A 144,179-nucleotide genomic window follows, 5' to 3' on the forward strand; every position below is an offset into this window, starting at 1 on the left:
CCTTGCCCAACACAACAGCTAATTCATGGCAGGGTTAGGACTCAAGTTCAAGTCAGTTTGGCCCGAAATACATGTTCTCGACCCCTCCTTCCCTTTACTGGAGGCTCTGGGGGGATGCCTTTGGCCATGCCCCACTTGGAAGTCCCCCTGATGATCAGCTCTTCTGTTTGTCTGTACAGAGCTGAGCTTCACCCAGACCTGCCTGCATTCCGCTTCACGTGCCAGAGGTTCCCACCCGCGTGGCACACCAGGCATGCGCTGTGCTCTCCTAGCCAGAAGCCTTTGCTATGCATACATCCACCATCCCTGGACTGCCCTGCCCCCACCCACCTGAGGAAATTGTATGCTTCATTTAAAACCCATGTCCGATGATAGAGGCACATGAAACTCTCCTCGGTTCAACCCCATTTCAAAGCTTAGCTGTCCTCTAAACCTTCATATTTTCTTGATGTATAAGGAGCCTTGGGGTAGGGGGTGAAAGTATGGGGAGACCAGAGCATTGGAAACACATTCTGTAGAATCCCCTATTCAGTGCATTACTAGCTTTATGAATTTTGGCAAGCTACTTAGCCATTGGGAGTTTCTTAGTATCGGTAAAAAGGAGATAATAGTATATACTATGGGAATATGAGACAATTATCATAAAATGATGTATGCCCCTGCCCCCACCCTCACCATCACTTTTGTTATGTCTGCAACCCACACTCTGGGGCAGAGATGCCAGGCAGTCGGCAGGCCTGACTCTATTATTTATCTTCCAGGGAATAGATCGTATTTAGTGGTAATGGCATTAAGAAATGACTCCACTGGCTGTTATCACTTGTCTTATCTACTAGGGTACTCATTGCCCTCCTGGTAATTTCCTGACCTCCTAATGTCTCAGTCCCCCAGTGCCTGGTGAGCTGCACCCTAGGCATAAATATCTGCCCCTTAAAGAATGGAAATTCTATCTCAGAGTCATTGTTCTTGGTTTATATTGGTAAGTCAGGTAAAGGGCATTACAGACCATGGGGGTGGGGGGAGGATGTACCCGCATGTGAAAGGAAAGCAACCTGGTTCAAGTTACAGAACTGCTTCTTACTCATTGTGTGATTCCATCTAGTTTCTGACCCTCTCTGGCCTCAGTTGCCTGTCTGTCCAATGGGATGGTGGGACTCAATCCCCATGCTCTTAGGGTCTGCAAGCCATGTTTCAGGACAGTCAGCTGGGCTTCATATGCCCTTTGGTGATGATGGAGGAGGGACGGTTATTGGTGGTGGGTCATCCTGAACTGGAGTGGTGTGAGATGTGTGTGTGTGTGGATAGAGGTGGGGACCAAGAACTCTACAGGGGACTGCTAAGGGCCATGTGACATCTATGTAGGGACAGTCACTGGGAATTCGGTACCACTAGGAATTCTTGACAATACTGCAGACAGCTCTTGTAGGTAACCTTAAAGGCAAGCAAGTGACATTCACTGAGTGCCTACTGTATACCTATGTGATACTGATAGGAGCTTTACATTTATATTCATATTTTATATGGATATTTGACTTACTCAAATACTTCATCTCAGGGCACAGAATCATTATTGGTCTCAACAGCCTCTTGTCTTATTTCAGTTTATGAATATTATTTTTCTTCCCTGCACACTCGGTCCCTTCTCCCACTCTCCCCATCATAAGAATACGTGTATATTTTTAAAAATGTGTAGCATTTGTGCTGAATGTGTATGATATTCATTTACATGTATGATGCTGTGATATATCTCTTACTAAGTTTCTTTTTCCTCCACTCAGCATTTTACTTTAAGACTTTATCCATGTGAGTGGATGTACTTCTGGTTAACATTTGTAACTGCTACACAACATCTCAATGGGGAACCAGCATGCTGTCATCCTCCATCCCCCTAGGAATGACAAGCGTATCGCTTCCAATACCCAGAAGCAACGATGCAGCTTTTGTCTGCTGGGGACTCACTGCCTTTCCTCAGTGCTTTTTAAAGGCAGACACTGGCTGCTAATGGAGATAGTTGTAGGTGTGCATAGTGTGGCTGTTACTAAAATGGGTGATGTGCTGCTGTATAGTGCGTCAGGGAGGTCCTATCAGTCTGGTGCTAGTGAGTCGTTTCTAACTCTCTTCGAGTTTCCCTTCTTTAACAGAGTTGGGGCGGGCTTCAGGGCAACATATTCCCAGGCAGCACACTAGCTGAAATCTAATTGTGCTGGCAATGTAATTAAAATGTAATTTAATCAAATATGTGTATTTAAATGGTTCCTTCTATTTTTAATAAGCAACTCTGGTTTTCTACTTAATGAAGTGACATGCATACTTAATAGGACCTAAAATATTACTGATTATAAAACATTATTATATATTCTAGTAGGACTGAAAAATAATTTACTAATCAGACCATCATACAGCATTGATTGTAAGAAGCTTATTGCTTTCAAAGATGTTAAAATGTGAACAACTGTTTATCTGCTTTTGTGTCCTTTAACACTAAGGTTATTTGAGTAAAGAAGACAGTTGTTTAATGAAAAAATAGTAAGTAAGTGACAATTTTGGTGTTTGAGTGAACTTGGCAGAAGTGAGGACACTGGAGCAGGAGGGGCTGGAGTTTGGGAAATACTGACTTGCCTCGTGTTACCAGCTTTGCAAGGGGGTGTGCTTATTCCAGTACAGCGGGCAGAGACGAGTGACCATCCCTAGACTACAAGGTTAAGAGTAAAGTTATACTCAGCAAGTAGGTCAAAAGTCCCCACTTCCAGATGCCAAAAGTCCTTAAAACTTGGGGTTTGAGTCCAGCCTGGCCTATCTCCAGCTTCTCCTGTCTGAGAGGCTTTGAGGAGTGCCCAGTTCCTGTCCTGTTTCCTTTCAATCTTGAACCTTTTAAAGCATTAGTGTCAGCAGTCACCTGCTAACTTGCCTGAGTAGGAATTAATGTTTTCTGCTACTTTTTTTCACAATGGCTACATTAGCAGTGGAAAAATCAAATAATGATGAGTGACATTACAGCACCCACTAAGGGATATAAATTGAGGGCAGAGAATACTCTATTAATAGTTGTAGTACTGACAGTAATTGCCTTGTTAGTTACAGGCTCTTTCACTTGTATTTTCATTTGACCTTTATCACAATCACATGAGTAGATATTATCCCATTTTACAGGTAGAAAACTGACAATGTTATTTTGTCCCAAATCACACAATTAGTAATTGGTAAGGCTGTAAATGGATCTCTGAGGCTGCTTTTTTAAATTAAACTTTCTTTGAGATAATTATAGATTCACTATTATAACAAATACTGCAGGGAGATGCGGGAGATCTGGCGTGGTCTCCCATCTTGCCAGACACGGAAGCACCAAATCACGACAAGGATGCTGACATCAATACAATGAAGATGCAGAGCATTTCTGTAGGTCTACCCCTGGTGTTGCCTATTTGCAGTCACCCCCTCCATCTCCTGCACCCCACTCCATTCCTAACCCCCGGCTACCTCTAATCTGTTCTCCATTTCTCTAATTTTGTCATTTAAAAAGGTTGCATAAGTGGACTTGTATAGTGTTTAACTTTGTGATACTTTTCTTTTCTTTCTTTCTTTTTCTTTTTCTTTTTCTTAGCTGAGTTCTCTGGAGACTCAGGCAAGTTGTTCAGAATATCAGTGGATAGTTCCATTTTATTGCTGAGTAGTGCTCCATGGAACTGAAGGGCATCTGCATTATTCCACGTTGGGGCTCTTACAAGTAAAGCTTCTGTGAACAATCAAGTACAAGGTTTTGTGTGAACATAAGTCTTCACTGCTCAGGGTATATGCCCAAAAGTGTAATTGCTGGGTTGTGTGGTAGCTTTGTGATTAATTTTTTATAAGAGACTGCCAGACTTTTCCAGAGTGACTGTACTATTTTACAGCCCCCACCAGGAGTATACAGGTCACCCAGTTTCTTTGCATCCTCACCAATATTAGGTTTTACCACAAAAATTATTTTTTACTTCAGCCATTCTGAAGTAAAAAATTATTTTTACTTCAGCCAATTTTAAAAATAATTAAAATTATTTTTAATTATTTTTACTTCAGCCATTTTGATAGATGTGTGGTTATATGTTACTATGGTTTTAATTTGCTTTCCCCTAATGGCTAATGTTACTGAACATCTTTTCATGTCTTTGGTTGCCCTCTGTATATTGTCTTCAGTAAAATACTGCTTCATTTTTTTCCTGAATTTCCTTTTGGTTTTCTCCAACGTCCTTTCTTTAAATTGAAATTTGTATTGAGATCATTGTATTGGACTCATATGAAATTGTAAGCCACAATACAGAGATCAATAATAAAAAGATGAATAACCCAATTAAAAAGTGTGCAAGCACTTGAATTGGCATTTACTTCTCCAAAGAAAACACACAAATGGCCAATGAGCATATGGAAAGATGTTAGGCCTCAATAGCCATCAGGGAAATGCCAATGAAAACCACAGTGAGATACCACCACACTCCCACCAGAATGGTTATAATTTAAAAAAGATAAGTGTTGGAGGGGATGTGGAGGAATTGGAACCCTCGTATACCACTGGTAGGAATGTGAAATGATGCACCTGCTTTAAAAAGTAGCCTGGCATTTCTGCTCTGTTGGTGAGAATGCAGATTGGTGCAGCCACCATGGAAGGCAGTATGGGGTTTCTTCAAACAATTAATGATGGAACTGCCTTATGACCTAGCAATTCCACTTTTGGGAAGTTATCCAAGAAACCCAAAACACCAATTTGAAAGAACATATGCACCCTGTGATCACTGCAGCATTATTTGCAGTAGCCAAGATTTGGAAGCAGCCCAAGGGTCCATCAGTAGATTAGTGGATAAGGCTGCTATGGTACATTTACGCAATGGAATAGTACTCGGATGTAAAAAAGAAAAAATTACTCTTTGTGACAGCAAGGATGGACCTGGAGAACAATGCGCTAAGTGAAATAAACCAGTCAGAGAAAGACAAATACCATATAATTTTACTCATAATGTAGATTTTAATGAACAAACTAAATTAACAAGCAAAAAAAAGACAGACTCATAGATAGCAGGCTGACAGCTCTGGTTGGAGGGATGTTGGCAGATGGAGGGATTACGCGAAACAAAAGAACTCATGGGCATGGACAACAGTGTGGTGACTGCGACAGGGAGGGGTGTGGGTGGAGGTGAGAGAGGTGTGTGTATAAAGGGGATAAATGGTAATGGAAAAATACAATAAGAATACACTTAAAAAGAAGCCGGCAGTTTGTTCAAAACTTAAACATAGCATTACCATATAATTCAGCAAGTTCATTGGTATACATAAACTCAAGAGAATTGAAACCATTTTGCATAAGAGCCAAAAAGTGGAGACAACGCAAATGTCCATCAACTGATGAATAGATAAATAAAACATGGTGTTTCCATAAAATAGAATATTGTTTATCAATGAAAAGAAATGAATTATTGATACATGCTGGAATAAATGTTAAGTGAAAGAAGTCAGTCATGAAAGACCATCTGTTGTATGACTTCACTTATATAAACTACCCAAAACAGGCAACTTTATAGAGACAGAAAGGGGACTGGTGGTTACCTGGGCCTTGGGGTCCTGAGGGAATCTGGGAGCGGTGGGTAAAAGATATGGGGTTTCTTTTATGGCGTAACTGATATGTTCTAAAGTTCTGTGATGGATGAGCAACTCTGTGACTATACCGAAGGCCAACAAACTGTGCACTTTACCTGAGTGAATTGTATGGTACGTGAAGCATAGCTCAATAAACCTGTTTATAAAAAACAACAGAGAGATTCTGTACACCCAGTTTCCCCCAGTGGTAATAATTTGCAAAACTACACTAGGATAGAATATCAAGACCAGGATTTTAAGACTTATAGAATGCACTCAAGTTTAGATTTTCCCAAACTTACTCATTCTCATTTGCTGTGTATATTTATACATTTAGCTCTCTATGTTTTATCACATGTGCAGGTTTGTTTATGCACCACCCTGGTCAAGATACTGAATGGAACATCACTTCTTAAAGCTCTGTTCACCCTAGATTCTATCTAAGGCAGTGCTCCAGAGACCTTCAGTTTATACTCATTGTCAATAACCAAAAGCAAGGCAGCCGCGCACCTTGCCTCCCAAGTTGCCCAGCAGGTAGAACATCTTGTTCCTTGCTGTCAAGGGCAGGAGTCATACAGGAACATGAATTCCCACCCACACAGGAGGTGCGGAAGGTCAGGATAGTGGGCACCACTCATCTAGATTCTAGAATCACCCACACTTCAGAAAGAGTAGGAAATTATCTTACCAAAAGGAGGAACATGAGTTCTGGAAGAGGGGTACGCCTCCGTGTCTCTACTGCCTGCTCTCCCCTCCCACCAGGTTCTGAAGCCTTCTCTCTAACTCCCGGGCCTGGTGGGTGACTTGTCAGCGCTTTCAGAGAACTAGTATTCATTGGGTTGCCACCAGCAAATGCTCTCAGGAACGGACTGGCAATGATTCATCTGTACTAATCCCTGTGTCTTCAGCAACCTTGCCCCTGTGCAAGGGGACAGCCCCACTGGCTCTTTTACAGCATCATCACTTTGGTTTCTCTCTAAATGTTTGCTCAGAAAAAGCCCAGAGTTTGGCCTCAGTTAATTCTGGGCTTCCAGGGGAATTTCCCGTCCTCGGATTCTATGGGTGAAGTTGCGAGAACATTTGTTCCTTACCTGGTGGGGGCAGAAGGTAAATCTGGTTTCATCACAGATTTTTTTTTTTAAATCAAAGCCAAAGTTACTAGGATCACATCCTTTGGGACAAGAGATATGGGAAGAAGTAGCTGTCATTACTCTGTTTTTCAACTGTCATCCCCCTGCCCCCCAATCACTGTTCTTGTCATAACTGACCACAGGCTAGTCCCAGCTTTCCCCTCTACCTGAATCTTACAGCCCAGCCGTGGTCAGGCCAGCTGAAACCTACCTGCGCACACCCGCCCCATACAACCCCAACTGTGGCCCCTGAACTCTGATTTATTCAAAACGCACCTCTGCAAAACCTCAAACTCCACTACTTACAATCCCAGTTGAACTTTGCATGGTGACTAGTGTGTGGTAGCATCTCTAAAAGTGAATATTACTATTAACGGTGATAATGATACCTTGATTAGTAGAGCAACTTTGTGGGACAAATTGAAGCTCAGAGAAATGAAAAGACTTGCCCAAGATCACATAGTACAATCGTGATAAACAATTTTTTAATAACAAATTCAAATTTGTCCCCTTTAGCCATGCTTTCCCTGCAGGCTCCTGCCTCCTTCAAGTTTATTATCCCAGAGGACAGGTACTTGACTTTCTAAGTAAGACCATAGCCTTGCAAACTGGGACTCATAGAGAAGAAAAGGATGACCAGTGGGTTTAGACCCAAAGAAAGATTCATGGTGTCACTCAAGTCTGAAAGGAGTTTGCTGGCAGTTTTCTCTTCTCTGAAGGGAGGTCAGTCTTTTCTGTCGGGCCTTCAACTGATTGGATGAGGCCCACCCACATTATGGAGAACAATCTGCTTTTACTCAATGTTCATCTCATCTAAAATCTTTTACAGCAAAATGCAGACGTGTATGATCAAATATCTGGGTACCATGCTTAGCCAAATTGAAACACAAATTTAACCATTTCACCAGCCTAGGATTTTATGAAAAGGAGAAGACTAGGAGGGAAGAAGAAGGGATTGAGTCATCCTGTGAAGGCAGTTGACCAAGAAAAGGGAAGTGCTTTAGATAAAAGAAAGAAACATCCAGAACAGAAGGTGGTTACTGCTTTTACTCTTTCTGCTTGGGGAGCTGCCTGGTAGGGTTACGTCACAGGATGTCACATTAATGTCAGGGCAGCTATCTCAAAGTAAATGTGGCAGTGTAGCCTCTATGAGGCTGAGGGAGGCTTGGAGGTTTCGCTCTCTCAGGTTTCCCTTGATTCCTGTGTGCTGTGGATAGCTGAATGCTGAGGTGAGATATTGATGAGAAGGTCCATCATAGCAAGACCAAGGTGGTTCAGTTGAGAAGGCTGCAGAGATTACAAGCCATTTGGTCTGAGGCTGAATGGCTTCACAACAGCCCTCAGAAAGGTTTAGAGATGGTAGGACTGAGTTAGCCAGAGACCACTTGGACTTTACCCAAGCAGAGAGAGAAAGGGAGAAACTCAGTAGACCTCCAGTTTCACTTGTTGCAGACTTCACTTGGAGGACAGGCAGGTCATCTGCAACGAGGTAGATTTGGGTGTTACTTCTGGCATCAACATCTACCTGGCTCTGTCCCTCAGACCCTCCAGTGTTTTGCTTCCATTATAAGGTTGCACGAACCACACCCAGGCACCATCTTGGATTGGAGTTGAGGATGGCAAGCCGGAAATCCTTCATTTGGAGGTTGGACCTTTTCTTCTAGAGTGACTAAGACATTCCTAAAGGGTCTATTTAAATTATTGGCTCAAATTAAAGATAAATGTATTACAGAGAATTTCAGGTCCACATTTTATCTACTAATTAGCATGGAGAACTAGATTCGTTAGAGAAAGCAATACGTTTCAGAGCTAATGTGTGATGACATTTGTTCTGTTAGTAAGTGGTGAATCCAGGAGGAAAAATGAGGCCTTCCTTTATTCAAAGTTTCATACTGACTCCCAAGTAGCGTGGATGTGATTAACTGGCATGTTTTTGGATTCTCCATCACCACTGGCTAACTCCTACCAGCTTCGACCCCACCCTCTGACCACGACCTTCAAACATTTACTCTAAGGTCAACTTAGCCAGTTAAGAGAAGGGCGTTTTCATCACTCTTTGTGTAACACATTGCTCTACTTTTATTATGATAAACTCAAAAACTGAAGAAAGATATTAAGAAGAATATCACATATAATACTACTGTCCAAATTCATTTTTCATATTTGTTTCTATTCTTTTTAAATGTAAGTGAAATGTTACAGATGAAATTATTGTCCCTTTGCTCATTACCCCTAGGCTCATTTTCTTCCTATCTTCCTCAGAAGCATCCAGGTTCATGAATTTGATGTGGATTCTTCTAGACCACCTAAAAAATACTTTTACACACAGAGATGCACTTCCATGGCAAATAGAAATTATCTTGTGTGTTTTAAAGTCTAATTCAGTATAACCAACTGTATACATGATTTGATAACTACATTTTCACTAAATCTTAATGAAGTGACATGCTTTAATTTGTTTGCTCTTCTTTTGATGGACATTTAATTATTCCTCCTAATTTTTATAGTTATAGCCATCATTTCATTGGTCATCTCTGTGCATGTTTCCATGAGCTTCTAAATGTGGGAGTGCTGGCTTTCAGGTACTTGGGTGAGGTGGTTACCAATGTACTGAATCTTTCCACCCAGACACTGAATTCCTTGAGGTCAGGGGCTATGTTTTATTCATCTCCATATTGCCAGTACCTGACACATATCATTGAGATAAATGAATAGATACATCAATGAATGAAATGCCTTCGTTCCTCCCCCTGCTTTCCCAAGCTGGCTTCCTCCCTCGGCCTAGTGTGACGAGAGTCAAGGGAATTTCCTACCACAACTTACAATGCATGTTACCCTCATTATCTTGTTTAATTACCTTGTGGTAAGATTAATTACCACAACTTTCTGAGATATAACATTTTATAAGTGGTAGAACGAGGCTTAGAAAGGTGAAGGTGAGTTCCCGTCATCATACAGTCAGTTAGGAGTAAAAAGGGGATTTGAGTGCAGGTCTGTGCAAATCCAGAGCCTGTGGCCACTCCGCTCTCTCCTACATCTGAAACAGTAGGATTTGCTAATATAAAACAGCCTGGTGTGTTGCCTTCATAAACGTGACCTCAGCTTTGATGATCCTCTCCTATTCAATGCAATCTTTTTTCTCTCAGAGTCTGGGGAAATCACCTTCATTAATTACCCCACAGCTTTGACTGATTAACTGACATCTTTCTCTCTCTCAGGCCTCGAGTCTGTATGTTAGGACTGTGAAGTGTTAGCAGGATGCTTTGTATCTAGTGAGTTTAGCCCCATGATTCCAGAGATGGGAAAGTTATAGACCGGGGGCTGAAGAAATGTGCTCAAGGTGTCGTAGTGAAGCAGAAGCCAAGCTAATGTCAGTGCCAGGTCAAGGTCACTACCAGGTCTTCTGTGAGCAGGTGTGGTGCCCTCTGATCTGGTTTTGGATTAGCTGATGAGGCCGGTTCTCCTCCAACAGGGAGGAAAAGTGAGTGGTATATGGCTCTGCCATCTCATTGGTGTCAGGGCTAACGAGGAAGGTCAGTGTCAAGGCTCAAACCAAGAAGGGGCATCCCAGAAACCAAGGCCCGAACGTTCATTGAAGTTCAGCTTGCACAGCAGCAGAAGGAAGCTCCAAGGGATGCTGATTCTGTTGGACTGATGTCAGAGGAGAAGGTTGCCTTGACTGCAGAGGGACTGTCCTGACCAGGGTTGGCTGACTTCTGGAACAGACAAGTCCATGTACTCAGTGGAAAAACGTTAAAAATGAACTGCTTGCTCACATTACTGTTCAGTGCTACGACCGGTGAGTCTGATCTCTGCTCTCTGGGGTTGTTCAGGGAGTCAGTTTCCTTCTATCTCTGATCTCTTCCTTTCCCAACATGCCTGCAAAGTCAGTATCCAGGCTGGATAGTTGAGTCTGTGCTGAGTCAAGGTCAGTCAGGGGCAGAGCTTGGGCTAGAGTAGGCATTCCTGGCTCCACAGCCAGAGGCTGGGATTTCTACGGCACTGTCCTTCCTGCCTCTCAGCGTCTCCGACCCTGTTTGCTCCTCTCTGAAATGGGAGTCACATGGCCTGCTCTGCTCATCCTCAGCATCATGACTTCAAGCCCTGGAATATGTTTTATAAGTGGGAACGTGCCTTGCTGACTGTCCACCTTAACCTGGAGTCCTCCCCCTTCAGATCCTGAAGGTAGATGACAAATCTGAGGCATGTTCTTCAGGAATGGGAAGGACAGCTGCAATGTGACTGCACAGGACGTGGTCACTGCTGCTCTGAGGCCCAGGCATAGGAACCCTCTCTCTCCAGATGATGCTGGTGAACTCAGGCTATCGGTGCACTTTGACACCAAGAATCATTTCCTATCCCAGATGCTCCTGACAGCAGCCAGCAAACTCCATCTGCAGGGTCAATTGTTGACCTTGACCTTGAACTTGGGCTGCAGCACCATTGGACCCTGGTAGGGTAGTAGGTTGGCCAGAGCGTGGAGTTTGGAATCCATTGCTTCTGGATTTGAGTCTTGGTTCTAGTGCTTAGTGGGTTCACTTTCCTCCTCTATAAAATGGGGAGAATGACTTATGTGGTTGTTTTGACAATTAAATGAGCTCATTATGAAAACTGCTTAGCAGATTAAAAATAAGCAGCACTCAGGAAAGCTGCGGTTCTTTTCATGCCATATCCAATATGCTAGAGACGACTTCTGGGCACTTGCATAAGGGTTGAGTCAGAACTTCCCCTGTGGCTTCCCTGGTGGCCCCATTTCGATGAGCAGCCTTTTGCCTCAGTGTCCCTTTCCTGGCCATCCCAATTCCTTTCCTGAATCTTGGCCTGCTTAGCAGAGGCTCAGGGACCCCACACAGCCTCTACATAGTGAGGCCACACGTCCAGCCACCACTGCCTCCCGAATGTGGGGGCTGGGTTACCGGCCTGGGCTCTCCCATCTTGAGCACCTGGGCAGTGAACTCTGAATCTAAAGTTTTCCATGACCTTTCACTCTCCAGCTGGTATTGGTACCATGGACTTGAACTTATACAGCACTCCTGATTCTCACTATAGCCACAGTAAGCTTCCTCTGCAGCTCATCGGGAAGCAGAGTCTGAGACAAGGGCTTGGGAGGTGATCCCAGGATGCAGGAGTGAGGGCGTGGGCAGTGGCAGACAGGGAAGAGGAAAGGCCAGTATGTGGTAAGTGCCAGGTTCCCACCGGGCTCCTGTGGAAAGGCATGTCCAGCACGCTGTGGGGTTGTCCTGGGGAAGGGGAAGAGCCTGGGACACTTACCAAGGGCTCTTGTCCCTCACTGGTCAAGGGTGCCCAGAGACCTCCCCCTCCCCCTTTGAAAATGTCCCTGGGTTAGATCTGAGTGGGCTTCCCAGGCTCAGAAGAAAGCCTTGAGGCAGAGAGGTAGAGAGGGAGAATGTGTCTCCTGCAGTGGCACCATCTTCAGGGATGAAGTCTGCAGGAGGCATTTTACCAAGAAAGTTGCTTCCCACTTTGGGTTGAGCTGGATCACACAGAAGCTCTAGATCCAAATGCCACCTTCTTGGAAGAGGCTTTCCTGATGTGTTATTTGAAGGATCCCGCCTGTGGTTACTCCATCCCGGGATGTTTTCTGTCCATGGCCTTCCTCTGCAGCTTTGGCAGTGGAGCCTAAGACCTACCAGTCCCTGACTGTGTCTGGCTGTTGGGATCCGCTCAGATAAGATCCGTACCAGACTTGGAGTGGGGTCATTGCAGAACAAGGGGTTCCAATTCCAGTACCAGTCCAGGGAATGGGTGCCGAAGAAGTGCCAAAGCTTTGGGTGGCTATCAGGTGTTGGGGTGGAAGGCGTCAGAGTCAGGCACAGCAGGCAAGGTAAGCCACTAGCAGAAGTTAATCAAGCAGCGGAAAGTGGGGACTTAGGAGGGGACCAGGATGTCCAGTGTGATTGCTGCTGACAAAGTCGGGCTGGCGGGAGGCTCTCTTGGGAATGGACAGGATGCACCTCTGGGTCCTGCTTTGGCCTTTTCTGGTACCTCTCTGTATCTGGTTTCCATTTCCTCACTGCGGCCACACCGATGATGTCATTGAAGGTTGGGAGAAGTGACGATTTTAGTGCGTACCTCAATAATGATGCATTTTTACCTGGCTGCCACTCATTCCAAAACTGACGGTGAAGGGATTTTAGGTCCTTAAAGAACCTCTTTTGTTGAGTCTTGGCCCGAAGGATAAACAGCCTGCTGTGGATGCTGGAGTTCCAGAGACTCTGAAATGAAGAACCGCTAGTCAGTACCTTCCAATTCAAGCCACAGTTTTTCAAGCCACAGGTGAGAACAGCCATTTCTCCATGAGACCAGCTCAGCAGGACCAGCTTGTGTGAATACAGTGTGAATCACCTTCCAGACTGTGGACAGAGCGGGGGCTGCAGGCTTTCCTCTTCACAAGGACCTCACGGTCCCTGTCTCAGTTCCCCATGCATTAGGTGAGAAAGAGCCGGCCCAGGAATGTGTCTGCCTTGCCGTCAGAGAAAAAACAGCGTGTGTGCCCCTTTGCCTTACAGATCTGTTCTCCATGAACCCGGTTACAGCAATAAATAACCTCTTGGCTTCTGTTGTTTCTATGGTCAGGTTCTGTAGTTCCTGATAGTGAAATTTAATGATGGAAGGAAAATTGGAGTTACTCCTTATCATTAAAATCAGTGTCTGTGCGGGGTGGCTGGCTCCACTGCCAGCGTTTGCAGTGTATTAATTACATGCACGGCCATCTTCCTGGTTCCCATATGATAGGGCACTAAATAAAGCATTTCATTTGAGTCCTAATTGCAGTAAATAAAGTGCCTCCTCAATAGTGGGCTTTGAGGTTTCCTAGCCTTCCTGTGCCTCAGTGCCTCCTCTGTATAGTGGGTATATGGTGATACTTCTGCCATAACGTTTCTGTGAGGGTTAAGTGAGTTTCCACACAGGAGGCCATGATAACAGTGCCTGGGATGAATCTGGAGCTGTTACAAGTGCTTCATGTTGTTAATTTTTAGCACCGTCACCATTTAAAGATGGTGACTCTGAGGGAGGGAAGTCAGTCATTTTTCAAAGTAGGGGAGTCCAAATTGGGAATCGGCATGCAATTTCCTATTTTTAATGTTCTGTTATCTCACCTTTCTGTAGAAAGGTTTGCTTTGGTTTAAGGATTAAACACAAAGTAAAACTGAGCCAGTGGGATGAAAAAGAGCAGACAATGGTGGGAGGAACTAGAAGGAACGGATTGTGCCACAGACCTGAGCCCTGATGGCTGGAGAAAGTGGACCACGAATTTGTCCTTACCCTCCTTGTGCGGAAGGCAGGGAGAAAACATATCGATGACATGTATTTTGCTCCCTGATCACAGCATCAAGCACACATTCACTTGGAGCTATAAGCCCTTCAGGCACAGGAAGTGGGGACTGGATGTCATGGGGATGTGGTATGGGGTTGCTTGAATCCTCCTTTGAATACAGTGCAACTGTGTCTACCTGTCCAGCTCTACACTGAAAAGCTATTAAAAGGAGTGACTTCTGTGACTCTGCTGGAAGATCTGGAGACTTCGCTTTCTGGAGCTGAGATATCAACAAAGAAATCATGGTGTGAACCACACAAGACAAATACGAGTGTTGGCTGCCTCTCACAGTTGCCAGAGATAGAGTCCAATTTTAGATTCCTTTCCTCCCTCCGTCCCCAGCTCTTTTGCGGAGCGGTTGCCTGAACACAGATGTCATGAATTCACCTGACTGTGCTTCTCCAAATTAACTGAGAGCATTCATCTTAGTTCTACCTGTTGATCATCCAGGCAAACATTTGCTGGTCATTTACTTTGTGGGAAGCACGGCTTTAGAGAATAGGGAGGGCACATGACTCGGCACCTGTTCTGTGCCAAACACCCTCTGGGACACTTTGTGTACATTACTGCATTTACTGCAATCATACTCGGTAGCTGTTATTACTTCCGATTTAAAGTGGAAACAGTCTGACGCTCAGAGAAGTCCTGTGACTTATTCAAGGCAGCTCCGCGGGTTCTGGAGCAGGGCCAGACCTCGGAACCACCGAGTGGTGGGTTCCATATTTCATGTAGCTTGTTGCTCCCTTCCTTGCCAGATGCTGCCGATACAGAGTTTGCTAAGAAACCATGCCCCCAACGCCCCTAGCGTCTGGTTGGAGAGTCAATTTCCTGATCCCCTGACTAGTGGTCTTGTTATAATCAACCTCAGACCTTAGTATTAAAACATGTATTACATGCTGTACATAAAACCGTTGGAATGCCATGTGAATGCTGTTGGTATTTAGATGAAGTGGGAAAAAGAATTAAGGGGTGGCTGAGACTGGAGTTGAATGATAACAGCATCTCTTTCTTACACGTGAGATCTCCTTTGTAGAGACACTGCAACTTCCTGAGGGACGGTTAGAGAGTGAAATTTGGTTCCTGTAGCCCAGGAGGCAGTGAGATTCTCTGGCTGTAAGTCACGGCTGGGGCTGCAGATTTATTTTTCTGTAAGGAGCTCGCTTCAGAGAAACTAATTAAACATACAATTTTCAGGAGGTTTAGGGTTTTGCTAGCTTGTCATGGCTCCTCCCCAGCACGCTCCCGGAGGAAGGGCTCTGTCTGGGCAGAGGAACACTCAACCCGTTTATTTCACGGCCGGTCTCCTCAGGGGCTCCCTTTCTTCTTAGGAATAACGTCTGTGTTTCGTGGTCTCTGAACTCTTTCATGGTTTGCTTTCGTTGCCTTTGAGTCTCAGGCTGGAGACTGAAGACCTGGAGCAGAAACATTTTGGACACCTTGTATAAGACAACTAACCGGACCAGAGGGGCCGAGTGAGTCCATCTCAGGGCTGGACGGGGCATGACAAAGCCCCACCTACATCGCCGAGACCAAGGGTCCCTCCGTTATCAGGTGCTCACGGCCTCTGTGAGAGCCTGCTCCTGCTTCAAATGATACATGTTCTTTTTACTTGAGTGCAGTCTGTCCCCGGGTAGATTTCACCATTGAGTCCAAGTTCTTCTTTCTGCCACCCGACAGGATATGCCTTCTCTTTTCCTCCTGTGATGGGCCTTCAGAGATTTTGTCCCTGCTATCATCCCATTTTGTTCTCCCAGAGAGGTGGTATTTCTGGTCTCACTATTCCGATTGTCTAAGTGTTCACCCTCTAAGGATAACAGATATCTTACAAATATATTAATAAGACATCTATTAATTGATGTCTTATTTTTTACTGTTCTTGGTTGTGATCTTGGCCTCTTTCCCAGTGACTTGCAGGCAGTTGTTATAAATTGACTTCTTAACAAAGGAATCCCGACTGTGTTTGAGCTCTACGAACTGGGGGGAGACCTGGGGAGGCAGTGTGAACACAGCAGGCTCATCTGTACCCTCGTGGTATTTGCGCCCTGCTCTGGAGCTAACTCTGTGTTGCGCTGAACTGCCCTTTGCCACCTAGGAGTTGGGCTTGTGGCTGGAGATCGATGCTTTTCCCAACCCGACTCTGGGGCTCACTTGTAAGAGGTCCAGGCAGAGTGTGGTCCTCAGCCTCCCTTCAGCTGGGTCCACTGTGTGCGTCTCTCTCAATCTCCTTTCACACACCTGGGGCCTATTGCACCCTCTCCCCTGATAACCGCTTAGAAGGCTTTGGGTGCGTGGACATACAGGGTCTGGCAGGAGTAACTCCTGCCTGGGTGTGGTGGGCAGGGTAATAATATGGGTGTAATAATTTATAGTTTTAATTGAACATTTCACCTAAAATGTCACATGGTGTGCTTGAGTGTGACATTGTTATGTTACAGAATTACATGCTTATGCTTTTGTAATAAAAGATTTTGTAATACAAAAGGGGCGTTACTTGTGCCAGACCCTGATCTCCAGAGAGAAGCTGAACCTTCCCCGCTGGGGATGACCCAGCCTCCTCTCTCACTGGGAGGCAGTGGTGCTTTGCAGAGAAGCTCTTGAGCCTTCAGCTAGGTGAACCCAGTTTAGTGACATTCCTGCCTTACCTGGAAATGCTCTCTCAGTGTCTCTGTCCCTATCATTTTTAGGAACCTTTTTACAATTAGTGCATGTAAATAAAAGGTTTGGCAGGTCGGCTAATACTGCTCACTTCCCACCAGTCCTTGAGAAATGACGATTCTGGGCAGGGTGGGGTGGCCGGGCCTCTGCCCAGAATTGGAAGAGCCCATGTGTGTGGAAAGTCCCGGGAGAAGTGATTCTGGCTGGACATATACCATGTTCTGTCTTTCAAATGATTGATTTTTATGGTGCTTTCCCCTCTGAATGTCCTGCTGGATCTTTTATTTAATTTTAGAGAGAGGGAAGGAGAAAGAGAGGGAGAGAAACATCAATGTGGGTTGCCTCTCACATGCCCTGCACGGGGGACCTGGCCTGCAACCCAGGCATGTGCCCTGACTGGAAATCGAACCAGCGATCCTTTGGTTTGCAGCCCATGCTCAATCCACTGAGCCACACCAGCTGGGGCCCTTTGCTATTTCTTTAAATCACACCGTTAGTTTTTGACCTGTTGAAATAATGATGTGGCTGAGCGGGAACTGATTTTGAATTCTCCTTGAGTGCTTGGAGGCTTTGGGAAAATTGTGTCCTCTCCGAGTTTGTTTGTTTCTGCTTTCAATGATTATCTGGGAACAGAGCTGACACCGAACACATTATACAGAAAATAAAGTGAGGCTAATCAGGACTGCTGGCTTCTCCTCCCAGGTCTGGCCATGTGGTCAGTTAACATACCATGATTGGGAAACCATAGAGTAGGCTCTGTTCTAGGGCCTGGAGACACAGCAGAGAGGAAACATATATAAAGTTCCTGTTGTCATGGAGCGATATTTCTAGAGAGCATGCCCATAAGTAAGTAAACCAGTAGTATATCTGGTGCAAACACATGTGATGGAGAAAAACAGACGAGTACTGGGTGCAGGGCGTGTGTGCGTGCGTTTGTGCATGTGTGTGCTTCTGCAGGGTGCTGAGAAGGTGACATTGGGAGGATGCCCGAAGGAAATGAACATGAGCCACGCACGTGTTGGGGGAACAGTGTTCCAGCAGGAGGTCTGCGGTGGGGGAGGGTTTGCCGGGTTTGAAGGACAGGAGGCAGGCCAGTGTGCCTAGAGCGTCATGAGAGAGGAGTTGAGGTCCCAGAAGTATGAGGTGACAGATCGCTGGGGGCTTCAAGCCACTGTAACACCTCGGGCTTTGCTCTAAGCCAGATGGCAAGCTCTGGAGGGTTTCAAGCAGCGGAATGAGATGACTCGACTCAGCATTGCAAGAGGATCACTCTACACCTCTTTGTGGGCATAGACTGACTCTGGGGGACAAGGGTTGGGACACAGGGCCTTTGACTTTCTTTTCAATGCTTCCTAAGCCCTCGGGTGGATCACCATCTAACCAGGTTTTAGAGGTGAAGAGAAAGTAAAAAAACATCAAGGGCAGTAGGAACTGGTCCCTATCTCCAGGTGCTCCTCACTCTGGGATAGAAAGTTGAGCTGTAGGAAAGGAGATAGAAGTTTTTTCTTGGAGGGCCCAGGGGGAAGCCAAAGAAATGAGTGTAGAGAGTAGGAAAGTGTGATCTTGGCCTCACAGCCAACAGCAAGCAAGTCAAAAGCAAAAGTAAATTAGTGGGGGGACGTTGATATAATGGGGCCATTGAACGTGGCAGGAAAGGGGGGGGTCGGTGCTCCTTGCCAGGAATCTGAGTGGGGATTGGACACATGGGCCAGAAACCCTGTCCCTATCTCCCCTGCCCCCACATTCCTATCCCCCACCCCAATGTACATTTGCAAGATGTGATAAACCAGAGGGTTTTGCACAGGGGAGACGAGAACAGCAGAAACGGCCTGTCATGCCTTGGACAGAGTTTGAGCCCCTTATGGAGAGAGGGATTTGAGTGGAAGTGAAGGTGTTCCTTGAAAGTGTGAGTCTAGGAGCCCCGTTGACATCGCGTCCACATCAACGCTTTCCCCTGAGCTCTGCATTTAGAGCCTCCCTAAAGCCGGGGGTGACCGCCATCTGCTGGAAGACTTAGGTATTGCACCCAGATGCTCAGCTTTCCAACTTGAGGGAGACAAACCTGTGTTAGCATTTTTCTCCCGGCCAGGCTCCGTCCATTTTCTCTTTTAAATCATCACACATTCTCTTCACGGTAGGCCCTCTTCATTCTCATTTTTAGGGATACTAAGAAAAATTACGCGAGTAGAGCAAGATCGTTCGGTAATTGTGAAACTTAGGACCCAAGCTCAGCTCTGGCTACAAAGAGGATTACTTTGAGAAGTTGTTACGATCACACCTGCTTTGCAAACTATAAAGTGCCATGTGGGAGCTGGCACACAGCAGGTGCTCCGTGTGCACCGAGTGAGAGAATGGGTAGAGGGTACGTGTGCAGATGGTGCTCTTCTGGGCTGTGTGGCCGATGGGCGCAGAAGACCTATGTTTTAGTTCTTGGTCTAGCACTTCAAGGCCAAGTGAACTTGGAAGTCATTTTATTGCTCTGAAACACATTTCTTAACCTGTAACTACAATACACCGGGACAATGTGGCGGCTACTTATTTTCACTATGTGTGTGTGTGTGTGTGTGTGTGTGTGTTTCCTATAATATGCTGAAATCTATTTTCCAGTTTTGGGATTGGAGCAGTTATCAAGGACAGATCCTTCTCCTGCTTCCTTTCTGAGCTTTCAGTTCATTTTCGGGGCTCACCGGATAGGAAAAAGGATGAGGAGAGTGAGCCCTCTGCCGGCCAGTGATATATCACACCCTCTCTCATCCTGTAAGGGTGTGCCTTGGAGGATCCCAGCACCCACTGAGGCCAGGGAACACAGGTGGGGGGAGGTTGTCTTTCTAGTGCGAGAGTGAGCTTCCTAAAGAGCAATGCTGATTATGTCGCTCCTGCCTTAAATGTCTTCAGAAATTCTCAGCTGGGCTCCGAGAACACAAAGCCTTCAAGGCAAGGCCCTGCACTGCTGTCAGCCTTTGTGTCCAGCCACGGCCTCGTCCTCATTCTAACCATAGTAGCCTCAGGGGAGGCTCCCCTAGTCCCCCTCCCACCTCACCCAAATCTGAGCAGCGAAGCCCCAGTGCTCCAGGACCCTGCGGCCCTCCCCACTCCTGGAGTTAGTGAGGCCTCGACTCTAGCTCCCCAAATCCCTAATTAGTCTGGTCTAATTGGAATGACATCCGTGTCCGGGAAAGATGCGCTCTAGGCATGGAGGGCAGCTCAGGGGCAGGAGTGTGGATATGGAGAAGCTCTCTGGATCCCCCAAGTCCTGTGGTTTTTACCTTCTGTCTTTCTCAGAATCATACTCTGCACCTCAGGACACCACGTTCACCCAAACCTTTTTCCCTGGGCTCCCGCGGGGGCCTCCATGTAGGCCTCTCCCATCTTGTACCTCCTTGCCCAAATCCAGACTGCCACAAAAACATGGTTAAAAAGGAATTAAAAACAAGATCATAATACTTCGCTGCTTAAAATTCCCAAGTAGCTTCCTATTACACTTGGGAAAAGGACCAAAATCCTTTTTCCGGACCAAAGGCCCCCCTGCAGGACTGGGTGGCCCTGCTCCCTCTGGACCCCGGGCTTTCCTTCCCTGCAGCTTGGCAGCCTCAGGGCCTGGAGAGACAAATGCTCTGCCCTCTGCCTCCTCCTGCTTCACTCCTCCTTATCGTGTGCATCATGGTTCCAATGACCTTCCTTGGGGAAGCCTTCCTGGTGCAGTGCCCAATGGACGTTCTCGTCATGTCCTGTACTCGCTCCCATAGCACAGTGTCAGTTTCCAGTTTGCCATCGGCTGGTCTGATGTGGTGGCTGTTGCCATCCTGTCCCCAGTGTGGAGGCTGAGCAAGGGTGGGGGGTGTGGTTATTTTGTTCACTTAGTGCTGGGTATGTGGGGTGCTCGTTGCTGACTTGACATGGAAAGGAAGTCAGAAACCCTGGGAGGAGAGATCCAATCAGCTCAGCCCCCAAGGAGCTGTGGACACTCTGGGGTTGGCAAGGCATGGTGGGAAGGAGAGTGGCTACGGGAGAGGGCAAGCCGAGAAGGGGAGAAGGCAGGATAGATCATCGTCCCAGACAGTGGAGCTGTGTGGTCGATACTGTGAAGGTGGGCAAGCCAGCCTTATAGACTCCTTGGTTTGCATTCCTTGCTCAAGGCTAAGTAAAAGTCCCTCTGTAATTATCCAATAGGCAAAGCCTGAGTTATGTGCCTGCACTCTGGCTGCCCTGGGGAGGAGGAAAGAGTATTTTTCCATTTGGCTTCCATGGTGGGAAGCAGGGTCCTCGCCCAATGGGAGATGCTCCAAAACTAGAAAGGAGTTTAGACACTGGGAAGGCAATAGATGACCAATGTCTGCAGCAGGGAGAGAGGCGTGACTAGACACAGTGAGGCGAGGCAAAAGGACAGCCTTGTGAGTGTGAGTGTTCTGAGGGTGAGGTACGGGAGTGGGTGTGAGTTGAGGGGCTCTCTTTGTGGTGGTGTGGGCAGGGTGGGGGAGAACCACATGGGCTGGTGTGGTTCCCCAGGTCTAGCGGCGGCTGAGGTACAGAGACCGCCCTGGGCCTGAGGGGCAAGGGCAGAAGTAGTCCTCTGAAACCTGATGGGAGACTTGTGTGGAGATGCTCAATTGACTGGCCTGTATCTCTGTTATGAGGGAAACTGTCAGCCCACGATGATGCCATAGAGATGGAGCTGGAAAATAAGTACCCGACTCCTCCCCACCCCAGGCAGGGAAGTGCATTGATATAATTCACACACGGGGGCCTTAAAGGGTACAGGGCAGGGAGAAGGGAGGTGGGCAGATGGGGAGGGGCAAAGGGAAGACCAAACACCCTGGAAATTAATTCTCAGTGGAGAGCTGCTGAGTGTTTCATGAGGGTTGGGGCCAGATGTGGGCTTTGACGTTGAGGGTGGAGTAGAATTTCAGGAGAGCTTTCTGGATGGAGGAGGTTGCTTGAATGAAGCCACAGACTCAGTGACTGGACTGGAATGCGTCTGAGATGTGGTGACCTTGCACTTTCGACCAGAGCTTCTCAACCAGAGCTTGGGGTGTGTAGGTGGTTTGAAACCAGCTGTGAAGCACAGAATTTCATGGCCTCGGCCTCTTCTGGGGGCATCTACCACCTTCCCAAGGCCACAATGAAAGACTCCTGTTTGATGTGACTTCTTCACGAGTCAGAATTTGGTTCTTGAGCAGTTTCTGGGGAATACCTTACCGGCTTAGCTGTATCTAACTTTCTGGGGGGCAGGGGACTGGAGTTCAGAGACCTCCAAGACAGCAGGCAGGAGAGGGTTAAGCTCCCACTGAGGCCTGGGGGTTGCAGGGCACCAGTTTGTTTGGGTTTACAGAGCAAGGCGAGTGTTGCTATGGCTGAATTGCAGGCAACAAGTCTTATGATCTGGAACAGCAAATTGTGTATATAACACGACAGTACTTATTAAAGCATGATAAACTCAGCAGCAAGGGGTCTGGCCAGAGCCATAAATTCCTCTGAGCCTCACTTCTGAGCCATCACATTCCATTTGAATGAGGCCTATCAGCCCAAACCGTTTCATTAACTAAGTCAATTTGCTGAAAGTTCCTAAAGGAATGAGCTGGTGATTGCTTTCACCATCCTCCCAACACCCTTGTTTTAAAAGAGAAATGGATAATGTGTGGTTCAGACTCACATTCCCTGAGCACAAAGAGGTCCGCTGCGCTGGGCAGTGAGCTCCCTGAATCACAGAAGTATTCAGGATGGGGCTGGGAGACACTGGCCCTGCCCTCTTTGGGGGCTTTGAGGAGGGGAGAAGGAGATATTTCTAACAGGTATTCTCTTCAGTCCTAAGACTTGGGGATTGTAGGATCCTGATGAGGGATCCAGTTGACCTTCCGCATTCTGCATCCTGTACATTGTCACCGTGGCCCCCCTTTTCCTGGGGAAGGAGAGATTTTTATTAGGGGCCTGGGGGAGAGCAGGGACATTGGGGCCAGAGGACCAGAGTCTAAATCCTAGTTCCGTTATTAATTGGGTACGTAGCCACAGACAAGTCATTGGGCTTCCTGGAAACCCGATCCGTCGTATACAAAGTGTAGTACACTCTGTTTGGACAGCTCAGCTGGTTGCAGCATCGTCCTGATGCGCCCGTGTTGTGGGTTTGATCCCCTGTCAGGGCCCGTATAAGAATCAATGAAGGAACGAATAAGTGAAACAAACAAAAAAAATGGCGTTTCTCTTCTCTCTCTTCCTTCCCTTCTCTTTTCTAAAATCAACAAATACAATTTAAAAAGGAATAGTAGGATAACTAATGCTTATTAGCACTTAATATATGCCAGACACTATGCTAAGGGCTTCCTATGGATAATATCATTTATTTTTCACAGAAATGCTTTGAAATTAAGAAGTGTGAGCCTCCCCACTTTCCGGATGAGGAAACTGAGGCACAGAGAGGTTAGGGAATGAGGGGATGGTGGAGCCAGGATTTGAACCCAGGCAGTTCTGCTTCTGGGAATTTTAACTCTTGTATGATAACAATTCTCACCTCGTCTATGTCATAAAATTGTTAGGAGATTACTTTAGAAAATGGGTGTAAAAACATCTTTTAAGCCATAAACGATTAGTCTTGGACATAGTGAGCAAGAAGCCGAATCTGAAGTTGTAAGCTTTTTGCAAAGTTGTTCAACTTCATCCAGAAATGCGTTCCCCTCCCTTCCGGCCCTCCCTCTCCCGCGTGACCACGCCCCTCCTCACCTTCATGTTCCAGCACCCCCTCTGTTCAAGCTCGCTGGCATTGGTGGGATTCAGGCTCAGCAGCGAAAGGCCAAACTACAGCTTTGTTTAAAAGTACTTGTGCTTTTATTAAAAAAAATACAATCAGGTACTGTCCACGTGTGTTTTGGAAAGGGAGATGTCTTTAAAAGTCTTTAGCTTTCATCATCATTATTATATTAATAACATTAATTACATCCTTAAAATGGAAACGGCATTGCTTTTCTGGGTTCCGCAGTACGAAATGTAGAAAACAGGCATGGCTCCCAATGACACACATCGAACCGTTGCTAACAAAAATAGTGATAATGAATCACGCAGCTCTGCGTAAAGTACAGCTGGTTCTAGAACAGACTACCCCTGCGCAGCGCCCCCTCTCCCACTCCCAGAGCCGCGGGGAGGAGGGAAACCGGAAACTCCTGTGCTGCTGTCCCGGGAGCGATTTGCTGATTCGAGCAACAAAGCAGAAACCTGCTGGAGACCGTTGTCTTTGGTGCGAAGGAAGGAATCGCGGAGTGCGGAGGCCAGCGCTCCCGCCCGCGGCCCCGAGGCTCCCTGGTCAGGGTTAACTCCTGCCAAGGGCCCGGGCGTGGCTTGACGACGGTTAGATGGGTTGTACTGATACTTTGGTAGAGTTCTTGTCTTCCGCTGGGCCCTACACTTCTCTCCCAGTTGTCCCCGAATGTTACGCCCGTTTGCGCCTGCCTTCCAGATTTCGGAAGTTGCTGGGTCTCACCTTCATCTCGGCGAACTGGATTGAGTGCTCGTGGCCCTTCCAGTGGAACCAGTTAACACCCTGCAAGAGAGAGAAGCCCTCCAGATTGGGTGCCGCTGGGCGAGGCGGTCACGGACCGTTGCTCCTCAGCTGAGGGAACGGGTCTGTTTCCACGTGGCTATTTGGTAGTTCACAGCTGTCTCCTGCCTCTGCGTCTATTGCTCTGGGCAGGGGAAACTCTCAGAGGGCCTGGCGGGATCTGACTCAGTGATTTCACTTTAGTCAAAAGCCACTGTGGTGTGATCTTCGACCTTTAAACCGAGTGGCGGCTGATGAAACTTGCCATCGTGAGGCATGGTACTAACGGGATTCAGATCCTGACTGGACGTTACAGGGTTGAGTAGCTGTATCCAGGGGAGTCTATAATTCACAGGCTGCCTACAAAGCACTTTAATAGGGGTTGGTGTGGAAAGGCGGAACGACCACAGATGTAACACGTTTTGGACCCTGGCACATAGTATTAAATCTCAGTGCTCTTGCCTGAGAGAGAAATGGTCTTGAACAAGTTACCAACATTTCTGGGCCTCAGGTTCACTATTTTTTAAAGGTCTAACAACCTTGAAAGGTTGCTATGAAGATGAAACGGATTTGTGAAGGATCTGTCATAGCGGCTGGAGCAGAGTCAGTTAGGACCGGGCTCCCAGCCCTCTTTGGTGGCCTTTTGCATGCTCTCCTTCTTCTGCCAAAATTGGCTGGGAGGATGGACCAAGCGGCTTCCTTTTGGCATGTAGCTTTTTTTATTTTTCAGGGAGACTGTGCTACACTGATGTTGGGGGAAAGGCAGGGAAGGCGATGCGATAATGCACAGAGTGGAAGTGTGGCCAGCAACGTAATGAGACGGAGGAAACACCTGTGCTCGCCTGGCTTCACCTGGATGGCCTCCCCGAATCTGCTCTCCTTCTGGCATGCAGAGATTTTGTCTGGGAAGAGCTTTCTGTTCTGAAATCCACCTGACCCGTGGTTCCCCTCTGGAACTGCGAGAGTTGACTCATGCTGTTTCTATAATTTCACCTGACCTGCACTGTCACTGAGGTTTCTCCCTGTGGTACTGGGAAAAACACACCACCTACCTGAGGTTCCTGCCTCCTAGTCTCACCCCCAGCCAGCTTCCCAAGCCTGGCCCTCGGCCTCACAATCTACTCACCTGACTGTGGTTATCGTCTCCATATCTGCCCATTAGGTTGACACGGTGACAGTTCTTATACCAGAAGGCCCCCTTGTAGGACAGAGCACAGTTGGTGATGGCTGAGTCCGTGTCCTTGTCGAAGGTAGAAAAGGACCTGCCATTGTGGTAGGCCATCGAATCACCTGGGAGAGAGAAAGTGTGCACCTGAGAGATCCCAGCTGGAGTTTCCTGTGGGTTGCGAAGGGCAAAACCAGGGGGGACAATGGAAAGGGGGTGGGCCGGCCTTGAATATTGGACCCAGATGTAGGATCACATACAGGACTGGATGGGTTGTGAGTGCCACCCACAGATGTGTTTCTGATGGAAGCAGCATCTGATCAGATTCCGATAATCTGGTAGAAAGAGGGCCATGGGTGGCTTTGGAGGGTCCAGCTTCAAGTCCCAGGTCTTCTGTTCCCTAGCTGTGACCTTGCACAAGTCAAGCCTCTTGCTGAACCTTAGTTTTCTCATCTAAAAAATGGAACCAGCATGTTGCTTCTATCCACCTCAGGGTGCTGTTGGGACCGTATATGAAGGTGTATGCTATAAAGGTAGGGTGCTGAGCAAAGAGTTAGGATTGTTATTTTTATGATTTGTTGGATTTTTCCATAAAGGAGCTCACTGAGCGATGTGAGAAATCTGTGTTTAAGAATGCTTTCCCCAAATACAACTATTTAGAGCCACACTTAGAATGAAAACCCTTCAGTTATTAGATGTCACCAAATAGCCTGTGTTTTACATATTTTTCATAGTGTTTATGGGACCAGCATCCCCTGCTTCTTAGACAAAAAGTCCATTTATAGATAGTGCTTTCTGGGACTCTACTTTGTAATTGAACACACTGAATTTTAGGAACATTTACGTGCCCTTTCTTTCTGTGTACCTCACTCCCCACCCGGTGCATAAAAATATGAAATGCCATGGCTCACGAGCCTGATATTTCGGAGCAAGTTGTCCGAGGGCTCAGATGCCCTTTTAAGCTGCCAAGAGCGTGAACATGGCAGGCAGAGCCGATGAGATGCCCCCTGTAAGGGCTGCCTTTGTGCAGGGGCACATCCCAGCTCATCTGAGGTGGGAAAACCGAGAGGCCGGTGGGCGGGGGCTCGCTCATTCCTGCAGCTCCAGCAGCATCTTTGTCTGCCAGGTAACTAGACCCTTTTTGCCTGAGGCTGTCTCAGTCAAAGAGGTATTTATTGCCAGGTTGTAAACCACCAGAATTCTTTGAGGGATCCCTCAAAGAACAAAAATAGTTTTTACCCCCAGGTCTTCCTCTTCTCTTAGAGTTCCCTCTCTTCTTTGACTGAGCCTGGCTTTTGGTGAACCCTTATCAGGAGGTGTTTCCCCCCATTATACACGTTTCCTTGGAGGGCTCAGAGAGGCTGGGTATGTCCCGCAGCATCTGTCTCTTCTGTTTTTGCATACACGACTGAGAGCCGCCCAAAGTGGGCCTGGGGAGCATGGGGTGGGCACACTCTCAGACCTGACCTGCCTTGATACCAGGAACAGCTTCTGCAGCCAGGCTGGTGCCCTGGGCCCACCTGCTACGAGCTGTCTCACCTTGGGCAAATCGCCAAGCTTTTCTGAGCCTTGGTTTTCTCCCCTGTGTCTTCCTGGCATGGTTTTTGCGAGAGTTAAATGGGGGTAATGTACGGGAGATATCTGTGAAAGAGATTATTACCTACTAGGCCTAAATGCATGTTGTTTCCCTACTTATTTCTCCTCTAAAGGGGAGCCAGAAAACCATGCAAAGGTCATTTCAAGTCAAAGAAATCTTTGAGATATGAACTAGGTTATGGACGAGACAAGGAATGAAAAGGCCGCTGGAGAGCTAGTGGTCGGGCTGAGTCTGGATGACTGTGTGACAGGGATGTCTTAGAAGAGATTCAAGCCGTTGGGTGATGGAGTGGACGGTTTGCACAGACCAGCCACACCACCCACAGTGGGTGGCATCACCAGGGAACTTGGAAAAAATGCTGACTCTGGGTGTGTCAGCACGGCACATTCCCAGGATGCCCCGGGGGGTCATGTGTCACAGTAACCTGAGAAGCACTGGCTCATGTGCGTATTAAGGCCTGAGAGGCTGTTTTTCTATCAGTCTAAAACCTGTATCTAAAAGTGGATAAGAAGATGTAGTTTTAAGCGATGGCAGCTACAGATCAGTCCTGCTTGTCCTGCGTCCCAACCTCCTCTGTTTCAGTGACCAAAATATCTATCTCCCCAACCGTGTTCAACAGCAGTTCTTCCGCATTAGCACCCAGTAGGGATTCACCTAGTTGTTGATGCAATCTGTGGGTGGACTCATGAAGGACGGGATGACGAAAGGAAGAATCAGCTGAGAACACGAGCTGGTCCTGTGGTTCCTACCTGCTGTGCCGCTGTACCCCTCCACCTTCAGCTTGTAGCGAGTCTTGGCATCTCCCACGCTGAACCTGTCGTAGACAGCATAGGCTGTCTTCCCATGGTCCCGCAGGTCCACGCGGAGCTCATACTGCCCCTGGGATGTTATTTTGTTCAGGTTGTCCAGCCCTGTGGATGACAGGCAGGGGTTGATGCAGAAGCACAGTGACTGAGGCCATTACTTCCACTCCACTGTGTCAGAGCGGTGGCTGTGTACGCTACGGAGACTTGAGTCACACACAGACCCAGGCTGGCTCCTTGCTGGTGCAACACCAGGCGAAACAGATGATGTTTCTGAGCCTCAGGTAAAATCAGGGTGACAAGCTTTGCCCTGCCAACCTCCTAGGGTATTGTGAAGATCAAAGGAGGTAAGGTGGGAAAACTCCTTATAAACTCTAAAGCTCCTTACAAGTGAAGGACAGTGGATGACAGAGGGATCCACCTGCCCTGCCTAGGCACTGGTGCAGAGGACAGTGCCCTCTGCTGGCAGGTTGTGGGAAAATGGCAGCTGTGAGGGTGTGAGGATGTACTGTTGGCTTGGAAGATTTCAAATTGCAGCTCAAATGCCTACATATTCACTTGGTAAGATGGGGATTTTGTACCTTACAGGGGTGCTTAGAGGTGATGGTTATAAACAGCCCATCTCAGCCCTGGGAGACCAGAACAGAAGCAGTTCATGGCATTGGTAAGGACGATTCTATAAATGGTTCAGTGAATGACTTAAGGCTAAGCTCATTCTTAAGGCCTGGCTGTTGGCTCTCCCTCGGCCAGATTTTTATTTTTAATGATCCAGAGAATTTAAAGTATTTTCCACTGAGGAGTTGAGATTCTGAGTCTACTACCAGAGCTGTCTCCTCCTCATCCATCTCTCTCCTATAGGTTGCTGTGGGCTGGGACAGTGACAAGGAGGGCAGACATGGGCGTTCGGGTCACAGACATGCAGGGCTGCGTTACCAAGCCAGAATTCTTCTCTGCGGTCCCCAAAGCCAGCAGCATAGGCCTTCCAGTTTCGGTAGAAATCCTCATGCCCGTTTTTGCGTCTCAGGAATACCTGTGAACGTAACCAGTGAAGCTGGGTGCGTGCAAGCTACTGAAGGAGGGAGAAGGCGTCTTCCTGAGAGGGCGAGCACTAGATTGCAGGGAAGCACCAGTCCCCAGCTCTGTCCGCCACTCGTTGGCCAGGTAACGCTGGGCAGGTCACCTCCCCTCTCTGAGCCTTGGTGTCCCCACTTAAAGAACAGGCACTGAAAATACCACACAGCTCTGAGTGGGAATCATGTGTCAATCAATGCACCGGCACCCCCGTAACAAATGCATCATCCTGGGGTGAGATGATGATAGCAGGAGAGACTGCAGGTGGGGGCTGCGTGGGGGTATTGGGCACTCACTGTACCGTGCGCTCCATTTTGTTGCACCTAAAACTGCTCTAAAAAAGAGGGTTTATTTAAGTCTTTGGACAACAGGGTAGGGATTGGCAGAGGGAGTGGGGGGAGGGATGGGCAGGACAGGGAACAGCAGGGGAAAAATTGGGGCTGTAATTGAACAACAATGAAAAAAAAAAAAGTTTGTCAATTGCAAAATGCTACCCAGATTGCATGGTAGAGATTGAAATAATTCACATAAAGCTCTTGGCACACTGCCTGGTGGAGAGCAGGTACTAATTAATACACAGAGTGGGTTTATGACCACTGTCATGTTTACGCATCACAGAGCTGAGGGCCAGAGGAAGTAAATCACAAGCAAATGATTTTCTTCTGTTTTTTAACCCTCAGCTTTTTCCCAGTCTTTGGTGTGAGAGCTAACCCCTGAGTGTCTCTGTGTGACAGGCGCTATCTGACAAAGCCTCATGCACCTTGGGGTCAGAGTGCAGGGAGAGGACCTCCGAGTCCTACCCGCCCCACGTGCCCTCTGCCCCCAGGCCCCTTGACTGAGGTTTCAGTGATACTCACGATCCATCCACCCCCATCAGAGGTCATGTCACAGAAGACCTCCAGAGGCTGGGTCTTATCACTGTTCAGATAAATGGTGTAGAGGCCAGAGGTCGTGTCTCCATTTAGCATGGCTTGGGAGCAGTCCCTGGGGAATGGGTACAGGAGTCCAACTGCAGGAGGAGAGGAAAAGGTGGCTGTCAGAGTGGGAGACCTGAGGTGGTGCTACTCTGTTGGCTGGATGACGTACCCTCCCTGAGATGTTTTCCCTTACATGCAAGACGGGGACAGAATCTATTTTGCGAGGGCACAATGAGGCGTAGAGATTATGGATGTAAGGGACACATCCATCTCTGTCCCTCAGATGGGTGGAAGCCATCAGCGATGGCAGTGGGGGGAAGACTAAGCCACTCGGATGGGCATGTAGGAGGCTGGCCTTGATCTGCCTGGAGCAGCCGGGCAGCGTCTGATGAGCACACAGGTGCTGGCCAGGATGGCTGGATTCCTAGCACCCTGCGGGTGGCCCACTGTGCATCAGGGCACTCTGTGAGGCTGGATGCATCCCAGTGTCATCAGACAACTCAGAAACCAAAGACGAGGGTTCCAGTCCTCAACTTGCCCCTTCCTTGCCTTGGGATGCTAGAGAAGGCATTTAACTGCCCTGCGCTTGGGAATCTTAGATGGGGGAACATGAGAATGCCTGGGGAATCTCCAAGTGCAATACTGTGATGCAAAACATTAAAAACATGATGGATACAGACCGTCTTGGGTCTGTGTTTAACAGGTGGCACAGAGAATTGATGGCCAGAGGAGTTCTTTTTTCTGATCTGACTCCCTACTGGGCCACTGTACTTTACCTCCACCTGAAGTTGCAGCATTAGCTGTTGTCTCTTTCATAGCCCTAGCCTGAGAGCATCTTTAGGGCACACTCATATTATTGTGTTCTCAGCACTGTTGTTGTGTTCTCAGCACCTGGCATAAGTTCTGTCAGAGGTACGTTTGTGCACTTCCCTTAGCAGGTGTATGCAGAGTGACCAGAGTGAAGTGTGAAGGGCAGGTTCAAGGCTCTCCAAAGACCAACGCCTCCCTTCTCAGGAATGGCTGCTTCCTCTTATTCACCAGTGGAATGCCTTGCATGTCTGCTATCTTCAGAAGACCCCCCAGTGGCAGGGTGCAGAGACGGTGCCCTGGTCCTGGAACACCTGAGCCCAAATCTGACTCTAACTCATGGTGGAGCCTTGAGAAGGTCACTGAGTCTCTGGGAACCCGCGTTTCCCCACCAAAAACTGGGTATGGTATTCCTGGCTCACCACACCATCTTGGTGGGAAGACAGGTGTGTGATTTTGAATCTGGACAGGCTTTGTAAATGCTGACATCCTAAGAAAAAAAGAGAGGGACCCTAAGCTTACAATGAGCCCCAAGAATGGACTGCACAATGGGCAAGGATGACAAATACAATGCAAGGACCCTCACAACAGTCGTGTGAAGAAGGGATGATTATTAATCCCATTTTATAGATGGGATAACTGAGGCTTAGAGAATGGCAGTGATTTTCCTGAGTCATGCAGAGCAAATGGTGGAAATGAGGACTGAGTTCAGATATTCTCACTACTGACTCTCCTCCCCTTTTGCCATGAGTCCCATTATCCTTTGCACCCACATTCCCTGGGCTTTCAGGTAGTCGCAGGGAACTAATCCTTTTTAGAGGTTGGTAGAAAGGTTTAATGTAGCAGAGAAGGAGAGGAGGGTTGGTTCAGCTCATGAAGTGTGGTCCCTGAGCTGCTTACCTGTGGTGAAGATGGTCTGGACCAGCTTGCTCCTCAGGGGCCCGTGCAGTGCCTGGATCTTTGCTGTGTAGTGAGTGGATGGACTCAGCTCTGCTAGGCTGTAGGAGGTGGTGTCTGGGCCCAAAATGACTTCCTAAGGGCAGAAGAAAGAATATAATAACTTTTGGCCACATAAATCCTTGGGTACAGATGGTGCATTCACTCATTCAACCATCCATGTATTTCTTTTTCTTCCCTTTTACCCCCATTTATTTCTTTATTCAATAGGAACCCACTGGTCCCAATCTGTGCCAGCTTCCATGCTCACTCCTCAGATGTCAGAGACGGAGGAACGCAGCACGAGCTAAGGTCTTGGGCCCAGAAGAGGCAGAGCTAATTAAAATAATGTGAAAAGGCAACAATCGGCCTCAGTCATCCTTGGTTTTCGGTGAGGGAGTGACAGGAGAGGTAGGAAAAGACCAGGTGACAAGGGGCCTTAAATGCCATGCTATGGAATTTAGAGTTTGTCATGATAAGAAATGGAGATTCCTGAAAGGTTTATGACATGAGCCAAATTTAGTCTGGTAGCAAGGTGGATTACACAAAGGACAAAAGGTTTAGACTTTGAGACAGTTATATCAGTGGTCCCTAAATACGGCTCTTTTTCACAGTCCTCTGGAAAGCTTTAGAATAATGCAACACCTGGGCTCCATCCCAGACGAGATCATAGGGGCTGGAAGTAGGGCCTGACCAGGTGCCTATTTAAGAGACTCCCCAGGTGATTTTGAAGCCCAGTCAGTTTGGAGCTCTCGTCAGCCAGGAGGTGATTACAGTGCTGGGTAGGCAGGGCATGTGAAGGCTTGGGCTGACGGAGCACGCCTCTCTTCTAGAACCAAGGCATCCAGGAGAGGCCGATGTGTGCAGCTGCCATACACATCTGCAAACTAACTATGCGTGTAGTCTGTGACTGGTCGCCGTGATGCTGCCCAGAGGTGACCGGTTTCAATTTGCAGGAAATTCTCTTTCTTTTCAAGTCTTCTTTCTAGCTTCCCATGCCTGTGAAGTCACCTTTTAGCAAACAACCTTGGTGTGTGGGGTTGGAATTCCACCTGCATTCCCAGCTAACCAAACGCAGTAGTGCCCGTACAATCTGCAGACATGGCCGACTGGGGTTAGGCAGTGATGGCTCAGTATGGAGGCCCCCGGAAGGTTCTCTGCATCCTCATGACTCAGCAGGTGAAGTTATCCTGATTCTTCCAATGGGGGAGGGGTTTCAGAGAAGCTGAGAGACTTGCTGTCACTCCATAATTTATTGGTGGCAGAGGATGGTCCTCCAATGTCCCATCCAGGACTCTTCCGTTCTACACCAATCTGACTTTCTGGTGACTCACATAAAGCTGGGAACTGGACATGCAGGAAAGTAAACCAGGGTGTATGCTCATTTGATATCAGTGACCCAGTGACCTTTGCATGGTCCCCAGGTCTGGCCCTTGGGGAAGGATCAGGTACAGAGCTGGGTTCATTGAATTACTTGGGGATACAATTACCTACGAGCTCTCTAGGTTGCTGTGCAAAGTCATTTTCTAGGCAACTAGGATAGATTGAAATGAGACTCCTGACTTTAGGAGAACACCAAATCCTAGAACACCAAATTCCTGCCTGGCCAGGAAGGGACCTTAGAGATTGGTGGGTCCAATGCACTCATTTTATAGATGTGAACACTGCCACCCGTAGGAAGTAAGAAACTTGCCTCTCTTCACACAGGGAGTTAGTTCGTTGTTATACCAACCCCAAGCAGGGCCATGATGGTAACTAGAAATGTGTGTCCACTTCTGGCTGAGCATGGCAGATCGGACATGCCAGTCTATCTCTACTGGCCTCTGATGCCCACTAAAATGAGTGTGAGGGGACATAGAGTGTAAACCCACAAAGTGAGGAACATGACAGAGGAGACAGCCCCAGGCACGTGGTGCCAATGGAATCCTGGTAGATGGAAAGTGTGCAGGGGAGTGACAACTGAGGCAGAGAACGGAGAATGCTGGGGGCTGAGTTGGCAGAGCCGTCAGAGGCCTGATGACGAATGCCCAGGGAGTTCAGGAATGGAGTGCGTGCAGGGGCAAAGATGCCTTTGAAGGTCAGTGTGGGGCGTGGCTGAACAAAAGTGTGTTTAAAAGCTTTGTGCGAGAGAAGGACCCCCCCAGCTTTAACAGTCTGCACGATGGTCCTTCCCAGCCCAGAGGGGAGGCAGAGTCCAGCCTCTGGAAAGGCTGAGCCAGGGAAGGGGCTCTGAGTCCAAATCCAGCAGGACTGGCTGCAGGGGAAGCTGAGGCAGAGAAGGAGAGGACACAGAAAGTTTGTGCACAGTGGGGCCCACGCTCTTTCTCCAGCTGGGCTCCTGGCAGCCTGGTTTGCAGGAGTGGGAGGGTCCTCCAGGGAGACTGAGTTGGTTAAGAGAAAGGGCTTACAGTAATGATACCTGGGCGTCCCCCCAAGATTGCTGGGTATTTGCCCCATAGTTGACAAGCCCTGTCTGTGTGACTGGAATTCCCAATCAGCTGTTTCATTCTTGGCTCCAGGGCAAAAGGACCAACAGACATTGGGTGGAAGTCTCCAGTGTGAAAGATGGAGACCTAAACCAAACCAACAGCAGTGAAACAGAGAAGAACTTGAAAGAAACACTATGCATGCTGTAGAATGAAAAAACAATAACATACATTCTCAGAGATAAAGAGAAGACGATGCACAAAATGCAAACAATATGCTAGGAACAGATAGATGTGCAGAGAATAAGTAAGAGATCCTGAAAATATAAAGTATGATGACTGAAATTAAAAATTTAATAACAAGTTTTAGAAGGTTAAGTTGGGAAAATTTCACTTGTGTGAAGGTCTAATGTTATTTCAAACTAAAAAGTAAAACAAAAAAGTTTCTTGGTAGAGAAATAAATAGTATGAACCACTTCTGTGAACAGTACTCACCGTTCATGACATAAGACCATGGTGATACATATTTCAAACATATAACAGAGAGATGCCTCTGGAAGGTAATATACGGATATGTAGCAAAAATGCAGAAGAAGCCTTTGGCCTTTGCTCAACAACATGTTAACAGATCAAGAATCCAGCTCCCAAACTGTTCTCAAGTCTTATGAGCAGTGGTTCTTGACCTTGGCCGGCTACCAAAACTGGAATCTGATGGAAATGAGAGATGCTGGAGCATATGATTCAGAAGGCATGGCATCCAGTCCCTATTAATTTGTTTTCCAGTTTCTCAGTTGCACTGGGATAGAGAAACACACCCAGATAATTCTTCCCAACTTTGTGCATAACAGAAAGGTTTCAGTTAGCAGTGGAGACTTGTTTATATACTTCAATATACCTTCACTGTACCGTCCACGGATTCATACACCAATAGGTAACCAGTGACAGATGCGCGGGGGGGTCGCCAGGTGAGGACAGCAGTTTCCGACTGAACCTCGGTAGCAGTCAAGTCTCTAGGAGCGTCGAGGTCTGGAGAAGATAAGACATTCAACAGCAGATAAGTCAGCACACGTAAGACAAAATCCCTGGCTGGGTATCCAGAGGCCTGGGCCTAAGTCCTTTTCTAACCATTGCCCTATACAACTTTGGATGGAGCCTTCCCCATCTGTAAATGAGGAGGTTGGGCCGTATAATCTCCAAAGACATATGTCCTCTGGGCTCCATCCCATCCTAGGGACCAGGTTTTTCTGAGCCCAACGTAGCCTTGATGCGCCTTGGACCGGGAGAGAAAGACACAGCTGTGAACGTATCACTGATGTCCCTTGTCCCTAAACAAGAGGACAGATGGATACTGATAGTGAGGATCACCCCTACTGAGAGGGCACTTCCTCCGTTTCCCTGCTTGCTACAGTTTGTGAAAAGGTCTGACTGTACAAAACCCCAACAGACATTTAGACAAACTTGCCTGAACAACCTTTCTCTTACAATATTTCCCTGCCTGGAACATGGATCGCTAAATACTGGACTGAGAGCCAGTAGGGGCTGGCTTTCTACTTAAAAGGTCTTCTTTTAAAATTGTTTTCTAGTCCACCAGAAGAACAGGTCATCCCAGTTCAAAAGGAAACCGTGTGCTTCTTCAGGTCAAGATTGAGTGGGCACTGGGGAATTTAGCTGACGGTGGATGCCATCACGCTGCACGGATCTGACTGAATAAGGAAGCTGGAGAGGGGACTGTTTAAGGTAGAGGGTCCTGGTGGCTTTGCACCTGTTGTAAACTTGGTATTGATGGTCGAGCTTTTCTGGGGCCCTTTTTCTGCAAAGATCCTCAGCGTGTACTCCGTGGCTGGCTCCAGGTTGGTCAGCACGTACTCCACCGTGTTCCCGGACACTGTTCTTGTAATTTCTGGCACTGCACAAGAAATACACACACCGAGGCAGTTACCTCTGCTGGTCTGAGCCACCAGCACACACACCTCCTTCTCACACAGACACTTACTTTCACTGGCCCTGCAGAAAAGCATGTTTGATTTCCTGAAGTGACTCACGCCCCCTTCTCTCTCTTGAGCACTCACCTCACGTACAAAGGATTCATCATATGGAGACTAAGTTTTTCCAGGCACCAAATCAGAGGAAAGGGGAACTGGGGGTGAGGAGAATTTTCCAGATGGTGCAGGCACAGCTGGAGGAGTGGTGCTGTAACATCTTTAAATGTTGCCCACACCTAATCTGTCTCGGGCTTGTGGTCCCTCTCCTTTTCACTTACTTACACGTCCTTCTATACTCTGACAAATGCTGTCAAGTCATTAGGCTGGAGGACCACCACCAACTGGACGACAGAAGCACCAGAGCCTGCTTCTGCCTTTGAGACCCACTGGGTCAGGTCCAAGGTGGAAACCAAACACCAGTGCCCAAGTGTGTGTGTTCACTCCCTAATCACTGGTGACCAACCATCCTGGCTTGCCAGGGACTGAGGAGTCTCTCAGGGCGTGGCGCTTTTAGTGCTAAAACAGGGAAAGTCCTGGGCAAATTGGAACGGGTTGGCCACCCTACCACATCATCTGTGAGCCCCCTCCCCACCTCCAGACCAGGCCCTTTCCTAGGCACCCCAAATTTCCATGATTCCCGTGAGTTATATTCTGATATATTTTAGGTGAGACAACACCATCTTCTCAGACTCAGAAGAGTTTGTGCACAGAGAATATTTACAAATTGAAGAATAAAAAGTAAACGCACACACCTCTCTTCCTCCCCGCTCCCCCCCAGCTCTGTCCTCACAAAGAACTCTCTCAGGTGGGTGCTGGGCCTGAGTTCAGACGTTCAGAGGCCCCAGACACAGATCAGAATGCCTTGTCCTCCAGTCGTTGAAAGGAAAACCCTACTGAACCATCAAATATAAAACCTGCATGTGCTTTGAGATTAATATAGTAACATTTTTTTCTAGAGGAGCTCATTACAAACACATGGCTCATTCATTGGAAAGGAATCTCTCTCCTCTCTCTTATTTACATTTGAGTTTAATAAAACAGGTGTTTAATTTGCCAACTGAGCATCTTAGGAAAGATGCCTGCTAAGACAAGGAACAATACCTTCTGATTCCTCAGACTTGCTACCCCTGGCCTCTCTCTGGCTCCTGAGAAGCCTAGGTTCCCAGCATCACCTGAAGTAGCCCATTTAAGATTAAGCTCCTGAACCCCTTCTTTCTAAGAGACGAGAGCTGCTTCCTAGAGAGGAAGAGAAAGGTGGAGACCCTCTCAGGACAGGAGGAACAGGCTAGGGATCATCCCTTTAGTTTTTCTTGAAATGGACGACTAGATTTCCTCGACAAAACCACAGCGTGGAAGCTCATTGACAACAGGCAGAGGCCTACAGGCAGGGCCTCCCTGTCACTCCCGCCCAGGCCCCGCCACACCACACCCACCCCTGCCCCAGCCCTCATTCTGAGGTGGAAATGGAGAGCCACAGGGACACTGCGGGCCTTCCAGCCTTGCCACCCATTTCTGTCATCCTTCACCAAAGGTGGCCAGAGAAGGGAGAACGAGGAGAGCTTTAGCAAGACAGACATTCCTCACGATGGGGCGGGTCTTAGACACAGCCTCACCTTTCTCCCCTGTGTAGGAGATGACATAACTGTCCACAGCGGCAATGGCCGGCTGCCACATGGCCAGGGCTTCTGAGTCAGTGACGTTGGCTGTCACCAGGCCAGAGGGGCTGTCCAGAGCTGCAAAGGAAGATGGTGATGTGTCAGAGAGATAGGCAATTGTGGGGTAGGACCTCAGACCACAGCTGTCCTCAGACCTCTGCTGTCCACCCTGCTCCCGGACTCCTGGATGGAGACACAGTGTCAGCTGCATGAAAGGTTCAGAGTCCTGACCCGGGAGCCAGGATGAGCGGGGTTTGAGTCAGGACTTCTTCCCTTGTTGGCCAGGTTACCTTGGGTCTCTATTTCCCCATCTGTAAAATGGGGATACTCATTCTGCCTGGTGGAATCCTCAGTGTTGTTCTAATTGTCACATGATATCACAGGTGGAAAGATGCTGTGTAAAATAGAAAGGGCTGACACGTGACAAGCATTATCATTATAGTTCCAATCACTTTCCCAAGGGAGAGAACTTAAAAAAAACCAGGAAACTTATGAAGTGGAGGCTGCCTGAGGCTTTTCGGGGGTTTGAGTGAGAGCTCTGGTTAGGAGGCGTGTAGAGGACATGGACCCGGGCTCTGGGGGCTGGGGGCTGGGGGCCGGGCTCCTCCTTGGTTTCTCTGCCTGGGGTCTGTGTGGCCTGCGTCATTTCCCTCTGCAAACCTCACTTCCTTCAGCTGTCAAAGGGGGACTGTTGTAAGGATGAACCTGGCGTTGTGTGTGATGTGTGCTGGGGACAGTGCTCAATAATGGCGGTGTTATTAATAGACCACTCAGGTGACTTGAAGTCACTGATATGATTTCCCAATGACTTGTTCTGGGAAAGCATGGATATTCACAGGGCCCTGGCCTCGTTGACTGACCACTGCTGCTGCCCAACACTGCTTTTTTAGAAACCAAGCTACTTACAACTATTTTCCCCTTGCACCCCATTTACCACTTAATTATTTCAGGACAACAGCCCCAGGAGGTGGAGGGCAGCTGTCATGAGGTCATTTGCAGATGACATGCCTGAATCCCAAGGGAGGCAATGACTGGCCTGACAGTCAGGAGTAGCCGAGTGATCTGGGGGGTCCACATCACCCACTCCAAGTTCCTTCCTGCTTCATCATGACTGCACAGAACCTCCTTTAACTGGCGAGGACACTGGTGCCTTGGGAAGAAAGGCATCCAGCTTTTGCTGTTTGGCCATGGAGAATCCATGAATAAAAAATTTCTATGGGGGCAATAATGGCTTGTGTGGCAGGGTGGACAAGACTCTGGCTTCAGATAGGATGTTTAATTGCATGTTATAAACTCTTTGAGGCTATTAAGATATTTTTAAAATTTCTACAAGGCCCATTCTTTGCATCCTTGAATGGATTAGACTAGATAATTGCTCATATATCAAAGGATAAATTGTTTACAGACATGGCTGCCTGAAGAGAAATTTCCCAGTTCATTCTTCTTCAATGCAATTCATTATTCCCCCCTCTTCACTGGGTGCTGTCCAAATCAGGTTATAACAGGAAAACAATCCTTTATTTGAGAAGAACACAGAGTTAGACTGACCTCAGCTGAAATCTGTTTCTAGCATTTACTAGTTATAGGGCTCTGGGTCTCAGTTGTTTCCTCTATAAAATGGGAGTGACAATAGCCATTTTAACGGTTAAATGTGAAGGGATTAGTAACAGAGCCAGGAATACGGTGGCTGCTCTGTGGAGAGCAGTAACTTCGTAGCTGCCACCGTACCACGTCTCTGTGAAGCACCTGCTTGAAAGGACCCTCGTGATCTGCTGGCACCAGGTGGGGAAGTGGGTGGAGGCTGATTGTACGCAGTCATCTTATACACAGATGCTTTACCTATATTGTTTCATGTGGTTCTTACAGCAGAGGAAGCAGAATTGTACCCATTTCACAGAGGGGGGAAGCTGGAGCCTAAAGAAATGAATTGACTACTCATGTATCTAGAAATGGTCAATCCAGGATTTCAACCCAGCTCAGTGTGACTCCCCAGCTTGGCCTTTTTCTTCCATGTGGCCCCGGGAAACAGAGGTCCAGGGTGTTTAAGGCTAAGATTAAGGTTCCCCAGCCCATAGGAGGAAGGTGATGGGTCTGAAATGAGGCATGTGATGCTTCAAATCCAGTCCCCTTCCCACTAAGATTTTCTAAGTGGAAACATTTTCCCAGCTGCTGAGTCATGAGTGATAATACCAAAGGCGACAACACCACCTGTGTTGAAAGTCCCGGAGATGGGTTCGCTTTCCTTGAAGCCCTTTGCGGCGATGATGCTGACAAGGTACTCGGATCCAGGTAAGAGTTTCACCAGCCTGGCCTGAGTCCTGGTTCCGTCCACAGTGACCACTTGAGGTGTACCTGGAACACAGCAAAGCAATGCTGGGGCAGGGGAGCCTCACGGAAACGCACTCACCATTGCCCCAAGCATGGGTGTATCCGATTCGGACATGACACCATACCCAGTGCCATTTTCTTGACTTCGCATTTGCTCCTGCCCTCTGGCATAAGAGAAGACATCTTACTTTTTGTACGATGTAATTTTCCACCCAGGCAGATGCCAAAATCCAAGCCAGGAGAGGAAAAAACATGAAGTCACAATGTGTTAAAAATGGCAAATTTCCGTTCAGTAGAGAGCTGTCATGTTGTGCAAATTTTATTTATTTCTCTCACGAAGAATACGGGAAGTTCACCAGGTGATGCACGTGTAACATATTTAACCCATTGTTTTAGGTTAGGCATATATAGGCTCCTTTACCAGGAGGGATTCTACTCTTTAAGAAGAGAAGATGGTCATCATCAAGTCTGTACTCTGACAGTTATTAAAAAGTCCAAAATTTTACATTTCTCAGAATTTGGGGACTGGTGAGGAGCTTGGACATCAGCTGGTCAAAGTTTTCACAGAGATGCTACAGCATTCCTCCGAAGAGATTGTCAAGCCTCCTCTCTGTACACACTTCCCCTAACAGGGAGCTCACTACCTGACAAAATGTTTTTAGACAGATTTGACTGTGCTTCCTTCCTGGCCATTTTTATTACAGCCCATGTGCTCTGAACTAGAACTCCCAATTCTACTAAGTCACAACTTCCCATCCTCTACTGAGACGAAAAGATTTTGGGGCCCAAGGGCAAAACCCTCACATCTATCCAGGTCAAGACCAGCTTGTCAGATGAGCATGCTCAAAGGGAAAGGCCAGTGTATTCCATGTCTTCTGTCATTGTGCGGACACAATGTTGGGAATCTCCTTCTCACAGATGTTTAAAATGTCAGGGCTGGAAAGGATCTTCCCACAATGACCCTCCCATGATAGTTTCTCCCTAGGATGTCATTGTGAAGTTCACAATGAGGTCTATCCAGATGGTCTCCAACATGAAGATGGTCGGGAGGACAGGAATGATCAGGATCTCTTCACTATTCCACCCAGACCCCCAGGCCCTTTCTGCCTGTGGCCTTCCCGGGCCTCCTACCTCCAGCGATGGGCACGTAGGTGACCCGGAAGCTCTCCACTTGGGAAGTGGGTGCCATCCAGCTGACAGCAGCTGAGTTTTCAGTGATGTCTGAGAAGATGATTTCCTTTGGGGAGCCCATGGCTGTGGAGGAGAAAACACAGAAGAAACCCAGAAACAGTTAGGTAACTATGTTGCTCATCAAAGATTCTTCTTGGATCCCTTATCCAGGCAAATTCAGCCCCTAGTCTGTCTCTGAGCCAAACCTTTGGGATGGAGAATGTGGCAATCTGTGGTCAAGTTACTGCCTTGATGGAAACACCCAGTCTTTCGGGGACCTGGGCTGTGGAGCTGCCATTTGGTTTTATTCAAGAAGAATGTTAGCACCTCGGCTGACATCGAAGGAAGTGTGAGTAAGTGGATTCCCAGCTTGAAATACATCTTCCTGTGATTCAGGATCTTTAGCATGTTTTCCAAAATCTTGGCTTTCTAGTTCCTTTTGTTAAATGATACCAAGACTTGACAATGGCATAGATTTTAGCAATTTATAAGGATTAACTCTCATTTAGAAAACCCTGAGAAGAAGGTATGCTTAGCCATTTGATGGAGGAGTAAACTGAGGCTTGACTGGTTTTCCAATGAACAGTCTTGTGATGTGACCTTTCTGGGTCCCAGGACTGAGCATTAGAATTGAGGACAACTCCCAGACCCCGAAAATAATGTTCGCTTGGAAACTGACCTCAGCAAACCCATTCCCAGAACTGGATGGAGGTCCAGAGCCAGGGGAGTAACCTTGGGCCCATCGCCAAAGCAAACACGGCAAGGACATGGGTTCTACCTGTGGAGAAAGCCACGCCCAGGGGCCCACTCCTGCTACATAAACATCTCCCCCTGCAAACCCAGTGTCCTTTGGCTTTCTCTCTGTATGTTTTGGCATAGCTTTCTGCCCTCCTTAGCTGACCACGCTTAACCAGAGAATTCAGGAAACAATTTTCAGGTCTCCAGGGACCTCACTTCATCTTTCCCCCGCTCCAACCCACGTGGATCATTAAGTTCTGAAACCCACAGACCACTCTGTAGAGGGTGTTTTTTTCCTCTTCCTTTCTATCTTTTTCTCTTCTCCTACAGCTTTCTCTTGCAACCTGGTAGCCACCCCCAGACTCTGTGGCTGCCTGGGGTTTTGCCTTCTGCTGGGAGAGCTTTGGAAACCACCAGGGTTCTGGGGCCTGCAAGATCGTGAGAGTCCGAATACCACAGAGAGCCTGGGCAACCTGGGGCAGGTCCCTTCACTGCCGTGAGCCTCAATTGCTCCAGCTGTCCAGTGACAAATGGTGCCCCCTTTCAGGAAGGAATGTTCTGAGGATTAACAGAGATAATGGGTCTAAAGCCCCAGTGCAGAATCTGGCTTGCAGTAGAATTCAGTAAACATGATTCGCCCTCTCTTTCTTTTATTTCTGATGTGACTCTCTCTGCCATGAGCCACCTTGGATTTTGAAGTAGCCCCCAGGAAAGGTCTAGATGAGGCCAGTTGATAAAAAAAAACCCAGGGACGTAGGTAAGCTCAGGCTCTCCTGCAAACTTCATTGATGCAGGTCCTGGCCCATCTTAGAAGGTATGCCTTGAGGCCACAGCAGAATTCTCTGAACCCCAGTTTTTTCATCTGAAAAAATGGCAATATTACCAGCACTATCTGAGCACCCACAGGAATCAGTAGCCTCATCCATCATGCACTCCTGAGTGCAAGGAGCAGTGAAGTTCAGGGTCCGTGCGCGTGATAGTTTTGGACTGCAGACCTAGCTAGGTGTGGAAGGCTATTGGTCATTTTAGCAGGCCTCCTGTGGCATGAAGAACCTGCTTCACATGGAAGGGAGGACGGCCAAGCATCTCTGCAGGCTCATTGACCTAGGCTGCCAGATACAATGACACTGTGACACAGTGGCGTGCCGTTTCAAACGCATCTGAACTGGGACTGGGCAGAGGGGTTAAGAGGCTGTTTGGCTGGAAAGGCAGATGGGGTGGGAGGGAACATGTTCTGGGAATCGGGGACAGGGGCACTAATCACACCCACTGGCCTCAGGGGTACATGACTGGACTCCCAGTGGGAACAGGTTAAGGAACCTCCAGAAGAGAATGGCAAATCAGTTTACTCTGTTGCTAGATTTTGAGCTATTTTCCGTCTATTCTGGGGCCCCTGCAGGGGCTCCTCAGAGACATGTTGTCATTGAACTCCCCAGAGGCAAAAGAAGCTCGTGGCAACTCCAGACATCCCGCAGCGGGGCAAGGCAATTATGAAGAAGTGGCTTAAACTGTAGAAGGGAAGAGGTGCCATTGGAAATGCAGGGCATGATGGATAGAAGGTGGAAAAAAATCACAAACTAAGTGTCCATCAGTAGGGAGATGGTCAAATTAATGTGTATACCATTATCTCTGAGATCTATGAATAAGCAAGGAACACACACACATCAACAACAGTATGTACAATAGAGGGTATGTTAACCACTGTGCCACAAAAGGGCAGAAGAGAATGTAGAGTTATGACTAATTTTGTCTGTTTGTATAGCGTGTTTCTGGAATGATACAGAAGGAAGTGGTAACACTGGCTTCCTTTAGGTAGAGCAACTGGGGGGAAGGGACATAGAATAGAAACTTCACTCTAACCCTTTTGTCATTTTTGAATTTTGAACCAAGTGGACCATTAAAAAATAAAATTTATCCTAAATTACCCAATACCATGTTGTTACATTAGGCTATGTCATATTTTATTAAATAATAATAATAATGTTTTAATAGCTAATTTTGTTACAGTGGCAAGGGAACGCTGCTAAATACTCTGCATTCATAATCATACGTAAACCGCAATGGCTGATCTTTGAGGTAAATTCTATCTGCCAAGTGAGGGGCACTGAGGCTCAGAGAGAAAAGGAGACTGGCCCGAAGTCACTCAGCTGGTAAGACATAGAGCCCAGATCAGACTTCAAGGAATCCTCCCAGAGACTGCAGGCTAACCGCTAGGCAATGCGGCTTCGAACCACCCCCTCTGCCACCAGGGCCCTGGGGGCTGGCAGCTGGCACTCAGCGGGTGAGAGGAAGACGTGCAGCAGCTCCATAAGGAAAAAGAGGCACGGGCATCGCAGAGAAGGTTCACGATGGTGCAAGGGAAGAAAGGGTGGAGAATGGATGAGAAAACAGAGAGGGGACTTTATAAAGCTGACAGCAGAGTCACCTCTCCGTTGCCTCTGGGTGCCAGAGCACAGGCAGGCAGACACACAGCACACACACAACCTCTGTGGGGACTACAGGGCCCCAGAGGCAGGACTCAAAGAGAGGGCCTCCTGAAAAACCAAGGTCTATCTTTTCTCTTCTTTCGTTCTTAAAAAAAAATTTTTAAAAAACCCAACATGATTATTCATTCTCCTTTTGGCTTTGGAACTGCCGAGTCTCTAGAAAAAAAAAAGTCCAACCAAACAAAATCAGTAATTAGAAGTAAACTTTGAAAACCAGTGTTTATAAACCAAGGTCAAAAATCAGGCTCTGTCTTGTGATCTGCCACAGGGGGAGGCGGCAAGGAGCTGCAGCCCGGGAGAGGGCGTCCCTGTTAATAAGGAACAGGGTTGTTCCCCTCACTGGATCACTGCCTGGCTCTCAGCATCTCCTCCACATCTACACATATTGGTTATGATTTCTACAGGTGGCTTTTTGGAGCTCATTAGGTCCTGAAACTGGACATAATAAAATACCAGTCCCTGGACAAAGAAGCTTTGGCTACTGTTATGCTCCACGCTTGCCACAGATGGAAAGTATGTACAGGGGTGGGAAAAAGTACATTTATAGTTGTTTGTACAGTAAATAATACAATAATAAATAAATAAATAAATAAATAATACGAGAATAAACGGTGTTTCATGTACTTGTAACTGTGCACCTACTTTTGCCCACCCTGGTATAGTCATTGGCTATCTGTCATCCAACATGCTTATATTTAATAGTATTAAAATACGTTGGTGTTTGGGTTCTACCCCAAATCTGGCTGCGTGACCTTTGGCAAAATCACCTGACCTTTTCTGGGCCTCAGGTTCTTTCTGCACAAACAGGAGAGGCTGTGCTGCATCATTTCTCTGGTCCCTTTTCCTCTTCCTGTGATTTGAAGATTCTGTCCTCTGGCTCCTCTTTGAAGCAGCTGTCTCCAGCTAAGGCTAGGTTTGTCTGTTTTTCTCAGTTTTGTGAAGAAATTCACCCCACCTGTTGTAGGTCTTTCCAGTTCCTTCTAAAGAGTCATCTTAGTTTTCATATCATTATTATTACTAGCTATGTTATTAACCGGCTTCCTTTATTCTCCTCGAAAGAACTCATATGGGAGGAAGTTATCACCTCCTCATCTAGTCCCCTTTAGAGTCACTATAAGTATTGAATAAACTTAGTGAGTGTAGGAGGAGCAGGCCTTAACCATGCTGGCTTCCTCTTTTCCCTTTCTGTTCGTGGTACTCATTTTTCACACATAGCAGCTTATAAATATTAATTTTTATAGGTGGAGGTACTACTTTTCCATTACTCCTGCATAGTATAATTTAAACATTTGACCAAAGAACAAGGAAGTGTATATCTAGAAAAAAAATGATGAGATAATGGGTAGAAGGAAAAAATCTTTGAAATGAAAAAATGCAATAATTGTAACAATGGTGATGTATTAGTGACAATAATGAATACATAAATATATCTCATTTGCTGAGCCCTCAGTATGTGCCAGTCATGCTCTGGGCTTTCCATGAATTATCTCATTTAATTCTCACAATGCTACTAAATAAATGACATAATACTTTTTTTGTGTAGAGGCTCAGCCCAATTGTCCAGTCTCCCTGTCTATAATCGAAAGAGCCAGGATCCGAAGTCCGCACCCAAAGCTCCTGTAAGTTCCTAGCCCTGTGAGAAGAAGACCCCCGAGGAGTGACTTTTCTCCATCTCTCCTGTTTTGTACGGTACCTGTTGTTGCTAGAGCACTGACTGGCTGGGAGCGCCTTCCACTGCTTATTCCATAGAGTTCAATTTCGTATTCGGTGGCCTCTCTGAGACCTGTTATGTCCCTGGTACGTTCGGGGGCAAGAAGGGTTATTTCCAGTGGCTCAGACTGCTTTTTGGTATCTCTGATTTTGAGAACAAAACTGTCGAAGACCCCTTCATCAGCGGTCCAGGACAGACGGAAACCGTCTGGGGTGGCATCTGAAACCAGAAGGTTGTCAACCTCTGGCTCGGCTTCTAGAAGGGGGGGAAATAATAGAAGGAGGAAAGACAACATCAATTCTCAGCATGTGCGAGCTTCTCTCCAACGGGATATCAACGTGCAGTGATGGCCCCATCCTGAGATGCCAAAAGTAAAATTATTCAACGTGAAAAAGTCTAGCAGGCCCAGGAGAAGGGAAAGATGGTGTTGACACATTTAATACAAACCGAGTGCATATGTGAGTTTTGTCTAAAAGCAATTCTATAAATCCACATCTGGACTCAACATTGGCCTTCCCCTGCATTATTAAACAAGTTCAAAGCCAGTAACTTGTTTACATTTGCTCTCTGTCTTCCAGTGGCGGAGTGCCCATCCACTGTGAGATCTTTTTCTTTTCTTTTTGAAAAAACAAATAAACCAGCATTAACGATCTGTAGAGCTGCCCATGATGATACCACTGATTATATTTCCCTTGATCATGAGCAAAATGGCTTTTAAAATGATATAAATGTTATGATCTTCTTGCTTTTTTTTTGGAGCTGTTTTACTAAAGAAGGCTCCTACTCTTTTGACTTGCTTGCTTTTTTTTTAACCATTAGATAAGTGTTCAGATGGTAGAACTGATGCTTGGAACCTCTTGTGCTGTATACTTTGGACTCAAGGTATTATCTTTGATTGCCTGAACTAGACAAAACTCAATGTCACTGTAAATTTACAGCTGTGTCTCCCAAAGTCTACTTGCAGCAAACTATTCTTGTTTAATCTTCTTCCTTAAAAGGTACCCACTGTCCAGTAAATTTGGGAAATGCTGCCTGGGTAAGTCCCTTTTGGAGAGACACATGCATATTAGGGTGTTCTTTAAAGTCTTGTGGTCAAGGATCTCTTTAAACTATTTTTAAATCAGTGTTTCCAAAACTTATTTGAACATGGAACTTCTTCACCACGTAGGACCTTTGAATATTTCACAGAAGTAATAGTTTCTAGAAAGACTTTGGGAAACACAGAGTTTTTGAAGGTTCATGTTGTTAATACTCTATTTCTCTAGGAATTACTAGTCTTGAGAAAATTATGGATTTAGTCTGTGTTGAAGAATATCCACGATGTTAGTGATTATCGATATAGTAAGTCAATAATTGGTTTTGCAATGACGAGCCCACCTGGTAAGTGTGTCAAGATTACAGTTGAAACTTGGAGATGGTAAATGTTATAAGTTTTTGAAACATACCCATTGGTATATTTCTTCTGAGAAGGCTGAAATGTAGCTGGGGACCAGCCAGGATGAACACAGGGGAAGATGATGTGGAGTAAACACACAAGAGCTACAGCTAAGACGTGGTCTGACGGATTTGGAACACCAAGTGGCAACATTTTTACCCCATTTCTGGCACGGGAGAAGGGGAGTGCTCATCAGAGATGTAAGACAAGGGAGAACGTGGTGGGGGAGCACAAAAGAACAGGTCACATCTATGGATTAAGTAGGGAACACGGACAGGGATGTTAAAACCATGGTGATATGGTCAATGGATTACATGGTAGGAAACCAGGAAGAGAAGAAAATGGCTCACTTGAGTCAAAATACCTGTAACAATCTCAGCCCTCAAGGGCTTCGTTTGGTGCCCTTGCGCAGAGCCAGAGACCATAACCTCATAGCCAATGCCGGTTATGAGGCCTCTGAGCTCCAGCTTCCTCTGGGTTCCTGAAAGTGTGAATTCCTGGGGATCCAGCAGCCTCCCTGAATCCACCACCGTGACTAGGAAGCTGTCAAAGGCATTCTCCGATGCCGTCCAGGACACTGTGAACCCGTAGGGATTAATGTCGGAAATGGTTAGGTTTTCCAGAAGGGGCAGAGCCTCTGAAAGAAGGGAGGAGTGAAAATAACGCAGGTTAGCAGCACTGACTCTGCTGGGATAGCGTTTAAGTCTCCACAAACACCGACAGATACCCAGCCGCCCAGTAAATGTGTTGTGTGCCCAGCAGATCAGGGAGAGTTTATTAGGTGCCAGATGATGGTGTCTTGTGTAAGTTTCATAATAAGCCTAGGAGATAGAAACTATCCACATTATACAGGTAAGAAAACTGAGCTTCAAAGAGATTAACTAACTCGGCCAAAGTCACAAAGCTAGTGTGTGATAGAGCAAGGCTTTTCATCACGGTCTGACTCCAGTGGCCGTGAACATTTTATAAAATCATATATTTCGTATTGGGTTTGGGACCTTTCTCTCCTTTCCCCTGTCTTCTTGCCTTAAAGCAAATCAGCTTTCCCCCCCCTTCCAATATGTTTCTTTGTTGCTATACTTCATGTGTTTCTACTCTCCGTCTAGTTTGCATTTTGAATCAGGTCGATTAGTCAACAAGTGACACGTGTTCTCAAGTTGAGAAAAAGGGAGGAAGATTTTTAATGTGTCAAAATGAATGACTTTTGGTTATGGCCGATAAAGAATACTAAGACTTGCTAATTCTTCTGATGTTTTTTTTTTTCTGGGTAAAATTAGGGATAAAGACACATTTGGGTCTTCTGTAAGTTCTGTCATCATTGTTTGTTCATTCACTCACCAACATCTATATCTCAAGCACTTACTTGTAAGGTGCCAAGGGTTCTTTTCACACCTTGGCCTTCTCTAGAGGAGGGAACTTATAAGAGCTGAGCTTCTGTCAATACTACCCTCACCCATCATATGTAAAGAAACATAGAGGTCAATGACTTGCCCAAGATCACATATCTACTAGGTAGCTAGGCTGAGATCCAACTCAGGTCATCAGACTCCAAGTTCAATGTTCTTTCCACACCCTTAGCCAACAGAGAATTAGTCAAGCCCATCAGTGCTGGCAAGTCTTGAGACATAAGCAGGATTAGCAAAGGTCCAAAGCATCCCTCTCTTGCAAAACAAAACAGTAATGGTAAATGCATTTATTTTTTATCGGAGGGGGCAGGAGGGTGAGAATTTCATGGCCAAGGCCGCTTTAGCTGCGTCTAGTTTAGAGCTTTCTTTTATCATCGCAGCTAAATGGAAACTTTCAAAGAGATAAATGACCATACACTAATGCCCATAGTCTAATCCACAGGATGTAAAGAAAAATGTTTTAAAAAGAAGTGTTCGGTGACTGAATGAACAAGTAAATGGATGTCCTCATCCTCTAAGCAGAGATTTAAATTTTGCCGTGGCTTGGACTTTCTGTGCTTATGTTGAAACACTTGGTGTTTATTTTGAGACTTTTTTTGTACCATGTAAAGATCTCCCCAGAATCACAACTCTATCAAAGGCAAAGATGAAATCACATGCACTGTGCAAACAGGCTTCCTTGTCTGTAAGACAAGAGTCTCCGATTCTGCTGCTGAGCTTTGTTTGGTTAAGCGGCGCCTCACTTGGAGAGCTGGCCTCATCGCACCTCCACGCCGTCAAAGCAGCGCATTCTGATGAAAGGGAGGGCCTTCAGGCTAATGAGTCAATCAAGGGTCTGTTATTTGTAGTCCCCCATGCCCCCCCCCCCCCTTTAAAATATGCTTCTTTTAAAATGCAATCTTTTCTCTTTGAATCAAGGATTAGCTGAGACAATGCTGTAACTGGATCCCGGCTCCTCAAAACCAGCTCTCCTGACCTCCTTTTCTTCTTTCTATTCTGTGGGAGGCCCTGCCAGCAGCTACAAGTCGGGGCCTGATAGGCGCTGTGGCTGGCCCTTTCTGTCCTCCCTGGCAGGGTCAGGTCATGGCTACCCCATGCCCCACTAAGGAATTGCCATGGTCTGTGTTTGAAGACTGTGTGAATGATTGAATTTACATTAGCCAACGAGACAGAAAATACAACCACTTTTTGATCTCACATTAAAACATACCCAAGAGTCTCTCAAAAGTAACAGGACAGTCATGGCTGCATGAGTCTGTTGATTCTATCTAGGCTTACTGCTAATTTTTAAGCACACCACTTTCCTCATAGTGTTGGGGGAAAGCAGGAAGGACCCAGCGGTACCTGTCAAATGCCAACTGGATGCTGGGCAGGTAAATCTCATCATATCCACTTAGTTCCTGGGACAAGGCTGCCTGAGGGAGCTATGGGCACCATCTCCTCTTAATAGGGAAATTGGGGTTGAGAGCAGTTAAGACCCAGACAAGGTTATGTAACTGAAAAGAATGTGGGAGAGGGTAAGAAACCACTCAGGCCTGGTCTCACAATCCTCCTTCTTGTAGGACTTTATGCTGCCTCCAATACTTACTTGAACTTATTAATGTATCATATTCGCAGCAATGTAGGCCCTAGGAGAGTTCTGGTTTAATGTGAAAATCAGATGGCAAAGTTGGTTCTCCTGTTTTTCAGACTAGGTATCTGGTAAATCGACACTATTAGCATCCTTTGCCATTCATTTGGGACGATCTCAGGAAAGGAAATGGAAAACCATTTCTTCACATAATTCAAAGAGAAGTTAGAAGTCCAGTTTAATGAATGGGTAAGGTTAAATTAAGCATGGGTCTTACATGCTATTCTAGGGTGAGCCTTCATTAATCTGTTATAAAGCCAATTTTAAAGAAGTACTTTTTAGAAGAAAAAGATAATTTATTATATTTCTGAGGCATGTAGTTTATGGACTGACTGGCTTACATAGCAGGATTTGTGGACAAAATTCCTACTCTAGGTCATTATGAACTTAGAACTCCCTCTTTAGCCGGAATCTCCAAACTGTGAATCAGACAGTCTATAAAACTGAGCACAGAAACCTGCAAGGTTTGTACAACTTTTGGCCACATTGTGTCAGCTTCCTAAGAATGGCTGTGGAAGATTCCTCTTTGCAGTAGTATCTGCTTTCTCTTCACTTAGAAGTTTATATATGGGGTGAAGACTATATTTTGGGTTCAATTTCTCTTTAGAATGTCTATCACCTTTCCCCCCTTTTACCGTCTCAGAATTCTAAAGAGGTGAAGGAGAACCTTTAAAAGTACCTGTCATGACAAAGGCAGTGAGGGGTCTGGTGGGGTCCCCAGCCCAGGTGGTCCCTGTCACACTAACATCATAGCCAGTGTTCTCCACCAAGCCGGTGATGTGAGCATGCTGTGCATCTCCTGAGACTGTGAATTGCTGGGGCTCATGCAGCCAATGAGAATCGCTAACATTGATAACAATCTGTGCAAGAGGCCCAGCTTGAATGGTCCATGACACGTTGAAGCTGTCAGAAGTAATATTGCTAAAGATTAGCGCGCCCAACTGTGGCTCTGGCTCTGAAGAAAAAGGAACATAGGCAGAGAGAGAGAGAGAGAGAGAGAGAGACATTATTAGCAGAAGCAGTGTGGATCTCTCCAGAATGTAGCCATAGAACACGAAAGTATCAATCCCTCCAATTACTTGCTGAAAGGTAGCATATTAGGCTCCATTGCTTTGTCTGCAGGCATAGATTTGCATTCTTTTTAAGTGTCGACATGACCATGTGCTAGTCATGTATGAAGAAGAGTAAACAAGCCATGAGAGCAGCAGGATTAATGCAAGGGGCATTCAGGGTACATTCTCTAAGGTTTGCAGTGAGGCCTTAGCTCCATAAGATGTTCAAAGAAAAGACAGCTTCCTGTTGAAGCATGTGTGGTAAACATGGAAGATTGTTTCTCATCCTAGAGATTCACAGAGCAGACTAGCATTTTAGAGCCTCGGAAATGCTGGTTCCTGTAAAGAAACCTATTTAGTTTTATTTAGCCCAGCATTGCATAGACTGATTGATCAATGGATGCCCTATATGAGGAATATTCTTTGAACATCTCAAGGAGTGACTGTGCCACGAAGCACCTTAGAAAATTTACTCTGAGATTTCCATATCTAGTCTTCTTTGTATCTATTTGGATTGCACCAATTAAAGGCTAATAGCCATACAAAACAAATTTTTGATAGTATTTAGAAACCCAAATGTATATGCATTAGGAAAACCAGCATCTCACCACCAATGCTGTAAATGTGGAAATGGCTTTCATTAAAAAACACACACACACACATGGTGCATGCACACATTACAGAAAAACTTGAAGTTTGGTGTTGCAGTTTTCTGATTAGGAAATTCACCTATCGGGTAATTTGGAAAGATGGATGGTTCCATGAAGGTTAAGTTTCTCTTGTCCCTTGAAGTCTAGACAATTGGTGATGAGAGCAACTTGTTTTTAAAGTAGGGGGCCTATGCTGCTACTTTCAACAGAGATGTACGATATGATCTGGCTTCCCACATGCACATTTACTGAAAAACATGAACATTAAAGTAAGTTCAACCCAGACTGTATTTTAGAGAGAGGCAAGCGTCCCAGAGGGCTGAGATATGAGGATGAGGATTTGGGGCTGGGAGGAAGCAGGCTAATCCCCCCAAGGACTCAGGGGTTGTTTTGTGGCCGCTACGGTACTTGCAGGAAAGAAAGGACTCATTTGGATGAACTTTAACTGGACGATTGCACAGCATAACCCAATGCCACAAAGTCTCTCAGGACAAAAAGGATCTGGCTCAGAAGCAGACTATAGCTCTAAATAATAGCATGGGATTTCCTACTTAGCAGTCAGTTGGATGGTATAATTTTCAGCCACAGCAGTGGCAAATTACCTCAGCCCCACAAAAGGTAAAATCCTCCAAATGGGACTCTGTTTGTCCTGTCGTTGGCTGTGGAAGCGATCTCTCGAATTAAGGATGCGTGTTAGGGCTCTTTTCATGCTACCAGACAGAGACTAGCGGTGCTGACACATTCACCATGGTGGCTAAGACCTGGCTACTCGAGGCCGGGCTGACTGCCTTGAGTAGCCAGCTGTCTGCCTCCCAAAGGGCGCAATCAAGCTGAAAAGTGAAATGCAAGAAAAAAATTCAGAAGAAGAATGGTAGTTAGTGTTCCATGCAAGCTAGGAACTTTTTTCTCCTACCACTTCTAGCCTTTGGAAACACTTTCTCGACATGCTGCCTGCTTCCAGGAAAGACAGACATTTTCTCAAAAATGTAATGCTCTGGATATTCACCACATGCACCAAGATTTGGAAAAGATGATGGATGAAAGGAAGACTCTAAACCTTTGTGACAGATTTCAGTGGGTGCCACAGCATGCTTAATAGGGTAACTGTCATAGAAGAGCGGTGTCTTGGTAGGGAATGCAGGCAAACGAAAGTCTCAAGGACAAGATGAGACCACCGGGTCCTTCCATGTGGCTCTTGGGGTGTGTTTTAGGGTCTTTGCTCTACATGTTAGTGGCTCACTTTAAAAATCTTTGCGGAGAGGAAGAGAGTGTTGAGCATTCGTACTAAGGAACCAAAACCAGCATGCATACACCTCTTTGAATGTGATGGGGTGAACTTTGATTAGAAAGACCGCAGGCAGATGATAATGAGAGGAACTGGAAACAATTATTCAAGATCAGATGAAAGGACGGTTTAGAAATTCAACCAAAGCAGGTCAGGTTAACTCTATACAAACAGAGCAGCTCCAGATGCGGATGAATACTTAGGACAAAGAGGTTGGCAGTGAAGTTACTTAATTTGGGGTGAGAGTATTTTTGAAAAACATTTTTAAAGCTCTGATTTGGGTGGCTCTATAAAACTTGAGAGAGATCTGGAGGAACTAGGAAGACGAAAAATAGGGAGGGAATGAATTTTTGGAATGCTCCTCAAAGGAAGGTGGATGGAGAGTGAAGACCCCCTCGTGGATAATACCTATGGTTGTCTGGACCATTAGGGTCTGAGTGCGCTGCCTGCCCATCAGCCCCTGAAGGTGGGCGGTGTAATTAGAAGAAGCTTTGAGGTCGGTCATGACAGAACTCTGGGACGCCGCAGGCACAGGTGCACCACCGTCTCCTGAGGAGGTCAGAATTCCTAACCTCTACAAGAAAGCTATCAAAGGCACACTCCTGAGCTTTCCATGAGATGGACACACTGTCCCAGGTCACATTTGAGATAGTGAGGTGGCTAAGGAGAGGTTCAGCTACTAAAGCAAGGAGGAAAAAAAAAAGGAAAGCGTGTCAATTAAAAAAACCATTATAGGTTCAAAATCAAAACACATAAGACTAAATCCATAAAGTTTTAGACTTTACCCTCTGGTAAGGGAACTTGTCCTTTGTTGGAACAGATCTGAGCCATCAGCAACAAATACATAGGGTTGACTAGTTTTCTTCCCTAGGTTTTGCTGTATTTTCCAGTGGCTGAGATGAGAACGAGAGAATGCTGGCCCTCAGACATTTGCGTGGACTACCCTGGTAATGAAGAATGAAGACAGACCCTCCCTCAACCTTGGATGACTGATACAATAGATAACTTTGATGCTACAATGTCCATCCTTTTCTTGAATTCTCCAGAATACAAGACTGCAAACTATAAGAAGAAATTCTCCCTAGTTTATTCCATAACTATTTTTTTCAGTTTGTGATGCCTTACTTTATCTGGCAAGAGGAGGCATTGTCCCAAATGTGCTAAGAAGGCCATTCTGAATGGAAAAGGCTCTCCTTTCTAAATTCGTACACCACATTCCCTTCTGCTGCGTGCCACCAGATTCCACCCTAGGGTGTGTGTCACAGGTACTACACATTTTAAGTGACAGCCATTATCCTTCTGCTAACCAAGCTCCTTGTTTGTATGTGACTGTTTTCTTTCTGTGTTTACCATCTAACACTCGCTGTCTTGGGGGCAAAAGCACGTGCTGGTCTTTTCTCTTTGAGGTGGCATTGGAATTGGGGTGTCCTTGGTGGCATGGTTCCCTTCTGTACTCATCTGATGAGGGGCGTGCTCTTTTTTTATTGCTTTCTGAATTGAAAACAAAAAAGCACCAACACAATTTCATGAGATCATCAGGATATTTGGGTACTAAGAGGTCAAAGGCACGAGGAAGACAAAGATACTAGGATAACAAAAAATACGACTTTTGAAGCCTCTTTGATTGATGTGATGCCTTTCTAACTCAGGGAGAATGCCCGTTGTGGCTCATGGCTTTGTGTTGTTGTCGTTACTGAAGGGGAGGGTGCTTTTCTCCAGATTCTATGTGGCAATCTGGACCAAACTGCATTTAATGCTGCAAATGTCCTGGTCAGTGAGACATCAGGCAAGGGTCTGTGTGGAGATCCACCACCTGGGCTGCTATAGGAGGAGAGGTATGTAAACAGTGCTCCGGCCTGGCACCACAGAGGAGTTACTGCACTGGGGCCTTGCTTCGGTGGGCGAGAGGGAGTGGCCTCATCCTGCAAGGAAGACCCTGGAGAGAGAGGGCGTTAGAAGTGGGAGGGTGCACGTGTACCTGTGGTGGCTGTGATATTGATGGTTTGGGTCCGGATGCTGGGAGCAAGTCCAGAGAGGTAGACAATAAAGTCATTACTAGGGCGTAGCCCTGAGATGTGGGCAGTTCGTTCAGCACCAGAGATTCTGTATTGCGTCGTCTCCAGTAACCTATTAGAATCAATAATTTCAATGGTAAAGGTCTCGAAGGCTCCATCGGTAGCTGTCCAGGAGAGATTGAAGCTCTCGGAGGTGATGTCAGAAACATTTAAGTTTCCAATTTCAGGTTCTCTGGCTGAAAAAAAAAACAATGGGTCGGGGAGAAGAAACAAGTAAATCTGAGTCAATCATTTGGCTGTGTTGAAGTTGTTAATAGAACTGTAGTTGGGGAGGAAGATCTGATACCTGAGAGTTATGGTGAAACGAAACAGTGTTATTAATCAGTGCTGCTGAGGGAGGAAGTTTGTTAAAAGAAAAACACAGGGAGGCGGGTACAGCAGTTGGATTGCCCTGCTTGGGCGGTACCCCACAGGATCAGGCTGGCCGAGACCAGCGAGTGAGAAGACATGCTGAGTGACGGCGGCTGGACTGGCTGAGCCTGATCCAGATGCTTCTGGGAGCCCCACCTCAAGGATGCTGGCCACCAGTCAAAAGATAGGAGTTCTGGCAGCTTCCAGTCTCCTGAATTGCACTCAATAGACCAAGACTATCTTGGCTTGCTCCCACAGGCATCTTTTGCCTTGAGGGAGCTCCCATCTATTCAAATGAAAACTAAACAATTCTGATGCCAGTACCCTCCCAAGGTGGTACCTTCAGGCTTCTGATTTTCTGACTTGAAAGAAATTGGCAACTTGTCAGTGTAATTCTTGATATTTCCTGTGAACTTCTGACAAGGGCCAACTGTTCTCATATATTCTGTTAAAATAGCTTGTCCTCTCTTAACTGCTTCCTATGCAGGCCAAGAAGGCCAGTATTTGCAGTGCCAACCAGCAGAGCTGAGCCAGGACGAGGCAGTCCCCTGGTCAGCCAAGAAATGACATTTTGCCTTGGAGATGGTCCTACCCAAGCTTTTCTGAGCAACAGGAAGAATATATGCAGAGGACAGGCAGAAGCAGGGTTTGAAAAGCTAACGCCATCTCTCACTCTGGCAAGGAAAGAGAAAGCCTCCCTGTCCCCGTGGATTTGGTGGAATGCAGATCAGAGGGGATTATGGTCCTTCCTCCCCTCATACTGATGCATCAGAAGCAAGAATGTTGCTATCAGTAAAATGGACCCCCACCCCCCATAAAACTACTAAGAACATCCAAACCATAAAATCTGCAGGAAAGATCAGAAGTGGAGGGATGGTTTGTGGATTTGAGATGGAAAGAGCCCTAGGTACATCCAGGGCAGCCTCAGCTGCAATTTTGAGGCATTCGGGGTCCCCAGTCATTCAGCAGTTGCCTATGCAGTACGTTTATCTCAGCGAGAGGTACTGAAATGATTGAAGCTAAAAAGTGGAGCTATGTTTTTGGTAGAACCAGCTAGGACATATAGGTTTGTATGAAAGTGTAGTTGCAATAATTCCCTAAATATGGGGTAGGCATATGCAGAACCAAACAATACATCCTCTACTGAGCTTCAAGCCAATGGTGTCCCCTAGGAAGATGGACAATGGCAGACGGTGCTGCAAGGCTGCTCGCTTTCGCAGGCTCCCAGGGAAACACTGAACGCCTTGTCCCTCTGCAGAGGGACGGGTAAATTACAAGGCGCTGTCCTGGGTCTGAGCTGGGAGTGTGCCATCCAAAGGCCACCACGCCAGGGAGCAGCTCTCGATTAAAAGAGTAAAACGGGCATCGGATCTCTGGCGTTCATAGCCTGGGGCATTCCTTGCTTCAAATGCTGCTGCGTGTGCTTCTGTTAATGAACGGCTTTTTCTCTGTACTCTCTCCAGTCATAATCGTGTGATATTGTTTTCCCTCCCTTGTTTCTCTAGCTATTTGCTAATTTGGTGTCCTAACAGTGACTCAGTAACTGAGAGAATTGCCCAGCAGAAAGTAATTCAGTTGCCTTATTTTACTCAGTGCATTTTAAAGAAACATGTGAATTAAAACATTTTTTTTAAATGCAAGAATAGCAGTGCTCCTACCCCTGAGGTGTTCAGGATAGGAAAGCACCATTTCCAACCAGCAAAAAGACTCCCTGAAGTGAACAGTCTGTGATCCACCAGCACTCACACAGGGGAAGGGTTGGCTTTTAGTTCTATCCAGCACTAGAGAGGAGAATTAAACCTGTCAGGCCGTCTTCTAGAACAGAAAGGCGTCATTCCATAGAGATGAGAGATGGAGTTGTAGAATTAGGCAGATAAAGTCTAGGAGAGGCTGGAAGCTGAAGCTCAGAAAAGAGAACACCTGTATCCCTCATTCTTGAGATGGAAAAGGCATCTGGACCAAGGCACAGTCCCCAGGGAGGTCCTGACCGTGCACGGCCAGCAGCTCCGGGGCACGTGGAAAAGTTCAGCCCTGGAGAGAAGCTGGCTCCCTTATCTCCTGGAGAGAAAGCAGGGGCCCGGGGGGAGGGCATCCACATGGGGAGGAAGGTACCTGTGGAGGCCTCAGCAGAGAGCGCTGGTGTTCTATAGCCCCGGATCACCCCGTAGATGGTGACTCTGTAAGGGGTGGCGGCCTTGAGGCCCGGGATGTCCACAGCCCGCAGGCTGCCGGGCACCGTGAGGTTCTGAGCTGCCTCCACCTTGTTGGCCTCCTGCACCTGAATGACAAAGTGCTCATAGGCCTGGTCAGCTGCGGTCCAGTTGAGTTTGAGGCCATCCCAGCCAACCTCAGTCACGGCTAAGTCTCCCAGCAGGGGAAGCTCCTCTGAAGAAGGACAGAGAGGTATTTGTCAGTTCTGTACACCAAACATGAAGAAACCAAACGTCCCACAGCCCAGTGAAGACAGAAAGGGGTGAGAGAATTGTGTATGTGTATGTGTGGGTGTGGGTGTGTGGTCATTCTTGGTCTCTGGGTATTTCCAATTAGAAGTGTGGTGCCTGGCCACAGATTTTTGTTTCAGGGGTTGAAAATCTGTACTGTCCGTCCCTGAGATGACAATGCCATCTGGACCACTGTACAGCCCACCTCTTTGTCTCTTAGCAGGCACAGCCAGAGGTTAAAGGACAACTGGAAAAGGTGGGACTGTGGGTCAGGCTAAAGGAGGCAGGAATGGTTAGAAGTGCAGGCTCTGGAGGCAGCTGGGCCTTGGTTAGAATTCCAACACTGATGTTTGCTAGCTGCGTAATCTTGGCATGTCACCAACTCATCTCTGGGCCTCACTTTTCCCACCTTTAAAAGGAGCTGACCGTACCATTTCCTTGGATTGTGTGATGATTAACTGATGCTATTTATAAACCTCTGAGTATCCTACCTGACACATACTGAGTGCCTGGTAAGTAAGTGACAGCCTAACAAACACATCGTTGTTTTGATGTAATTGCACAGGAACTTCATTTCTTTATTGCGACTTTTTCCTTAATTCAAGCCAGCTTTGCCCTGTCTAATAGCACGGTGACTCATGTGCCTTTTGACCGATCTTCCTCCTCCGCACATACTGCCCATCCATTCCCTTCTCATTCAGCCCTCAGGACAGTTAGGTTCTGGTCAGCGTCAAACTTCCTTAAAGAACAAAGCCTCAGGTTTGTTGATCAGGAGAACAGCGTTTCTGCTAAAGATAACATCTTGACCTCGGTTTTGTGTCAGCCCCAGACCCATGAGGCGGAATAGCCCTACTGCCCACATCCTTTCGAAGTCAGACAGAACAACGCCACAGCTGACATCAGCACCCGATGCACAGATCACCTACTCCCTACCCTGGCCCTGACCAGTCAGTAGAACCCACAGCCCTGATTCCTTTCATGGCTATGATTGATGATTCCCCCCTACGTAACCCATCCCCTACAAGCCATGGGGAGCCAGGTTTCAGAGCATTAGCTCATAGACTTGGTGCTGTTTCCTTAAATAAACCTTGATTTTCTTTGCTACAATCCCCCATTTGCTTCCTAATAGGCTTAGACCACACAGGCAAACAACTCCCTTCAGTTTGGTTCACAGTGTTTCCCCGTTGCAAATTCTTGGTTATATTGGAGAGAATTCCTTGCTTCATTTCATTAGTTGACCTTGAAGTGATCATCTCCTTGCTGGCCACATGCTATCTGATGGGGTTTATAAAGCTTCAGGTTTGGACAAGTCTGTTGTTTTCCCTCAGGACTTTTCTCAGCTTGCATTGGCCAAAGGTTCTATACTGGATTCTTGGACTGGTTCTTTCCCTTCATCGTCTTCTGCTAGTACGTTGTGTCTGAATGAGAATGCCTGCATCATTGAAGCAAGGCCTTTTGTGGGGAGGAAGGGCCCACTTCAACTTCAGAGTGATTATGGCTTGGTAAATGGTGCAGAGTAGAACCTGCTATTTATTTTTCTACAATGCATGAAAGGAATTTAATGTAGTTATTATTGCTTATTTAGAAAGTTTAGATTCAACTATGAAAAAAAGCCCCTGCTTCTCAAGGTTAAATGAATCTCTCAGTCTCTCTTTTTTAAGCAGAAGTGGCTGTAGATTCCAAGTTAGAAATGAAAATAACTGGGAATTTTACTGTGAGAGTCTGAGCAAATTTGTCCATTTAGAGGGACTGTTTTCAAACTGTGTTCCACATGGACCTGGTATCTTTTTGGAAGGACTGGGTTGGGACCCTGCGTCTGGGGCCAGGTCTACCCCCAGCCTTCCTTCCTAGCTCACCAAGAGCTAGGAAGGAAGCTGGTCATTTAATGGTCATAAATGGGATTCCTTGTAAGATGTGATGCACAAAGGAGTTCTGCTGCTAAAAGCAGAAGTTCACAAACTACAGATGTAGACCATTGGCATCCTGCACCCAGATGACATAGGTCCCAAAGGCCCCTTTCACATTTGTTTGGTTTGAAGCTACTCAAGGAAACACAGGATAGGGACAACCTGGCCAGCTTGGGGGGCTGCAACATCACCTTTCTTATTTCTGGAATTTCATGCAGTTTCTAGCAAAGACTAAATATTATTATAGATATCTTATATATAATAAGATATATATATATACATATATATATGTATATACATATATATATAAATATAAATTTATATGTCCATAAGGAAAACAGTTTTTAAAATTAGATTATTTGGATGGTGTTAGCAAAACAGACTATGTAGTCTAGAAAATATCATGAGTTGAAGGCTCAGCATAAAAACCTTCCTAGCAAATATCCAGCCTATATTCCCATAGCTCCTTTTAAAGCAGTTTCTAGATACCTCATGACCAGTATGGAGTTTTTGGTAACAGATGGGGCAGCATATTTTCAGGGGACAAATTGAGATGAATTGTTTTTCCTCCCCGAAACATGGGAGTCAAATGTGGTTGTCCTTTTGGGGAAATGTTCCTGCCCCGAGTGGCTGTTAGAGAAGAGAGAGACTTGGTAATTTTAGAAGATGACTAGATCATTTCCAAGGTTGTTCTGTAGAGACCTGACTACAAGCTGGATGACTGAGGCCACAGACTATTCAGAGTTCTCTGGAAAGTTCTGACCTTATTCTTGTGTACAGCCTTATTATTTATGCTATTTTTACCATGATATGTTCCTGTATGACAAATTAAGGTATATGCTGGTTAATATTTTATTAGAGGATGGGCACTTTGCTGAGCACTTTCATGATCTCATTTACTGTTCCTGACAGTGTTCTGCAGTAGAGGGCTTATCTCCAATTGGAAGGTGAGAAAAGCAGGCTCAGAGGTGGGAAATGATTCCCCTCCCCAGATTATTCGACCAGTGAGGTAGAATTCCAACCCAGACCTTCCCGAGTTAAGCTTGTGTCTACACTGTCTCTCAACAACACCGAGACAGGCTCTGCCGCATGCAGAGTTTTCTCTGTTGCAAAGACAGGCTGGCTCGGTCACAGTTCCGGTCAGACTGGAGGGTCATATACCTGTGGTGACCTCCACACCAAGGGGTTGAGTGCTGCGGTCCCCAACCTCGCCATGCAGGGTGATTGTGTAAGGGGTGCCAGCCCTGAGGCCTGGGATTTCCACGGAGCTCAGGCTGCCAGGAACGGTGAGACTGTGAACTTCTTTGGCCTGGCCAGCCTCCTGGACCTCAATGACAAACTGCTCATAGATCCCATCTGGGGTGGTCCAGTGCAGTCTGAGCGCATCCCAGCTAACCTCGGTCACTGTGAGGTTTCCCAGGTCTGGAACCTCTTCTGCATAAGGACACAGAGTTGCTGAGTTACTAGAAAAATCTGTTGCACAGTGGATGGCATTTTGGCGAGGGTTGGGATGAACTGTCCACAGAGTGTTGGTTACAGATGCATAATCTCTTTACAGCAGCTGTTGAGCACACTCAAAAAGCCGGCACTAAAGCCAGGGTTTTTCTCTTCAGGCGTTGGGGATGAAAGAGAGTTCTAGGAATTGTTCACAATTTCTGTTTTTGACATACCAATGGAACTTTGGGGAGTCTTTTGGTATGTTCTTAAAATGAGCTCAAACTTTTTTCCATTTGCAAATTGTGCTTTCCAACTTCTTAAATATTATCACTGAAACTTCCTTTGAAAGAAAAGTCACCTCTCACTTTTGTAAAGGAAAAGTAGGTGGAATTTCCCATGGGGCTGGCTACCATGCTGCAACTCGGACTTGGCCATATAAGAAATACGACACTGGGACGGAAGCAGGGGTGATTCACAGGTTTTCCCAAGGTGGTAAGGGCTGAACCTGGTTTAGAGCAGGGAAGGGCTGTGATCCCTCCTGAGCAGAGACAATGGGAGGAAGCAAATTAATGAGTTAGTTTAGAATACCTGTCAAGACTTCAACAGAGAGAGGGATTGTGCTGAAGTCCTGAGTGACCCCACGGATGGTGATGCTGTAATGAGTGGCTGCTCTGAGCCCAGGCAGGTCCACGGACCTCAGCCCTCCTGGGACAGTGAGGTTCTGGACTGCCTCTCCTGAGCCAGTCTCCTGCACCTGAATAAAAAACTGCTCATAGGCTCCTTCTGGAGCACTCCAGTTGAGCTTGAGGGTGTTCCAGCCCACCTTGGACACGGTGACCTCTCCCAAACTGGGAATTTCCCCTGGAGAAAGATAAAGAACCAGTTTAATAATCAAATCACACGAGATCCAGGGGCTCTGTAACACAAGAACAGGCATTATGTGACTTAAAAAAGAAGTGACCGCCTTTAGATAAATGTGCATCGTGCAGCTCCCTAAATTTGTGAAATAGAGCAAAGGAGGTAAGGTGTAGGAAAAGATGTGTTATCGTATTTCATCAAGGAATAGCCCCGACCTCCAGTAGACAAGGAAATTAATTTTTTCCTTTCAAATAAAATGCCTTAATGCCCCTTAGCAGGAGGGAGCCTGTTTGTGAAGCTGATGGTCCTTGCCTTTGGGGCTGAGAGTGTAACCCCCAGGCTGGACTCTGCAGAACTCCAAAGGGTGTGGCCCCCATGGGGGTCAGTGTGGCACTTGTCCCTGGAGCTGAGGGCTCCCCATTCTTACACACCATGGTGCTATAACCTGGGGCAGAACAAATCCATTCAAAAGCAAGTTGCAACCAATTATCCTTGGGCCGTTTCCTGTTGGAAAAAACAGAAGCTATAGACAGAAAAGTAAGAAGTACCTGTGGAGGCCTCAGCAGAGAGCACTGGTGTTCTATAGCCCCGGATCACCCCGTAGATGGTGACTCTGTAAGGGGTGGCGGCCCTGAGGCCCGGGATGTCCACAGCCCGCAGGCTGCCGGGCACCGTGAGGTTCTGAGCTGCCTCCACCTTGTTGGCCTCCTGCACCTGAATGACAAAGTGCTCATAGGCCTGGTCAGCTGCGGTCCAGTTGAGTTTGAGGCCATCCCAGCCAACCTCGGTCACAGTGAGGTTTTCCAGTTCAGGGGTGTGGTCTGAATAATGACAGAAATGGGGTCAGTTAAACCACGCCTCAAAATGCTTGCTTCATGGGAACCCCAAAATGGCACCCTGGGTGCCAGTGCTGAAAGGCCACGGGGGCCTGAGTACTGTGTGTCACCGACCGTGTCCCCGATCACGTCCCCGAAAGGTGTTGTTGCAAAACAACAGCATATTTGGGTTTGTGTTTTGGAAATAGTGTTTTCCTGTCGACCTGTGGTCTGTGTTATTACTGCTCTTGGTTTCAGTTTATCCCTTTATTCCTTCCTTGGTTATTCCTTGGATTCTTGGTCTGAGCTGTCCAGCTTTTGTGTTTTTAGAAAATTGGCTCCTCTTGGATGTCCTGCCTTTTCGTGCTTCCTCCATCTCCTCTGTATCATTGTCTCTCTGTGTTGAAATCTTTGTCAGTTTCCAGGGTTCAGATCAGTTCACATAAACCACTTCAGGAAGCTGAGAGACCAATTAATACAGTACAAGTAAAGCTGAACTGAGCAAGGTGGGGCATCTGTAGAAAACCGTCCCTTACTGGACAGAAAGACTGAGGCCCTAGGAGAAACGGTTAAAACGGGATGTGCCCTGTGTTCTTTCTCCTGAGCACACTCAGGAAGTGCAGCACAACTCCCTTGTCTGAACGTTTACAATTCAGAGTCACAATATGCCCAGGGCTGCGCTTAAAGGGACTTTGCATGACCGAGAAAGAAAGGACTTTCTCTGGAAATGGATCCTGTGAACAACAGAGTAAGAACTGCTTTGAGTTCATTTAAAAGATCTTTTCCCTCCTCTATTCATACCTTAGGCTGTTAGCTAATTTTAAATGAACTCTGTGTCCATGAAGGCAGGCTTCTGACTTGAAAATCTGAGTTTGCAATTGGATTGAAGGTATCCTTTAAGAGGAAACAATGTTTCTTTTCAAGAATATATTGAATTCAGACTTCTCCAAGTTCTTGGGACTGTTCTTTCTAATTGTTTAATATTGGCAAAGCGTGCACTCCCTCAAATCTTGTTTGATCTAGAACAGGGGTCTGCAAACTGCAATCTGAGGGTCCAATCTGGTCTGCTGCCTATTTCAGTAATGGGTACACTGAAAATAGTTTTCATATTTTTTCAGTGGCTGAGAAAAAATGCAGAGAAGAATAAATACTTCAAAACATATGAAAATATATGAAATTCAGGTTTTATTGGAATGTAGTCATGCCTGTTCATTTATGTATTGTATTGTTGATGGTTGCTCAAACCATCCTTAAATGCACTGGCCCTTGTGAGGCCAAGAGCAGAGCTCCAGACATAACAATTGTGTCATTGACCTTGGGATTTCAGCACAAACACACTCAGGAGCATGCCCTTTATAATAACCCAGCAGTCCTCTTGCATAAAGAGACATGGGACAAATCTAACCTCACCAAACTCTTAAAAAATTGATCCAATGGCTCATAAACTCTCCTTATCCCATTTTCTTCCTTTTTTCTCCTCCTCCTTTCAAAACTGCTGGTCCACAACTTACTTGACTTTAATGATTCCTCCTTTATGTGAATGAAGTCACTCTTTCCTCTCTAACTATTAAAGCTCTCTAATTCTGACATAAAACATATTTTTTTCCATGAAAGAAATTTCAGGTACCAGGTTGTAAGAGATATGAGAGAGACCTAATTGGGCAGGGAGGAGGGGATTACAGATTATCTATTAAACTGTGGCAGTGAAGATGGATGGAGCAAGGGGAGGAGACCCACATGGAAAATGTCTCTTCCTGATGAGAGCCATCTTGTCTCCTTGAATCAGTGTTTTATATGCCACGGACACTATATTCTGCCATGCTCCTCTCCCTGACACTCTGCTTCATCTGCTCATACAGTTGAGAGTAATTTCACCTAATGTTATGTTTCTTGGTGAATACTAATAATCATGGTAATGGTACTTCCACCAAAATTTCTAGTAGTTCTTCCATCTTTTTGTCTTTTGAATAAGGAGGTATGTGAATCAAGAAAGATTATACTTTCAAGTTTAAAATCAAGTTTCTCCTCAGTGCATGATGCTGTGACTGTTTCTGCAGTGGTGCCCTTGGTATCCCACCCAAACCTTTTCACCAAAGCAGTGCTAGTCAGATAAGTATTCATTTGTTAATGAATGAAATCACAGATGCATTAAAAGAAGAGGGATAAGAATATGAAAAAGAGAGATACTGATATTAATAAAAATTCAGCAGACAAGAGCTGAGGTGGGGGACCAAGAGGTCCCCATAGTAACTGCTGACTCTCCATTTCGTCAGCAACTGACACACTGGCGGCTCACTGCCCAGGAAGCCCAGTCTCTCTGTTGTATAGTTCCACACTCAATTTCCTGGCATTTCTTTATGAAAAGGCTGTTGTCTTTTCCTTCCAGCTGTGTACTGGCATCTGCCCTCTGAACAATGTCAGTGGGCCTGGGAAATCAGAATTTCGAAATCCCATTTCTGGGCTGACAGTGGGTTGACCAGCTGGCCTGAAGGAATTTTTGGCTGTGCCAACTTCAGACCTTTAGATTCCCAACATCTTGTAGAAGATAAAGTGGTAAGTAGTTTGCTGCCTTAAAATATGCCTTTTGGGGAAACTTATATTTTAAGCTGGTTTTTTTAAAGAAGCAAAACACTCAAGAAGAAAAGCTTTGACCTTTTCCCCAGCTGCTTAAACAACTGAGGTCCCTACATGCTCATAAAGCACATGCCTTGTGCTTGCCTGTGTCTAAAGCCCTGGGGATATAGTGCTGGATAGAGGCAGAGTCCTTAACATTTTGGTTGGTAGTAGGAGCCAGACAATAGATGGATAAACCAATTACTGGATGATATCAGGCCAGGTGAGTGTCAAGAGGAAACCTGGAATGCATGGAGGGGTAAATCAGGATGGGGGCACCATTTACATCAGTGGCCAGAAAAGTCTTTTGAGATAACACATGAACTGAACGCAACGAGGGAGATGCCATGGGAAGAACTAAGAAAACAGTGGTAACTAGGCAGCAAGAAGAGCATGTGTAAAGGCCCTAAGGTAGGAGCAGGCTTGGCACACTTAAGGAATAGTGAGAAAGCCAAGGTGACAATGGAGACATGAGTAAGGGGAAGGGACAAATGGTGGGAACTGGGTCAGAGAGATGGGAAGGGCCAGAGTCTGTTGGGTCGTGCAGCCTGTGGTAGGGTCTTTGGATCTTGTTGCATGTGTGAGTGGCAGCGAGGTTACGCATACTTTTCATTTGGTGCCACATCAAGGAAAAGGCTTGCACTTTGGCTCAACTCCAGAGCTAGAGCCCTGGAATTCCCTGGGAAAAATGCTTTGGGGAAGCCAATTCCACAGCGTCTGTGGAAAACCCACAGACGGTGAGCGGCACTTTGCAGACTTCTGCTTTTAAGAGTCCAGTGATGCAGAACCGGGAGTCCCTTTCTTCTGAGGTTTGAACCTCAGTCCTTTGGCATTTCAGGACTCATAGCCCCATAACACGTCTACCCGAGAGCTCCCGTTTTTCCTGTTTCTTTTTCCTTCCCACATGCTTATAAAGGCCGAGAGCCTGGACTCCCATTTCTTTACATATTCTACAACACAGTCCTGTTTGCCTCTCTGTGTCTGTCCAAATGCTTACTCCCCTTTTAGGCCTGATTCTCAAAGGCATGCTGTGCTCCTGCTGCATGCTCTGCCTCCCACCTACAGCAAGTGGAGTGTCCTGTTTTCTGTTTGTGAGATCATGACTTCCTCAGAGCACAAACCTGTCTTAATTGCTCCAGCGTCCCCAGAACTTAGCACAGAGCACACTTGTAGTATATTGTTGACTGTAGTAAATGTAAGAGACTTGGGAAGACAGAATTCAGGAGAAGGAAAGAAATGTCCACCTCGCTTTCAATAAAATAAAATCATTCTATGGAGAAAGTGATAGAGAGATATTATGGAGACAATGGGTAAAGAACCCATGAAAGGGACTGTGCACCTTTTTTTCTATAATGAAGAATGTCTTTATATATCTACCATGATTTCTGTGAAACAGTGTTAAGGAAGCATGCCTGGGAGATGAAATCACGAGCCTCTGAGGTGCCAAACTGGACTCGCAGTCAGAGAAAAAGTAGTCCCAGCCTGTGGTTCACTTGGAGACTTCCATCCCTCTGAGCCGCTGAGGCCTGGGCTTTCCTACTGGAGGTAGGAGATAATGTGGCTACAGGGTAATATGATTAAACGGAGCCAGGAAACTCTCTATGATTCAGCATTTGTCAAACTCAGGGAAAAACAAAGAGAGAGAGAAGAGAAAGAGGAAGAGATGGGGAGACGGAAGAAGAGGAGAAAGAGGAGGAGGAGGAGTTTCCTATTTTTGTTTTTCTGATTCTTTGTTACCCCCTTGATACCTTATAACAAGCTGAAACCTTCACCTCTTTGCCATGGATTTAATCCTTCCTGCTCTGCCCTGCCCTGCCCCTCCCTCATCTATGATTAAGCTTCCTTTCCATAGGATCCTTGATGATCATCTCAGAGCTGGGAGGGAAGCAGCCCATGCACAGTCCATAGAATAGACCACCAGGGCTCACTTTAGACTCTCTGGAGAGACTGCTTTTTGCCTGCCAAATAGTCCTTCCCTCTCTCTCTTTCTTATGAACAGCCACATTTTCATGTTGGCAGCAACATGCTCAGCCAGAAGACTACCTTTCTTATAGCTCGGAATGGCTGATACAATATGAAGTCATTGGTGAGGTTTCTAGAAAGACTCATCTAGTAGCTCCTCCTTTTTTGTATTGTTTTTTCCTGACTAGAACACAGATGTGAAGGCTGTACTGCAGCAGCCATATTGTGACATGGAGGTGACTTTGAGAATGGATGCCAAGAATGGAGAACCAAGGAGAGAAGGAGCTGGAGTCACTGATAATTTGGAACTATCCCTGAATCATTGAACCTCAGATTTACTTTATGAGAGAGGAAACCAACTTTTGCTTAAGTGACTGTTATTTGAGATTTATATAATATGCTGTTGGAGGTACTTGTGAATACCTTTGGGAAAGACTCAGAGGCATTTTGAAATTTGTCCATTACACCCTCTTTTCTCTTTATGGACAGTCAGCTGGAGTAACACTCTGCCATGACACTTTCTCTCGTGGCTCCTGATTCTTCTAATCACCCCCTTTCCTTGATTGAGTTCCATCTAACATTCTGAATGTCTGGCCTTCCCTGAGGTCTGTGAGCAGGAGTGTGGGAGCCAGCATGACAATGCCAAGTACATGACCCACTTGTCCCTCAAATATCAGCATACTACAAGGTATTCAGTGGGTTCTCAAGAAAGAATTAAATTGAAACTACAGACTATTGTTTGTCAAACCCTGAAGCATTAACATTTTCCAAGTATACATCTTTTATATTTGGGGGCCAAAATTATATGTGCATATTTTTCATATATGAAGAACTGATTTATTTATGTATTTTTCATTTTTGCCACTGAGGAAGTGTGGCAGCAGGTACGAAGTACGGGGTGATTGGGCTAGAAGGGACACTGGAGGTCAGATTAGCCACCGTGGAACAATGAAATTCCCTCTTAATGACTAAGAGAAAAGAGAAAATGAGAAGGGTACTTTGGAAGGCTCCAAGGACTGTATGTAAATTTGCGGTAACCTTAGAGGAAAGCAAAAGACCTGGAATAGAAACATTTAATGAAGAATAATAAAAAAATTATTACCAACATCACAGTCATCTTGAAGAGAAATAAAATGAAAAATAAATTAATTGTTAGGCTAATGGGGAGAACAAACAATTTAAAAGACTCTGTATAGTACACAAAATAAAATTAAAAAAGAAACAAAAATGGGCAGAAATTCCAATGCTTTCAGTTTTCCTAGGGAGAAATAGTTAAAAACCACTATTGATCACCCAGCAAGGGAGCTTTGCCTAGTCAGTTGACAAAAGGAGAAGATAAGTGAGTGGCTCTTTCAGAGGGGCATGTAGAGGCTTTGTGGGTAGAGAGAGTAGCATGACTTCCCATCCGGTGTTCGTGTGTGAAGACGGCCTAGCGGCTGGGTCTGCCAACCTCTCAATCAACAGTGTCTGTTCAGGCGCTCAGGGGCTGACCTCACCTGTGGATGCCTTTACCCGCGCGGGCTTGCTCCTGTGCCTGCCCTTCTCTGCCCTCAGGAGGATGGCATATTCCTGCCCAGGTTCCAGGCCTCTTAGGACGTAGGAGGTGGTGTCTCTGGGAAGCTGCACCTCCATCGGCTGGCCTGCGGCAAGGCTGTAGTTGAGGCGGTAATGGTCAAACTTGGCCAACGGTGACTTCCAGAACAGGGTCAGGGTGGTCTCCGTCGCCTCAGAAACCCGAAGGTCCTTGGGTGCATCCATATCTGGGAGGGAGACACAGAAATGAACCCTTTTCAGGCTGAGAGGCCGGCTGCTTTGGGACTGAAAGTCAGCTGGCGGTGGGCTGCAGCCCCGAGTCCTCCCGTGAACCGGCTGGGTGGCTTCTGGAAACTCACCTAGCTGGGTCTCAGTTTTTGCGTTTGTAAATGCTGCTGTACATCACCTCACCAGGTTTATGGAAGACTGAAAAGAATGTAGTGGTACGTCTGTACCACGAAATGCTGCTCAATTAAGAGCATTTGTAAGGGACTAACTGTTGATACAAAAACCACTGGGATGGATCTCAAGAGAATTATGCTGAGTGAAGGTCAGTCTCAAAAGGTTGCCTACCATATGATTCCTTTTATGTAGCATTCTTGAAATGACAACATTATAGAGATAGAGAACAGAGCATTGCTGAGGGTCAGGGATGGGGAGGGAGGGGTCGTGGCTATGAAACAGGAAGAGAGATCCCAATGATGGAACTATTCCAGGTCTTGACTGTAGCAGAACATTCAAAAATCCACATGTGATCAAACTGCCTAGACATTAATACACGCTCCCAGGTGAGTGTGTGTAAAACTGGTGACATCTGAATACATCAATGTCAGTTTCATGGTTGTGATATTGTGGGGTTTTTTTAATGTTAGGGTTTTTAAAAAGATTTTATTTACTTATTTTTAGAGAGAGGGAAAGAGAGGGATAAAGAGAAGGAGAGAAACCTCAATGTGTAGTTGCCTCTTGTGTACCCCTCACCTGGAGACCTGGCCTGAAACCCAGGCATGTGCCCTGGCTGGGAATCAAACCTGTGACCCTTTGGTTCACAGGCCGGCACTCAGTCCACTGAGCCACACCAGACAGGTGATATTGTTTTATAATTAAACAATGGTTATCATTGGGGGAAACTGGGGGAGGGGCTTAGGGGATCTCTCTGTATTATTTCACAGCATGTGAGTCTACAATTGTCTTAAAATAAAACGATCCAAAAGAATATGTAAGTGCTCAGCATTGGTGCCTGCATAATGAGGAAGCTCAGTGAAGCATGAGTTATGTCCCCCTGCGCTCCAGCCTCCCTTTTCTTTGCAATATTTAGGGGTACGTCAGGAGGAGGCTGGCAGAGAGATAGAGGAAAGCGTCTTCTTTCTTACAAGTTGTCCAGAAAAAAAGAAAAACCTTGGAGAAAGAAGCAATGCCTTCAAATCAGATAGCTCTTCACCATCCTTACCCAGAAGTCAGAGCCTCAGGATGCAATGGGTAAGAGCAAATTCTGACTTCATCTAGGCTCCTGCCACTTAAAATTGGTACCACCAAGGTACATAATGTATCTTAAAGGTATTCTAACAGAAACCCTGCAGATGTGTTCGCATGAGTCGACGGTGTTAAAAAAAAAACATGGAACGAGTTACGAACTTTAAAAAGTTTGTAGATTTCTTATAAAGTCTGGTTCCAATTTTTCCTAAAAAGAAACCCGCTGCTCCGTTTCCTGAGAGAGTAGTGTTGGCATCGTTTGGGTGTGCTGTGCTCACGTTACTTTAGAGTTAGACATCTGGGCTAGATGGTCCTAGGGGTTCCTTTCTCTTTGGAGCATCTACTGTTTCTTTTAAAGCAGATTTTCTACCTCCGGAGCCCTGTGTCTGTTAGTGCCAGCCCAGGGGGGAGGGGTGTGGTAGGAGTGGTGTGGTGGGAGTCCAGGTGTGCCTCACCTGTGGCTGCGTTGATGGTGGCTGGATTGCTTTCTGTGTCCCCCTTCACAGCAGACACACCAATCCCATATTCGGTTCCTGGCCTCAGGCCTAAGAGAGAATGTACAGGTTGAAATTCTGCTTCAAATAGGAAAGACTTTCAGAGGATCATAAAAATGCACCCCCTCCCCCCGAGGCTATGATATTTCAGTGTTTGGAATGCCCTCGGGACTAACTGATATCCCAGGGAGAGGAATGCTGGGAACTGTACCGTGTTCCCAGTGGAGGGTTGCTGCGTGGGGCCATGTCCCGGGGCCGGCTGGGCCTGCGACATGGAGCTCACCTGTGAGTGTGGTCTTGGTTGTGGCTTGTTGGCTCCTTGGGACTTCGACCTCGGCGTGGTCACCTCCAGAGATGGGTGCGTACTTAATTCTGTAGCTGTCCACAGCCGCCTTGCCATTCCTCCATTCCAGGGTGATGCTGCTGTCCGTCTGGGAGACGCGGCGGAGGTTCCTGGGAGCGTCCAGCCCTGCGTGGAGAGGAAGGGACATCTGTATTGACAGCACCAGGCTCCAGGAGAGTGGGCGTCTCACAATTCAAGCTGAGACATGAAAGGTTCTCACCACTGGAGAAAAAAATGCCCACATACCTGTCTCAATAGCTGATGCACAAGCCAAACAAATGTGACATATTTGGCATCTTTCCCCATTATTAATATATGTGATACTTTAGTCATTTGTGCTTTCCTCAGATTTTGTGCTTTCCTCAGATTTTTCTACACAGAAACCTACAAATTAGCTCTACGAGTGTAAGAACTGGCCTGTTGAGTTCATCAATGCATTTCTAATAACTCATATAGTGCCTTTCTGAGCTCTGAAAAAATACGTGCCGAATGATTGACACTTTGGAACGTTAAAAATGATGCCATAGGCTAAGAGGTTAGGAGACACCTTTGTCATTTATGTTTTCCATATACTATATTATATTATTAAAACTCCTATTTAAAAATTTTTTACTAGAACTTTTGTCTGAGAATGTCAGTCCAGCACCTTCTCTGTATGCAAATATGTGTGTGTATACACATATGCGTGTGTATATGTATATATACATAAATGCATGTGTGTGTATACTTGTATATACACACACATATGTGTGTGTGTATATATTGCTATGAAAAGTTACTTTGGGTATTTTTTTCTCTGAAAAAATAATCAGTCAACCAGTACAATATTTGAAAATAAAATGTAAAGAAATGAAAATTCCCTTTGTACTGTCTTGCTGCAAAAGGAGCTGGGAAGACACCCCAGTGCAGAGGGGGACAGACGTGTCCTCACCTGTTGTGAAGGTCTCTTTGGCAGGGTTGCTGGCCATGTCGACCCTGCGGGAGGTGAGGGACACCTCATACTCGGTGTCAGGCTTCAGGTTCCCGATGGAGTACTGGGTCTCGTCAGCCGTGAGATCGATGGTGGTGCGGTCGCCTGGCACATCTTTGACCCCGTAGGAGAGCTCAATGCCATCGATCTCGGCCAGGGGCTTGAACCAGGTGACCAGTGCCGTGGTATCTGTGACGTCTTTCACCTCCATCTGGCTGGGAGCATCCAGGCCTGTGACCAGCAGAGGACAGAGCAGTTTTAGAGACCAAGGGGGCTGTGCCAGGGCTGAGCAAATAGGCAGCCGTCCCCACCCACCTCTGTACAGTCAGGTGTAGTAGTGATCACCCGACCTTATTGTCTCTTCTGAGCCTCCGCTTCCTGTCTGATAGGCTGTAAGTATGACAGCGACCTGGTAGGATTTGTTTTTCTCCAAGTAAAGGAGACAATGCTTGCAAAGCATCTGGTAGGGGGTCCGGGACACAGCAGCCATATCATAGGTGGTTGTTACTCTGTTAGTATTATCATTACTGTTTTCCTAAGTTGAAGAAACAAGCTTAGGGACTACTTTATTTAAAAAACATTGACTTAGTCTCTTCTGCCTTTTTAACCAGGCAACACTCTAGATGGTCGATAACTTCTCCATTAGAATTATGGCACCAGAAAGTGAGGCAATGACAGTCTCACCAGCATATGAAAAGTTGTTTTGATGGAAAGGATTCAGGAAGGAAAGCTGTGGCTGCCTATCCTGTCTCCTCCGCATGGCCTTCCTCCTGCCCTGGTACTCACCTCCTGCTCTGTCTGCCCTTTGGTTTTGGAGCTCTGACTGCAGGCTGCTCAGCACTCTGAGAGCAAGTCCTGCTGTTTCTCCCTTCCTGGCCTCCACACTGGCTGTTCCTCAGTTTCTTCTCCCCACAGTGGCTTGTCTTCCATCTAAACATCTCCTATTCACCCTTCAGAGTTCCATTTATAGGTCATTTCCTAATGAGAAGCCTTAATTGACCCCGCGTTACAATCGGGCAAACAGATATTCCCTCCCCCAAGGTAAAAAGCTCCAGTTAATCAGGATGATTAAATTCTAGAGATTTGGTGTACAATATTGAACCTATGGCTAACAGTACTGTATTGTATACTTAAAAACTTGTCCAGAGGGCAAATCTCATACTAAATGTTCTTACCACAATGAAAAGGAAGAATATTTTAATAGTGTAATATTCTTTCTGTTTGCAAGAGATTTCTATATAGTTTATTCAAAGTGTACTTATTATTCAATTTAGATAGGGTCATTCATTCATTCAGACAAAGGGTCTTTGATTTTTCTTAAACCCCAGCATGGCGTCAGGCTCTGTCATTTATGTCTTAAGTCTATTTTTTTGAATTACATAAATAATTTCAGTGCAAGCACTAAAACATTCCAGGCATTCAGTAAATACCTAAAATGAAGACTTGCTAGGCATTCAGTCAATGTTTCCTTCTTTCCTCATTTTTAAAAGTACTTAAGTTTTTGTTTTCAGTGTTGATTGAGGAAACAATAGCAAATGAAAGGAGCTTGGTTTTATAAGGGGAACGAGAAGAAGGAATCACTCAGAGCTGACTGTGAGAAACCTACCATCTATTTTCTTTAATTCCAGTTATTGATATCTTAGTGTCAGCTCACAGATAATGAGCCCATAAAATGCACAATGAAAATGATGCTATAATTCAGTGCTGAAGCTGCCTCTCCCCTGTTCTTACGGGAGCTAGCAAGCACCCTCACCATGCCTACTATCTATCTGCCTTAGCAGCTCTTTTATGAAAGAAGCTGGGCTTCAACCAAGAGCACTGATCTCTCCCTAGATGTGGGGTGCTTGAAGAGAGGAGACCAGCTTTGCCCCGTGCTTATGTGCCCAGCACAGTGCTTTGTCATTTACGTCTTAACTCTCACGACAGCTCCACAACTCGGATATGATAAACCCATTGTCCAGATTGTGGGTCAGAGGTTTATGGACGTGAAACTGCTCAAGGTCATAGTGAGTGATGACCCTGGAATTCAAACTCAGGACTGTTTGCGTCCAAAGCCCAAGCTTTTTCTCCTCTAAATGTGAAGGCCTCTCAAAAAATTAATATGCCAAAAAAATGTGAGTGATACCACCTCTATAAAGATCAGAGGGAAAGAGTAAAAAATGTTTTGGCACCAAAACTTTCAGGTTCTTTAAACAGAAGAAATCGTTCAGGTAGCAGCAAGGTGAACAGGTTAATATCTGCCTCTCGGTGTTGATATTTATGTGATTATGGGACATCAAACGTTTGGATGTTTGTCCTGCAGTGAGATGAAAATAAAGCAGCCAATCCCCATGTTTGGATTACAAAGAAAAGGGCCGAGGAAAGAAAGGTCTTTTGTATCCTCAGTGTATCTTCTCTATAGCAAATAAGCATTTGCTCGATCTTTTTTAAGCCTTTCTGATGATCTAATGATTTTGTCCTGTTGGTACCTGCCTTCTACCTACCACAGAGGGACGTTGTCAGGATGATGGAAATACTTGTTTATAAGGTAGACAATTCCATGAATTGGCTCTGAGCTAGATGAAGTATGCAAGTATTTAAATGCAAGAGATTCTTTCTTGTATTAGCCAACAGCAGTCTGCTGGTGGAAAGATTTAACTTTCCAACAACACCCTGCCAAGAAGAGTCGATTCTTTAAGCAGGTGGCACATATGTTATTTTAAAAAAGATAAACAGGATTTATCAAATGGCAATGAAAAAATAATTTTATTTATTCATTTATTTATTCAAACTTTGCTTTCCGGTAGAACAACTCCAAATTTGGATTTTTTTCCCTCATCAAATGGTCTGGCAGTGCTGACTCCTATTCTGCCCCCAAGAAGTTCTGACATGGTTAGGGTTGAGTGACATTTTATTTAGATTCCTGTTCAAGATATGGAGTCCAATGTTCTACATAAACCTGAGCCTAGTCAATGCTGCTGGTAATGGGGTTCATGTCGTAAAATGAGACCCTGGCTTAAAATGGTGGTCCTGACAGTACTGACCATGTGGTATTGATTAAATTGATTTAATTTCTCTAAGTCTCAGCTTCCACTCTTGAAAAATAACACCATTGATATTTGCCCTACCTCTTTTACAGGTCTGGTGTGAATATTAAATACATTAGATGATGTGGTAGATTGTTTGCAGTGGCCTCAGTTTTCCTGTATCCTGGCCGCTGTGCAATACCAGGTGGAAGCTCCGCCCCTCAAGAGATGGACCTGTTTCCCTACCCTTTACACCTGGACTGGCCTTGAGACTTGCTCTGATGGAAGGAATGCCAGTTTTCAACCTGGTGAGCCACTGTAAGAGCAGGGCCGGGGTAGCATCCTGGAGGCTGAGGAACCAGAGGGGCAGAAAGGCATCACCCTGGATGAAGCCGTCCTGGACCCACCAGCCCTCAGCCCACACAGGTGCCTACGTGAGCTCAGTCAAGAACACAAAACCTGTCCAGTTGAGCCCAACCGCAAATCATCAATGGGTAGAATTATTGTTTTAAGCCACTAAGATCTGGGCTTGGTTTTTCCGTAGCAAAAGCTAATTGATGCAAGCGCTAGGAAGAGGGCGTGTCATTAACCAGAAATCCTATGAGTTACTGTCAGCTTTGTCATGGTGTCGGTGACATTAAAGGCGATACTCACGGGTGGTCGTCACCTTCCTTAGGCCTGGGCCCCGAGTGTTGTTTTTCACGATGTGCAGCGATATCTCATATTCCTGTCCAGGAGCCAGGCCTGTTTGCCGGTATGTGGTCTCTGGCCTTCTCAGACTTTTGGTGATCTCTTCCTCATCTTCTTTATTCTGAAAGGTAGAGGTCCCCTGGTAAGACCTCTGAAAGGTTCCAGCCTCTTCACTCATACAATTTATTCACTTCACATTCATGCAATCCTCTTTTATTCTTTCTTCTATCCACTAAGCACTTACATATCAGTCTGGTAGGTGCTCAGTATACAGAAATGATAAAGACATTTCTCAAGTGTGTTTCCTTCATAAACTTCCTGGCTCACCCCTCTGACACTCAAGTCGAGTGACAGAATGTGAGAGCCAAAGCAGTTCGGGAGCCACGGGCTTACTCTCTTTTCTGACGGAATAAGCCAGCATCACAGAAGTCAGGTGATTGTCCCATAGTCACATAGCTAGTTAGTGGCAGAGCCTGGGCTTGAACTCAGGAACCTACTACCCTGCTTCACTTGTACTTTAGGCCCAGAGGCATTTTGAGACAGAGACTATTTCCTCTCTTCTTTGCCTCTGAGTAGAGATTTTCAAGACTATGAGAAATAATTGAAACCTAGAGATTAACGTCTCTTTGTCTAGGCCATAGGTGTCAACACAAGGCCTGTGGACCAAATCCGGCCCTCCACCTTGTTTTATGTGGCTCGGCACCTAGTTTCTACCTCGGGCAGTGCCGAGCTCATGCTCCTAGTTAAGGAGTAGTTATATTTATACAGTCCTAAAGTTACATTCGGCCCTTTGGAGGCAACCGTGAGGCTGATATGGCCCCCAGGGAAAATGAGTTTGATGCCCCTGGTCTAGGCTCCCAGCCCTAAGTGTTATGTGTATTGACTTTTTAAAGTCACTCAAAATGTATATGCAAACACACAAGGGCCAATTACAGCCTTGCCCCTCACCAAAAGCTGAGGAACTAAAGTTGGTATAGGAGTCTGCAGTGGCCTTTGACCACCTTTTAGATTCTTGCATGCCTGCTGCTTTGTGCTCCCTACCATATTCCGGAAGATGATCTCCCACGTTTCAAAAGCAATGTCCAGAGGGTCCCACTCCACTTCCACAGATGTCTCCTTGATGGACTTGAATTTGAGGCCTTCAGGTGCAGGCAAGTCTGTCAGGGAAAGCACAGAGAGGAGGTAAGGATGGCAATGTGCATGGTAGAGGCGACACAGCCCTGCTCCACTGAACCCCAGGCGGTTGGTGTTTGCCACGGTCAAGGGCTGACCATCTGAGCTGGAGTCTATTCAAGGGCTCTTCTGGGATGCTGTCTACTGTGAGGCAGTGTGAAAGGAGTATTAGGACAAACCATATGATTAATTTTTGGCAGTTTCATATGGTTAAACCCAATATGTACACATATCTGAGGATTCATAATATAAACTCCTGGCTTTTGAATCAGACAGACTTGGGCTAGAATTTAAGTTCTTCAATGACAAATGTTGTGTACCTGGGCATATTGCACAAAATTCCCCAAACTTCAGTTTCTTGAGAGAAGGAGGTAAGCATGCCTGCTCCTTGGGAATGTACTGGGAATGAGTGATATATTGCACGTAGACTGCTGGGCATATCCCTGGTGTGGAGCATGAGTTTAACATGGCAGCCAATGTTATTACAATTAAACAAAAAAAGACCACTTTCTAGCCCAACTTGCTTTTCAGGTATGAAGAAAATTATACTGATGTTGGACTCTTAAAGGAAAAATTTGAACCCTGTGTTTCCACTGTTAAAATATGTACATAGACAGTGAGCTGCATAGGAATATAGTAGTAGAATCAGGCATTTAGGAGCATAAATCTGCAACCAGACTGTGAGGGTTCAAACCCCATCTCTGCCACTTATTAACTGTGTGATTTGGGATGAGATAATCACAGAATCTCAGTCTCCTCATCTGTAAAATGGATTAACAATAGCTCCTATTTTACAGGGTTATGGGGACTTAAATGAGTTAGCATATGAGGAGTTTCTTTAAGAAAACATTCAGTGGGCTTCACTGGATGCCAGGGCCTTAACTGATGTAACTATGAAAGGACAGCTGTGGCGTTTGGAGGTCAAAGGCAAGGTGATGACTCATGGCAACAGCTGTGCACTGGGCGAGGGGGGCAATGGAGGCCGCCAAGGGCGGTTCTGCCCACTCACAAGTGGCCACCCTGGCGCTGACGGGAATGCTCTTCTTGTTCTCCAGGATGGCAAACACTCGGATAAAGTACTCGACACCAGGCTCCAACTCCCGGATGGTGGCGGACGTCTGGTCCCCGGGGACCCGGAACTGCATTTCCAGGCCGTCCACGTGGGTGGGCGTATACATAACCAGGTACTCTGTGACCCGCATCTCATTCTCCCAGGCCACGTTTACAGTCTCTTCTGTCACTTCAGTCACAATGAGGTCTTTGGGAGGGGACACTGATGGGAATAAGAAAGGACAGCTGAGGTCAGTAATGTACCCCATAAATTCTGTCCTCCACTGGCAGTCCACAGAGGCCTGAAATCTAGCTTCCATCTTCCAAAATGCAGAACTCATGAAGGAATGACTGCTGTGACCCATCTCTAAAAGCTTTGGTGGCCATCCACTGCCATGAGGCTGAAGTTCCAGGTCAGCTGTGTGGCCTCGAGGGTTTTTTGGGACCTGTTTCCTCTGACTTCTCCATCCCCTGGACCCTGGTTCAGATTCAGGCCATTTGCATAAGAAGGGGCAGCCTGACCTTAGCTCCATGCTCTGCACTTCAAGCCTGGGAGGGTGTTTTAGGCTCCCCTGGCCCAACTTTTTCACTTTCTAGATGTGATTGAGGTAGAGGGACCTGCCCAGCTCAGCACATCTCATCAAATTTGGACTCACATCTCCCTGCCAGCCTGGGGTTCCTCCCACCTGGCTTCTCTGCCTTGGCCACATAAACACAGAGCCATATATTTATTCTTATCTACCATTAGTATTCATCAAGGTAGCAATTCTCCATCAGGACAATCATAACTTGGGTGGGTGAGGGAAGTACAAAGAAGGTCCTTATTAAGCATGAACATGTCACTCAAGCAATGTTTACTGCGCAGTTACTGCAGACCATGCCTGTGCTAACTGCAGGGGTAGTTCTCCTTTAAGGAGCTCACCTTCCTTGGGATCAAAGACAGCACAGAAAAGATGAATTAAGAGACAGGCCTGCTTCATAAGTGGTCAGCATTCAGTCTTTAGCTGAGCGTGCATGTAAAACAATTTGTTTTATGTAATCTCACTGCCCATTTAATTTAGCTGAATTTTTACTTCCAGCCAAATAGAGGGATCTAGTTCAATGTCAGTGGGAAGTAGGAAAGGAGGTTGATGCTTAGCAAGAGGGAGGTTGTCATTTCATCTACTTCATACTGGCTACTAGCACTGTCAAACTCAGTGCGGATGAATTAGGCAGACTCAAATGTCAGCTCTGCGATGTATTTGCTGTGTGTCCTTGGGACAATTCCATGACCTCTCTGAGCCTCTTAGACTCAAATAGGTAGCCCTGTAAGAGTTGAATAACCAGAGCCCCTTCAAAGAGTTTGTGTGCGTGTGTTTTAAGATAACACTTAGTTCTCCAACACATACCCGGCGTTGTGGCCTTATCTTGCTAGTGTGAGCCCTGGTACTCACCCTCCGAGCAGTCTTCCCCGGTGTAGCCTTCGTTGCAGATGCAGCGGCCTGCCACGCACTGTCCCAAGTTACTGCAGTCACTGGGGCAGGAGCGCTGCCCACAGTCAGGGCCGGTGAAGCCCTCGTGGCAGACACACTGGCCGTCCACGCAGTGGCCCCGGCCATGGCAGTCGCTGGGACACTTTCGCTCCTTGCAGTCTTTGCCCATGAAGCCCTCGTGGCAGACACACTGCCCGTTCACGCAGCGGCCTTGGCCGTGGCAGTCGCTGGGACAGGAGAGTTCCGCACAGTCGCGGCCGGTGAAGCCGTCCTCACACACGCACTGCCCCTCCACACAGCGGCCCCGGTGGCTGCAGTCCTTGGGGCACCGCAGATCCCGGCAGTCCTCGCCCGTGTAGCCGTCGTCACAGACACACATGCCATTCACGCAGCGGCCATGCTGGTGACAGTCGTTGGGACAGCTCATTTCACTGCAGTCGTAGCCCTGGAAGCCTTGTTCGCACACGCACTTCCCCTCGATGCAGCGGCCCCGGCTGTTGCAGTCGTTGGGGCACCGCAGCTGGCCACAGTCCTCCCCAGTGTAGCCCTCGTCACACACACACTGCCCATTGACACAGTGGCCGTGGCCGCTACAGCCGTTGGGGCATCGGAGCTCACTGCAGTCAGCTCCCGTGAAGCCGTCATCACACTCACACTGCCCGTTGGTGCAGCGGCCATGGTGGTGACAGTCAGCAGGACACCTCTTCTCGCTGCAGTCCACGCCGGCAAAGCCCTCGTGGCACACGCACTGCCCTGCCTCGCACCGGCCCTGGCCGTGGCAGGCCTGCGGGCAGGTGAGCTGGCCGCAGTCCTCCCCAGCGAAGCCTTCTTCGCAGTAGCAGGTGCCGTTGACACAGCGGCCTCGGTCGAAACAGTCATTGGGGCAGATCAGCTCACTGCAGTCCTCACCAGTGAAGCCCTCGTCACACACACACTCGTTCTCCACGCAGCGCCCACGGTTGTAGCAGTTGTTGAGGCACAGGGGCTCGTTGCAGTCATCGCCGGCAAAGCCGTCCTGGCACACACACCGGCCGTCCACACACCTGCCGTGCTCCTTGCTGCAGGGCACCGGGCAAACCTCCCGGCTGCAGTCAGCGCCGGTGTAGCCTTCGAAACAGATGCAGACCCCATCTGTGCACTTGCCCTGGTCATTGCAGTCACTGGGGCAGGCCAGCTGGCTGCAGTCTTCTCCGGTGAAGCCCTCGTCGCAGATGCACTGCCCGTCAAGGCATTGGCCTTGCAGGTGGCAGTTGCCTGGACATTCGGGCTCAGAGCAGTTGGGGCCTTTCCAGCCAGGTTCACAAACACAGCCACATCCTTCGGTGCTGAAGTTCCCGTGGCCACTGCAGAAGGGCCGGGTGTCCAGGCGACCTGCAGAGAAGAGAACAGAGGCTCTCAGCTCAATTTCTCGGTTCCTACCTGCGAAACCCAGAATCAAATTCAGCCAGAGCATGGTTGCACCCTTGGGCCCCATCGGGCTTGAAAACTAGAAGCTTAGTGTGTGAAATCAGATGGTAGGAATTCTTAACTTGAACTCTCTGAAATTTGTAGACTTACATGCAAAGACAGTGTGAGCTTAAGTTTGTAGGTATGTGTGTGTTTGTCTGTTTCCACCCCTGGAAATGGACAGAAATCCATAGTTTTCATCACATTTTCACATAGTTGCACATCTGCAGGCAGTTATGGATCGCCGCCTTGTGGAATACGTTACGTAGGGCTCTGTTGCTACCTTGGTGTCCGGCCAAGGTCAGGCATATAGGAGACGTCCAAGAGATCATTGTCGAACTGAACCCAGTTCTGATTCTTTGACTGAACCTCTGCGCTGCTTTTGGGAGGGGCTGTAGGCTCTTTCTGGAGCTCAGTTTCCTCATCGATCTGGTGGGACCCAAAGAGCACTTCCCTGGGTCTATCGAGGTTAGACGGGGACATCAGGAGCTGACTGTTGTGCTCATCATGATGTTCTCTGTATGGTTTTTTGGGGTTGACTCACATTCTCATATGGGTCACGTGACCAAAACTTTCTAATTTTCCGTGACTGAAATGAGACAGTTAAGTCGTGGCTTTCTAATTCTGTCAGCGCAACTTGCAATTTGGCTCCGCCCCCACAAAACTCACGAGGCTCTATCTTTTCCCCCTCTCTTTCCTAGAGGCTGTAGTGGGGAGTCTGAGGAGTGGTCGGCGCTGACATGCCTTCAGCTCTTTAAAGTCTGTATACTATTTCAGCTCCACTCGCAGGAGTCACTGGCGTGATCTCTGAGGAACCCAAGGAGGAGCAATAAAACTCACTCCATTTTCTCTGCACATAAATACAGTTGCATTAATATGTTTTATCCCCGTTCTGACAGCAGGCAGGGAGGGAATTTTTTTGAAAAAGTTTATTTGAAAAGTGAGAACCTACACCTGTGCTGTGTAGTATGGTAGCCGTGGGACCCGTGTGGCGCAATTGAACTCTGGCTGATCTGCACTGAGATGTGCTTGAAGTGTCTGACATGTTCCAATTCCAAAGGCTTAGCGTAGAAGAATGTTACATGTCCTTTAATCGTTTTTATATGGATTACAGGCTGAAACGTGGATATTTTAGCTCCGTTGAGTGAAATAAAATAGATGCTTCAAGTTATCCTTATCTGTTTCTTTTCATTTTTTTTAACTTGGCTACTGGAAAATCTATAGTTACATAGATGGCTCACGTTATATTTCCATTGAACAGCAATTCTCTAGGCAATTATTTCCACCCACTTTTAAAGAATTCATTCTATTGTAAACTCTCATCTATTTTGCCAGGGAGTTGAGAGGTAGAAGACAACCTAATTTGTGCATAAAGAAAAAATGTTTTTTGCCTTAGAATCCCAGAGCATGTCTTTAGTATTCTCCACTTACAGTGATTAGGTCTACTCTTAAAATAATTTGTTCTGGTAATTTATGGTGATTTTTTTCTGAGTGGTATAAATAGAGATTTTCATCTCTGATTTAAAGCTCTTGAAGCTCCTGCAGTTTTAGCAACTTCAGGGGATGGAGATGAGGACGATTCCAAAGTGGCAACACTTCTTTATGAGGAATACAGACAGGTAGTATTGGAAAACTGGGAGCTGGGCTGGCACACAGGTGTGTTCCAAGTTCCAGTCTCTTATCACCCTTGGGGTCAGCTGGACAACTGCTCTGTGTCTCAGTTCTTACATCTGCAGAATGGGACTATTCCAACTCATCTTAGAGGGTTGGTGGGAGGATTAAGTCAGGTAATGAAATACAGTGCCGTGTCCATAAAAGGGGCTCAGCCACAGTGGTGACCATCCTCATTGTTGCCACTCAGCTAGGACATTTACTCAAACTCCCAGGCTTTGTGCTGCCGTGGGAAGCATCGCGCATGTGTAGCAGCATCAGGGTGTGAAACACTGTGGTCGAAGTCCTAACTTGGCCGCTTATGTCAGACCCTTGAGGATCCCACCCTCCTTCTGGGTCTTAGTTTCCTATTCGTACGGCGGGGTAATGAGGCCATTTCAGTACCTTTCGGAGTATGGCCTTTGGCTCAGGAATTTCCTAATGTGTATATAAGTTTTGAGGTACAGACTGTATACATTTCATGGTCCAATAAGTTTTAGAAACTAGTAATTAAAGTAAAATAGGATTTTTGAAGCAAGACTTCAGAGGCCTGCAAATTCCTCTGAGAAACATTTGTCACCAAGAGTAGAATACAGATGGTTACATTCTCTACTTTATTTGCCCAGAACATCTCTTTGTAATGAACACTTTGTGGGGCTAGTGTGCTCAGGAACCCACTGTGGAAACAACGGCTAATGTGGATCCTGCCACGCTCATCCTTTCGCCCATTGTGCAGCGAGGGGCTGGGCCCATCCCTAGCTTGTACCTTCGGCGGGCTGGAGACAGCAGCCTGCTCCCAGGGTGCACTGCTCCCGCAGGGAAGACACCAGGTTCTCCAGCTCCTCCAGTCTGCTCAGGAGCTCCTTGATGTCAGGGGCAGCAGCACACCCACAGGCCCGGCGGGGGATGTTGATGCGGTGGGTGAAGACGATCTGGTTTTCCCTGTCCAGCGTGTGCTCCTGGAAGCTTTCCCTGGGCTCTGACGGTGGGGCCAGCTCTTTCTCGCCACTGGCTGATTCTAGATCCACAGAGCACTGGGCCCCCACAGGCAGCTTGATGTTGTAGATGTGGTTAAACACCACAGGCTGGTTTTCCTCCGGCAGAGTGATGTTCACCCCACTCTGTCGCTTGTGCCGGATGACTCTCTTGAGGACCCCTCCATCGGCCATGAGGGCAAGGAAAGCTAGGCAGATGCCCGCCAAGAGCCGAGTCACAGCCCCCATGGTGGAGGTGGGTTTGGCTGGATGTTGCTCGGGTTCTAGGGTCCTAAGGTGTCTCACTCTCAGGCAGAGATGGGGACTTGGAAGCAGAGAGTTGAGTCTAAATCAGCTGTTCCTGATCTTCTTGAGGAATTCTCTCCTACAAGTAAATAAAGAAAAGCAACAAGCTTAGTAATATTTTCTGCTAATTGACTCTATTGACTATCTGCAATTGTAAGTGAGTTTTTACTTTGTGTCTCCTCTATCTGAAGCTCTCTTGGCATTCATTCAGTAGTCACTGTAGTGCTGATAGGCCAGAGTCTCTAAAAGAGTAAGGGGGTCAGATACAAAGGGAGGTCGGAGGAGACCTGCTCATGTGAGGCAGTTCTTACTCTGCTGAGTTGCCTTACTCATCATGTGTGTTATGGCTCTTCACCGGTGGGGGCAATCAGGCAACAGAGGACAGGGGGATTGTCAAAGGAGGCTGAAAAGTTATTGAGCAAAAATAGGAAGACAAGGTTAAACTTCAGGTGGTTATAATATTCATTAAAATATGCGTTGGATGCATATGGGAATGATCTATACATGGTATGATGTCATATATAGTCCTCTTTTACTAGGAAATAGAGCTGGGTGTAGTTCAAGAAAATGACTGAAGGCTATTTGTTTTTTCACAAGTTGACATTTCCCTTTGCCCATGTCTATTATTAGACTTTAACACTCTAAGTTACTTTTTTATGCCAATTAGATATGGTATTTGGATTACTAATCCTACAAAAGGTTTCACAACTTTTGTTTTTCCCAATGATAAAATGCATCCTAATGGTAAAATGTATCGACATGATCCCAAATGGTCATCTCTTCCATGATGACAGAGAGTCACAGCAAAACCCAGACAAGGCTGGTGAAAGAGGAAATAGAATCAAAAGCATTTCTGTAGGTCTGAGCAGGGAACTGGGGACTTAGAAAGCACTGGCTGTGCATAGAATCAGGAACTTCCTGTCCATACTACATCCTAATTATATTCATATTTGGTACTTCACCAACTATCATATAACATCTACTTAGGGCCTCTACTCCCTGCTTAGAACAGAAACAATAACAGAATAAAACATGGGCAAAAAAGAAACAAAAAACTTCCGAGTATGCTTTTTCATTCAAATTACCATAGTTTTTCAACTAAGAATTGGTGGATCTGTGACATAGGCAAGCCCAGTGAATAAAAATTATTATGAAGAGGAGAACTCAGTAATGTTTCTTCTCCCAGACCATCATGGTCCATCTTACTTGTTTAGTGGACAAATATTGGTTGATTGCCTACTCTATTGCAACTGCTTTAGCTGTCTCTGCCTTCCACAAAGCCCTTCCTTTCTTTCCACCCTCTTCCCATCAACTCTTAGCTTTTTTTTTTCTTTAAATGAGAAAGAACCATGGGCCAGTTTGAAATGCTTTTGGACTTTCAGCCAACACTTTTGTGTGTTGCTAAATGACTTAAATTTCCATTTAAAAAGCCATTAGAGTTGCTGGTTGGGACTCTAAGGCAATGAGCCTAGAGTAATAATGATCAGAGCATGGGCTGAATGAAGATTTTTCACCGTGCATGTCAGAGATGTGCATCGGCACAGCCAAATGCTACATTGTCTGGAGGAAGGAAATGGGATTCCTGAGGGCTGTGTATTTCCCATTGACTCATGGTGGGCTGAGCTATGTTTTTGTACTTTGGGAAAGACCCATTATATCTTCAGCGTGGTAGAAAATGCCTCAGCTTTGGAATTTGACAAAACTGGGTTTAAATGCCACTCACTAGCGCTGTCACTGGGGGCAAGCTATTTATCCCCTCTAAACCGTGACTTCCTTTGGAAAGTAGGGGTCACAATTCTTCACGAGGGAATTACAGATTAGCGCAGCATGTGAGGACCATAGTAGACACACGTTAAAATGTAGCTGCAATTTTGTTGCACTGCTAGGAACAAAACCTGGCCTACACCTAGGCCCAGGGCCTCCTTTTGCTTAAGACCGACCTCCTCATTGAATCTGTCCGAAACTCCACAGCAACTTGCATCCAGAACAAAGGAACTGCAGAAATCACTAAAGGGTGATGACATAAATCTCATGAAGATAAATGTCCTGGAACTGGACACATTTACGCCAGAGAGGCAAAAGATAGGGTACAGATAGTAACCTTTAAAAATGCCATATGCAGACAAGTGGCTGATTAACGACCCCTTTGAAGACAGATGTAGGGAAATTGCTGTAGATTGCACTTTGTGATATTTAGGTCAGACATGAAGGATCATGTTCTCGCAGTAAGGCATTTAAAATTTCAGAATGAACAGCTTGAATTCTACAGAGGCTCTTTAAAAAGCACAGAAGATTCTTATCTTTATGCCAAATGATCAGGCAATGGGAAGTCTAGAAAATATCTTGTAGGAGGAAGGATTGTGGACCTGTGTGTTCATCCTGCAGTTGAAAAAGCCAAGATTGAGAGGGACAGGGTTACCATGCCTAAATCCTGCAGAAGCAGGAGTGGGCTTGTCCCTGTGGCCCCAAAGGACAGAACGAGCAGCAATGTGTGTGCATGTTGAGAGTGCAGCAGAGCGTTAGTTACGACGAGACAAATTTCAGCACAGCAGGAGAAATATTTTTCTAGTTAGAATTATCCAGTTGAAAGGGCTTCCCTGAGAGTGTAGCAAGCTCCAAGGTGCTAGAATAGCAGCCAAGAGACACGTTGGTTGAAGAGCACAGGTTTTGCAAACAAACTCGGTTTTGAGTTACTGTTCAAGCACTTCCTCTTCCTTGAGTGAGGCAGTATCTGCACCTCTCAGGACCGTTGCGAAAAGTACGTAGTAGATAAGGTGTAATGGGAATGGTGCAGTCTTTCGGCAGCAGCAAGAGCTCAATAAAGAGAAGATTTGTAGTAAGAAATATGGACCTTAATACATTTTCCAGGATTTTCTTTCTTCTAACTCTTGAAACTTCTTTGGCTTATTCAGATCTGTTTTTTTTTGTTGTTGTTGTTTGTTTGTTTTTTTAAGCAAGGGTAAAAGTTATGTAGTGAAGCAGAGACTTCTCTCTCTCAGAATTCCCAGTAAATATACCCTGGGAGATTCTCTCTTCCCTTCCTCTCCTCTCCTCTCCCTTCCCTTCCCTTCCCCTCCCTTCCCCACCCCCATCCTCTTCCTCTTCCCCCCCTCCTTCTTCTCTCTCTATTTACCTATATACCTGTCCTTTATAGTGAGATTACAGATTAAAGGATCAGATGAATCAATGTTTGCAAAGGAAGGCAGTAGGAATAGATACAGCTTTTGGACGGGCTCAATACATTGATCGTTGGGGTCGCATATCCAGGACAAAGTATCTATTTCTAAGCCATGTGTGTTGCCTTCATCTGTATCCTGTCTCAGCATATTGCTGCTGAATGCAGAAAAATAAACGTGTGGACCAGACTGCGCTTTCTATCTTTATCAAAAGAATTTTTTTAGAGCCAAATTAACTGCTGTGAATTGTTTCTGTGAAACTCTTTAGGTGTATCCTTTCCTATGAACTACTCAAAACATGATTAACCTGGAGGGAAAAAATTACCATAAAAATTTCCCCATGAGAGAGGGCTTAAGAAGAGGGAGAAAAACTTTGAATTTTTTTGCCCTAGAGCTGTGCTGTCCAATATGGTTAGCCACCAGGCACAAGTGGTTATTAAAATTATAATGAATTAAAATTAAATACAATTAAAATTTCCATCCTCAAGTGTACTACCCAAGTACTACCCATTTCAAGTACTTAATAGGGACATGGCTAGTGTCTATGATATCAGACAGTGCAGGCAAAAAACACTTTCATCGTTGCAGAAGTTCTGTTGAGCACTACGGGCTTAGAGAGCTGCTGGGTCACGCTAAGCCCGTGGTACAAATGAGGAAACTGAGGCTCAGAGAGGTCAAAGTGAGTCTCTAAGAAAGTTACAACATTATTGTCTAATGAAAATGGGTGAGTACCTCAGAGAGAGGAGCCAGGAGACTAGGAAGTCCTTTCCAGCAACTCACCTACCCACAAGCAAGTACGTATATGCACTGTAATTTCCACAACTGACATGTTCAAACATACCCAGGTACAAGTGGGAAATAGTCTTTATGGCTGTTGTACTCAAATCTGAAGGAACTCCACCTTGCCCCAGGTCAGCATCCTTTTCCCACATCCTGCCCTAGGGGTGGAAAAGTTTTTCTCTTTTTTTTCTCTCTCTATACCTTAAAGCCTTTAGATCTTCAGGAGATTCATCTCAATCAAACCCCAAATGAGCTGCTCTAGAAACCCCTTTGGCTGCACCTAACATCTGGCCCTGCTCTGCCTTTCCTTTCTCCTGGGACCTGAAGAGCTGATGAAAGATAACTCGTGACTCTTCTTCCTGTTGACCCTGCATGCCTTTGCTCCAGAGTTTTCATTTTTATTTTTATTTATTTTAAAAAAATTTTATTGTTTTTTAAACATTTTAAAATTGTTGTTCATGTACAGTTTTCTGTCTTTTCCCCCCACCCCTCCCCACCACCCTAGTCCCCCCCTTTACAGGAACTTTATAATAGTTCCTGTAAACTGTTCACCGTTTTCCCCTATAATCCCCTCCCCTCTCTCCTCTGGTCACTGTCACCAGAGTTTTTAAAGGAACTCAGTCCTATAGACGTCTAAACAATTTTGAGGATGAGCAGCTGGATGTGGAAGAAATAGACATGTGTTAGAATCCAGCTCTTCCATTTAGTAGCTGCTACCTGTGGACATTCTCTTTGCCCCTCTGAGTCTCGCTTGCCTCATCTCATACATGGTTATACATATGAGGTCTGTCCAGAAAGTATCCAGTCATGTACTGTGAAAAACAGAGACATTTATTGAAGAAGACACAAGAGACAAGAAACATTGTACATAGGACAATGATGCTTCAGTCCTTTTCAAAGTCGGCACCTCGGGACCTCACACAGTTCTCCCAGTGTCTCTTCCACTGTTCAAAACACTTCGCAAAACTCTTTGTCAGAATTACCACCAGCTGCCCCATCATATTTTCCTGAATCTCATCGATGGTCTGAAATCTCTTCCTTTTCAAAGGTGATTTTAGTTTTTGGAGAAGCCAGAAGTCACAGGGTGCCAAATCTGGGCTGTAGGGGAACTGAGTCACCTGGGTGATTTGATGTTTCACCAAAAAACTCTGCATGAGATGTGATGCATTGAATCGAGTCGTCAGCAATGGCAACAGGATGTTTCTTCTGCTCTGGTAGCAGAAGCTGTGTAACAAATTTTGCCTGCACACATTTTATGTCAAGATCCTGTGTCAAAATCTCAGATACAGTAGTTTTTTGAATCCCTAGATTAGCTTCTAGTTTTCGAACCATCAGTCGCCTATTTTGTTGATTGCAGCCCATACACATTCAGCCTTCTTAGGTGTTCTACTTGTTGCAGGCCTTCCAGAACATGGATCACTTCCAACAGGCTCTTAACCATCTTTGAGACATTTGTGCCACATGTTCATTTTGCTGCTCTCATTGCATTGTCCCTGAAAGCCCTCTGAACTATCCAAGTAGTTGAACATGGAGGAATATTCAAGCCTACCACAAAATTTGATGCAGATTCATTGTTCTATTCTCAGTCATTTTGAATGCAATGGCCACACAGTACACATGCTCACTCAACAGCATCTACCACCCCCACTGACTAGTACAGTGAAGTCGCTGTTGTTCACACATATGCATCCAGGCCACTCTCCTTGGCTGCCAGGTTACATCGATGTCACACAAACTGTTATTGTTATATTAACAATGGCTGGACTTTTTCCAGACAGACCTCATATGTCTAGTTCCTAGTTTTGTGGGAGGACGGGATAAAATGAGAAGATGTATATTAACCTACTAACACAGTGCCTGATATGCAAAAACTGCTTAATATATGGTAGCTAGTGATAATAAAAGCAATAATAACAACACTGGTCAATTAGAGAATAGATGAAAAAGGAAACTTTGCATATGGAAGGGATGGAATAATCAGGGAGCTACATCATGACTACAATGGTAACATAATAGGTAACAAAAGGGACTGACCGACCTAAGCCTATTAAAGTTCAAAGTGCAGGGAGGCTACTTTCTTTTGAGATGCTCGAGAAAGACACCTTGAAAGAGATGGACCTTCAGGATGGGTGAGATTCTAAAACAGATACAACTGTAGTAGGGGGTGTAATTAGAAGCCTACGGAAGTCTAGTAAGAGGGAACAGCAAGAGTAAAGACGATGGAGTTGAAATACATGGAAAGAGGATGGCAATATTGACAACAGCTTCTCTTTGTGGCTGTCTGACATAGGCAAAGGTCAGATGGCCCTATTGAATACTACTCAGGTGTAAAATACATTGAGGGGAGCAGAAGGCAGAGGGCACACGAGTCAGGAGAGCCATAGTGAGGAGGCCATGAAGGGTCAATGCGAGGAGCTGGTGCTGAGCCTGTGAGCACTGCTGTTTCTCTAAGGCTACATGCCTAACTGCTCACAGTGTCATCTGCTGAAAAAAAATATAGACTTCTGTATTTAGTCCTTTGGTTTCCAAATACCTGGCACACTTACAGTGCTTATTTTCTATAAACCACCCCCGTCCTAGACAACTAGCTGTATAACATCAATGGTCCTAAAGGCTTTTTGTGTGTGTGGGGGGGAGTGTATATAGAGGGTAGTGAAGTATTAGGACTTCACTACTGATGAAAGATAAAAATTAGTTCTTTAGTATTAGATGCTGCCAATATAGGCCAATTCTCCAGATTTGGGCATTATAGATTTTTATTCAGAACATTACGCTGAGTTACTTCATTCAACAGGGAGACCATAGTCAGTAGCATGGCAACCATGTCCCAGGGGCTTTTTGGTTAATACTTTTATATTCTAAGATGTCTTTTGGATTGTTATCAATGCCGCCCACTCCCCGCCCCTGCCCAGTAGATCTGTTTTGGTAGCTAATTTTTTAGAAGCAGCATAGAATAAACTAAGGGTTATTTATGGGCGCCTCACCACAGGACAAAGACCATTGCTGGCTGAAGGAGTCAACAATCTTTGGATTGTTTTCTTAGTCATAGCTGGAGAATAAACAATTTCATTTTTAGATAAAGATAAAACTTCCAACAGGCTAGAATCATATTTCAGAATTAGTTACTGGTAACTTCATTTTTAATAGTTCAAAAAGTATATTTATCTTGTTGATTTGGGCACATAAAATATCCTTGGTCTGGGGGAACAAGGAAGATTCTCACTGTTTAGCAATTCCAATTAATTTCTTTCCAAATCATTTTGGCAATGTGTGAGACAGTTCACACGAAGAGGATTTCTTTATGCACAGCCAGTTAAGCATGGAGCTGCTCACATGGGCATTCTTAAAGGTTCTAGGAATCGCTCACCCTCTGTCCTTCCCAACATTCATAAATTCCTCCTTGGAATGTGTCAGGAAGGGAGAGGAGCCAGGAAAGAGCTTTAAGTGTGGATTTTTTTCCAAGGACATCTGATCTTTATAGTTGACTGAGTCCAGCACAATCTGTATCTCAAAAGAATTGAGAAAACTCTGAATGCCAAACAAAACCCTTCCAAGCCCTAGGTGTTTGAATCCCAGCACTGAAAATCATTTATCCATTGATGTACCATGGTGGTTTAATGGGTGCCCAGTTAGGATGCTAGTGGAGCCAACAGTCTTTTCAGAGACCTGACAATGAATTTATTTTAAAAATCATTTATTCTTGCATTCAACGGAAATCAGTTGAATGAGTGCTCAGACCAGGCTCTGAGGTATATTTGTTCTCAGTGAGTCCAGTAAAAGAAACAGACATGTGAACAGATATTTACAGGGAAGAATGATAAATGCCACACTGGAAAATATCCAAGAATATTCTATGCAGTGTTTCAGAATATCTGCCCTAGAGTCAGTCAAACACTATCAGATCCTGGTTCTGCCACTTGCTATTAGTTGAACTGCCCTTTTTGTAGGTCAAAAAGGTTGGATAGGGGCAACTTCATATGGCTCAGTCTAGAGGCTGCGTAACATTGCCTCCCTGAGCCTCAATATTTTATATTTGTAAAATAGCAACACTAACATCAACCCCACAATAAAGCTCTTTCAACTGCAAGTGAGAGACAATGAGATTATCCATGGAAATATTTAGGACTGCCTAATCGGAGGGAGAACTCAGTAACTGGTGTGTACTGTTACTGTGTGAGGAGCTGTGCCTTTTGTTTGGAGAAGACAGTGAAGGCTAGTCTCTGAAGGATGAGGAATTCCTGAGACAACCTTGGGGAAGCCCTAAAGACCAGGGATACCCTGAAGTCCTTAGGAGAGGAAGGACTCAGTCCTAGTTTCCTCTAGCCTATCGATTCTAATTTAGTAGCAAGAAAATCCAGCCCACAAGCCTGGGGTGGAGCTCTTTTCTGGGAGGTTAGACCCGGGCCAAGCAGCAGCGCTGCCCCTGGGATGGCTGTCCGTGCCACTTGGCCAGGGCTCTCTCCAGAACAGGCTGCCTGTGGTTTAATCTTTCAAGACATTGCTCCTGACGGGAAACGTCTGGCTCAGATTTTCAGCACTTTCCACAGACACAGACAGACATCAGATCATACAGTAGAATCAAAATCAGACTGGAGCAGGGCTTAGAAGCAACTGTAGAAGGTCACTGACCCCAGAAATGGCAGATCTGGGGCACCCCCACCCATGCTTCCAGGGCATGTGGCAGGTGTTTCTAATCCATGCCCACATGCTTCTGTGGAGCCCCACTTTAGAAGTGGTACGAATACATCACTCCAGGCAGCCACACCCAGTTCAGCAGAGAGTACACGCTGTGCAACAGCAGAAGTGAAACACCCAGAAAGGGCCACCAGCGCATCAGTGGTAAAGCTGATATTAAACCCATAGACCCTGCCTCTCAATCAAGAAATTTGATTGAAGTTTATCTCTTTTCCCACGCCAGTGAGAAAGCTTCAAAATTAAGTGCATGTGAAAGGCTTCTAATAATTCTTAGTCTGAGGTCAATTTAAGGGTCTCCAGAGAGAAATATGAGCAGTGGGATTTCGGAGAACATCTGTGTCAAAGGGATTTCCATATTTCTTGGTCCTGTAACATTTCTTCAACGTTCCATCTGTCACCCATCCCTCCATCTGTTTATCTACCTAACTATCCATCATTTCAGTGCATATTTATTGAATGCTTGCCATGTGCCAAACCCCACGTTAGGTATGAGGGACACAACAATAAAGATTGGCATGCTCCCTGTAAGCATAAAACTTAGTTTTTTTTTTCCTGAAAGCTCACAAAATCAAATTGTTTGGAAGTCCACATATTTTGGATTTAATATTTGTGATATTCTTAAGGGTCACTGCAGATTGAGAACATGGTACATGCTCTGAAGCCAGCAACAAGAGTTAAAATGTTAAGATTCTTTCAAGAGCTACTTGCTGTTTAGTTACTATGTGCTGTGCAATATACTGGGTGCTGGAGAGATGAGGCCAGTGAGGACCTGTTGTCTGATTCCAGAAATCTCAGGAACTAGAACATACAGAAGCAAGTTTGAGCAACACTCAGTGCTGGTCTGAATGACCAGAGCCTATGCTATACACTATAAATGTTCAATTTCAGATTTTCACAAAATGATATAAGACAGTTATCTTTATTCTAATTCTACAGATGAGAAAACTGGGACATAGAATAATTAAATACCTTGTGCAAGTTCAGATATCTATTAAATACGGAGTTGAGATTTAAATGCAGGTCCATCTGAGTCCAAAATAAGTGCTCCGAACCATCATGTTATAGAGCTTTCAGTGATGGAGGGCCAAGGAAAGGAGTTATTGTTCAAGACCAGACCCAAGCTCTGTCTATATAACTTCCAATCACCTGGCTCAACAGAGAATACAACATTACCTGCAATTAGGGCCTTAAGGTGTCTGTATCCTATGGGTGCTATAGAGAGAAAGCACGCTGTCCAATGCCTTAGACACACTGTTACATTTCAGTTACTGGGAAAGGGTTCCAGTTGCCTAGAAGACTTCTAAGAAGCCCTTTTTGCTATCTCTCAGTGGACAGATCTATCTGTCCTTCAAAATAAAGCTAAAAAAATCTTAGAACTTTTCTTCAGGTTCCTCTTTTGAAGTCTCTGATTATTTGATCTTGTATTTCTAGCATATGCTATTCCAAAAATGATTTGGGGTGGCTTTATTATGGATGTTTATCTTCCTCTTTTAGAGCAAGAGGCAAATTGTGTCTTGTATTTATGTTAGACTCTAAGCAGTTAGTGCGTGTACAGTTAGTCCTTATATAGTTGGGGTACATACAGTTAGACTATTTGTAGATTGTAAACTCTACAAAGGCACGAACTGTATTTGAGTCATTTATCTCTCAATACCCAATATCAAGCCTGTGTCTAGAACATAGTAAATCCACAATACATTAATATTGAATAAAGCTGAACATATTTCTTGATTTGAACTCATATATAGCAGCTGATCATATTTGTAAAAGTAATGAATGAATACATATTCTTAGTTTCCTGTTGACCTTAATAATAATTAGTTCTTCTGTGATTTCTTTTAAAGCAAGATACATCAAGGAATTCATCACAGCCACACTCCTGGAATTAGTTCATTTTTTAAATCCTTACCCAAGGACCTTTTTTTCATTGCTCTTAGAAAAAGAGGATGGGAGGGAGGGAAGGAGGGAGAAAGGGAGAGATAGATAGATAGGTAGGTAGGTAGATAGATAGATAGATAGATAGATAGATAGATAGATAAAGGAACATTGGTATGAGAGAGGAACATCAATTGGTTGCCTCCTGTATGCTCTCTGAATGGGGATTGAACTTGCAATTTAGGTATGGGGCTTGACTGAGGATTGAACCTGCAACATTTCAGTTTGGTTTATGGGATGATGTTCCAATCAACTGACCACTCAGGGTTTAGGATTAGTTCCTTTTTACTCCTTTGGTGATATGGTGACTATGTGCTATATGCCAGACACCACACTAAACATAGGGGTTATGAAAGTAGCCAAGACAGACCAGGCTCCTTACCATGAAATTCTAGTCAACATCCCAAGGGTTCTTGAGCTCTGAGTTATGGTTCTGACAATTATTCAGGTGACCTTGGGCAAGTCACATCTATTCCTCTGTAAAATAAGCAAGTATGTATGTCTCCAATTCTAGCATCTCTTTGGGTCTAACTACCTACAGTCCATTGCTAATTCGGCAATAATTCTGCCCAACCTAATTTTGGATTTATTTTAGACCCAAGTCCAATGGTCAATACTAAGTACAAAACCCCCCAAATAATGAGTGTTTCTTTCTCAGTTGTTTGGGTTATGCATTGGCAGTGAATTGTGGCTTCCTCTTTCCCACCTCCCCAAAAGAAGTTTCATTACCACCAACCAAATTAAGCCCACAAATCTTAATCCATAAAATATTCCATCCAGACACAATACTGAGATTCATATTAGTGGTTTGGTATACCTAAGAAAAGCTCAGATGGAATATGACTAGATCCATTGATACATTCAGACCACAAAACTGCCCTGGTATGGTCTGGTTTTAATTTTTGAAATAAAAATTCTGCAGAGCACTTGCTTTTCCTCGTCTATTTCTTGCCTAGACAGAAAAGAAAATAAAAAGTGGTCTGACCAAGTGGCATCAATATAGGTTCCTGAATTATTCTGAAAAATGTTTCAAAAATAGATTTTACTTCATTCCCCAATGGAACGAAAGGCCTCCTCTGTTTTGGCCTTCATCCAGAATTGTAAGAAATCTAGTCAGCTCTTTCACAAGTATTAGAAAATGGGTTCTTGAGCTCTTCTGCCAAGCTTAAAACACTAAACAGATTTATCTAGGTAGGACAGGTTAGATAGACCCATAACTCTAGAGATTTTCTGAAAATGGCTCTGTGACATGTGGCTTTTTAAGCAGTTAGCAGTCACCCAATGCCAAAGATGCAGTCCTGAAAAGCCTTTGAAAAGCCATAAAGAGGCACTGCGATGGGAGAGAAAAGAACACAGCTTTTAGAGTCAGGAAGATGAGAGATTAAGTTCTCTTTACCTGCCTTGGACAAAGTCCTGTAACTTTTCTGAACTATGGCTTCTTCACCTGTAAAAGAGAGATCTCCCTAGGGTTGCTGGAAACAGCGAATGGGACAATGGATTATGAAAGCCTGGAATATTAATAATACATGCTAACTAAATGTTAGTGTCTATTTTACTTTTCTCTCTTGTCCTCCCTTATGAGGAAGCTCCACAACATTAAATATATATTAAAATAGATGATAATGTTGTTTAACCAATAATATGTATTGGTTAAGAGGTTAGATTGGTTTGGGAAGGCGATTAAGTTTTAGTTCATGTGTCAACTTCAGTTAGCTGATGAGGCTCCTAGAGATGTGTTGAAAAAGATTCTTTGTCCATGTTTGGACTCCAGTGGACAAAGTGCTGTGATGGATTAGCAATGTCTGCCATGGGTACAGAAAGGGGGGCGGGTGTTGATGTATATGCCAAATATTTGGCATAGCAAAAGATAGCTTTGGCAACCTTTTCCATCTCAATGTGCTGATATTTCAATGAATGGAATGCTGCTTGACTGAGGCCTTTGTCAGAGGGAGCTAGATGGAGTCATTGACAATTATAAAGGCCTATATGAATCAAGTTCAATAAAGTTTGATGCCTTTTGATAAAAGTTGACTCCCAAAATGAAAATATGCTTCTAAGACTGGAAGCAGGAAACTGGACTTCCTGGGAAAACTAAGACTACTCCAGGAATTGATTTGCATGATCCCAAGCAAAGCAGACATACTTTCATCATCTACTTTTTTCTTTCTCAAAATGAGGCTATTTGAATGCTACAATAATAACTAACGTTGATTGAACACACTTGTGCCAGGGACTGCTTTTAGGGTCTAATGTGGATGATCTCATTGAATCCACTCCAAGACCACTGAGGGAGCTTCCTTTATTTTCCTGGTTTACAGATCAGGAACCAGAGGCTCATACAGCTCAAGGTCATATGTCTGGAAAGGGGGAGCAGGAATTGAATTCTGGTGGACTGGTTCATGAGTCAGAGACCCCATTCCTTCCCCTCAGCCTTGCTGCTGTCCTTTAATGATGTTAAACAGTGGTTTTGTGTGACCAAGTTAGGACTAACTTCAAAAGGACCCCGTGGTCAGGGTCCAGAATAAATATTAGCCATGAAAGACCATTATGACTTGCAAAGAGAGCAGGAAGAGCTGCCTATATGCCTGAAATACAGAGATATTTCTAACTCTTGACTTCGATTTAATTTAGCTGTTTAAGTGGCATTTTCTAAAGTGTAATCTACAACCTGCTGACAGGTATTAATGCAAGGGAAAAACATTTCCTAATTAAACATTCTTGGCAACTGCTATTCTAAAGCCAAATAAATACTCTTTGAAACAAAAAAAAATTACACGGCTTTTGGGGTTTTCCAGGGTCTTAAAGTGTTTGTGTTCATTGGAAATATCCAAGAAAGGGGGAATTTATAGAGTGTTTCCCAGACTTACTTGATTATTTTGTGTCTGAAGTATGGTGCAGGATTAGGTTTGATAGCACACAATGGAGAACAACTCTTAATTTTTTTCCCTTTTCATCTCCTCATACAGGGTGGAACAAAAGTAGGTTTATAGTTTTTCATACAGAAAATAATATAATAATTAATAAATAGTGATACAAAAGAACTGTATTTTGAATACTTACAACTGTAAACCTACTTTTGGTCTACCTTGTATATTAGACAGGAGTGATGATATACCTGTGAGTGGTCTGTGGCTAAGTGCAAAGCTTTAGGATGGAGGCTCTCTGGCGATTCAAACTAAGAATGAGGTAAACAGTTTAACATTCATCCTGTGCCTGACACTTCACAAATACAATTTTGTTGGGTTACCAAAATTATGAAGCAAAATTCGTTGTTCAATTTAAAGAAATAAGCCAGGTGGTGAAAGACAAATACCATATGATCTCACCTTTAACAGGAACCTAGTCAACAAAATAAACAAGCAAAATATAATAACCAAAGACACTGAAATTGAGAACAGGCTGATAGTGACCAGAAGGGAGAGGGGAGGAAATTTTAGGGGAAAGGGGTGAAAGTTTTCCAGGAATAATTATAAAGGACACATGGACAATAACACAGGGGCAGGGTGGAAATAGGAGGGAGGTGGGGAGGGCTGGAGGGTTGGGTCGGGGTGTGGGGGGAAGGCAGAAAACTATCTGAAAAACAATAAAAAGAAAGAAAAATAAAGAACTAACATTTATACAATAAATATCAGAGGGAAATACAACATCATTGATGTATATAGAGTTGTTAGATTCCTCAAATGAGACCTCTTGGAAGAACAGTGTTGGCAAACTGAGGTGCACATGAGTATTTTATTTACATTTGTAACTTGAGGGGAGGCACCAAGCCAAATGTACTGTATGTCTGGGCAAATCTTTAAAGTCCCTGGAAATAGCTAAGTCTCCTTGCATCTGGTCTGGAGATAAAGATGAAGTAAGAAGTAGCAGACAGAGGAACTTAACCATCTCTTCTTCCTAGAAAATTCTATCTTATGTACTACCTATGTACCATGTACTACTCATGTACCATCTATGTTTTATGTACTATCTGCAAAAAACCCACGGCTCCCAAAAAGTTAGTCAAGGTATGATAGCATTTCTGAGGGGCAAGACATTACAACTTTCATTTTTGAGAGAATGGATTTATAAGAACAAATAAACAAGATCCAAGATGGCAGTAGAGTAGGTGGAAGCTACACTAACCTCCTCCCAGGAACAAACCGGAATTAAAACTAAACAGAAAAATCATCTTGCACAACCCACTAAAGACTAGCAGGGGAGAAGCCCTACAACCAAGGACCACCACATTGAGACTGGTAGGGAGTACAGAGGCATGAAAGGGCTAGCTAGGCTCCCATGGGTGCCGCTGAAGTTCCAGAGGTATATTTCAGCAGCCTGGTGGGGGGCAGGCCAAGAAATGTTGGGTATAAACAACAAGCCAGGATCCCCAGTGTAAAGCACAAGAATGGGGATAGGAACCCACAAAACAACTGGCTGTGGAAAACAGCAGGGTTTCTCTCCACCAGGGAGAGATGACTAGAGAGGCAGATACCCATTTAAAGAGTCAATGCACAAAATTGTGCATTGCAATCACTCCTCTGGGCTCCAGTGGAGGGAGGGCAGGGTAAAAGAAAGCCACCTAGGGAAAGTCTGGGGTTGGTGGTTCATGGGAGAGAGCTGAAGGGTCAGTGGCCAGGATCCCTGTGCTGAGTCACTCCCCGTACTGCAGAAGACATCTTTCTTCTGCAAAGCCTTCCCCTCCATCCCACTCACCCCCTCTCCAACCCTCAGGAATCCCTCTGATCCAACTCTGTGAAGCTTAAGCCCTCCTGAGGGGTACAGCTAGAGGCTCTTTTAGTGATAAAGCCTAACAGACAACCTGCAGGCAGAGGTAGATCTCTGGGAGTTTTGAGACTTTAGATGAACCTCCATCAGTCCTGGTACAGGCAAAAGACAGCTTTGGTGCATAGCTTGGTTCTTTAAGCATGCACCCCAACCAGGCAGAGGGAGCCACAAGCTGTGGATTGCTAATAGTTCCAAACAGGTTTTCCAGGGCCAGTTACAGGCAGCATCCAACATAGGTCTGAACCAGAGTCCTTGTGGATCTTCCCAATACACAGAAACAAATACAAAGAGGCAGCCAAACTGGGAAGACAAAGACATGGGCTCCAAATGCAAGAATTTAAGATAATTCTATGGAAGAAGAGCTAAGTGAAATGGAGGCAAGTAATGATCAGATATAGAGTTTAAAATTATGATTATAAGGATGTTCAATAGCATGAAAAAAAAGACATAGAAACTGTAAGAAGGATCAGGCAAATAAAGAATGCAGTATCTGAAAAAATACACTGGAAGGTATAAACAGTGGGTTAGATGAAGCAGAGAATAGAGTGCAATTTGGAAGACAAGGTAGAAAAAACAGCCAATCAGAGCAGCAAAAAAAAAAAAAAAGGCATTAAAAAATGAGAATGGTTTAAGGGACCTTTAGGATAATATGAAGTGTAACAATATCTGCATCATAGATAGATCATAGTGATACCAGAAGGAGAAGAGAGAGAGCAAGGGATTGAGAACCAATTTGTAGAAAAAATGATCGAAAACTTCCCTTATCTGGTGAAGTAAATAAACACACAAGTCCGGGAAGCACACCCAAAAAAGATGGACTCAAAGAGGCTCACACCAAGGCACATCCTAATTAAAATGGCAAAGCCTAAACAAAGATAAAATCTTAAAAGCCGTAAGAGAAAAGCAGTTAGTTACCTACAAGGGAGCTCCCATAAGACTGTCATCTGATATCTCGACAGAAACATTTTAGGCCAGAAGTGATTGGCAGTGCGTGGCTGCAGCTGGCCAGCAAGACTACTGCAGTGGCTGGTGGAACAGGGGGTTCCACATTTGCACACAGATGGACCAGGCAAGGCAAAGGGGAGCAAGATGGACCACGCAACCCAGGGCCCCAGTGCAGGGAAATGAGGCCTCAAACCACTGACTGAGGGCACCTGTGGGGGTTGGGCAGCAGTGGGAGAGACTCCCAGGAAAAGTTTGTCGGAGAGACCAACAGGGTGCTAGAACATCCACAAGCCAACCACCAGGAATTAGAACCTGAAGGGCCTAATTTGCTTGTGGGAAGTGGGGGAAGTGGCTGAAATCTGGCAGAGAGCAGAGCAAGCGCCATTGTTCCCTCTTGAACCCCATCCCCACACACAGTGTCACAACACAGCCACATGGGTTACCCTGCCCTGGTGAATACCTAAGGCTCCACCCCTCACTATGTAATAGGCATGTCAAGAAAAAAAAATGGTCCAAATGAAAGAACAGATCAAAGTTCTAGAAAAAATACAACTAAGTGATGAAGAGGTAGCCAGCCTATCAGATGAGCAGTTCAAAATACTGGTGATCAGGATACTCACAGACTTTGTTGAATTGGGTCTCAAATTAAATGAAAAAAATGAAGGCTACACTAAGCAAAATAAAAAAAAATGTACAGGGGATCAATAGTGATGGAAAGGAAAGTGGGACTCAAATCAAGGGAGTGGACCAGAAGGAAGAAAGAAACATCCAATCAGGAAAGAATGAAGAAACAAGAATTCAAAAAAATGAGGAGAGGCTAAGAAACCTTCAGGACACCTTTAAATGTTCCAACATCTAAATTATAGGGGTACCAGAAGGAGAAGAAGAACAACAACAAATGGAAAACTTATTTGAACAAATAATAAAGGAGAACTTCCCCAATCTGGCAAAGGAAATAGACTTCCAGGAAGTCCAGGAAGCTTAGAGAGTCCCAAAGATGATGGACCCAAGAAGGAACACACCAAGGCACATCATAATTACATTAACCAAGATTAAAATTAAGAGAATCCTAGAAGCAGCAAGAGATAAGGAGGCAGTTACCTACAAAGGAGTTCCCATCAGACTGTCAGCTGATTTCTCAAAAGAGACTTTGGAGGCAAGAAGGGGCTGGAAAGAAGTATTTGAAGTTATGAAAGTCAAGGACCTACATCCAAGATTGCTCTATCCAGCAAAGATTTCATTTAGAATGGAAGGGCAGGTAAAGTGCTCCTAAGGTAAGGTCAAGTTAGAGGAGTTCATCATCACTAAGTCCTTATTATATGAAATGTTGAGGGAATTTATCTAAGAAAAATAAGATAAAAAATATGTACAGTAAAAGGACAGCAAACTCACAATCATTAACAACCACACCTAAAACAAAGCAAAAATGAACTAAGCAAACAACTAGAACAGGAAGAGATTCACAGAAATGGAGATCACATGCAGGGTTATCAACAGGGGAGTGGGAACAGGAGAGAGATGGAAAAGGTACAGAGAATAAGTAGCATGGATGGCAGGTAGAAAATAGACAGGGGGAGGGTAAGGATAGTATGGGAAATGTAGAAGCTAAAGAACTTATGACACATGAACATGAACTAAAGGGGGGGAATGTGGGTGGGAGGGGGTGTGCAGGTTGGAGGGGAGTGAAGGGGGGAAATGGGACAACTGTAATAACATAATCAAGAAAATATATTTTTTAAAAATGTAAGCAAAGGGGTGAAAAAAGATATTTCATGCAATTGGAAAGGAAAAAAGTTGGGATATACACACTTATATCTAACAAAATAGACTTTAAAACCAAGGCTATAGTAAGGGATAAAGAAGGACACTACATTGATAAAGGGAACAATCTAATAGAAAGTTATAACCCTAGTAAATATTTATGTACTTCGCACAGAAGCACCTAAATATGTAAAGCAAATCTTGATGGACATAAAGGAAGAGATCAACAGAAATACACTCATAGTAGGGAATTTTAACACCCCATAGACTTAAATGGATAGCTCTTCCAGAGAGAAATCAACAAGGAAACAGAGGCCTTCAATGACACTCTAGATCAGCGGTGTCCAAATTTTGGCATCTTTCGGTCACACTGGAAGAAAAAGAGTTGTCTTGGGCCACACGTTAAATGTACTGTGATTCATAATCACAGAAAAATCTCATAATGTTTTAAGTAAATTTACGATTTTATGTTGGGCTGCATTCATAGCCATCCTAAGTTACATGTAGTCTATGGGCCATAGGTTGGACACCCCTGCTCTAGAGCAAAAGGATTTAATTGATACCTTCAGAGTATTTCATCCCAAAGCAGCAGAATATACATTCTTTTCAAGTGCACATGGAATGTTTTCCATGATAGACTACATGTTAGGACACAAAACAAGTCTCAATAAATTTAAGAAGATTGAAATCATATCAAACATCTTCTCTGACCATAATGCTATGAAACTAAAAATCAGTCACAGGAAGAAAACTGAAAAATACACACAGACATGGAAGCTAAATAACATATTATTAAACAATGAGTGGGTTAGCAATGTGATCAAGGAAGAAATCAAAAGATACCTTGAAACAAATGAAAATGAGAAGAAACTACTTGAAATCTTTGCAACACAGTGAAGGCAGTTCTAAGAGGGAAATTTATAGCATTACAGGCCTATCTCAAGAAGCAAGAAAAAGATCAAATAAACAATCTAACTTTACACTTAAAAGAACTTGAAAAAGCACAACAAACAAAGCCCAAAGTGACAAACCTTTAACCAGACTTATCAAAAAAAAAAAAGAGAGAAGATCCAAATAAAAAAAAAACAGAAAAAAAAGGAGGAGAAGTAACAACTGACACCAAAGAAACATGAAGGATTGTAAGAAAATATTACAAACAACTATATGCCAACAAATTGGACAATCCAGACAAAATGAATTAGTTCCTAGAAACACACAATCTTCTAAAACTAAATCAAGAAGAAACAGAGAATCAGAAAGATTACACCTAGTGAAATTGAAGAAGTAATCAGAAAAATCCCAACACACAAAGCACTGGGTCAATGGCTTCACAGGTGAATTTTACCAAATATTTCAAGAAGAACTAACATCCCTCCTTCTCAAACTTTTCCAAAAAATTCAAGAGTAAGGATGACTCTCAAGCTCATTTTACAAGGCCAACATTATCCTAATTATAAAACCAGACAAAGATACTACAAAAAACAATTATAGGCCAATAGCTCTAATGAACATCGATGCTAAAACCTTCAACAAGATATTAGCAAACCAAATACAGAAATGCATCAAAAAGACCATATACTATGATCAGGTGGAATTTATTCCAGCGATGCAATGCTAATATAATATTTGTAAATCAGTGAATGTGATACAGCACATAAACAAAGTGAAGGATAAAAACCATATGATCATATCGACAGATGCAGATGAAGTCCAGCACCCATTTATGATAAAAGGTCTCAGAAAAGTGGCAATAGAGGGAGCATACCTAAATGTAATAAAGTCCATTATGACATACCCACTGCAAGCATTGTACTCAGTGGGCAAAAACTACAAGGGTTCCCCTTAAGATCAGGAACAAGACAGGGTTGTCCACTTTGACTTCTCTTAATCAACATAGTACTGGAAGTCCCAGCCAAAACAATCAAACAAGAAGTAGAAACAAAAGGCTTCCAAATTGGAAAGGAAGAAGTAAAACTGTCATTATTTGCAGATGACATGATACTGTACATAGAAAACCCTAAAGATTCCACCAAGAAAGTACTAGAACAGATAAATAAATTCAGTAAAGTAGCAGGATAAAGAATTAAAATCCCGAAATCACTTGCATTTTTATATGCCAATAATGGCCTATCAGAAAGAAAAATTAAGAAAACAATCCAATTCACATTTGCTTCAAAAAGAATAAAATACCTAGGAATAAATTGAACCAAGAATGTATAAGACATGTAATTGGAAAATTATAAGACACTGAAGACAGAAACTGAAGAAGATACAAATAAGTAGATGCATATAACATGGATAGGGAGAATTACATCATTAAAATGTCCATACTACCCAAAGCAGTCTATAGAGTCAATGCAATTCCTATCAATATACCAATGATATATTTCATGGAATTAGAACAAATATTCCAAAAATTTATGTGGAGCCACAAAAGACCCCAAATAGCAATGGCAATCTTGATAAGAAAACAACAAAGTTGGAGGAGTCATGCTACCTAATATTAAACTATACTATAAGGCAGGGGTGTCAAACTCATTTTCCCTGGGGGCCACATCAGCCTCATGGTTGCTTTCAAAGGGTCAAATGAAATTTCAACTCCTTAACAGTTAAAGAGTAGTTAAATTTATACAGTCCTAAAATTATTTTGGCCTTTTGAAGGCAACTGTGAAGTGAGGCCCCCAGTGAAAATGAATTTGACACCCCTGCTATAAGGTCATAGTCATCAAAACAGCATGCTACTGGCATAAAAACAGACATAAAGATCAATGGAATAGAATAGAGATCCCAGAAACAAATCCACACCTTCATAGTCAATTAATATTTGACAGAGGAGGCAAGCACAAAAAATGGGCTAAAGATAGTTTATTCAATAAACAGTGTTGGGAATATTAGACAGATACATGCAAAAAAATGAAACTAGACCACATTCTTATGCCTCACACAAGAATAAATTCAAAATTGACTGAAGACTTAAATGTTAGACCTGAAACCATAAAAATCCTAGAAGAAAACATAGGCACTAAAATCTCGGGCATTGTTTGAAGCAATCTTTTTTCTGATATATCTATGCAGGCAATGAGAAAAGAAAAATAAACAAATGAGGCTATATCAAACTAAAAACTTTTTGCACTACAAAGGAAAGCAACAAAATTTAAAAAAAACCACTGAATGGGAGAACGTATTTACTGATACATGTGATAAGGCTTACTATCAAAAATTTGTAAAGACTTATAAAACTGAACACCAAAAACCCAAACAGTTCAGTCAAAAATGGGCAAAGGACTTGAATAGATATTTCTCCAAAGAGGACATACAGATGGCCAATAGGCATGTGAAAAGATGCTCAACATCATTAATCATAAAAGAAATGCAAATTAATGCATCATTAATCATAAAAGAAATGAGATATCACCTCACACATGTCAGAATAACTATCAGCAATGAATCAACAAAAAACAAGTGCTGATGAGGATGTTGAGAATCCTTTTGCACTGTTGGTGGGAATGCAGATTGCTGCAGCCACTGTGGAAAGCAGTATGCAGTTACCTCAAAAAACTAAGAATGGAGCTGCCGTATGACTCAGCACTTCTGGAAATATATCCAAAGAAACCTGAAACACTAATTCAAAAGAATATACACACTGTACATTCATTGCAGCATTATTTACAATAGCCAAGATTTGGAAGTAGCCTAAGTCTCCCTCAGTAGATGAGTGGATAAAACAACTCAGGTGTATTTACACAATGGAATACTACTCAGTCGCAAAAAGGAAGAAAATTTTACCTTTTGTAATAGTATGGGAGGAACTGGAGAACATTGTGTAACTGAAATAAGCCAGTCAGAGGAAGAAAATACCAGATGATTTCACTCATATGTAGAATCTAATGAACAAACTGAACTAACAAGCAAAATATAGACAGACTGATAGATAGAGAGGCCCACAGCTCTTGGGGCTGGGTTGTGGGGTGGAAGGACTGAGCAAAAAAGAAAAAGAACTCATGGACACAGACAACAGTGTGGTGATTGCAGAAGTGAGAAGGGTGGATGGAGGCGGGCAAGAGTATAAGGGGGATAAATGGTAATGGAAAAATACAATAAAAGTACACTATTAAAAAGAAGAATAAATGAACAAATAAATCAGGAAAGGGAGAAAATCCCTTCAAGACAGTTTCATTCCATTTAGCATAGGGCAGAAAATCAAGAAATTCGGCCTGAGAGAGATAGTGAGGGGCAAAGTGGGATGAATCACACAAACGAATGCTTCTAGCATTCTTTTATGCTTCCTTCTGGTATATAGTTTGGCATGTGTTTGGAGGAGGACTTACTAGAGGAGTACTTCTATTTCAATTTCTTTATATGTATAAGGATAATAATATCCAACTTGCTAGATTCTGGTGATTGAAAATTATGTATATAAATTCAGTACAGTGACTGGCAGGAGTCACCAGACATTTTTGAAGTGACCAGATAGCAAATATTAGATTTCAGGAAGATGGTTTCTGCCACAACTCAACTTTCCTATTGTGGAGGAAGTGCCCATAGACACGGCATTAATGAATGAGCAAGGCTGTGTTCCAGTAGAACTTTATTTACAGAAATAGGCCACTACACATTATATGGTGACCTTTGTTGGGATATAGTATTTCATAAATGACCAGTATTTGGTATAAAACCAAATATAGATTGAACTAGACAAAAATGAAAGTGACCTTGTGTTAGAGCCTACTATATACCTGTTTTGTGCCAAGCCTTACACTAGATGTTTTTGTTATATGTGCCATCATTTATCTTGTCATTTGTCATGGTGACCTAGTGAGATAGGTATTATTATGCCTAGTTAGAAGTTAATTGATACTCAGGGAGGATCGGTAACTGGCCTAAGAGGCAGGGCCAGCTTTTGGACTTTTAACTACTACACTGGCTTGACTTATCAAGCAACTTCCTGCAGTTTATATAAGATGAAAATTTAAATCAGCACTGCTTGGTAACAGGAGAGATTAGAACCCTAGCAGACCCCTTCACCTTTCATTTCCTACACCTTCAGCAGCAATGTGGGAGCTGTCCACATGTAAGCACTGAAATGTTTGACCTCTGTCCTCCTCCCAGAGCCTCTGGCAGGAGCTCAAGCTTCGTACACTTCCCCTTTGGAGAAGGCTTCAGCCAAGGTGTACTGTTTGCAAGTGCTTATGAGCTTCTAGGAAGATGTTGGCAAGTTTCTTTTGGCCTGAGATGGGGTTCCAGAGTCTCCTGAAGCCTGGCTGTACTCATTGATCATCTTAGCCAAAAAGTGATGTAACTTAGGGGGACAGCCTGCTTGTCTCTTCCTCCGGAGCTGGGGTTTCCTGCTCTGGGCATGTCTGTTTTGGCCCAAATGGTTTGTTTGGCTTATTACTATAGGTCTAGATGAGAAAGAACAAATTTACAGTCCTTTTAATATCTACAAAGCCTTGTGCTCTGGTGCAGAATTTACCAGACTATATCCCAAGATATTAGGTAGATGTCCTGTGGGAAAGGTTATTTATAGCCAAAAAGTTAGGGGATGCTGTGTAAAACAAAGCCAAATAGATGAACTGCTATGGGATATCTCAGATCATGAATTCTTCTACCCCAAATCTCCCATTGGCTTCTAATCACACTCGGGATAAAATCCTAATTCCTACCTACTGCCTACAAAGCTCATTTCCTCATTTCACTCAGATGTCTGCTCAATTGTCACCTCAATGTGCTACCCTGTCTCAAAGAGGGCCCCCACACTGCCAGTATTGCCATTCCCTTACCATATTTTATATTTCTTCTTAGCAAATATCTACCTGAAATTGTACTATGACTTTATTTGATTCCTTTTCATTGTCTTCCTCCTTCCACCATAATGTAAGCTCCACAAATACAAAGACTTATATATCTTGTTTTCTACCGTATGCCTTAGAACATAGGAACATATTGAATGGACATAGGAACTGTGAATTTCCAGAATAGGAGGACACAGTGTCAGGTATTCCTCAAACTCTTTTGGCCACTCTTTTGAGGTGCATCTCATGAGAGTGCTGCTGCACAGAGTACACTTTTGGGAACTGCCTGTTTAATGGAGTTTTATTACCAAGAACCATTTCAACAACTGGTAACAACAATGGCAATTCAACATTTATAGCGAGTGCCAGTTTCTGTGCTGAGCAATGCACTTGCACTACATCATTTAATATGCATAATAACCTTAGAAAGTAGGTGCTACTCTTTTTCCTTTCATACAGTTGAGAAAAATGGGACTTATTAGAGAAGTTAAGTAACTTGGCCAAGATCAGATAACAAGCAAACAGCAAGCTCTGGAACATAGAATGTTCGAATGCTAAAGCCATACTTTTAGTTATTATCCAATCATTCCTCTGGGCTGTTCATTTCTCCATGTCCTACAATAGGGATATCTTTGTCTGCATTCCTTTCTTGAGCCCTTTCCTTCCTTCCACTAGTTGTAGACAGATCCTCCTTATAAAGTCCAGATTTTTCTATCTCTTGTGACTCAGCCTCAAATCCCCAGACAGGCCTCCTCTGTCCTTGGTACTGGTTTTCCAAACTCCCAAGTAGTGTTTGCTTTGATTCTGGGAGTCACCTCTGAAAGCAAAGACATTCCTTGAAGTTTGCATCCTGAGATGGTTTCCTGTCCCCAGACTGTGCTGGCTTTCTCCTGTCACATATTGTGACATCACTCTGCACAGTTGAGGGCTTGGAGGGCAAAGAAAGCATGAAAGCAACCTCAGTGTCTGAGCTTTCCAAACACACTCTCGTGAGGAAGGGGAAGTCCAAATCTGGGAAACAGCAAGGACTGCTGTCCGTAGTTGAAAATTAATTTTATTCCAGTTGTATTCAATTACAGATACAGTGGATATAGAATTCTTATTCCAAGAACATCACTGGCAAGGGGCATTAACTTATGAGTGAACAGGCAATTCCAGAATGGCATAGTAATGGTAGAGAAATACATGGGGTGGAATGAGGTGACAGGAAAGGGTCATCTCACCTACCTGGAGAAGGTGAATTCTAAGCTGAATCTTAAAAGGTGACTGCGAGTAGGTAAAAAGCATAGGGAAGGGCATTCTAGGAAAGAGGAAATAGCACTTGGGAGGACACACAAAGCATGAAATGGTGGGTTGGTATAAAGAGCATGAATTATAGCTGAAGTATAAGGTCTGTTTGGAGACCAGGAGCCAGATCATGGAAAACACTAAACACCAGGGTGATAATTTGATTTTTTTTCTGTGGCCAGAAGAGAACCATTTGAAAATGTTTAGGTTCAGGAGCAATGTGCCATCTACAACCTAAGGCTGGTGGATGGGGGCCAGTGGGGACACTGTTGCAGTGGTCCGTCTGTGAGATGCCGCAGCCTGGACGGGGTGATGATGGAGGGGACGAGCAGGCAGTGATTTAGTTGTCAAGACAGAAGAGTCCAAAGGATCTGGTGTAAGGTAAATTGGTAAAAAAAAGTGGAAAGGGAGATGGAATTAATCCTATCTTTCAGTCTTCATTATACCTGCTAAAAGAGGAATAGGTTAGGGGGAAGGGCAATGGATCAATTTCAGTTTTGGTCACTTTGCATGTCATGCTTTTGAATGAAGTACATTTGAAGTCCTTGCCTTGGAAGATTGTGCCCTGGGGTGATATTCAAGGAGAGTCGTGGTTCCCTAATAAGCTATAACATTTAATACAAAACACCTGGCTTCCCCTTAGAACTGGATGGGAAGATTAAGTAAAGCACCATTATTCCTTAGTGGCCGCCATATTATTGATTGCTTACAATAGAAGTGCAGGTGTGTTGGATGCATTTGACATTGATAAGTTGACAGGAAACAGTGACACTGGAGTGTTGGAAGCAGTGGCAGGCAAGTTCTGAGATGGTTCTCGACGATAAGCTTCCTGCTTGGCACATTCCAGGTAATTCTCTCCTTGAGTGTGGGATGGTCTAAGGTGATGGCATGTCACTTGTACTATTTGGCTACACAGGATTGTGATGTCTGTCTTGCTTGCAGGCCCTCTTACCCCCTTGATGGCTTTGATAAAGCAAGTGTCAATGGGGGAGAGGCCCAGGTGGAAGGAAGTGAGGGTGGCCTTGGGCCCACAGCCAGCAAGGAGCTGAGGCGCTCAATCCAACAGCCCTGAAGGAACTGAATCCGGCCAACAGGCACATGAGTGACCTTGGAAGCTAATCAATCCCCACTTGAACCTTCAGATAGGACCTCAATCCTGGCCAATCCTGTGATTATAGCTGCCTGAGAGACTGTGAGGTACAGAGGTCATCTGACCAGTGCTTGGAATCCTCACCTACAGAAACTGTAACACAATCAATGTATGTTGTCGGAAGCCACTGCGTTTTGTGGTATTTTGCTACACAGCAGCAGATAACTAATACAGAGGGCTCCTTGGCTCAGTATGTGCCAAAGCTACTCAAAGGATAAAACTCTGTTACTATCTCCTTTTTAAAAAATTTATTAACTCTGACACATTTTATATTGTCTCTGTCTTCTAAGAGCAAGAGTCAAAACACCTAGGACTCAATCCTGACCCTGCTGCCAACTACAAGAAATCTGAGACTTCAACTTTTTGTAAGTCTCAGTTTCACCATCCTTAAAATAAAGGGAGTTAAACTAGGCCACCGATTTACAAAACTTTCTTTTTTGTTGTTACAGAACTCTTTTATTAAATGACATTTCATGAGGAAGTTCAGTGTACAACATAGATAAAAGTAGAGGTGTTTTAGCTGAAACGAGGTCGAGCCTCACCACGTCCCCATGGCAGCCCTGAAATCACCTCTGAGGAGCCTTTTAAACCCAGTGGCCAAGCCCCTGGCTTAGAGATTATCGATGAGCCCTTTCGGTTTCAATATTCTATGCATTTTAGGGGGATTTTTTTTTAAAAAAAAAAACAACCTACGTGTAAGTAAGATCAGTGATTTTCAACCAGTGTGCTGGAATTTTTGAAATACGTGACACCTGACTGTTGAGTCAGGGGCACTGACCTCTTCTCCTTCAGATTAAAAAAACGATGATGGCCAACACAATAATAGCCATCTAGTGTGAGTGAATAAAAAGTATATCTATTTTTGTCAGGTTGGCAAAAATATATATTTTTGGTGTGCCACAGAATTTTAGTAATTAGTTTATGTGTTCAATGAACTGAACAAGGTTGAAATTGGCTGAGTTAGATCACTGTTCTGTGACAGCTCTGTATCGGACTACCTCTGTGTGACCATCCCGGGGCTCAGTGGGAAAACACCTCAGAGCCCAGGGCCCTTCCCTCTGGGGAAATACTGCAGGTGTATCTGCCCACCTGACTTCCTGAGCGCCGGTCAGGTGGGCTCCCTCTGTCGCATCCAAGCTCCTCTTCCCTGGGTGGAACACCATGGCCTCCTTGTCTGGAAGCACTCACATGTGTCAGTGCTAATGCTGTTGCTGGGATTTTGTATCTTGGTGCCTACCCTCTGGCTGGCAGGGAGTCCACTGTTGCTCTGGGCTCCCTGTCTGGGTGGTGGTGCGTTGCTTCTGCAGGGAGGTGACAGGTGTCCACACTGCACTGCATACCCAGCCGAGTTCCCCAGTGCTCAGCTATGAACTAGGATTTCCCTATGCTGCATTTGTACGCTGAGCTTTGGACAAAAATATGCCGACTTGCACTCAAGCTCACTTTCCGCCATCTTTCTTTGTCACCACCAAGTATGGTTTTATCTCTGAACCCACTGTGGGGGGTGAAATTTGAGCTCCTATTCTTCCAAAGTATCCCCTTACCTAAAGTCCACTGCAGGCAAGTCTTTTATTTGTGTTAAGTATTTTGCTCTGGGTACCAAACTACCCTTTAATAATGTAAATGTTTTTCTAGCAAGTCTCCTGCTGTCTCTAACCCCTTTTCTCATTTAAAAAATGGGAACCATCCCTGAGTGCTGAGTGGCACAGTGAAAATAAAGCACAGTTTGGGGTGTCAGGCCTGGGGAAGAACCCCAATCTGCCACTCTCTACTTTGTGCAGGTGACAGCATTTCCAGGTCTCAGTTCACTTAGTGTAAAATAATACATAGTTGCTGGGAGAATCCAGGAGAGAGGCACAGAAAAGTTACTTTATACATTCATAAATTTATGAGTATCCTATTTTTAACACTTATTTGGCACCTGCATATGTTTCATAAATCAAAGAACACAGTTACGAAGCAAAGCGGTGCTGTGCTATTATTGCTTCATTTCCTCTGGGAGAGGAGAGCGTTCTTCAACGCTCCCCAGGGCCCGATATTTGCCAGCAGGTGACTGGGCTTTGGGGATAAAGAGCTTCAGCAGACACAGTTCCTGCCTCACTGATGTACTTGACCTCCAAGGCATACAATCAGATGGAGGGGGAGCCCATCATCAATTTTAATGCAGGAAGGTCAGTAGGGGAAGCAGAGAAGTCTGTGGGAACCGGGAAATGGGAGTGTGAGCCAGCCAGCAGGGCACGCAGCTTCACTAAGGCAGCATGCGCCTATGCACCAACCTGTGGGCTCGGGGTCTCAGGGTGGTAGGCGGGATGAGTCGTGGATCACACTCCATTCTCCTCCAGCTCGGAGCTCAGAAGAGCTCTAGAAATCATACACTAGACACTAGACACTATTTCTAGACACTAGAAATCATACACTATTTAATTAGCTTTTGCTCCAAATGAAATCTGAAGGAACAAGTTGCAGATCGCAATGGTGCCAACCCTGTGGAAGAGAATGCTAGGGTCTGGAAGACAAGCCTTTGACTCCTTCCTAGCTGTGTCCAGCCCTCTCTGGGGTCAGAGAGTGAATAGAATTATGGTGCTGAGCACGACTCCCTTACCATACTAGTTATAAACATTTGTTTGGGATTTGGAACTGGCTCTGAGTTCAGGCTTCAGCCAGAACTATCTGTGTGGTGTTGGGGAAGCTACTTAAACTTTCAGAGCCTCAGGTTCCCCCTGTTTAAATGGAGAGGGGCGATTATACTTGTGGAAACAATAGTGGGTCATTAAATGGCATAATGTGTGTAGATTATTCAATAAACATGAGCTGTTATGATCATCCCTCCTAGATGAACTTTTTGGAGTCCTTCGTGCAGAAGTTAGTAGCAGCCTACTCACCTCCTCCAGGGTAAGAGTTAATCAGTGGTTAATTCGGAAGCAAAGCAATCTACTCAGAACTTATGAAATATTTCTGGCTCTTGATGCAGTGTTTGGAGAGGGTTAAAGGGCCAGCCAAAGCTAATTGCGTTACTATGGCTGCATAATTAAGGACCCATGAATTTCAGGAAATTTCAAAAATTTGAGCTAACTTGGCATGAAATAATTATTTATAATTTTCACTAACAAATAGACTAAAAATAGACATGGAAGGGATTTTCCATTTATAATCTACTTTCAACATGAGCATTTTCCTTTTATTCACTGATGCAGGGCAAAAGGGAGTAATTAAGTGCTGAACTAGGTTGTTGCTGGAGTTAAGGAGAGACCAGCAGTGTGAGATAAGAGGAAAACACAGAAAAATAATTTCTAGGCTTATTGGCATAACTTGGAAAATGAAAGAAGTCTGGTCACCAAGGTTATAATCAGGTAGGAATACAGATTTTCCTCCTAGGGGAGGCCACCTCTGTTTTTGCCTTGGATGAAATTATTGCCTGGAGTTTGAGAGGGTGTTCCTCTTTGGAGAGGAGACATCATCTAATGTTTTCCACGCGTTGGAGGTGTTCATCTCCTCCTAGCTGGAGTTCAGATTCAAGGGATTCCCTGTAATCTTCTCAAAGTGAGAAATGATTGAATCATAACCCTTATCTCTGAGGCTACAAGAGAATTTGTGGCTCAGAGCCTACAACCATTTCCTGATGGTCCCAGGGTTTACTGCCCTGAGTCTGTACACCAATTAGCCCCTTTAAAACCAGGTGTGCAGTTCACCTGGCTTTCAGAGAGCACGCAGGTACAGCGACAGCCCTGCTTTCCCAATCAGCTCCCACCTGTAGATATGGCAATATGGGTGCCAACTTTTCTGTGATGAAAATCAGCAGTAATGACCTCATCGCTACCTCTCATGTCATTCTTCTCTCTCCCGGGGCTGAAATGTGAACTTTTCTGTTTCCAGGCAGACAAGTGCCCTACCGGGAGTTGACCTTTTCTGAGCACCCTGAAAAATGGGCTATTCTGTAAAATCAATAGACAGCAATGCTGGTCGGGGGCTTCTCTAATGTCCCAGCCAATTACTGAGAGACAGACATTGTTTAAGGCTCTGTAAGAGGTAAGCCCTGCCTGACTCCAGGAGACAGGCAGCATAGTGGAAAGAATGGGAGAGTTTTAGTCAGAAGCTCTGGGTTCAAAGCCAGCTCTGCTCCTCACTTATGGAAAACCCTCAGATGAGTCACTTAACTTTCTTGAGCCTCATTTCTTTCTGGTCATAAAATGGAGCTAGTCATTCAAAACTTACAGTGTTAGACTACAAATTATGAAAAACCATAGGCAAACCCTTCCATCACATATGCAATATGTAACCCTCATCATTAACTATTTTGATGTTGTACCATCACAAAGGGATTGAGTATTAAGAGTCAGCTAAATGTTTGTTACCTACTTTGGCTTTTCAAACGGACGTGACTTCAGCATGGAGGGACATGTGTTTTAAGCTGGCTGGATATTTTTTCCCTATAAGAAAGCATGGCTGTGTGTCTACAGAAACCCAAGGGTAAGGGGGGATAAGTGCGCTGAGTTCTTTGTGAGCATTAGAAAGGGTAGGATTAAGAGGGATGTGTTTTTCATTCTGTCAGCTTGAATTCCCTTTCCAAATTCCATTCTGGTTATATGATCAGGCTACCGCTGTATTTATGGGTGGCCACAGTCTGGCTGGAGGGGCAGATTTAGTTGGAAAGGAAGTTTATTCCTTCTAAAGGTAGTTCAAGAAACAGCCACATTCAGCAGGTACATGGTGAAATATGCTTCTGATTTGGGGATCAGGGGAACTTGGGTCTGAAAACTGGCTCCATCCCTCTGAAACTCAGGAAACTTAATTCTCTTTGCTTTTCAAGCTATGTCTTTGTCTAAGGGGTATAGTCCATTTCTCAGAGACATGTGGCTATTTAGTGAGATTATATATGCAAAGGGCCTACATGTTAGAGAGCAGGGTTTTCACTGTTATCTGCATAATGATAACAATAGGGTTTTGGGTATTGTTATGATTAAGGTAATTAAAATGATCATCTTTCATTTACCATCTTAAACTTCCCACATATATTCTTGCCGACTGTACTACTTGGGACATTTCGCTGACTTTCATTAGAGGTGGGGATTTGGAGGGGTATGGGTCCTCATCAAATGCAGAATTGCACCCTAAAAATGCACCGCCTGGCTTCACGATGTTTAACTGCGTTTGGTGAGTTCAAGACTCTGTGGAAATGTTCAGAGGCTGGGGAGTGTATGGCGAGGTTTTGATCCCCCACCCCCATGTCAACCCAATCAGCGGTATATTTACCTGCCATATATTGCCCTCAATCTGATTTAACAGATATTTTCACTGCTAAAGGGGTTTGGAAAGCACCATCTTAGAACATTATCTGGTCTTGGAGAAGTCCTAGTAAACTGATAAGCAACAGCACGAAGAGAACCTTCCAATTTATTGAGCTTTTACTATGTGCCAGGTACTGTGCCAACATTTTGCCATATTATCTCAGCTGAGTGTCACAGAGCTATGCAAAATCAAGATTGTCACTCTCTTAAGTGGATGACAAAGCCGAGGGCTAAACTGTCAGTAACTTCTTGGGGGTTAGGGAGACAGTGGGAAATAACACAGGGAAACAAGGTTTTTCAAATGCAGCATAAGAAAAACTTTAGCAACTGTTAAGTTTGGCAGCACCCCTTTCAATCTTTATCCAATTCAGACTGTTTGAGAAAATCAGAGAATATACATAGTGTGTACCCTCTTCTCCCAAACACCGTCACCTTCCTGCAACTCACAGGGTCAAAGCTCACTCACTCACATCTACTGCAAAAGGGCTCGCACACACCCTGTGCCAGCAAACTTCCTGCAGGTTTCCTCTCCCCAGTCCCGCACTGGGCTTGTCCTATTGTAGGAAAAGGCAGAAAGCTGGCTGGGGTGGGCAGCAGGTTGCAGTTCTAGAGCACATAGAGAAAAGCACCATAAAAAGTGAGGGAGTGATCCACAAATACCTGAGAAAGAAGTATTCATTCTTCAAGTGGGGTGCTTGGTCCTGCTGTTCCTCTGGGTGGGAAGCATTTGGAAAGAGGCGCCCCTCCCCCTCTGGCAGCATTGTACACTACAGCTGACAGCTGTAGAATCTGCAGATGCCCAAACTCAAAACCTCGTGCATTTTGGAATCAGAACCCGGCATTCACATCCAGCCCCAGGCAGCTCCCTTCTCTCCCAACCTGTGCCAACACAACCGCCTGCTTGCAACATATAGCCAAGACTCTGGCCTGCCAGCCTGGTGAGACACCTCAGACCTGGCGAGATAAAATAACAGGGAGGGGGACAGGTGGGTGAGGATCCTACAAGACATGAGCAGAGGTTGACAAAGTGCCCCTTTTTACTTCCAAGGAGATAGCAGTTTTTGGCAGTGCCAACAATGATCCACACTTTTAGTTTTGAGCAATCACTCATTTTCTCTTTATAAAGACAGCAGAAGTTACTGTGCCCATTTGGGAGAAGTGGAAACTGAGGCTCAAAAAGGTTTTATGCATTTTCATCAGGGTCACAGGTTTGGTGGTGTGGGTAGGGATATTAAAGGGATTCCCAGCTTCAAAACCTGAACCCTTAACCCCCTACACCACCAGTGAGGGAGAGGAAGCCCTGTGCTCCTTCCATAGCCAGCCAGGGGATTTAGGATTTCCATCCCCCGGAGAATTGGATTCTCAGGGCTCTCTGTGATGAGAGGGAGAGGTGATTCTTGAAAGATAGGAGATCCTACTGGCTCTACGCACTCCAGACGTGTCCGGGTACCCAGTTCAAGGATCAGCAAATCAGGAGGCGTCCTCAGGGAGTCCCCCACCCTTCAGAACAGAAGCTGGTGTCCAGCACTCTGGCCTCGCAGTCTGCAGTGGTTCACCTGAGCCTGGGAGTCACCCTGTGGCTCCTGTCCCCGGCCGTCACCCCTTTCCATGTCTGACCTCGGGGTGGATGTTGCGAAATGAGGGGATAGATACAACACTGAAAACTATAAGGCAAGGGCTGTTTAGGTGTAAACTTTTATTGTCCTCTCCAGGACAATCCTCTGTCAGTCTCCTCCATCCTACCCAGAGTGAGGCTCTGAGCAAACTCCACATCGCAAGCCCTACTTCCTTATCCCTCACAAAAAAAGATTCACAGGTGAAATCAGCCAGGCAGGGAGTGAAGCAAATGTTATTTTTCCTCTGAAGAGCAGCACAGATAAAAACCTTTTTTTCGTTGTTTTTACAGAAAAGTTCCTTCCAGGTGTAACTATTCATAGAACTAGAACAAACAGACAAAAGTCTGCAAGACTGGAAGGGAGCAAAGAGAAAACAGCCCAGGTACAGCCAGATCCCAGCGGCGCAGATAAAGTAAAAGTTTTGCGCTTAAGAAAATGCAACCCATTTGATACTAGGACGGTGAACAGTATGTCATAACGATCTCTGGTGATGGAGGTAAAACAGACTTACCTCTCCGGAGTTGGAAAAGACCTAGATCCTTGAATGAACCAGCTCCTTGGAATCAGTACCTGGAAGTGAGCAGCAGCGGCGGGACTCCCAGGTGCGCTGCCCCCGAGACACGCCACCCCACGCTGTCTGTGCGCGGAGGAGGGGCGGTGTGTGTGTCTGTGCGGGAGAGCGTGGGACAGTAGGCAGGCTGTGGCCAGTGCAGCCAGCTTTGGCTGGCTTATATAGTGAGCTCCTTCCTCTGTAATGGGACGCCTCGCCTCCAGACATCCTTTCCCACTTTTTCAGTTGGCGAATTAAAGGAACAGCCCTCCCCGCGGAGGAACACGGTTAGCTCATGAAAGACGCTCTCACTGCCTGCTCTCTTCCAGGAAAAGAACCCATTTGCATACAATTTATGGCGAAAGTAGGAATTCCCGCTCCCCTCCCTCCTGCTCCCGACTCAGAACAGCTGTTGGTGATGTGTGATTTTTTTTTTTTGCTTTGCTCCCCAAACGGATTTTTCTAATTATGAGACAGAAGCCCAGGGAGGGAGAGGGAGCAGGATCAGGGGGGCGGGCTCTGCACCTCGGCAGCCTGGAAACGGGACCGGGGCTCGCCTGGGCTCTGGGCAGCAGCTGCTCAGTGGCACCTCTGAGAAAGCAAATGAGTTCCTGGAAAGAGGAGATAAAGCCCTTCAAAAGCTTGGGGAGTTTTGGGTTTCTCTTGGACCAGCAGACAGATAACACGGGCTTAGTTCTCAGCAGGTGGGGACAGTGTGGGGAGCACAGATTGGTCCCTCTTCTCCCCTGTGGGATACAGCCTTCCATGCCCAGCTGCCTGGAGGCTGCTTTGTCCTAGCTCCCAGTGCCCTGTGGGGAGCAGCTTTTTGACATTGTTTGTGCCCTGTGTCTGGTCCGGTCTTTGGAGCTGCATCTCCTGGGGGAAGTTCTCAGAGGCTTGTTCTCCAGGCTGAAAGGTGTCCACCACACACGAAGTAATGCTAGGGGAGGAAAAATTTCTCTCCACCCCGGGTTTTTCTGCCTGGTTTAAGAATTAAATTGGCATGAGCTGGGTTAACAGGAGAATATAAAATTGAATTTTGTATGTATGGGGGTTCGAATCCCACACGTGGTCAGGCCACGGGGAGTCTGTGCCATTCTGAACCAAGGAGAAGGGCCAGGAGTGGGGTTTCAAGAGGGAGGGAAGCAAATGACACGGAGATGAGAATACAAATATTTGCTGGGGCCCCCAGAGACAATGGAACACAGAGGGAACTTTGGTCTCCAAGCCCTGCCCCCACGGTCTTCGTAGATACCTCTGCTGATAGTATTCCTCCTGGGCCAGGTCCTTTAAATTCTTTTAGGCAATTAAGGGAGAGATTTAAAAAAGTCCTCCCAGAGTCTTTTGTTTCTTAAAAATAATCAGCCTAAAATATTCCTCATGCCACAGAGACACATTCTGGGTGGCAAAATCCACTTCCCCCCAGTAACAACTTAACCTTGGAGATATAAGGTGCCCATTTGCTGCCTGCTGTGGGTGGCTTTCAGGCTGTGAGTCACCCGTGAGTCTGGTGGTTAGCCTGCGTGGCGTATCCTCAGGACACGCACGGGAGTGGGGAAGAAGCGAGGGCACAGCATCCACGCTTGAGCTTGTCACACACAGCACATAGTAGTTTGGTGAGAATGGAGGGAAATGAGGCATCATGGGACCTGGAGCTGCCGCTGGGCCCTCCTTTGTTAGGTCTGTGTTAGGTGCTGTACAAGGTGCCTTATTGACACTGTTTTATGACATCCTCCCAACCTATGGGCACAAGTGCTGTTGACCCTTTTCACAGACAAAGAAACTGAGGTTCAGAGAAGTAATGTAACTCTGCTGAGAGAATGCCTCTGGATAGCAGTCAGATTGTAACACTGGGCTCCTTAATTTTTTTTTAAGATGTTATTTTTAGAGAGAGGGGAAGGGGGAGAAGGGGAGGGAGGGAAACATCAACTGGTTGCCTCTTTCAGGCCTCTGACTGGGGACTGGCCTGCAATCAGGCATGTGCCCTGCCCAGGAATCGAACCAGTGACCTTTTGGTTCATAGGCCAATGCTCAATCCACTGAGACACACCAGCCAGGGCTGGGCTCCCTAATTCCCATGGTTACACATCAATGCCCAGAAACTCAGTAAACTGATATTTAAATGATGTTTTATGCCCTATTAGATTATAACACGGCTTGTATAAAAATATAAATATAGTTCTTTGTTCCACAGAGCAAATTCAGAGATCTTTCAGTTAGCCACCTGTTTTAAATACTGAATGATGTCGTCTCCATGCCTGTGATTTGTAGATGCTGTGGGCCTCAGTTTCCCCATCTGAAAAAACTGGGAAACAGTTTTTTCCCCTGTGGTGGTGCTGGCACTGGTCTTCTAGGGTTCTCTGCTTAAGTGACCATCCCAGACTGCAAGAAAGCCCATAAATAGTCATGTCGTAAAAAGAGCTCGTTTGAACTTTTGAACCATTCTGGCTAATTCAAATACTATTTGTTTTGGAAGTTTTTAATTCTGTGTTTTAGCCAAAACATATCGCAGTAGCACAAGGCTGTGTCTTTTGACCAGTAGTGAATGCCTGTCAGCTTTCCAGTGTCTAGCAAGCTGATCTCCTGGGTTAGGGAATAAAATCGTGGAATAGTATATAGAGGTTCAAGATGGCGGTGGAATAGGAAGAAGCTACACTAACCTCTTCCCAGGACCAACTGGAATTACAACTAAATTACAGAAAAATCATCCTGAATAATCAACTGAACACTAGCTTCAAAGAAGCTGGTTATAACTGAGGACTTACAGAAGAGGTGTGAGAGGGCTGCAGGGCTGCCTGGGTTCCCCCCACTGAGGTGGCAGAAGTCTCAGAGGGATATTTCACTGGCTGGGGCTTGGGGGATTCCCCTGAGAAGCATGGGATCTAAGTCCCAAGCTGGGCTCCCTAGTTTGAGTACTAGAACTGGGAAAGGAACCCACATAACACCCAGTGGTGAAAAGCAATGGAATTTCTGTCCACCAGGGAGAAATGGTTAGAGATGCAGACACCTTCTTAAAGAGAAAATGCACAGAATTTCCCTCACAGCCACTCCCCTGGGCTCTGGTGGAGGGAAGGCTGAATGACCCTGGAGGGGAGGATGGCCGTGGAGAACATTATGCTAAGTGAAATAAGCTAGTAGGAGAAAGACAAATACCATGATTTCACTCATATGTGGAATCTAATGAACAAACTGAACTAACAAGCAAAATAGAGACAGACTCATAGAGAGGAGGCCGACAGCTCTTTGGCGGAGTTGGGGGATCAAGTAAAAAATGAAAAGACTCATGGATAGGGACAGCAGTGTGGTGACTGTGGGGGAAGGGGATGGGTGGGGGTGGAAGAGGGTACAAGGGGGGTAAATGATAGTGGAACAATACAATAAAAATAAATTATTAGGAACAGCATATAAACTGCATCACATGGCACAGAGATTACATTTATACAGAATATACAATGAATATATACTTATAACTATGTATGCTTTAAATGCGGTAAAAAGCATGTTGGACAACTTGTGTGGTAACTATAGCTCCTTCTGGGGATGTCCCAACCTGGACCCTGCACCCCTGTAGTCTTCCACAGTCACTGATGGTGGCCTACTGCATGGTCTTAGCCGATCACTGGGAAAAGCAAAGCCAAATAGGACCAGGCTGGCCCCCAAGACAGGAAACAGGCCAATAGAACAAACAAACAAGAATATAGCTAAGCATTAACTATTATAAAAGTATATTTCAATAAAGTACATAAGAGATGAGTAGCTTTGTTTAGGTATCTTTACAAGAGGCCACTTTGGTTTTCTCCAAAATCTCTGTGGAATCTGAAGTCCTACTTTTGGGGTTTTGAGTAAGGGATCTCAGATAAGGACCTGTTTCCATCTGTCCCTGGACTTTTTGCAGCCTCTGTCCCAGACAAATGGGTCTGCATCCACCTTGTGTTCTGTGATACCTAAACCTTTGCTCATGCTGTACTCTACGTAGAATCCTCACGTCCAGCTCTGCGTTATCATCCAATTCTGATCTGACTTCACCGCGGAGATTCTCAGATTTCTCCCACAAGGAACACTTCCATGCACTACAACATTTTGTAAATCTTTTAGGACATCATTGCCTCTAGATGGTATAATTGTCTATGTGTGTCTAGTTTTTCGTACTTCACTGTAGGCTTCCAGAGGAGAATGACCACACTTGCTTTGTCTGTGCCTAGCACAGAGTCTTGGGCATTACAAAGGCTCAGTAAATATTTGCTGAATGAATGAAGTAACAGAGGAAGAGAAGAATGTTTGACATGATGTGCTTTATAATTAAATCCTTTCCCTTTACCCACAGAAGATAAAAAGGCATTTAGATTATTGTACCTAACTCATCCATTGCACAGATGAGAAAAGGGAGCCCAGAGAGCTGACTTACCCAAAGCCACCATGGCTGCTTTCCATGTAGATGGTCACCACAGTTAGCACTGAGCAAGCCAATCCTACTAGACATTACAGTGAAGGATATTTATGAGATTAATACTCATTCATCCTTCTGTTTGGCAGAGGCCACATGTCTTGGCTTCAGTCTCTTACTTTGCATCCTTCTTAGTATTGTAAGGGCATTTTTCCACGTAAGAGAGCAGAGGAAATGACTGTAAACACCACCTCTGCACGGAGTTCCCAGCCAAAGGCTGATTTTGTTGTTGCTTGTTTGCAATCCTCATTCGCAGGTTGCTGGTGGAGGCTGTGGTTTGGAGGCCAGAGGGAGTGTCGGGGTTCACCTCAGGTGAGATAATTTCCATTTCCTTGAAGGTGTATTAAAAGTCATACATTTTTTTTCACAAGATAGATCAGTCAGTGAGTGGAATGTTCACCAGGACTTGCACTATCTGAGGAAGCTGAGTGTCTATTTCTTTGAGAAGTCTGTCATTCACTTCCCACAGGACCCCTTGCTTCCCATCTCTGCTTACCTACTCCCTTACTGTTCCCAACCTCTTCCTCCTCCTCTTCTTCTTGGAACCCATCTAGTGCTACCCTCCATCCAAAAGTCTCACATGACTCTATCTCAGCCAGAAATTTCTCCCAAAGCAGTGAAGGAGCTCTGATCCAACGCAATGGGCTATCATTCAATCAGATGCATTTTTTAGAATGAAGGTTCCCCCAGTCTTTCTTCAGTGCTCTTTTTCTCCATCTCTCTCACTTTTCCTAGGACAAAAACAAAAACAAAAAACCCCACAGTTCTCAAAGAGGACAGTGGTCATTGAATGAAGATACAGGAGAGCTTCCCTGTCTGATGGAATTAGAGCAAATTAGCTGTGTAATCAACCAATAATCAGATTTTCTGGTCAGTATGGCAGAATGGAAAGAGCTTTGGTTTCAAGTTGGGTCGAGTCCTGATGTTGAACCAATGGACTGTGTGACTTCGATCAAATCATTCCCTTCCCTGGCTCTCAGTGTCCTGGTTACCAAATGAGCAATCTGTAAGGATCTTAGCAACTTAAACATTTTAAGTAGAAAATTCAAAGAGGCAATTCAGAGGCCTCTGAGGCTTTGCACCTTCAATATACTGTCTTTAAAATAACCCTAGACCCCAATTCATCCACATGGCTGATTCCTATATTATTTTTCAAGATTTACTTCAGAGAAGTTCCAAGAAAGTTTCCATGACCTTACATGCAGGGAGAAGGGCCTCTCCTCCATACTTATCCAGCCTTTCACTTTTTAAAAATCCTCACCCTAGGATATGTTTTGTGTTGATTTTAGAGAGAGAGGAAGGGAGAGATAGAGAAACATCGATGTGAGAGACAGCATCATTTGGTTCTACAACCTAGGTATGTGCCCTGACCAGGAATTGAACCTGCAACCTTTTGGTTTATGGAATGGTGCTCCATCCAACTGAGCCACCCGGCCAGGGTACCAGATTTTCATTTCTAGCACATTGCATGAACTGTCTGTTTACCTCATTAGACCATGAACACTTTGAGGGTAGGCTCTGTACCTTTTTATCTGCTTCTTCACATGCCACTTGTTAATTATTTTGAGAAACGTTTCAGGGCATCATGGATTTTAGAATGGCCTACATCTATGGTAGAGGCAAACAATAAACCTTTCTTGAAATTATTTATTAGATGACTAGAACATTTATCATTATCACTGATTTATGCATCCACTTCCCCAGTGGGACCATGAGTGCTCCTCGAGGCCAAGAGCTGTACTTTCCATCCCAAAGCACTGGGAAGTCAACTAGCGTTCCTGTGAAATGAATGACTGACCAACTGATTGGCTGGATGATGGAAATGGTGAGAAAGGCATAAGGTAGGCACAAGTAGTTTTGGGCTTAATCAGCTTGACCGTTTACAAAGTGCATTACCTTGAGAAAATCATGTCCCTTCTCTGAAACTCAGATTTCTCGTTAATGAAACAGATAAAAATCCCTATCTCCCGTATCACCCAGGGTTGGTGTGAGACCAAATGAGAGTTGGAAGAGAAAGTGCTCAGCAAACTTGATAACCTCTGCAGTTTTAAAATAATAAATTATGATTTCTCCCCTGAATCTCAGCTGAGAGCTCACACTTTGCATAGCCATCCTATGCTTATGAAAGCAGGAATCCCAGCTTCTATGTAAAGTATTTCTGGTCTCCGCAGGGATAACAGGGGAGAGAAGGAAGTTTAAGCCGCCTGGCTGTCTTGTCTGCTAACACCTTCTAAAGACTGCTTCTTATCTGTCAAGGCCAAGGGGAAGAAGGGGAGTTCGAAAGAGCAGCATTGGCCAACGCTATGTGAGAAGGTTTGGAGTTGTGTGTTCCTCACAGAGGACTGAGAAAGCGCTTTGGTCATGTTTACTGGTCTGCAGTGACAAATACGAGTGAGTTAAAGCACCTTGGGCTCAATGCAAGCCAGAGAGGGAACGCATAGCTTTGAAGCCAATGCAGATTGAATTTCTTTGACTGATTTGCCACAGCTGAGCTAGATACTTGTGAGGAAGTATAATGTATCCTTTTCCTGATTTCTCTCCTTGGTTTTTGTTAGATTTCTTTTGTGAACAATGACAGATTACAGTGGCTCACATTAAGCAGTTGGCCTGAGCCCCTTGGGCAGACATTATCTATACCATACATTATTCCCATTTTTAAGACAGGGGTGGTGAGACATGGAGAGATTAAGTAAATTGTCCTAGACACATGATTAATAAAAGGCAGCAAGAGGACCCAAAGCCGTGTTGTAGACTCCAGACTCTACTTTCTACTATGGTGGGTGCTTCCTTATGTATTTAATTCAACAGTGATCTGAAGACAAAGGTGGCATTTTGGGACTCAGCTAGACTGCCCTGATTGAATATGGAGTTTGTGCGTAAATATCTGCTGAGGCAAGAAAGGCTTTGGTTTTGCTTCTTGGGGCAGTACGTCTGCAGGGTTTAGTAAAAAGCCTGTGTCTGTCTGTGCTAACACTGGACCTGTGAAGCTGTCTGGCCTGGACATGGTTTTCATTCTAATTCAACCACTAACTAGTTAGGAAAAGGATTGGGACCTTAGGCAAGTGACTTAACTTCTTTGTTACAGGCCCTCATTTCTAAAATGGGTGCAATAATAACTAGTACTTCCTGGAGTCCTTCTTGGGATTAAAGAAAATACATTTCATTAAATGTTCATACTTGCCACATCTAAGTAATCTCAAAGTGGTGGTCACTTATTTTGCTCTGGGCATTTATTTTCTCACCTTTAAATAATAGGAAAGAGAAAATCTCAGATATGTTACAGAGATATTCTCACTAAAATAAGAAGGGTTACTAAAAGTGCATAAACATATAACAAATATATAGCTCCTTTTGTTACAGCCATGAGATTCACAGGTTGAGGGAACTGAGTGTACTGATTACTCTATTTATTCAAATATCCTTCATAAATCTCCTTCCTTCCATCCTGGTAGGCACACGATGTCCCTCCCCTTTACCGCCAAAGCACGATCTCATGGAAATGTGTATTTTCCTAAAGGGCTGTTTAGTATTGAGAGATTATTTATCTGGGAGAAATTGTAGTAACTTCCTTTGAAAAATGGAGGTATATTTGCCTATTAATTCAATAGCAGGCTCTCAGGGCCCTGTTCTCCCACTGTTTTCCAAGTCTTTACATATTCTGTTTCTTTAGGTGATGCTAGAAATTTCTCTCCTATTCAGAGTCAGCTTGCTTGTACCACTTGCCACAGACCTAGAGTCTCCCCCAGCAGGGCCTAGAGATTGACTGGTATCACAGAGGCATGAGGATCGCTTTGCTCCTTGGGAAGTACCCCTTGGTACTTGGGAAGTACCAAGGGTGGCCTTGGTCCTGACTGGGCAAGCTTACCCCTGCTCCTTCCCTATCCACAGCCTTCCAAAAGCAGGGTGGCAAATATAACACTTATAATTGCTAATGACATTACAAAGCATGGATATTATTTTAGCCCTCACATCTTAGGCTATGCCTGTATTGCAGATGAGGAAACTGAGGTGAGGAGAGGTTGAGAGACTTGCATAAAGTCACATAACCAGTTCATGGTTTGACAGAAAGTCTCCACATGTCAAATACTGGGTTATTTGGCTTCCACTAAAGAAACCATTTATAAGGGTTGTTATTTTATTGGTGTTATGGGGTACAATGGTATAAAAAAAGAAGCCCATGATTTGAAATTAGCCAGACTTGGGTTTAATACCAGCAATACTATTGATGAGTTTGTGAAATGTTTCAAATTTCTTCTGTGTAATGAAAGTGAGCATATTTATTCACTTCATAGAGTTGACAGGACTGTGGTAGGCTGAATGATAACTCCCCCTAGGCCCCCCCAACTAGCCATATCCCAATTCCTCAGAATCTATGAATACCTTATACGTCAAAAGAGACTTTTCAAATGTGATAAGTTAAGGACTGTGACATGAGGAGATCATCCTAGGTCCTACCACAAGTGACCTTATAAGAGGGAGCAGAGGGAGATTTCACTGCAGAAGAGGAGAGAGCACCGTGATTAGGGAACAGAGGTTGAAGTGATGTGGCCACAAGCCAAGGAATGCTGGCAGTTAATAGAAGCCGAAAGAGGCAAAGAACAGATTCTCCCCTGGAGTCTTAGGGTGAAGCAGCTTAGTACTAGACAACTTGACTTTAACCCAATAGAACTCATTTCAAATTCTGCCTTTTGGAACTGTAAGAGAATAATTTTCTGTGGTTTTAAGCCCCTAAGTTTGTGGTAATTTGTTACAGGAAAACTAATACAAGAAAAAAAATGGGATGATGTCTTTGTCTTGTGTATAACGGGACCTTAAAAGAGTAATTTTATCTCATTAGACTTCCAAATACCTTCTTATTGCAGGTTCTTTAATATGACTTCAGGTATCGCTGGAAGACATGGAAAGAAAGGGAGATTAGAGGGAGCTGCAACCTCCACCATTTCCCTGCCAGTTCTGAAGTGGCCTCTTGGTGCGGGAGCTTTGCAGTGTTGAGTGATGCAGCCCAGAGCGAGAATAAGACTGGACTTCAGCATTACATCCTTATCATGCCGCAGCCAGCCTGACCGTAGTAAGTGTCAGGCTTATCTGGGTAGCTGCTCATCTATAACTCTGAGGATTCATCCACAGCACACTTTGTCAAGTGAGAGGAGCTAATTGATCATCATGCTCAAGTGAGAGATGAGGAAAGGAGGCTCAGAGCAGTTGCCTGCTTTGCCCACACACTGAAAATCGTGGCTGGCTGAGGCTAAACTGCAGCTCTGCTTATTCTTGGAATAATGTTTCACATGGAGGAAGCAACTTGTCTAGATTTCCGTAAGACCTGCAGAATCAGAGGAGTTTGCTGCCTAGAAAATCCTTCACACAGACTGAAGTTCTTTTACTTAGATGGAACAGACATGAAAAGGTGACAGAGAAGAGTAAGCAGACATACACCAGGCTCCCCGCTCCCTCACTGCTTCTGTGCAAGATCCACAAGTCCTGTCTCCCTTTTCAGCTTTCTTTTGGTTTCCTTTTTGCTCTCTGATCTCATCAGATGGAGCTATGGTGTCTGGGGACTAAAGAATCCCCATAGTGAGCCGCCAAGCAAGTCTTCAGACACCGTCTCAGAGAAGGGCCTCCATAGGGGAAGTTCAAAAGCTTTCTAAATTCTTTGGAACACCTGCCCAGGCCCGGACTGGACTCAACTTGCAGATGAATGGTGCATGGGGAGTACTCTCAGTATAGATGCATGACTCATTGTGTGAGGCCCATGACAGGTGATTTCCCCCCACCCCGTGGAAATACTTTATAAGGAAATGATGGTGAAGTCTTGATAATCCCCATGGACAGGAGGGGGTAGGGGCCAGGATGAATCAGTGAGACAGCTGCATTGTAGAAGACCAGCTGTGGGGTGCTCACTCTGAGGCACATTCTTCCAGTAACTCCTGTAAGCTAGTGTAGTATTGCCAATGAGAGGTCTTTGGGAGCCTGGCTTAATGAGCAGAAATGAGCAAGAAATGATTGATTTTAAAAGAAGTGGAAGTACTTTACCTCTTTAGAATGTTGTAATTTTGTTTGCACAGTTAACCTAATAGGTGATTAATATGAAATTGCTGATAACTGACTACACTTGACCTACAAAAATGGCAATTATATATTAATTCAACTTAGTACATTCCGTGCACCATCACTGAAGCTGTGACAAAGATAAACTCCAGACCAAACCCTGGCTACATGTAAAGCAGCTTCTCTCACTGTCACTCTTGCAATGGAGAGACTGGCCAGGTTGGTGTGAGGGAGGGTCTTTGTGAAGGTCAGTGAGGTGGCCCAGTCCCGTAGTTCTGGGAACGATGGATGAACAATGGATCTTTTTCTCTCTTCTGTGGGTATTCTGCTGATACTAAGCTATGTGTGAATCTAGGTATACCAGGAAGACACCCACTAAGGAGATGTCATAAACTGATATTGACTATCTTAGTGCAGACTGAGGCTCAGAGAGAGCCCGAGAGGTGAGCAGGACGCATGGGTAAAGAGACGGTGTTCTCAAGTCCACATCTGAGCAAGCCTGTGAGTGGACGGCTGCTTTCTAAAGGGCCCTTCGCAGAGTTTTATTTCTGCCACTGAGGATCTCCTATAAATGGTGATTGCTAATGGTCATTGAACATTTACCGTGCATTGGATACCATACTTAGAACACTATGCATACTAACTTCATTTAACCTTCATAACAAAGTTATGGATAGATACTATTGATATCATTACTCTCCAATGAAGCCTGCTGTCATTTGTGGATTAGAACCCAGACCTCTTTTCATTTCGTGCAGAATCCTCTTCACTGTGTTTTCTGGAAGAGCACATTGTACCACTTTGCTTTCCTTATTTAATAAAAGGGGTGGTGAGCAAGGAAAAGGGCATGGTAATGCTTTCACTGACTAACTCACTCAACAGTTTATTCATTTCTTCATTCCATAAATATAGGTAGGACACACAGATACTGCCCTAGCAGATGCTGGGGACACAGCTGCACCTTACTACCATTACTACGGCTGGCGCATGGTAAGCACTTTATAGATATGTGGTTTTGTGAATGGTTGAACCTAGTCATCTTTCAAGTACAAGCTTGGATATGAAAAATCTGGTTCACTATTTTTCTTTTTATAAGCAGCCAATTCAGCTCAATTCAGAATTGTGGATTGTCCATGCTTGTCTGGAGTAATAAAAATAACAACCGTGATCGTTTGTTTCTGGTTGTTAAAAGTTGTGTGAGCAGAATTGGCAGCAAGTAGGTTCTGAAGCCTAGATCTGATGGGTTGGAAGACAGCAGGGTGGCAATTTTGGCTAAGTTCCAGTTTGGTCTATGCATGCCCTCCAAGGCATCATGTCTTTACAAATATTTATTGGACTCAGACTTGTATCACACCTTGGGTATAGGTAATGGGACCAAATCACAGGGATTAAAAGATGATTTGTCAGCTCAGAAGGAGTTTATAGCCCCATATGGGAGATGGACACAGAAACAGGCAATTGCAAAGCAATGTGATATGTGCTGTAGTAAAAGTTACTGTGAGAGAGGACAATGTGATAGGGACACAGAGGGATAGAAAGTCTAATTTTTCCATTGCTTGACTACTTCCAGTGTCAGGAAACTCATTATCTTAGAAGAAAATGCCGGGGGGAGGGGGAAATACTCACTCGGCATATTTTAAATGAGTATCTACTCTGTGCCAAGTGCTATGTCAAACTATTTCAGGCAGTGAATGAAAGAGATGCAGTCTCCAGTCTCATAGGACTTTCAGACTCATGGGTGAGACATCCCATAATGCATAAGTAAATGCATAAATACACAAATGAGCATAAATCACAAGCAGGGATGAGTGTGATGGAAGAATAGCTACGTGGCTGTGAGACACTCTGCATTTGGTTCCCGCTACCTGGGAAGTATTTACCTCTCCATTTTGCAGAGGGGTTAGCTGAAGCTCTCAACTGCAAAGTGCTTTGCTGAAAGCCACAGAGCTTGCAAGTGTCAGAGCTGGGATCAGAATCCGGGACCATCCGATGCCAAATGCATGCTTTTGACTCCAAGTCCTCGCTGAGGAGCCTCATAGTATTCCAATCGCCCTATTCAGGGACAGGGGATTAGAAATGCAGTCATTAAAACATGGTCTTTCTCTTCAGTGTACTATTTACCTGAGAAGCCTCTAACACATCTCACCAACTGAGAGGTTAATTGTGTACCATCTCATGTTAATTTATAAATGTGAGTCAGTTTTGTGTAACTAATGGCACAGAAAGTCCGACCTTCCACACAAATCCTCCCACCTTCTGTCTAGGCTGCTGTTGAAGGTAGTCTCATTAAATAGTCATTGGTTTCAATGATAGACGTTGACATATTATGATGTTTCATACGAACTCCAAAATAACGGACCAAGATAACCCAGTGGCTCTGAGTTTGGACTTAAACTTGTGTAGACCTGGGTTAAAATTCCAGCCCAGTTACTTATGAGCTGCGTGCCCCTGAGCATGACTGTTTGCCTCTGTAATCCTCAGTGTCTGTCTGTGAAACAGGAATTTGGAACACCTACATTCAGGTCTGTTAGGAATCAGTGGTATAAAGCACTTAGTACCACGCTTAGGACATCGAAAGTGCCACATAGTTGGTAATTATTACTTCTAGATTTTCCTCTTAATTGAACAAATGTCATCCAAATGATCAAACAAACCACATTTCCAGCCTTTGCTTCATTTCTCCAACTAGATAGGGAGTTGGAAACTTAATGTATTTTATTTACCCCCTGAATTATGTCCCTGCTTTTAATAAAAGGGCGTTTCATTCACTTCACTTGGGATTTATGCCAGTGGTTCTCAATGCAGCGGGGAGGGGGGCAGTGATTTTGCTACCCAGGGGGTTTGGAAATGACAAGAATCATTTTGGCCATCACAACTTCGTAGGGGAGAAGGTGCTACTGGTGACTAGCAGGGAGAGGCCATGGGTGCTGTAGAATACCCTGTAATGCACAGGACAGCTCCCATAACAGAATATTATCCAGCACAAATATGTCAGTAGTGCTGAGACTCAGAAGCCCTGGTTTGTATCTTCCAGCAGCACACACACGTGCACACACATGCACATGCATGCACACCACACGCATGCCTGCACATATGTACTGCCCTATTCCCTGCCATGTGGAGGGAGCAGTGTGGGCAGACGTGAGCTCCGGTGAGCTCCAGGATGATGTCATGCCGGGGGAGACCCACACAGGTCTGCGGTGAGACACATTACATGTGGGGGATCTCACCATTTCCGTGCAGACCATCACCTCGCCGTCGCCGCTGCCTCATATCCTGCTCTAGTCCCTCCAGGGAATACAGGGAAACCTCGCAGCAGATGGGGTTTCGCTTAGTCACAATCTCTATGGTCAGATCCGATTACACAGACAGCAGCTCTGGCTCTGAGGGACCCGCAGTTGCCTGGTGCTCTCTGGGCTGGCCTTTCACCTTCCAGAACCCAAACGCATCTCAGGCCAGGCCAGGAGAGGGGTTCATTAGCAGTTCTAAGGAAGCTGAGAAATAGAAAACATCCAAAAGGATGTTGGTATCTTCTTTTGAGGGCAGGGACTCCATGTTTTTATTTGTGTATTTCTTGTGCTTATCATGTCAGGTGGTAAGTATTCAGTAATTTTTTTTAAAAAGAGACATATAAATGATAGAAATCGGGAGGGTGTTTGTGATATTTCATATGAGAGAGTAAGAATAGGTACTAATTACTGAATGGTTATATTATTAAAGTAGTGTGTTGTGTATTTAACAAGTATATTATTGAAGTGGTATGGGGTATGTTTAACAAGTATTATCTCAGTAACTGTAAAACAGCGATATGTAGATTAGCATCTGCACGTGAGAGCTCATATCACAGAGGGCGAGCAAAGCTGGATCACCCATGGGCAAGAGCTGCCAAGTGGCAAAGCCAGGGTTCTAACCCATGCCTCACTTTTTTTGAAGTCTGGGTCTTTCCCACTAGTCTAGATGCCTCTCACCAGAGATGAGAGAGCTAATCTTTTGCAGAAAGTGTGAGTAATCTAAGACCTCCCAGGCACGGAGTAAGTGATGGAAGGGTCTAAGTCTTCTCTTAGCATTGTTCTTCAGCAGACAGGTGAAATTAGTTCCTAGTACCTCCCATCTCTCACCTGGGCAGGCATTTCTCACCTGGCCATGCTGTTGCCACCTTCTGTCTCAAGCTCTGGATGTGATCTGTCCTCATTGGGGCCCTCCTCTCAGAATCCTTGCTCTTCTGGTTATCCAATGAATAGTGTCATGGGGTCAAGTGAAACTTGTGCAAATATTTATTGGGGTAGCAACAGCTGCTGTAATAGAAAATACACATGCAAAATTGGGGTGGCATAACAGAATAGATTATATCTTGCTCATGTAAAGCCTTGGTAGGAGGTTGGCTCTCCTTCAACCAGATGATCCCAGAATCATTCCGTCTGATGGCTCTACCATTTTGGATTCCATAGAGACTGGATTTACCTTCAGAAAACCAGCAGACACAGAGAGCAAGGAGAATTGCATGGGTGGGATTGTGGATAAATGTAGTAGTAGTGACATCCTACTGGCTGGAACCCAAGTGCACAGCCACACTTTACTGCAAGGAAAGCTGGGAAATATGTTTATCTGGGTGCCTTAGGATATGAGAAAATAAGTTTTAGGAATAGCTAGACAGTCCTTGCCACACTGGGGATCTCTGAACCTTGTTCTTGCATTTGGAGGATATGGTCAGAGATTGGAGGAAAAGGTTGGTGGTAACAGATCTGGCTGTGTTTCTCAGATCTTACCTTTCTGTTGATGACCAATTCTTTCTACCTACAGACCTCCCTCCTGGTGACAGTGAGGAGCTAGGGACAAGGCGGTGAGCAGTACTCCCCTGGGTGCTGGGCTAGGTCATCCAGTTTGTAGAATAAAAATAGAACTCTTTGGGAAGAAGGCCCAATTAGCCCCTGAGGTAAGAGATAACTGGCCTATGTGAATCCACCCATGTTGCAAGCAATTCACAGATTTATATATTTTACATAATTTATTTGAGAATACTATATATAATGCTGGCCAGGGGGCACCTGAGCAGCCAGTCCCTGCTCTTGAAGAGCTTACAGTCAAGTGTGAAAAGGAGACAAACCATGAGGATGTGCTGGGAACTAGAATCTCAGTTTCTCATTTGTGATCTATTTTTGGATAGGAAGCAGAGCCACATGGAAAAGATTTGATAATGTTAACAAATGACACAATAGTAACTAGCTGAGCCAGGAAGTGTTTCCCCCTACACTCAAGTGATGCACTCCAGTTACACAGACTTCTGGGAAAACAGCCTTCCCATCTTATCTGAAATGCCACTTCATCTTCTCATGCTCAACCCAAATGCCACCTGCTCAGTCCTCAATATTCAGCTCAGAATGCCTCTCTATATTTTAGTCGCATCTTGTTCCTTGATTGCCCTCTTTGCCTCAGGTCTTAAGTAATTGCTTCCATATGTGCCTGTCTCATGAGAGTGTAAAGTGAATGACATTTATTATGAGCCTCCATGTGCCAGGCACTGGATTATAACCATCTTACACATTCTATTTCATGGCATCTTCTCAAATTGACTGGGGGCAGATGTTACTAGTTCCATATTAAAAATGAGTTAATAAAAATTCCTAGATGTTAAGCTCCTGGTGGGCTTAAAAAATGTGCCTTTGTCTAGCTCCACATACTCCACCAGCATGACATAATCATTCCCTGAAAACAGTAGAAACAGAGTAAGTTTTTTGAAATCTTTGGAATTCTTTTCTGCCCTCTCCAAGGAATGCAATATTCATCCAAGGCTCATTTTATGTATAAGAAATAAAATCATAGGAAAGCTCCACAGCAATGTAGCCAAGGAGCCACAGCATTAAATATCTTGGGATTCTGCCATAGGCATTCACCATAGGATTTGTATTGTTCTGTGCTTCATCATGAGAGAAAGAATGAGCAGTGACGTCCGCGTGTATTTTAGGATCAGATTCGCAAAACTTCCCCCAGATGGCTGTATGCCACAACGTGGGAAGGGCCTGGGCATCTGCCCCTTTTCATCTTCTCTCTTGACCTTTAGCAAGCCCATTGTCTCTTTCCCTTGAAACATCTTATGAAACACAACCTTTTGGGGGGGTCAATCCCTGATTTCAGAAGGTCTTCAAACATCTGCTTTTAAGTGTGAGTAGGTGTGTGCGTGTATTAGGGAGAAGAATAAGGGAATGAGGGGATGGTTTCACTCGGTAGTCTGGGGCCCACTGTATTGGAAAATCCCCCCCCCCCCCACCATCGCCCTGCAAAGGAAATGTTACAAGAGCTCGTCTTTTGCAGAGCTTGGAGTGGATTCCTTTCTGTTTTTGGAAAAGCCGTGTGAAAAATTCATCATGTTCTCATACGTGGTCATGAGGCCTGTTTGGACCTTTAAAATTGCAGAGGGAGTTTGTTAGTTCCTGTTTCCAATTAGTTGGAAGAATTGGTTCCCCTCTGAAAGGGAATGTGGTCCCATGAAGTAGATGAAGCCATCTTTAGCATCCCTGGGAGATGGAGGCTGGGGTGGCCCTGAGGAGTTAATGACAATGTTCAAGTTTATTTAACTTTGTAATCAGTTTGTTTGCAAGCACACAGCATCTATTATGAGAACATATACTGCCTCCATCTTGAGAAGAAGATAATAATGAGGATATTTATTCATTTATTTAATACGTATTTACTGATCCCATGTGCTTAGCACTGTTCAGGGCAGTGAGGAATTTGGATGAACTAGGAAGCTCGCCCTGATGAGACCTATGGCCCAGAAGAGAAGACAAACAAGTAAAGTGACAATTATAGTCCAATGGGACAAGTGCCATCGTAGAGGCAGTAGAGGACCTAGGTAGGTGGAAGAAGGGGAAAGAGCTTGCTAAAGAGAGTCACACCTGAGCAGATTTTTCTGTATGACTTCGAGTTATGGAGGGAAAAAGAAAGAAAGGAGGCAGCAGGAGTGGGAGATGAGAAACAGCATATGGCATTCTAGGAATGCTAGTGGAGTGAGGGTGGGGTGCAGACGGCATGCTGGGGGCTGGGCTGGTGAGAGGGGCTAGGTTGGCAGGTTCTCGTTCAGGGCCTTGTGGACCAGGGGAAGGATTTTGAACTCTCCTTCTATAGGTAGGCGAAGGGAGGCCATGCCAGGGCACCAACAGGGTGGCGACAAAAATAGATTCATGCTTTGGAAATATCATCCTGGCTGCAGTGTGAAGCAAAGGTAAGAAGGCAAACTGGAGTCAGACCTGTGAGGGGCTGTCCTAGTCACTTAAGCAGGAGCGGATGGCGGTTTGGGGCTAGGGTGGGAGCTGAGGGGATGAAGAGAAGTGGGAAGGTTTTAGCGATATTACAAACAAGGTTGCCAGAGTTTGGTGATTGACTAGAGAGAAATAGCATCCCGAATGGAGGGGTGCCCATAAATGGAGGTCGTTCACTGAAATGGGCCTAGAAGAAGAATGAGGAGGGCCACCATTTGGACCTGGGTGTTCCATCTCCGGAATAGAGGCAGTGGACTTCTTAGTGGGCCTGGCTGCAGCAGGACACGGCACCCATGCTCCCTTCACCTCCAGATTTGGCCTGTGAGCACACACACCTGCGACCCCATCGCTTGAAATGGCGCCAAGGAGAAGCCACATCCTTCGCTAGAGGAGCTCTCCCCACTGGTTTGCTGTGCTTTTATTGTCACAGTCCCAAACAGTAAAATAGTCATCTTGACACTTAACGGGGGACAGTGCCGTGGTTAAGCGCATACACACCAGACTGCCTGGGTTGGTAAATAATGTGTTTGCTATATAAGCTTGGGCAAGTTACTTAACTCATCTGTGACTCAGTGTCCTCATTAGGAAGTTAAGTAACTTGGGCAAGTTACTTAACTCATCTGTGACTCAGTGTCCTCATAGTTCATATTTGACAAATTTGTTGTAGAGAAAAAAATGTGTAGACCCATATATAATGAAATAGGCACCGGATAAATACTGATAAAACAAATGAATAGTTCTTACCTTATTCTTGGTTCATTCCCTCTTCTTCTCAGTGTAAAACATTTCTTGGATGCTCTGTGTGTCATGGACTCAGAGCCCTGGTTTTCTTCAAGGGAGAAAAAGGAGTCGAGAGGTCAACTAAGTTTTTTTTTTTTAAAGAGTTTGTTTATATTCAGTGCTGGGTGCTAGGTTAGACATTTTTCCATCTCTTAACCCATGGCCATCCAGAATAATCATCCTAAAATGTTGATGTAGTCATGCTTCGTCTCCTTGCTCAAAGTATTAAGTTCAAATTCCAACAGCCTCAGTAGAACTTTGAAGGCTTATTATGACCTATTCCCAACTGGTTTATCCCCTGCCCCACCTCCTAAATGATGCTTCTACCCTCTGCGTTACCCCCAATATACTTTCCATTCTTCAACTATCACGATCACACATGTTTATATGTCAAAGTGTGTGCTGTGCCTTCTGCTGGAAGTGCCCCTACTTCTCATTTCCTATTCAAATGGCACCAACTCTTGAAAATTGGCCACCCCATTTCTCTGATCCCTAGCATGACAGTTTTTCCAAAATAACACTTACTATAGAGTATCTTAGTTACTTGTTCGTGAGTTTGTCTTTCCCTTAGTAGACTATGAGATATTTAAGAGCACAGCCTGTGTCTTTGTGGCCTTGGGAATCCCAGATCCTAGCTTAGAACTTGGCACAGAGTGGGTGTTAAGGTAAGGCTTACTGAATGAGTCACTGAATAAATAGACCCCACTGAAAATGGAAGCAACAGTAGGTAGGCAACTACTTTCTCCCTCCTCCTACTATCTCCTTGCCTTTGCCCTAGCTCAGCGAACTGCCCCAGAAGAAGAACATCTGGAATTGACCAGGAAGGACATCTCAGGAAATGATACAAATATTGATTACTTTGCTTGTGTTCCCTAGATAAGGTGTTGATTCCAAGGCACCAGCATTGTACGCTGTAATTTAAAATTAAAGAGTTTTTTTTAAACTCAATAAAGACCCAGGATTTAAAAATCTTTCAGTTTCCTATCGCTTCTCGGCCTTTTGGCTAAGATCAAGTGTAGTATCTGTTCTTACCAGTTTAAAAATCTTCCAGTTTCCTTATGCAAGTTAGGGTACCCTGGTACAAAGGGTTGCCTGGGTCCAGGGTTAGGAATACTGGGCTGGAGCTGACAAGGACCAGGTCTAGTCTAATCTCAGCCCAACTTGACAGGTAACATTTATACTCAGAAAATGTGTTATACTCACATCCTTTACACAGATTATATTATCAGCAGATGGGATTCCCTTGAACACCTGCCCTTTGATCTGTCTATTGTATTTGCTAAAGAAAATTCACTGTGGTAAAATACAGCGTCCAGCAGGAGTAACACCATTGAGTGTGGTTGGTAGGGTACATGAACATCTCATATGAGTTGGAAAGCACTTTGAACATTTTGCCTAAAATATTGTACGGTGTGCTTGAGTATGATATTATTATGTTACAGAACTATGATTATAATTTTATAATGAAAGACTTTTATGTAATAAAGAGGGAGCTTTATTTGTGCTGTACCATCTATAGTAGTCTTGGAGAGTTTGGTTTTGTATCCTCTAAAGTCATCTTAGAAGAACCATATACCTTTGTAAGTTAACGAGTGTTTTATTTTATGTTTAAATAGTTACAAAGCATGTAACTTTAGGTATATTGAAAATACAGTTATTTAAAAATAAAATTATCATATAAAATTTTAAAATGGATTTAATGAAATTTAAATTCCATAGTGATTTAATGCTGCCATTTACCCATTAAGAAATATATGGATAAGATCTTTCTTTAACAGTTGAAAGCTTGCATAGTTTCTTTTTCTCATTAAATGTGTATTTCCATTCCATTTCTTCCATAGGAGCTTATCCTAATGTGGTATGTTTTTATACTTGAAGGCATTTTATTGATGTTATCATATTCCTCTGAAACAAAACATGCATATAAATTCATATTCCTGTAGTGTTCTGTAAATATAAAGTTCTAGCATAAAACGATTTCTCCTGAACTGAACTATCATAATGATTGTTAGTAGTCAATTGATCAATCTACTCTACATTTATTATAATTTTGATAAGTGTTTATGACATGAAACAGAATTTTATTGAAAATGCTTCTCTGAGATATTTTTTAAATTAGATCATATATCTGTTGAGGAATATTTATCACTGCAAGCATGAGATGGTATTATATAAATTCTCTGTCTACCTTTCATTTTTTTGGTTGCAAGCACTAGAAACTCATTCACAGAAACTAATGAACGAGAAAAGAAAGACTTATCCTATAATTTCTTTCCATGTTGCTTGCCAAAATCTGTAGGGGGATAATCATCCAAAAAAGCATTTTTTGTGATTTCTCAATTGACATTTTAATTAGGTTCCCGTTCATTTTTATTGTAGCCAACGCATCGGAAGTCATCTGACTTGCAAGATGATCTGTTACTCGATCATTAGCCACTCACTTTCTCAATAGTTACAACAGAATTTTGAATTGCAGCTTTGTTTGTTCCCCTGGAGATTTTTATACCTCAAGGGAACTCAAGAGGAGTGAGAGTTTATGGCTTCCTTTTGTAAAATGGGAGAAAAGTTTTATGAAGAGGACAGTCTTCATGCTTACAACTCTGAGAAAGAGTGCTGATGAAAATTTAGAATCTGAAAGCTCCCTTAAGACTTGTCTCCCAGCTGGAGCCCTTTGAAAACCCTTGAGTACCTCTGGGTGTCCATTGCTGCGCAGTTTGAAAATCACTGAAATTAAATTTTCTTTCCAAAGAGGCAGAAGTGTTGTTTAGGTAATGACAAAGACATACCATGGTAAAGCAGCCGGAAGTCAAGTTCATATTGACTGTACAACTCAGAAATGGAAAATACTTTTTCTTTTAGGTTGACTTCATGAATGAGCTGGGGTTCAGGTGAATCCCTGAATTCTGAAAACAGAATGTCAAATGTGAAATAAACTTCAGAGATTATCTCATCTGGAGAAGACGAGTGTTATCTTTTATATCAACTTAGATTCATTGTTAGTTGCCGCTTAGAGTTCTGTAGTAAGGAAGATTCTGAGAAGGAGAATCATCTGGGATTCGTAGGAAAGAGTGTTATGATTGATTAGTCATGACTGTCAGGGGACGCAGGGAGAGAAGTGGCACAGATGTTCCTCATCCCTGAGCTGGTCCAAGTACACAGGGTCCACGTCACAAAGACCGCAGGGAGAGCCGAAGCCCAGTGAGAGCAGGAAGCTCAATCAAAATTCCACAGCTCATTAGTGGCGGGATGGGAAGAATTACTTATTTTCTCCAACATTTGGTGCTCATTGGATATTTGATGACATTTACTCCTGAAAATTTTTCGAGATTTTTTAGAGTTGAGGGGAAGCGAATTCTGACCATTCAGATATAAACTGTTCTTCCTCTTAGGGAACTTTTAGGCTCCTTCATTCACATTTGTTCCCTGTGCTATTTGCTAAAAGAAGGAAATGGGTCATCCATGAGGAAGAGACTGGAAAACTGAAACTACTAGGAGTATGGTCTTAGTTTCCCACTCAGAAGGAACTTAGGAGAAATCATAGACCAGGTAAGCAGCTGACTACTCACCTGGCTACTGATTCTCCCTCATCCTGGCCCAGGAGCACGGATCTACAGACCAGAATTAGTAAGACTCACAAGGCTTCATGCTCTTCCATCTATCTACAGTACCCATTCATTCCTAGCATCTTCACACCTGTAGGGCCCCACATGAGCACTTTTGCCATGTGAACATTATTGAATCTTTGTACTGGAATAGGACTGGACAGAGGTGTCTGTAGAGGTACAGCAGGATACATACAGTGATAGAGGGGTTAACTTTATATGTAACAGGTAGAGTTTACCATATGTACAAAATCACATATTATATTTCTTCCTTTTTCTTTTGGGCCTCTTTCTGTATTACATGTATATCTACAAATATGTGTCTGCCCTCCTTCCCTCCCTCCCTCCCTCCCTCTCTTCTTCCTTCCTTCCTTCCTTCCTTCCTTCCTTCCTTCCTTCCTTCCTTCCTTCCTTCCTTCCTTTCTTTCTTTTTCTCTCTTTCTTATAACATAATATTCCATTGATTCCAAACCTTTGCTGGTGCAACTAGTACTGCACTAAAGATACTCATGCATTCATCTTGGTGCACTTCTGAGAATTTACCTAAAGGACACATTCCTAGGAGTGGGCTGATTACAACAAAGCCTTCAATGCCTGCATATACTGCTGAATGGGCTCTGAAGAGGTTTCACCAATTTACCCTCCCAAATATGGCAAACGGGAGTGTTGGCTCTCCCCCAGCAGCCCAACACTGGGTATTTTCAAATGCAGATTAGAGGAAGATTTGAATATAGTTTTGAATTAGACTTGAGGCATCCCTCTTGGCTACTCCAACCTGTGTCTACCCAGTGCAGTACAGCTGGGTGATGGCTTACTCCACAGGCTCTGGGCAGAAGGCTGAATGCTCTTGCTTCGTGGGAACTGGGGGTGTTTCTTTAGTCTATGCCCTACTTGGCATCTGTCCCTGACAGAAGTAGCCAAGGTGGGGAGCCAGCCTCTGGATGGTAAGAAAGAGTGGATTGGAAACAAATTGATCTTTTCACAGCTGGCCATTCCCTTCTTTCCCTTCATTTTGGACCCAGCACAGAACAAAGTCACTGATGTTTCGCTGCAACAAAGATGGCATTATTGAGGCCTGCTTCCTTGAGGTGGGGGTGGGGGGGTGTCCATTCTCCAAGAACTGCCTCTGTAATGTCAATGATGACAAGTCTGGAGACAGCATAGCTGTGAGTCTGCAGGGGTCTCCAAAGCGACACTCAAATAGTCCATCCTGCTGGTGACCATGTACTCTGCTATTGGGGTTCACCGCTTTATTTAAAGGATGTCAGATGACTCACTTCAACAGACTGTAACCTCTTTTTCATCCTTTCTGGAGTCCCATGGTCAGGGGGTGGGAGAAACTGGGATACGAGATGAAAGGAACTGTGTGAGCAAAGGGGAAAGGAATCTAGTGTTTTTTTCTAGCACTCTTATCTCCCATCTGCTTCTTTTTCTCCATAGCACTCATTCCAGCTGAGAGAAATCTGTTTGTTCATTGCTTGCCTCCTATACTAGAATAAGGGCTCCAGGAGGGCTCAAGGGACATTGTTTTGTTCACAATTTTATCATCGGTCCTTTGAATACCTCCTCACACATGGCAGGTGCTTGCTTGATACATATTTGTTGAATGAACGAATGAATGAAGTTATACATCATATCTTGTGTTGTGTAATTTAATGTGGCAATGCCATTTAATATTTAAACTTTATGAGGCATGGATATTAGTTTCATTTACGGCTAAGGAAATTGGGTCTTAGGGATAAAATAATACTTCCAGAACCACGTAACTGGTCATTGGTAGAACTTAGATTTTCATGTAGGCCTGAATGACCCCAAACATATCTTCTAGAATTTTGATTGTTTAAAGTTTAAACTCAAAAATATTGAAAACTTTAGAAAGCAGTGAGGGACATGGTGATCAAAGACATTTCCAGGTGAGCATATTCTTCCCCAGCCTTCCAAAATTTCCAAAATGTTAAGTGATTATTAAAATCCTTATTCATTTGGGGACAAGGAATAATTTATATGCATTGCACAAATTTGGGGACCTCTAAACTGGGTAATGAGGAGATTCTAAAAGAGCCTTGTAATGACAGTGAATGTGAAGAAGAGTGCTAGTATTTAATAAAGTCATGTTCTGTGCAAAGAACCAGGCTCTAAATAAATGATTTCCCTTAGTTCTTAAAACAGCACCTTTCTTTCTTTTCCTTCTTTCCTTCCTTTGTCTCTGCCTCTGTCTGTCTGTCTGTCTCTCCTTCCTGCTCTATTTCCACACAAGAATTTGAAAGTTTAGTTCGGTTAGGTAATGCATGGCAGTAGGGCCAGCATTTGTATCTACACCTATATACCACCTCTCTCTACCCACTGTGCCACCATTAAGTGTTGAGCAGGGATGGTGTTCTCAGTTGACTAAGTATGGTTATAGGCAGAGAGAGGGCTGCGTTAATGACCAGTTGGCAGACCCCTGACAATCTGGTCCTAAGCCTGTGACCCCCATGGCTCCTTGAGGTTTGGCATCAGGCCTGATATGACTTTATCCTTTAACTGTTTCTTTTGTTGGCCAACCCCCTGAAGGAGCCCCGTCTCCTCTCGGAAACCCTGTGCCTGAACGAGAGGTGTCTGCAGAATTCCGGAAGCCCACACTCATTGCTGTGTTTTTTTCTTGAGAACTGGCTGTAAGGTAATGCTGTGAGATCAGTCTTTCCAGCTCCCAACTGAAAGATCCACAAACTCTAGGGTCCCAGGGGTTTTGAGCTGTCAGTTATGATAAAATATTAGCAAAGAAGAAAAAATTATTTTTCCTGTTTTGGGTTTCTAATCAGGACAGCATAGCTACAGAATGATTTATGTACTTGTATTTTCAAAAAAAGTTTTAAAAAATATTGTTCTTTCTCTAAGTTTCTCTTATCACTTGGGCTCCGCTTGTTGCTTCACTGGAATCACCTTTATTTCCTCCATTTACAAAATGCCAAACATATGGCACCAGTCTAGCTTCATGAAACAGAACATTTTGGTGGCACACTTTAGGAAAACATCCTATAAAAGGTGTTTTGGACATAGCAAGCCCCAATTAGATAGTAATTGCAGTTTTTTGAGGTGAAATTGGCCCTCTGGGAAAATAAACAGAAATCTTAAAAGGGAGAAAGGAGGGGAGGAGGGAAGGAAGGAAGGAAGGAAGGAAAGAGAGAGAGAGAGAGAAAGAAAAGAGTATTCTTGCCTTTATTCATTGTTCATTCATTTAAACAATCATTTTGTTTGTTCATGTAAGGAATCATTAAGCATTTACTCTGCATTAGACATTGTATGAAGAACAAAGTAGCAAGTCAGGTAGACTCCATTCCTCAGGGAGTTCATGGTCTATGACACCAGCCAACTGAGCACACTGCTTGTAGAGTACTGACTGCATTGCTGACCACCCTGCCTCTCAAGTTCACGTTTGACAGCTCTTTTTTCTCCCAGCACTAACATTCTCCTCATCCCACTCCCCTGACTTTTCCTACCTATGTTCTTCTCCTTCTGTTTTTTTTATCATGTACTTCTCTATATCCTAAAACATTCTTTCACCTTCTCTCCATCCAACAAATTTAATCTTTAAGTCCAAACCTGGATGTCATGATGCCAGGAAGCTTTCCCTGACACCCTCTCCCCAGATGCTTTTGTGCCCCTCCTATGTGATCTCCAAGTCTCCTCCTGTAAGACTTAATATATTGCATTATAACCAGTTGCTTCCTTGCCTGTCTCTCTGACTAGACTGTAAGTATCTTGAGGACAAGGGCAAAGTTACCTCATTTGCAAGTATGTA

The 144,179-nt window shown here is 44.7% G+C and overlaps 1 protein-coding gene and 1 pseudogene across 7 annotated transcripts; one reads left to right on the forward strand and one right to left on the reverse strand.

Annotated features, from left to right (window-relative positions):
* Nucleotides 1–23,521: 23,521 nt before the first annotated feature.
* On the reverse strand, nucleotides 23,522–118,512 carry TNC (tenascin C). Of its 7 annotated transcripts, none has more exons than XM_037059139.1 (27): nucleotides 118,233–118,512; nucleotides 84,022–84,614; nucleotides 80,121–81,530; nucleotides 78,647–78,910; nucleotides 77,506–77,621; nucleotides 76,429–76,585; nucleotides 72,731–73,000; nucleotides 71,740–71,925; nucleotides 71,418–71,507; nucleotides 69,456–69,719; nucleotides 63,118–63,390; nucleotides 62,300–62,572; nucleotides 61,436–61,708; nucleotides 58,039–58,311; nucleotides 55,479–55,751; nucleotides 46,025–46,297; nucleotides 41,069–41,191; nucleotides 39,818–39,961; nucleotides 37,568–37,687; nucleotides 35,735–35,878; nucleotides 34,868–34,998; nucleotides 31,511–31,643; nucleotides 29,744–29,895; nucleotides 28,749–28,845; nucleotides 27,762–27,923; nucleotides 25,377–25,540; nucleotides 23,522–24,253 (listed from the first exon to the last, which is right to left on the reverse strand). In XM_037059139.1, the coding sequence occupies exons 2-27, from the start codon at nucleotides 84,476–84,478 to the stop codon at nucleotides 24,143–24,145; spliced, it is 6,333 nt and encodes a 2,110-aa protein (XP_036915034.1). In that variant the 5' UTR covers nucleotides 84,479–84,614; nucleotides 118,233–118,512; the 3' UTR covers nucleotides 23,522–24,142. The 7 variants fall into 7 exon arrangements, with proteins under 7 accessions (XP_036915034.1, XP_036915040.1, XP_036915035.1 ...); XM_037059145.1 differs by lacking the exon at nucleotides 118,233–118,512 and adding an exon at nucleotides 47,842–48,114 and having other exon boundaries at nucleotides 84,022–84,574; XM_037059140.1 differs by lacking the exons at nucleotides 46,025–46,297; nucleotides 55,479–55,751 and having other exon boundaries at nucleotides 118,233–118,511.
* Nucleotides 118,513–137,779: 19,267 nt separating this feature from the next.
* On the forward strand, nucleotides 137,780–137,912 carry LOC118996005 (uncharacterized; annotated as a pseudogene).
* Nucleotides 137,913–144,179: the final 6,267 nt, after the last annotated feature.

Source organism: Sturnira hondurensis, unplaced genomic scaffold (genome assembly GCF_014824575.4).
Source record: "Sturnira hondurensis isolate 20B ecotype Veracruz unplaced genomic scaffold, ASM1482457v3 Scaffold0010448, whole genome shotgun sequence".
NCBI classification, from domain to species: domain Eukaryota; kingdom Metazoa; phylum Chordata; class Mammalia; order Chiroptera; family Phyllostomidae; genus Sturnira; species Sturnira hondurensis.

Excerpts from the sequence above, each read along its gene's own strand:
- TNC (XM_037059145.1), bottom strand. The coding sequence starts at position 84,478 with ATGGGGGCTGTGACTCGGCTCTTGGCGGGCATCTGCCTAGCTTTCCTT. Across the intron at positions 29,896-31,510 it reads CCAGACCATCTTCACCACAG|TTGGACTCCTGTACCCATTC; the intron begins GTAAGCAGCTCA and ends CTCCTCCTGCAG. Across the intron at positions 24,254-25,376 it reads GAGACGATAACCACAGTCAG|GGTGTTAACTGGTTCCACTG; the intron begins GTGAGTAGATTG and ends TCTCTCTTGCAG.